The following is a 115,602-nucleotide window of genomic DNA, read 5'->3' as shown; positions in this document are numbered from 1 at the left end:
TTGTCTGTTTACGCATCCTCCTCTTTTTACTCTTCCTCTTTTTTTTCTCACTTCCTCTTTTTACTCCTCCTCTTCCTCCTCCACTTCCTCTTTTTACTCTTCCTCTTTTCACTCCTCAACTTTCTCTTTTTCCTCCTATGGTAAATGGGTTATAAATGGGTATAGCGCTTTTTACCTTCAAGGTACTCAAAGCGCTTCGACACTATTTCCACATTCACCCATTCACACACACATTCACACACTGATGGAGGTAGCTGCCATGCAAGGCCCTAACCAAAACCCATCAGGAGCAAGGGTGAAGTGTCTTGCTCAAGGACACAATGGACGTGACGAAGTTGGTAGAAAGTGGGGATTGAAGATTGAAACAGGAACCCTCAGGTTGCTGGCAAGGCCACTCTCCCAACCGCGTCACGCCATCCCTGTGTACTCCTCTTCCTCTTTTTACTCCTCCTCTTCCTTTTTTCACTCATTTTCCTCTTTTTACTCCTCATCCTCACTTCCTCTTTTTACTCATCTTTCTCTTTTTACTCCTCCACTTCCTGTTTTTATTACATCTCTTCCTATTTTTACTCCTCATCTTCCTCCTCCACTTCCTCTTTTTACTCTTCCTTTTCCTCCTCCACTTCCTTTTTTACTCCTCTCTCTTTTTACTCCTCCTTTTCCACTTTCTCTTTTTACTCTTCTTCTTCCTCCTCCACTTCCTCTTTGTACTTCTCCACTTCCTTTTTATACTCCTCTTCCTTTGTTTACTCCTTTTCCTCTTTTTACTCATCCACTTCCTCTTTTTATTCATGTTCCTCTTGTTACTCCTCCTCTTCCTCTTTTTACTCCTCCTAATTCTAGAAGGATATAAAAGGTTGTAGAAGAACGCAGAAAGACAAATCGTGTGTGTGTGTGTGTGTGTGTGTGTGTGTGTGTGTGTGTGTGTGTGTGTGTGTGTGTGTGTGTGTGTGTGTGTGTGTGTGTGTGTGTGTGTGTCAGGTGGAGGTGTGCAGCAAACAGGTGGGTGCTGAGCAGAGTGGAGCGCAACTTTCTTCACACACATCTTTTAAAGATGGCCGCCCTGTTGCAGAACATGCTTGTCTTTGATTGGTTGTAATCATTAGTAGCAATATTTATTTAATGTAATAATTCGTAAAAAAATTAATGATTAATTGTAATAATATGTTGCAGTAATAATAATTATTAGCAATGATTAATTGTAATAATTAGGAGCAATAGTAATTGTCATAATTCATTGCAATATTTAGTAGCAATAATGAACTAAAATAATTATTTGCAATAATATTTTATGTAATATTTTGAGCTATATAATAGCATTAATAATTGTATGGCAATAATTAGCTGCAATAATAAATAATTGTAATAATTGTTTTAATTAGTAGCAATAATTAGCTGCAATAGTAATTAATTCTAATAATTAGTAGCAATATTTGTATTAATTAGTAACAATATTTAATTGTAATAATTAGTAGCAATAATTAATTGTACTATTTAGTAGCAATAATTAGCTGCAATAATAATTAATTGTAATAATTATTTGTATTAATTAGTAGCAATAATTAACTGCAATCATAATTGTAATAATGAATGTAACACATAGTAGTAATAATTAGGTGCAATGATTGATTGTTTTAATTAAATATTTCTTCCTGCTGCTAAAGTCTAAAGAGGACATCAACAAGGTTGGTGGTCACCATGGCAACTTGTGCTGTGCTCCTCACCACAACTGTGTTGTTTTTTCTCATGTTGTGTTGTGTTGGGTCGTGTTTGATTTCTGTTGTTTTGTGTCGTGTTGTGTCACAGCATGTCGAATCATACTTGTGTTATATTGTGTGTTTCTTTTCTGTTTTTTTTGCATCACTTCTTGAAGACTGAAGAGACAGTTGCCACAAATAAGGTGTGTGTGTGTGTGTGTGTGTGTGTGTGTGTGTGTGTGTGTGTGTGTGTGTGCGTGCGTGCGTGCGTGCGTGCGTGCGTGCGTGCGTGCGTGCGTGTGTGTCTGTGCATCAGTGTTGCAGCAACAAATACACACTCCACGGAGTATGACTCTGGTAAAGATCCATGTTGTGGGTCTGCAGGGACACAACCAATGCGTTAAGACGATTAAAGGGCTGGCACGCTAACAGTGTTGTATACCAGACTAATGTAGAGTCGTTATGGACAGGTAGGTGTGTAACACGTGTGTTTCTAACAGTGTTTTATAACAACATTGGTATTCAAGACTAATGTAAAGTCAATATGGACAGGTTGGTGTGTAACACATGTACAACAACGTTGGTAGTCCAGACTAATGTAGCGTCGTTATGGCCAGGTAGGTGTGTAACACATGTGTTTTTAACAGTGTTGTATACCAACACTGGTAGTCCAGACTAATGTACAGTCGTTATGGCCAGGTAGGTGTGTAACACGTGTTCAACAACATTGGTATTCCATACTAATGTAGAGTCGTTATGGACAAGTAGGTGTGTAATACGTGTGTTTTCAACAGTGTTGTATACCAACATTGGTAGTCCAGACTAATGTAGGGTCGTTATGGACAGGTAGGTGTGTAACACGTGTGTTTCTAACAGTGTTGTATACCAACAATGGTAGTCTAGAATAATGTAGAGTCGTTATGGACCGGTAGGTGTGTAACACGTGTTGAAATGGTGAGACTACAAAAAACTGTTCGCGGTCTGCGAAGTATTCTGTCCAGGTGAGGTATGCCATCACAAGTTGTGTGGACCTGTATCGTCCATCGTGGTGGACAAGGAGCTGAGCCGGAAGGCAAAGTTCTTCATTTATCGGCAGATTTAGGTTCTTACCCTGACCTATGACCTAAGAACTTTGGTTATGACTCAAAGGAGAAAGTTAGTGGTGGTTTTTCAGAATTGACTTCCTGTTACTCAACCTTCATCCACTTGACTTCCTGGTACTCAACCTTCATCCACTTGACTTCCTGGTACTCAACCTTCATCCACTTGACTTCCTGGTACTCAACCTTCATCCACTTGACTTCCTGTTACACAACTTTCAGCCAGTTGACTTCCTGTTACAAAACATTCATCCACTTGACTTCCTGTTACTCAACCTTCATCCACTTGACTTCCTGTTACTCTATTTTCATCCACTTGACTTCCTGTTACACAAACTTCATCCAGTTAACTTCCTGTTACACAACCTTCATCCAGGTCTTGAACCACATACTGTACTTTACCCTAATAGGGGATTGTTTATGTTATTGTTATATACTTATTTTATGTACGCTATGTTATGAAAAAACACAGAGGCTATTTCATCCCTACAAGCCTGCTTCACAAGTTTCCCTGATTTTCAAATCCCCTGAAGAGCTGGCATCAAATAGCCTCTGTGTTTTTTCCTGACCTAAGGTATATTCCGGTGTTGAGCACTGTATAAGGGATAAACCACAAGTTTACTTCTTTTATTTATGTACATTATTTTATGTATATATATATATATACAGTATATATGTATATATTTATTTATGTATATATTTATCTATGTATATTATTATATATTTATTTTTGTAGTTGGACTCAGAGGCTGCTGACATCCTGAATGATCTCCAGGTGAAGCTCAACACCTTCATGGACAACTTCAGTCATGTCTTCGCCAAGAGGTCAGCACACACACACACACACACACACACACACACACACACACACACACACACACGTGCATACATGACAAATAGTCCAAAATGGTGATTTTTATGACATTGTGTCAAAGTACCAATGTGTGAATCTCAAAACACATTCATAATATATATTTTTTTATTAATATATATGTTTCTATTAAATGTATTAGTAATAAAATATATGTTCCTACTATAAGTATTAATAATACTATATATGTATTTATTAAATGTATTAATAGTAATATGTATGTTTCTATTAAAAGTATTAATAATAATATATATATGCTTCTATTACAAGTATTATTAATAATAATACATGTTTCTATTAAATGTATTATTAATGATATACATGTTTTTATTCAAAGTATTAATAATAATATGTATGTTTCTACTGTAAGTACTACTAATAACATGTTTCTATTAAATATATTAATATTAATATGTAGATTTTTATATTATAAGTATTGATAATTGATATGATATTTTTAATGTATTAATAATAATATGAAGATTACTTTTAATTGTATTAAAAATAATATATGTTTCTATTGAATGTATTAATATTGATAATATATATGTTTATATTAAATGTATTAATATTAATAATAATATATAGTTCTATTAAATGTATTAATAATAATATATATGTTTCTATTAAATGTATTAATAATAAATATATGTATATAGCTATGTTTCTACTATAAGTATTATTAATAATATATATGTTTTTATTAAATGTATTAATAATAATATATATGTTTCTATTCAATATATTAATAATATTACTACGAAAATTAGTAGTAATGATAGCAATAATAGTAGTACTAATAGTATGCTTCCAGTAATAGTAATAATACACACTCAGTGACCTAGTGGTTAGAGTGTCCGCCCTGAGATCGGTTGGTTGTGAGTTCAAACCCCGGCGGAGTCATACCAAAGACTATAAAAAATGGGACCCATTGCCTCCCTGCTTGGCACGCAGCATCAAGTGTTGGAATTGGGGTTTAAATCACCGTAAATGATTCCCAGTGCTCCCCACTGCTTCCCTCACTTCCCAGGGGGTGATCAAGGCTGATGGGTCAAATGCAGAGAATAATTTCACCACACCTAGTGTGTGTGTGACAATCATTGCTACTTTAACTTATTAGTAGTACTAATAGTATATTTACAATTTACCCTGTTGTAGTAGTATTAGTAGTTGTACTAGTAGAAGTATTAGTAGTAGTATTATTAGTAGTAGTAATATTGGTGAATGTGTGTAGTTTCCAGACAGGTGTGACAGTATTAGTATTAGTATCAGTATTAGTATTAGTATTAGTCATAATATTGGTGTTGGTGAATGAGTGTAGTTTCCAGACAGGTGTGACAGTATTTGTGACAGTATTATTATTATTATTAGTAGTAGTATTAGTAATAGTAATATTGGTGAATGTGTATAGTTTCCAGATGGATGTGACAGTATTAGTAGTAGTAGTAGTAGTAGTAGTAGTAATATTGGAGAATGTGTGTAGTTTCCAGACAGGTGTGCGGTGTTAGTAGTACTAGTATTAGTAGTAATATTGGTGAATGTGTGTAGTTTCCAGACAGGTGTGACAGTACTTGTAGTAGTAGTATTAGCAGTAATATTGGTGAATGTGTGTAGTTTCCAGACAGGTGTGACAGTGTGCATGCGTGACATGGCAGACATCTTGTGTCACATGAAAGGACCTCCTGACAGCAACACAGCACAAGCAGATGCTGACCTCATGCTGAGACCTCTGATGGACTTCCTGGACTCCAAGTATGTCTGTAATATAAATATAATATGATATTTATAACATGTAAGTACCTCTTGTGTTTATATCAATAATATTGAATGTATTATGATAATATTGCATTTATTATAATAATATAGTATTCATAGTATTATAACAAAGAGAGATAAAACATGGTTAATGTGAGTGTGTGTGTGTGTGTGTGTGTGTGTGTGTGTGTGTGTGTGTGTGTGTGTGTGTGTGTGTGTGTGTGTGTGTGTGTGTGTGTGTGTGTGTGTGTGTGTGTGTGTGTGTGTGTGTGTGTGTGTGTGTGTGTGTGTGTGTGTGTGTGTGTGTGTGTGTGTGTGTGTGTGTGTGTGCGTGCGTGCGTGCGTGCGTGCGTGCGTGTGTGCGTGCAGCCTGGGTGTGTTTGCTGAGGTGTGTGAGAAGACAGTGCTGAAGAGGATCCTGAAGGACTTGTGGAAGGTTGTCATCATCAGCTTGGAGAAGACAATTGTGTTACCATGCAGCAACGACAGTCTGGTAACACAACACTCACTACACACACTACACTCACTACACTCACCACACACACTACACTCACTACACTCACTCACTACACTCACTACACACATTCACTACAATCATTACACTCACTACACACATTACACTCACTACACTCACTACACACATTACACTCACTACACTCACTAAACACATTACACTCACTAAACACACTACACACACTACACTCACTACACTCACTACATTTGGTACAAAAAGTACACTCTGGTCACTCACTACACTCAGTACACTCACTACATTCAGCACAATAAGTACACTCAGTACAATAATTACACTCAATACCCTCACTAATCTCAGTACACTCACTACACTTACTACACTCAGTACCCTCACTAATCTCAGTACACTCACTACACTTACTACACTTAGTACACTCATTACAGTCAGTACACTCACTACAAGCAGTACACTCACTAAACTCGCCACACTTTCTATACTCAGTACAATGAGTACACTCACTACACTCAGTACACTGACTGCACTCACTACACGCAGTACATTCAAAACCCTCACTACACTTACTACACTCTGTACAATAGTACAGTAAGTACACTCACTATACTCACTACACTCAGTACAATAAGTACACTCACTACACTTCAATAATTGCAATGTGTGTGTGTGTGTGTGTGTGTGTGTGTGCGTGCGTGCGTGCGTGCGTGCGTGCGTGTGAACTCTGTTCATAAAATTCATTACTTTTATGGACAGAATTTCTAGGCATAGTCAAGGCGCTGAGGGGATCCAGTTTGGTGGCTGCAGGATTAGGTCTCTGCTTTTTGCAGATGATGTGGTCCTGATAACTTTATCTGGCCAAGATCTTCAGCTCTCACTGGATCGGTTCGCAGCCTAGTGTAAAGCGACTGGGATGAGAATCAGCACGTCCGAGTCAATGGTTCTCGCCCGGAAAAGGATGGAGTGCCATCTCCGGGTTGGGGAGGAGACCTTGCCCCAAGTGGAGGAGTTCAAGTACCTAGGAGTCTTGTTCATGAGTGAGGGAAGGGTGACTCACGAGATGGACAGGCGGATCGGTGCAGCGTTTTCAGTAATGCGGACGCTGTATCAATCCGTTGTGGTGAAGAAGGAGCTAAGCCGGAAGGCAAAGCTCTCAATTTACCGGTCGATCTACGTTCCCATCCTCACCTATGGTTGTGAGCTTTGGGTCATGACCGAAAGGATAAGATCACGGGTACAAGCGGCCGAAATGAGTTTCCTCTGCCGGGTGGCAGGACTCTCCCTTAGAGATGGGTGAGAAGCTCTGCCATCCGGGAGGAGCTCGAAGTAAAGCCGCTGCTCCTCCACATCGAGAGGAGCCAGATGAGGTGCTTTGGGCATCTGGTCAGGATGCCACCCGAACGCCTCCCTCGGGAGGTGTTTAGGGCACGTCCAACCGGTAAGAGGCCACGGGGAAGACCCAGGACATGTTGGGAAGACTATGTCTCCCGGCTGGCCTGGGAACGCCTCAGGATCCCCCGGGAGGAGCTGGACGAAGTGGCTGGGGAGAGGGAAGTCTGGGCTTCCCTGCTTAGGCTGCTGCCACCGCGACCCGACCTCGGATAAGCGGAAGAAGATGGATGGATGGATGGATGGATGGATGGGTATGTTTGTGTGTGTGTGTGTGTGTGTGTGTGTGTTATATCAAATGAATCAATGGATAATGTACAATGATATAATGTATAATACAGTGGTTCTCAATCTTTTTTCAGTGATGTGAACATTTTTTAATTCAAGTACCCCCTAGTCAGAGCAAAGCATTTTTGGTTGAAAAAAAGAGATAAAGAAGTAAAATACAGCACTGTCATCAGTTTCTGATTTATTAAATTGTATAACAGTGCAAAATATTGCTCATTTGTAGTGGTCTTTCTTCAACTATTTGGAAAAAAGATATAAAAATAACTAAAAACTTGTTGAAAAATAAACAAGTAATTCAACTATAAATAAATATTTCTACACATAGAAGTAATCATCAACGTAAAGTGCCCTCTTTGGGGATTGTAATAGAGATCCATCTGGATTCATGAACTTAATTCTAAACATTTCTTCACAAAAGAAGAAATCTTTAACATCGATATTTATGAAACATCTCCACAAAAAATCTAGCTGTCAACACTGAATAAGCATTGTTGCATTTCTTTTCACAGTTTATGAACTTACATTCATATTTTGTTGAAGTATTATTCAATAAATATATTTATAAAGGATTTTGGAATTTTTAGAATATTTTTGAAAAATCTCACATACCCCTTGGCATACCTTCAAGTACCCCCACGGGTATGCGTACCCCCATTTGAGAACCACTGGTATAATATATTAACATTGTTATTGATGTATATCATATAAATATTGGTAATAACTTTTTAGGGTGCTCAGATTCTCACGGCCGCCAAAGGACTTTCTAACCTGAAGGTCAGTTCACAATTTTGAGTTGGACATACAGTATGACCCTGTACCTCTGAACTTTGATCTGAGTGTGTCTCCTTTTCAGAGCGGAAGTGAAACCAAAACACTGACGCCCAAGCAATGTGTCATCATAGACGCCAGCTTGGAGAGCATCAAGGTAGGCGCAGTCACATGACTTTTGTTCCACAAGGACACACTCTTATTTTGAAAGGACATACAAAGTAGGTTCAGGCACATGAATTTTGTTCCACTAGGACACATTCTTATTTTGAAAGGCCATACAAAGTAGCTGCAGTCACATGACTTCTGTTCCACTAGGACACACTCTTGTTTTGAAAGGACATATAAAGTAGATGCAGTCACATGACTTTTGTTCCACTAGAACAGGGGTCGGCAACCCAAAGTGTTAAAAGAGCCATTTTAGACCAAAAATACAAAAACAAATCTGTCTAGAGCCGCAAAAAATGAAAAGCCATATCATATACGGATAGTGTGTCATGAGATATGAATTGACTTAAGATGACTTAAAGGAAGCTAAATGAGCTCATATATACCTATAAATGAGGCATAATCATGCAATATGTACACATAGTTAGCCTAAATAGGATGCTAGCATCAATTAGCTTGCAGTCATGCAGGGACCAAATATGCCTGATGAGCACTCCACACAAGTCAATATCGTCAACAAAACTCACCTTTGTGCATTCACGCACAACGTTAAACGTTTGGGGGACTAAGTGCGACAGAAAAAGAAGTGGCATAAAACACGTCCGAGACAGCCAGGGAAAGTTGTACATTTAAACAAACTACAGTGAGTTCAAGGACCGCCAAAATTAGCAGGACAAAACACAGCTTGCCAAATACTCAAATCAGTGAAGCATGTTTAATATAAACAGTGTGCTTTATAACAATTAGGGAGGTTTGTGTCATGTTTGTCCTCTTGCAGAAACCATATTTACACAAAAAATTAATTTTTTTTCCCCTATTTTTTTTAATTTTTTCATACATTTGTGAAAAAGCTCCAGAGAGCCACTAGGGCGGCGCTCAAGAGCCGCGGGTTGCCGACCCCCGCACTAGGACACACTCTTATTTTAAAAGAACATACAAAGTTGGCGTAGTCACACTCTTTGTAGCAATATACATCCATACATCCTTTTTTCTACTGCGTGTCCCTTTCGGCGTCACGGGGGTTGCTAGAGCCTAGAACAGTTATATTATTAATAAAATATCTGATATGTATTTACAGCAATATTTTCTTATTGATGAAATATTTGATGTGTATTTACATGAATATTTGTATTATTCATTCATTTTTTATGTGTATTTACAGCAATATTTTTATTATTGATAAAATATTGGATGTGTATTTACAGCAATATTTTTACTATTAATAAAATATTTTATGTATATTTAGAGCAATATTTATATAAATCAAATATTTGATGTGCATTTACATCAATATTTGTATCATTAATCAAATATTTGATGTTTATTTAGAAAAATATTTGTATTATTAATCAACTATTTGATGTGTATTTACAGCAATATTTGTATTAATAACATATTTAATGTGTATTTACAACAAAATTAGTATCATTGATAAAATAATTTGATGTGTATTTACAATATTTGTATTTTTAATCAAATATTTAATGTGTATTTACAGCAATATTTGTATTATTAATAAAATATTTAATGTGTATTTACAGCAATATATTTGTATTATTAATAAAATATTTTATGTTTATTTACAGCATTATTTGTATTATTAATCAAATATTTCATGTGTATTTACAACAATATTTGTATTATTAATAAAATATTTAATGTATATTTACAACAATATTTGTAAAATTTATCAAGTATTTCATGTGTATTTACAGCAATACTTGTATTATTAATCAAATATTTCATGTTTATTTACAGCAATATTTCCATGCTGGAGGAAACGGTCTGAAGAGAAGTTTCGTGGATAAAAGTGCTGAGTTAGAGTCTCTGCACTACATCTTGTCACTTTACTCCCAGACCACTGACATTCTCATCAGGACTTTCGTCAGCACGCAGCGCTCACAAGGTAACCACACCCCCTACCAGGGTTAGACACTCCCCAGGGTTGGACAGTTGGACACGCCCCCTATCAGGGTTAGACACGCCCCATAGTGGCTGCTCCCCAGGATTGGACATACCCCGAGTGGCTGCTCCCCAGGGTTAGACAGTTAGACACGCCCCCTACCAGTTGGTCCCCAGGGTTAGACACGCCCCCAGTGACTGGTACCCGGGGTTAGACACGCCCCCTAGTGGCTGGTCCCCACGGTTAGACACGCCTCCTAGTGGCTATTCCCAGGGTTAGACAGTTAGACACGCCCCCTACTAGTTGGCCCCCAGAGTTAGACATGCCCCCTAGTGGCTGGTCTCCAAGGTTAGACACGCTCCCTAGTGGCTAGTCCAAGGGGTTAAACACGCCCACTATCAACTACTCCTCGGATTAGACACGCCCCCTACTTGCTGCCCCCCAGAGTTAAACACGCCCCCTAGTGACTCAGTCCAGTCCTTCTTGTCTCTTATTGGTCGCTTTGCTGTCCAACCAATCAGTGCACGGCGGGATGGGCATCAGGATCACAGCCAATGAGAAGACTCGACCCGATAGAGGTAAGTCTTTAACCCCGCCCCCTGCTGACATCATCAATATTGAATCTGTTTTTAAACCATATTGATCAGGTAGGACAATATTCATAAGAATATTAATGATGATAAATATTCATAAGTATATTGATGATGAATATTCATAATAATAGTAATGATTATTATTATTATTGATGATAATGAAGTTAGTTATGCTGATTAAGAATATTAATAGTAATATTATTGAATATTAGTATTAAAAATATTAATGATATAATTATTGATGACTATTACTAATATTTATAAATTGATCAGGTAGCGGCATGGAGAATAATAATAATGATGAATAACACTATTAATGATTATTACTAATATCGATGGCTTGATCAGGGAACGCGTGGAGAATGTTAATGATGAATATTAATAAGAATATGAATGACTATTACTAATATTGATATATTGATCAGGTAGCGGCATGGAGAAGCCCATAGGAGAGATGATGCTGATTATTAATAACAATATTATTGATGATGAATAATATTATTGATGACTATTACTTATATTGATCAGGTGGCGGCGTGGAGAATATTAATGATAATATTATTGATGACTATTACTTATATTGATCAGGTAGCGGTGTGGAGAATATTAATAATAAAATGATTGATGACCATTACCTATATTGATCAGGTAGCGGCGTGGAGAATATTAATGATAATATTATTGATGACTATTATTTATATTGATTAGGTAGCGGTGTGGAGAAGCCCATAGGAGAGTTGCTACTGCAGGTAGAAACCACCAAGGAGCATAAAGTCAACGTGAAAGGTGAGTTTGGAGAGACATGTTTAAAAAAGATAATGTCCTCCTTCCAAATGTTCTTCCTGTCCCCTAGTCGTTGCCGTCAACGACATGAAGTGGCAAACATCTGGAATGTTCCGGCCTTTTGTGGAAGTTTCCCTGGTGGGACCTTTCTTGGCGGACAAGAAGCGCAAGTTTACCACCAAGTCCAAAAACAACAGCTGGAGCCCCAAGTTCAACGAAACCTTCCAGTTGTGAGTTTTAGCCATTAGCACCAGCATTAGCACTAGCATTAACACCAGCATTAGCACTAGTATTAGTATTAACACGAGCATGAACATTAACAATAACATTAGCACTAACATTAGCATTAACATTAGCATTAAAAATGACACTAGCACTAACATTAGCATTAGCATTAACACTAGCATTAGCACTAGTATTAGTATTAACACGAGCATGAACATTAACAATAACACTAGCACTAACATTAGTATTAGCACTAAAATTAGCACTAACATTAGCATTAACACTAGCATTAGCACTAGTATTAGTATTAACACAAGCATGAACATTAACAATAACACTAGCACTAACATTAGCATTAGCACTAACATTAGCATTAACACTAGCATTAGCACAAGAATTAGTATTAACGCAAGCATGAACATTAACAATAACATTAGCATTAACATTTGCATTAGCATTAGCACTAACATTAGCATTAACAATAAAACTAGTACTAACATTAGCATTTACACTAGCATTGGCATTAACACTAGAATTAGTATTAACTCTAGCATGAACATTAACAATAACACTAGCTCTAGCTAGGGACGGCGTGGCGCAGTGGGAGAGTGGCCGTTCGCAACCCGAGGGTCACTGGTTCAAATCCCACCTAGAACCAACCTCATCACGTCCGTTGTGTCCTGAGCAAGACACTTCACCCTTGCTCCTGATGGGTGCTGGTTGGCGCCTTGCATGGCAGCTCCCTCCATCAGTGTGTGAATGTGTGTGTGAAAGGGTAAATGTGGAAGTAGTGTCAAAGCGCTTTGAGTACCTTGAAGGTAGAAAAGCGCTATACAAGTACAACCCATTTATCATTTATCTAGCACTAACATTAGCATTGCCACTAGCATTAGCACTAACATTAGCATTACCAATACCATTAGCACTAACATTAGCATTAACACTAGCATTTAATGGTAAATGGTAAATGAGTTTTCTACCTTCAAGGTACTCAAAGCGCTTTGACACTACTTCCACATTCACACACTGATGGAGGGAGCTGCCATGCAAGGCGCTAACCAGCACCCATCAGGAGCAAGGGTGAAGTGTCTCTCTCAGGACACAACGGACGCACGGCCACTCTCCCAACTCCATTAGCACTAGTATTAGTATTAACACGAGTATGAACATTAACAATAGCACTAGCATTAACATTAGCATTAGCACTAACATTAGCATTAACACTAGCATTAGCACTAACATTAGCAATAACATTAGCATTAACATTAGCATTAGCACTAATATTAGCATTAGCAATAACATTAGCATTAACACTAGCTTTAGCACTAGTATTAGTATTAACATGGGCATGAACATTAACAATAACACTAGCACTAACATTAGCATTAACACTAACATTAGCATTGACAATAACATTAGCATTAACACCAGCATTAGCACTAACATTAGCATTAAAATTAGCATTAACACTAACATTAAGCATTGACAATAACATTAGCATTAACACCAGCATTAGCACTAACATTAGCATTAACACTAACATTAGCATTAACAACTACATTAAGCATTGACAATAACATTAGCTTTAACATTAACATTAACATTAGTAATAATACTAGCAATAGCATTAGTAATAAGACTACTCCCCGCGCAGTGTCCTGGGCAAGGAGTCGTCAGACTGCTACGAGCTGCACGCCGCCGTCAAGGACTACTGCTTCGGCCGGGCGGACCGCGTGGTGGGCGTGGCCGTGCTGCAGCTGCGCCACGTGGCCGAGCGCAAGAGCTGCGTGTGCTGGTGTCCTTTGGGGCCCCGCGTGCACACAGACCAGACCGGCACCACCGTCATGCGCATCCTGGCCCAGCGGCCTGCTGACGAGCTCGCCAAGGAGCTTGTCCGCATGAAGGCGGAGTCTCGGCCGGCCGAGGAGGGGACGTGAGCCACGCCCACTCCTTCAATATGCAAATGAGTCGTAATCATCAACTCTCTTTTGATGTCCTCCTCATTCTTGGACGTCAAGCATGTTAGCATTTTAGCTAACAGGAAGTACTTGGTTAGACAGGAAGTACTTCAGATAACAGGAAGTAATTGATCTAACAGGAAGTACTTGATCTGACAGGAAGTACTTGAGTTGACAGGAAGTACTTGAGGGGACAGGAAGTACTTGAGCTGACAGGAAATACTTTATCTAACAGGAAGTACTAGCTCTGACAGAAAGTGCTTGATATGACAGGAAGTACTTGCTCTAATTGGAAGCAATTAAGCTGACAGGAAGTACCGTATTTCCTTGAATCGACGCCGCAGCGTTAATTAATTTAAAACCTCTTCTCACTCCGGTGCTTACCAAAGGCATGCGGTAAAGGCAAGCATGCGCTAATTGTTTTAAAACCTCTTCTCACTCCGGCGTTACCAAAGGCATGCTGTAAATTTAGGCCTGCGGTTAAAAATTTGAGTGTGATGTAAGGATACCATCATGAAAAGCACATTTAATTAAAAAAAACTTTACTATGGTCTTACCTTTACTCATAAATGAAGTCCATGCGCAGCTCCTTCTGATCAAAATCATCAATAACTTGTTTATAGAAGTCTGCGTTATCTTTCTTTCGTTTTAAAAGTCTCTCTGTCTCGATGGAGATCTTTCTTTATCACCTCCTGCTTCGATTGAAAGTCCAGTTTTGAAAACTGTTTTATTTTAGATACGTAATCCTCCATGTTAAAAGTGCAAGCAAGAGGAAAAAATAAACTGCTCACTCTTGCTGCTTGTTGTCACTTCTTCTGCAGCCGAGTAGTCACAAGAAGGATTACTAGTGCCCTCTACCACCAGGAGGCGGGAGTCATTTAATGACTCATATTTGACACACGCAGCTATGGTATATTAATAAAACATAGCTGCCTACTGTTCTTTTTAGCATATTCAATAGCTTTGACCTTATATCCTACTGAATAGCTCTTAATCTTCTTCCCTTTATGCGATTTAAAATTATTGAAATCAGCCTCCTCCCTTTTTTAAAATGATGACAGGGGAAGTGTCACTCGTGACATGACGAGTTTGACCCGGCGGAAATTCTAGACATGCGCTAATATAAATGAAATTTTGTGAAACGAGTTTGACCTGGCGTTAATCCTGAGCCGGCGGTAATGCTAAGCATGCGCTAATTACTTTGCGAAACGAGTTTGACCCTGCAGTAATTCTAGGCAGGCGCATACGATATACCCGTGGGCAATTATAGGAAATACAGTACTTCCTGTTAGATCAAGTACTTCTACACAACAAACGTGACATCACTCCCTGTCAACATGTGACATCATTTCCTGACAGAAAATGTGTGCCATCACTTCCTGTCGACATGCGACATATCACTTCCTGATCACATTGGACATTACTTCCTGTCAACATGCGACATCACTTTCTGTCAACATGTGACATCACTTCCTGACAAAAAATGTGTGCCATCACTTCCTGTCGACAAGCGACATCACTTCCTGACAACATTGGACATTACTTCTTGTCAACATGCGACATCACATCCTGACATTGGACATTACTTCCTGTCATCATGTGACATAACTTACTTCCTGTCAACATGCGACATCACTTCCTGACAAAAAATGTGTGCCATCACTTCCTGTCGACAAGTGACATCACTTCCTGACAGCATTGGACATTACTTCCTGTCAACATTCGACATCACTTCCTGTCAACAGGTGACATCACTTCCTGACAACTTCCTGATCACTTTCCTGTCAACAGGTGACATCACTTCCTGACAACTTCCTGATCACTTTCTTGTCAACATGTGACATCGCTTCCTGACAACAAATGTGTGACATCACTTCCTGTCGACATGCGACATGACTTTCTGTTAACATGTGACATTACTTCCTAACAACAAACATGTGACATCACTTCCTGTCATCAAACGTGTGATATCACTTCCTGTGCACTTTGTGTGTAGAAGTGTGTTGAGAGAGCCAAAAGTGTGTGAAAGAAAGAATGTTGTTGCTTGAAATGCAATAAAATTTTGTTTATTGACAATGTGCCAAGAAATGTAGTTGCAAGTGTGGCTTTCAAAAAGTGCACTTTTGCCAAAAGCTTGAAGTACAACGCATTGTGTTGTTGCTGTTGTTGTGTGTCCAGCATGTAGCTGACGTGTACAAAGTAGAATGTGTGTATTTCTGTCACATAGAAATATTTGGGACATCAAATATTCATGAAGGACATCACTTCGTGTGTCAGCTTCATCCACTTTTTCTAAAACCACCCTTTCACAATAAAGTGTTTTGTCTCCTTTCTCACATAGCATTACCTAAATGTGTTTCCACACTTTTCAAAATAAAGGTCACCAAAAACGAAATGTCATTATTGGCTCCATCTGAAGATCAAATGAAAAATAAGTTTGTTGTATATTTGGAGCCGACGGTAGATTTATTTCACAGTGTCAGATAGAAGAGAATGGCACATATATGGAAATAAACAAAGGTGTTGACACACAACAGTGACAAAGTAACTGTTTTGAACAACAAAAAGAGGCCACGTAAAAGACAGTAAGATAGTCACACCCCGCCTCAGGTGAATGTAATGTAACATTGCAAACCAGAGATGGCAAGGCACGTAGCTGGTAACAGTTTACAAACATGTATTTAAATCCCAAAGTGTCAAAAGATGAACAACAAAAAGATGAAACAAAACCTCAGTCAATGTTTGATGCATGGAGACCTGAGCTCCTGCCCAAGACAGGACCTTCTCTGGCAGTGACAGACTGCAGACTGGCAGTAAAATGTCATTTTCCAATTTAAATAGCCCATAGCCACGCCCACTAGCTGGGACCAATTTGACAGGGGGAATACGGTGGCACAGGTGTTAGTGCATGTGCCTCACAATATGAAGCTACTGAGTAGTGCTAAATTCAATCCTGGGCACGGGATCTTTCTGTGTGGAGTTTGCATGTTCTTCCCGTGACTGCGTAGGTTCCCTCCGGGTACTCCGGCTCCCTCTCACTTCCAAAGACATGCACCTGGGGATAGGCCCCTCCCACCTCCAAAGAAATGCACCTGGGGATAGGCCCCTCCCACCTCCAAAGACATGCACCTGGGATATGCCCCTTTCACCTCCAAAGACATGCACCTGGGGTTAGGCCCCTCCCACCTCCAAAGACATGCACCTGGGGTTAGGCCCCTCCCACCTCCAAAGACATGCGCCTGGGGTTCGGCCCCTCCCACCTCCAAAGACATGTGCCTGGGGTTAGGCCCCTCCCACCTCCAAAGACATGCTGCTCCATGTCCTCCACTCTGTTGGTCAGTGCCGCCTGCTTGCTTGTAAGAGCCGTAAGCTTTTCCTCAAGCATGTCAAAACGTTTGTTTATAGCAGGGGTCGGGAACCTTTTTGGCTGAGAGAGCCAAAAAGCCAAATATTTTAAAATACATTTCCGTAAGTGCCGTAATATATATTTTTTTAACACTGAACACAACTAAACACGTGCATTTTTAAGTAAGACCAACATTTCTAGAGTATAATAGGTCTCTTATTCTTTGTAATAACATTGTTATTCTGAAGCTAACTGTGGAGGGGGCGTGGCCTGCGGGCCTGCAGCGACAGGTGCGTAGATGGCCCAACTGGGCCTTGTTATCTAATCACCTGTCGCTCTGTTATTAGGACCAGCCAGGAGGAGAGACTGGGTTGGGGCTGGAAATACTATTGCTGGAAAGCAACTGAGAGACTTATTGAAAAATAAAACAATATTGTAACCCTGAAACAGGCTCTCGTGTCGGTGCTTGGGTATGATGGAGGTGGAACAAAATACTGTCAACAAGATTGGGGTTCGAACCCAGCAACTTTTATTCCAAATCAGCAATCTAAACCACTGGGCTATCCTGGGTCTCATCATGAGTGGATTTTGTTCCTTATACAACTATATTGCGGACTCCTGGCTCAGTAAAGGATTATGAAGGTGGAACAAAGTACTATCAACCAGAGTGGGATCTGAACCCAATACCTGTCAGTCCAGGTCAACAGTTTTAACCACTGGGCTATCCTGGGTCATGTGAAGGGAAGATTTTGTTCCATACACAAATGTTTACTATGACAGGTGAATATTAGTGAATGAACCATAATCTATACAGAACAAGACCCAGGATAGCTTTATTGTTAAAACTACTGCCTCTCAATCAGTAGTACTGGGTTTAAATGGAGATATAGTTTTTTTGTTTCACCTTTTTTGTTTGCATTTGGATATGAGAGAAAATCATATCTTGATGGGACCCAGGATTGTTCAATGGTCAACATTGTGGGCTCCCAATACAGAGGTACAGGGTTTAAACCCCAGACTGGTAATCAGTACTTTGGCTGTATGGCATCAAGACGACATCCACTGTGGGCTGTTTCATCTCCCACACACTATCATGTTATGTTTCATCTTCCACACACACTCATGTAGTGTTTCATCTCCCACACACACTCATGTAGTGTTTCATCTCCTTCACACACTCATGTTATGTTCCATCAGCCACACACACTCATGTTATGTTTCATCTACATCACACACTCAGGTTATGTTTCATCTCCATTACACACTCATGTTGTGTCATCTCCCGCGCACACTCATGTTGTGTTTTATCTCCATATCACGCTCATGTTGTTTCATCTCCCATGTTTCATATCCGTCACACACACTCATGTCATGTTTCATATCCGTCACACACACTCATGTCATGTTTCCTATCCGTCAAAATCTTATTATGTGTCATCTCCCACACACACTTGTTTTGTTTCATGTATGCCACTCATTCATGTTATGTTTAATCTCCCACACACACTTATATTTTGTTTAATCTCCCACACACACTCATGTTACAGTATGTTTCATCTCCCACACACACTCATGTTATGTTTCATCTCCCACACACACTTTTGTTATGTTTCATCTCCCACACACACTCGTGTCGTGTTTCATCTCCCACACACACTCGTGTTATGTTTTATCTCCCACACACACTCATGTTGTTTCATCTCCATCAATCACTCATGTTATGTTTCATCTCCCACACACAATCATGCTATGTTTCATCTCACACACACACTTATATCATGTTTCATCTCCCGCACACACTTGTGTAATGTTTTATCTCCCACACACACACTCTTGTTATGTTTCATCTCCATCGCAGACTCATGTCATGTTTCATCTCCATCGAACACTCATTTTGTTTCATCTCCATAACACACTCATGTCATGTTTCATCTCCCACACACACTCATGTCATGTTTCATCTCCGTCACACACACTCATGACATGTTTCATATCTGTCACACACTCATGTTATGTTTCATTTCCCACACACACTCATGTTATGTTTCATCTCCAACACACACGCATGTCATGTTTAATCTCCCACACACACTCGTGTCGTGTTTCATCTCCCACACACACTCGTGTTATGTTTTATGTCCCCCAAAACACTCATGTTCATGTTATGTTTCATCTCCATCACACATTCATGTTTTATCTCCATCACACACTCATGTTGTGTTTCATCTCCCACACACACTCATGTTGTTTCATCTCCCACACACACTCATGTCATGTTTCATATCCGACACACACACATGACATGTTTCATATCCGTCAAACACTCATGTTATGTTTCATCTCCCACACAAACTCATGTTATGTTTCATTTCCCACACACACTCATGTTATGTTTCATCCCCCAAACACTCTCATGTCATGTTTCATTTCCGTCACAAACACTCATGTCATGTTTCATATCGGTCACACACTCATGTTATGTTTCATCTCCATCACACACTCATGTTATGGTTCATCTCCCACACACACACATGTTTCATTTCTATCACACACTCATGTTATGTTTCATCTCCATCACACACACTCATGTTATGTTTCATCTCTCACACACACACATTATGTTTCATATCCGTCACACACACTCATGACATGTTTCATATTCGTCACACATTCATGTTATGTTTCATCTCCCACACACACTCATGTCATGTTTCATATCCATCACACACACTCATGACATGTTTCATATCGGTCACACATTCATGTTATGTTTCATCTCCCACACACACTCAAGTCATGTTTCATCTCCGTCACACACACTCATGTCATGTTTCATATCCTTCACACACACTCATGTCACGTTTCATATTCGTGACACACTCATGTTATGTTTCATCTCCATCACACACTCATGTTATGTTTCATCTCCCACACACACACTCATGTTTCAGCTCCATAACACACTCATGTTATGTTTAATCCCCATCACACACTCATGTTATGTTTAATCTCCTACACACACACATGTCATGTTTCCTCTGCGTCACACACACTCATGTCATGTTTCATATCCGTCACACACACTCATGACATGTTTCATATCCGTCACACACTCATGTTGTGTTTGATTTCCCACACACACTTATGTTATGTTTGATTTCCCACACACACTCATGTTATGTTTGATCTCCCACACACACTCATGTTATGTTTGATCTCCCACACACACTCATGTTATGTTTCATCTCCCACACACACCCATGTTATGTTTCATCTCCCACACACTTGTGTCATGTTTTATCTCCCACACACATTTGTGTTATGTTTCATCTCCTACACACACTCTTGTTATGTTTCATCTCCATCGCACACCCATGTTATGTTTCATCTGCCACACACACTCGTGTCATGTTTTATCTCCCACACACACTCGTGTTATGTTTCATCTCCATCACACACTCATGTTATGTTTCATCTCCCTACTCACACTCATGATATATTTAATCTCCCACACACACTCATATCATGTTTCATATCCGACACACACACATGACATGTTTCATATCTGTCAAACACTCATGTTATGTTGCATCTCCCACACACACTCATGTTATGTTTCATTTCCCACACACACTCATGTTATGTTTCATCCTCCAAACACTCTCATGCCATGTTTCATTTCCGTCACACACACTTATGTCATGTTTCATATCCGTCACACACACTCATGTCATGTTTCATCTCCATCACACACTCTTGTTATGGTTCATCTCCCACACACACTAATGTTTCATTTCTGTCAAACACTCATGTTATGTTGCATCTCCCACACACACTCATGTTATGTTTCATTTCCCACACACACTCATGTTATGTTTCATCCTCCAAACACTCTCATGTCATGTTTAATTTCCGTCACACACACTTATGTCATGTTTCATATCCGTCACACACACTCATGTCATGTTTCATCTCCATCACACACTCATGTTATGTTTCGTCTCCCACACACACACGCTATGTTTCATCTACGTCACACACACTCATGTCATGTTTCATATCCGTCACACACACTCATGACATGTTTTATATTTGTCACACATTCATTTTATGTTTCATCTCCCACACACACTCATGTCATGTTTCATATCCATCACACACACTCATGACATGTTTCATATCGGTCACACATTCATGTTATGTTTCATCTCCCACACACACTCATGTCACGTTTCATCTCCGTCACACACACTCATGTCATGTTTCATATCCGTCACACACTCATGTTATGTTTCATCTCCATCATACAGTCATGTTATGTTTGATCTCCCACACACACTCATGTTATGTTTGATCTCCCACACACACTCATGTTATGTTTGATCTCCCACACACACTCATGTTATGTTTGATCTCTATCGCACACTCATGTTATGTTTCATCTGCCACACACACTCGTGTCATGTTTTATCTCCCACACACACTCGTGTTATGTTTCATCTCCATCACACACTCATGTTATGTTTCATCTCCCACACACACTCATGTTATATTTAATCTCCCACACACACTCATGTCATGTTTCATATCCGACACACACACATGACATGTTTCATATCCGTCAAACACTCATGTTATGTTTCATCTCCCACACACACTCATGTTATGTTTCATTTCCCACACACACTCATGTTATGTTTCATCCCCCAAACACTCTCATGTCATGTTTCATTTCCGTCACACACACTTATGTCATGTTTCATATCCGTCACACACACCCATGTCATGTTTCATATCGGTCACACACTCATGTTATGTTTAATCTCCATCACACACTCATGTTATGGTTCATCTCCCACACACACTCATGATTCATTTCCATCACACACTCATTTTATGTTTCATTTCCATCACACACTCATGTTATGTTTCATCTCCCACACACATACGTTATGTTTCATCTCCGTCACACACACTCATGTCATGTTTCATATCCGTCACACACACTCATGACATGTTTTATATTTCGTCACACACTCTTGTTATGTTTCATCTCCCACATACACGCGTGTCATGTTTCATCTCCCACACACGCTCGTGTCATGTTTCACATCCGTCACACACACTCATGTCATGTTTCATATCCGTCACACACACTCATGACATGTTTTATATTTTGTCACACACTCATGTTATGTTTCATCTCCCACATACACGCGTGTCATGTTTCATCTCCATCACACACACTCATGTCATGTTTCATATCCGTCACACACACTCATGACATGTTTTATATTTCGTCACACACTCATGTTATGTTTCATCTCCCACACACACTCGTGTTATGTTTCATCTCCCACACACACTCATGTTATGTGCTAGTTTTTGTCCACATAGAGCTGAAACATTAAGTTAATGGTTATAATAATCAAGAATAAATACTCAATGATTACACCTTAGGGTGTGTGTGTGTGTGTGTGTGCGTGCGTGCGTGCGTAAAATTTCTGAGGTGGGTGGGAATAGGAGTACTAATAGAGTGTTGACCAATAATCTCTTACATGTGAGAGGTGACACATCACAATAAATGTCATCTTGACTCCACCAGACACACTTTTCTAACTTACATATCCACCCAACCAGGACTGGAACCTAGAACCCTACATTCCCAGTCAACAGACTTAACCACTGGACTATCCTGAGTCTTGTCAAGCAAGGATTTTGTTCCATACACAACTATAATGTGTGGACTCCTGGCTCAGTAAAGTATGATGGAGGTGGAACAAAATACTGTCAACCAGAGTGGGGTTTGAAACCAGTACCTTTCATTCCAAGTAGTCAGTCAATTGCACTTAAATAAGATGTAGAACATATTAGAGAACTTGTCTTTTAGTAGTAATTGTACTTAAAAATATGTAGAACATAATAGACAACTTGTCTTTTAGTAGTAAGTGTACTTAAAAAAGATGTAGAACATCCTAGACAACTTGTGTTTGAGTAGTATGTCAATTGTACTTAAATAAGATGTAGAACATACTAGACAACTTGTCTTTTAGTAGTAAGTGTTCATAAAAAAGATGTAGAACATACTAGACAAATTGGGGACGGTGTGGCGCAGTTGGGAGAGTGGCCTTGCAAGCAATCTGAGGGTTCCTGGTTCAATCCCCGCCTTCTACCAACTTTGTCCCGTCCGTTGTGTCCTTGAGCAAGACACTTCACCTTTGCTCCTGATGGGTCACGGTTAGGGACTCGCATGGTAGCTCCGGCCATCAGTGTGTGAATGTGTGTGTGAATGGGTGAATGTGGAAATAGTGTCAAAGCGCTTTGAGTACCTCGAAGGTAGAAAAGATCTATACAAGTATAAACCATAAGAACTTGTCTTTTACTTGTAAGTGTACTTCAATAAGATGTAGAACATACTAGACAAATTGTCTTTTAGTAGTAAGTGTACTTCAATAAGATGTAGAACATAATAGACAAATTGTCTTTTAGTTGTAAGTCTACTTAAATTAGATGTAGAACATACTGGACAACTTGTCTTTTAGTAGTAAGTGTACTTAAAAAAGATGTATAACTAATTAGACAACTTGTCTTGCAGTAGTAAGTGTACTTTGATAAGATGTAGAACATACTAGACAACTTGTCTTTTAGTAGTAAGTGTACTTAAAAAAGATGTACAAGATACTAGACAACTTGTCTTTTAGTAAAAAGTGTACATAAAAAAGATGTAGAACATACTAAACAACTTGTCTTTTAGTAGTAAGTGTACTTAAATAAGTTGTAGAACTGACTGGACAACTTGTCTTAAAGTAGTAAGTGTACTTGATTAAGATGTACAACATACTACAAAACTTGTCTTTTAGTATAAAATGTACTTAAATAAGATGTAGAACATACTAGACAACTTGTCTTTTAGTAATAAGAGTTCTTAAATAAGATTTAGAACAGACTGGACAACTTGTCTTTTAGTAGTAAGTGTACTTAAATAAGATGTACAACATACTAGATAACTTGTCTTTCAGTAAAAAGTGTACATAAATAAGATGTAGAACATACTAGACAACTTGTCTTAAAGTAGTAAGTGTACTTGATTAAGATGTACAACATACTAGAAAACTTGTCTTTTAGTACAAAATGTACTTAAAAAAGATGTACAACATACTAGACAACTATTCTTGTATTAGTATGTCTACTCTGATAAAATGTACAACATACTAGACAACTTGTCTTTTAGTAGTAAGTGTACTTAAATAAGATGTACAACATACTAGATAACTTGTCTTTCAGTAAAAAGTGTACATAAATAAGATGTAGAACATACTAGACAACTTGTCTTAAAGTAGTAAGTGTACTTGATTAAGATGTACAACATACTAGAAAACTTGTCTTTTAGTACAAAATGTACTTAAAAAAGATGTACAACATACTAGACAACTATTCTTGTATTAGTATGTCTACTCTGATAAAATGTACAACATACTAGACAACTTGTCTTAAAGTAGTAAGTGTACTTGATTAAGATGTACAACATACTAAAAAACTTGTCTTTAAGTATAAAATGTACTTAAATAAGATGTAGAACATACTAGACAACTTGTCTTTTAGTAGTAAGTGTTCTTAAATAAGATGTAGAACAGACTGGACAACTTGTATTTTAGTAGTAAGTATACTTAAAAAAGATGTACAACATACTAGACAACTATTCTTGTATTAGTAAGTCCACTCAGATAAAATGTAGAACATACTAGACAACTTGTCTTTTAGCAGTAAGTGTACTTTAAAAAGATGTAGAACATACTAGACAATTTGTCTTTTAGTAGTAAGTGTACTTCAATAAGATGTAGAACATACTGGACAAATTTTATTTTAGTAGTAAGTGTACTTAAATTAGATGTAGAACATACTGGACAACTTGTCTTTTAGTAGTAAGTGTACTTAAAAAAGATGTATAACGTATTAGACAACTTGTCTTGCAGTAGTAAGTGTACTTTGATAAGATGTAGAACATACTAGACAACTTGTCTTTTAGTAGTAAGTGTACTTAAATAAGATGTACAAGATACTAGACAACTTGTCTTTTAGTAAAAAGTGTACATAAATAAGATGTAGAACATACTAGACAACTTGTCTTTTAGTAGTAAGTGTACTTAAATAAGTTGTAGAACAGACTGGACAACTTGTCTTAAAGTAGTAAGAGTACTTGATTAAGATGTACAACATACTACAAAACTTGTCTTTTAGTATAAAATGTACTTAAATAAGATGTTGAACATACTAGACAACTTGTCTTTTAGTAGTAAGTGTTCTAAAATAAGATTTAGAACAGACTGGACAACTTGTCTGTTAGTAGTAAGTATACTTAAAAAAGATGTACAACATACTAGACAACTATTCTTGTATTAGTAAGTCTACTCAGATAAAATGTAGAACATACTAGACAACTTGTCTTTTAGTAGTAAGTGTACTTAAAAAAGATGTAGAACATACTAGACAATTTGTCTTTTACTAATAAGTGTACTTAAAAAAGATGTAGCACATACAAGACAACTTGTCTTTTAGTAGTATGTCAATTGTACTTAAATAAGCTGTAGAACAGAAAAGACAACTTATCTTTTTAGTAGTAAGTGTACTTAAATAAGATGTAGAACATACTACACAACTTTTCTTTTAGTAGTAAGTGTTCATAAAAAAGATGTAGAGCATACAAGACAACTTGGTGACAGTTTGGCGCAGTTGGGAGAGTGGCCTTGCCAGCAACCTGAGGGTTCCTGGTTCAATCCCCACCTTCTACCAACTTCGTCACGTCCGTTGTATCCTTGAGCAAGACACTTCACCTTTGCTCCTGATGGGTCATGGTTAGGGCCTTGCATGGCAGCTCCCGCCATCAGTGTGTGAATGTGTGTGTGAATGGGTGAATGTGGAAATAGTGTCAAAGCGCTTTGAGTACCTTGAAGGTAGAAAAGCGCTACACAAGTATAACCCATAAGAACTTGTCTTTTACTTGTAAGTGTACTTCAAAAAGATGTAGAACATACTAGACAACTTGTCTTTTACTTGTAAGTGTACTTCAATAAGATGTAGAACATACTAGACACATTTTCTTTTAGTAGTAAGTGTACTTCAATAAGATGTAGAACATACTGGACAAATTTTCTTTTAGTAGTAAGTGTACTTAAATTAGATGTAGAACATACTGGACAACTTGTCTTTTAGTAGTAAGTGTTCTTAAAAAAGATGTATAACGTATTAGACAACTTGTCTTGTAGTACTAAGTGTACTTTGATAGGATGTAGAACATACTAGTCTACTTGTCTTTTAGTAGTAAGTGTACTTAAATAAGATGTACAACATACTAGACAACTTGTCTTTTAGTAAAAAGTGTACATAAATGAGATGTAGATCATACTAGACAACTTGTCTTTTAGTTGTAAGTGTACTTAAGTAAGATGTAGAACAGACTGGACAATTTGTCTTAAAGTAGTAAGTGTACTTGAATAAGATGTACAACATACTAGACAACTTGTCTTTTAGTATAAAATGTACTTAAATAAGATGTAGAACGTACTAGACAACTTGTCTTTTAGTAGTAAGTGTTCTTAAATAAGATGTAGAACAGACTGGACAACTTGTCTTTTAGTAGTAAGTGTACTTAAATAAGATTTAGAACATACTAGACAATTTGTCTTATAGTAGTAAGTGTACTTAAAAAAGATGTAGAACATACAAGACAACTTGTCTTTTGTCAATTGTACTTAAATAAGCTGTAGAACAGAAAAGACAACTTGTCTTGTAGTAGTAAGTGTACTTTGATAAGATGTAGAACATACTAGACTACTTGTCTTTTAGTAGTAAGTGTACTTAAATAAGATGTACAACATACTAGATAACTTGTCTTTCAGTAAAAAGTGTACATAAATAAGATGTAGAACATACTAAACAGCTTGTCTTTTAGTAGTAAGTGTACTTAAATAAGATGTATAACAGACTGGACAAATTGTCTTAAAGTAGTAAGTGTACTTGATTAAGATGTACAACATACTAGAAAACTTGTCTTTTAGTACAAAATGTACTTAAAAAAGATGTACAACATACTAGACAACTATTCTTGTATTAGTAAGTCTACTCTGATAAAATGTAGAACATACTAGACAATTTGTCTTTTAGAACTAAGTGTACTTAAAAAAGACGTAGAACATACTAGACAACATGTCTTTTAGTAGTAAGTGTACTTAAAAAAGATGCAAAACATACAATACAACTTGTCTTTTAGTAGTATGTCAATTGTACTTAAATAAGCTGTAGAACAGAAAAGACAACTTGTCTTTTAGTAAAAAGTGTACTTAAATAAGATGTACAACATACTAGACAACTTGTCTTTTAGTAGTAAGTGTACTTAAAAAAGATGTAGAACATAATAGACAACTTGTTGTTTAGTAGTTAATGTACTTGAATAAGATGTAGAACAGACTAGACAACTTGTCTTTTAGTAGTAAGTGTACTTGAATAAGATGTAGAACATACTAGACAATTTTTCTTTTAGTAGTAAGTGTACTTGAATAAGATGTAGAACATACTAGACAACTTGTCTTTTAGTAGTAAGTGTACTTAAATAAGATGTAGAACATACTGGACAACTTGTCTTTTAGTAGTAAGTGTACTTAAATAAGAGGTAGAACATACGAGACAACTTCTCTTTTTAGTAGTAAGTGTACTTAAATAAGATGTAGAACATACTAGACAACTTGTCTTTTAGTAGTATCCATCCATCCATCCATTTCCTACCGCTTATTCCCATTTGGGGTCGCGGGGGGCGCTGGTGCCTATCTCAGCTACAATTGGGCGGAAGGCGGTGTACACCCTGGACAAGTCATTACCTTGTCGCAGGGCCAACACAGATAGACAGACTACATTCACACACTAGAGCCAATTTAGTGTTGCCCACGTGCATGTCTTTGGAAGTGAGAGGAAGCCGGAGTACCCGGAGGGAACCCACGCAGTCACGGGGAGGACATGCAAAGTCCACACAGAAAGATCCCAAGCCTGGGATTTAACCCAGGACTACTCAGGACCTTCGTATTGTGAGGCAGATGCACCAACCCCTTTTTACCACCGTGCTGCCCTTTAAGATGTAGAATAAAAATAAGATGTAGAACATACTACACAACTTGTAACATATTGTCATTTTATTTTGTCAACATTATTCATTTACTTGATCATTTTGTGTCAGAATTGGCATACTTCCTGTTTTAACATGTTCTATCTACACTTATGTTAAAATGTAAAAATCACTTATTTTTCTTTTCTTTGAAACTTCACATCAGTTTTGGTACACATGTGGATCTTATACCAAGTTGTTCCAGGGTCATAAATAAAGATCTACTGTGTCCAGGGACATATATACTGACTTTATTAACAATAACAATTTGACAAAATAAACATAATATAAAAATATAATTATAATCATAGTAGTATCGACTAAATACAGCTCTTGTAGTTGGTATCATTAGTGGATATTTGTGTAGATCCACCCATTTGTTTACATTGAGGAGCGCTAGCTTGCTGTTAGTGGCGAGCTATTGTATCCTCCTACAATGTGTTGTGACACATGTTTAGCTATTCCTCATCCTCCAGTGATAATAATACTTGTAAGAAACTTTATTTTATTTGTCACCATGGTGGCCAGGATTAGTGATTTAGAAGTAGCTAAATCACTGCAGGTGGACGTTAGCTGCTAGCCCTGTGTAAAACACCGTGAGAGATGAGACCCACTCTTATGCTTGCCTTTGTCTTGTTTCACTTCCTGTTTGTACTGCTCTCCAGGATGTCAACAACACAATTGATCAACTGGCCTCTCAACAAAATTGACAAGATCTAGAGTTGTAGCTGCGGCCACCACAGTACGTATGTTTACTTTACTTTGTATTCATAGCTTTATGAAGAAGAGGCTGGTTGCATCAGCTCTGCTCTTCTAATGTCTTTAATGTCCTTTGTTTTCTTTGATGTTTCCCTCTTTCACACGTTTTTCCCTTGGCCTCAGTCCCGACCTTTTTTTTGTCACCGGCTCAAAAACAAACGCTTTTTAATATGGATTATGGTCCCTGGCTGCGACATGGCAAGGTGGTTGCTTCAAGATTCCTCTGGAGGACCGTGCAGCCAAGACGAAAGTTGAACTCTGTTCCTTTGAAGCATGAGACACTTTTCACTAGCAGTAAAGTACACACTGACACGACACACATTGTGACAAGAAGTCAGGATTTCTTTCTTGAATTCCGTGACTCTCACAGACTTCTTCCTTGGAATGATCTCTAATGGTCTTTAATGGGACATCCAAACAGCACCATTTTGTGAAGCTGAGCAGCTAAAAGGTTTCTTTCAGTGGTGTTTCTCCAGGTGCTTTGCCATGTGGGACTGGTGAGAGAAGTGTTTCCCACACAGCGAACAGCTGAAGAGTTTTTCTCCCGAGTGGGTTCGCCTGTGCGACGCCATGTTGGACTTCCGAGCGAAGCGTTCGCCACAAACCAAACAGCTGAAGGGTTTCTCTCCCGTGTGCGTGCGCATGTGAAAGATGATGGCTCCCTGCTGAGAGAACCTGCGGCCGCAGACGGGGCAGCTGAAGGGTTTCTCTCCCGTGTGCGTCCTCATGTGCGTGACCAAGTAGGGCTTCCGAGCAAAGCGTTCGTGGCAAACGGAGCAGCTGAAAGGTTTCTCCCCTGTGTGCGTGCGCATGTGTTGGGTCAGACTGTTTTTCTTGGAGAAACTCTGAGCACAAACAGAACAAGTCACTCGCTTCCCGCCACAACCTTTCTGGACATCACTTTCCACCTCCGCTCCTACTCGTTGAGTGTGCTGGTCCTCAGGGGGGTGGGACCACAGGGTGTCTGCTCCTGGAAGCTCCGCCTCCCTGGTCTCCTCACTGCCATGAAACTGTAAGGACTCTTCTTCCTTCACACACACAACGCTCCACTCAGTGACATCAGCCTCCTCCTGAGTGCTCCACTCCTCTTCCTCCTTCATGTGAGGGGAATGTGGCTCCTGCTGCTCCAGGGTGGAGCTCTCCCTTTGAGGACATCGATCTTGATAAACAAACAAACTCTACGTCAAATATGACAAGATGAAATATTTCATTAAGTCTGCCATGATTAGTAGTCTTGGTGTTGTTGAATAGAAAGTGACCGTTGTGATGCGTCTGTGACTTTAATACTTAAAATAATCTAATATGTATATATTACATGTCATAATGAATTTTACTACTTTACATATATACTTACATCATGTATATATGACATGTTATTATGAATGTTACTACATTACATATATACTTACATAATGTATCTATATTAATTATTATATAAATGTTACTACATGACATATATACATACACCATGTATATATTACATATTATGAATGTTACTACATTACATATATATATACAATATGTATTTATTGCATATGAATGTTACTACATGACATATATACTTAAATTATGTATATATTACATGTTATTATAAAATGTTATTACATGATGTATATACTTACATCATGTATATATTACATATTATGAATGTTACTACATGACATATATACTTACATCATGTATATATTACATATTATGAATGTTACTACATGACATATATACTTACATCATGTATGTATTATATATAATTATGAATATTGCTACATTACATATATATACTTACAGTGTGTATATCACACATTTATGGAGGTTTTTGGATGATTTAAACATGCGTTCTTGTGAATAGTAGACAACGATCCAAAAAAAAGCAGTTCCCCCTTTGTCTTATTTTAAATCTTAATATATGAAACAAAATAGTACAGTGAGTCCTATGAGCCAAAAGAACCCGATAGGACTCTTTCTTCAGCTTGACGGCATCCCTCACTGCTGGTGTCCAACAATGGGTTCTAGGATTACCGCCACGACAGGCACCAACTACCTTGCGGCCACAGCTCCAATCAGCCGCCTTGACAATAGAGGTGCGGAACATTGTCCACTCAGACTCAATGTCCAACACCTCCCTCGTGACATATTCAAAGTTCTTCCGGAGGTGGGAGTTGAAACTCTCTGACAGGAGACTCTGCTAGATGTTCCCAGCAGCCCCTCACAATGCGTTTGGGCCTGCCAGGTCTGTCCGGCATCCTCCCCCACCACCGCAGCCAACTCACCACCAGGTGATCATCGGTAGAAAGCTCCAACCCTCATTCACCCGAGTGTCCAAAACATGAGGCTGCAAATCCAAGGACACAACTACAAAGTCGATCATGGAACTGCGGCCTAAGGGGTCCTGGTGCCAAGTGCACATAGGGACACCCTTATGTTGGAACATGGTGTTTGTTATGGACAATCTGTGACGAGCACAAAAGTCCAAGAGCTAATCACCACTCGGGCTCAGATCCGGGCGATCATTCCTTCCAATCATCTTTCCAGGTTTCACTGTCATTGCCAACATGACGGTTTAAGTCCACCAGTAGGACAAGGGAATCACACGGAGAGAAATTTCCAGTACTCCATCGAGTGTATCCAAAAAGGGTGGGTACTCTGAAGCTTTTTGGTGCGTAAGCACAGAAACAGTCAGGACCTGGCCCCCCACCCGAAGGCGGAGGGAAGCTGCCCTCTCGTCCACTGGGTTGAACTCTAACGTGCAGGCTTTGAGCCGGTGGCAAGAAGAATTGCCACCCCACCCCGTCGCCTCTCACTGCGTGCAAAAACAGTGTGGAAGAGAGTGCAGCCCCTCTCGAGAGAACTGGTTCCAGAGCCCTTGCTGTGTGTCTAAGTAAGTCCGACTATACTTCTCCACCTCGCGCATTAGCTCAAGCTCCTTCTGCCCCAGCGATGTGACATTCCACATCTCAAGAGCTACCTTATGTAGCAGAGGATCGGACCGCCAAGTGCCCTGCCTTGGGCTGCCGCTCAGCACCCGACCTCTATGGCCCCTCACATGAATGGTGGAGGGGGGACCCATGTTGCCTCTTCAGGCTGTGCCCGGCCGGGCCCCATGGGGACAGACCCGCCTACCAAGCGCTCGCCATCATGCCTCAACTCCGGGCCTGGCTCCAGAGGGGGGCCCCGGTCTCCCGCATCCAGGCGAGGGAAATCTGAGTCTTGTTTTTTGTAATTCCATACAACTCTTCGAACTGCTCTTTGTCTACTCCTTCACCTAGGACCTGTTTGTCTTGGGAGACCCTACCAGGGGACATGGAAGCCCCTGGACAGCATAGCTCCTAGGATCATTGGGACACGCAAACTCCTCTACCACGATAAGGTTGCAGCTCAGAGAGGAGACATAGGTGAATATTATTTAATATATGATGTTGAATATTATTTAATTTAATGGTGAATATGATGTAATATATGATGGTGAATGTATATATATATATATATATATATATATATATATATATATATATATATATATATACATACATGACATGACATGACATGATAACATGAATTAATTAACGCAGACCCAGATTTAAAAAAAGTTGAAAAACTTATTCGGATGTTACCATTTAGTGGTCAATTGTACGGAATATGTACTGTACTGTGCAATATACTAATAAAAGTTTCAATCTATCAATCAAAAACATGACATGACATGATGACATGACAGGATGACATGACATGACGTCATGACATGACATGAAATGATGACATGACATGACATGATGACATGACATGACACGATGACATGACGTCATGACATGATGACATGAAATGATGACATGACATGACGTGTAATGTTCATTCCAAAGAGAAAGTGAAAATATGTAAAAATGACCTTCATTGTTCAACACAAGGCCAGCTCTGCAGAGCTCTTCCAAGCCATGTCGCTCCTTCTTCTCCTCTCTGCTGCGACTGAGTTGGTCCTCGTAAGACGCGATGGTTCTAGCAAACAGCGCTAGGATGTCATCTGCAGCCGCCATCAGACGCTCCTTCACCAACTCTTCTAGCATCTTCTCTTCTTCCCAGCGACCACTACTATTCTTACTTTACTTTTCCCTGTTGTCCCTATTGTTAGTTACTTTGTCTTTCTCTGGTAGCTATTGTTAGTTAGTATTTCTCTGGTAACTATTGTCAGTTAGTATTTCTCTGGTATCTAGAGTTAGTTAGTTAGTTAGTTAGTTAGTTAGTTAGTTAGTTAGTTAGTTAGTTAGTTAGTTAGTTAGTTAGTTAGTTAGTTAGTTAGTATTTATCTGGTAACTACTGTTAGTTAGTCTTCCTCTGGTAGCTATTGTTCGTTAGTACTTCTCTGGTAGCTATTGTTAGTTAGTTAGCCTTCCTTAGGGTTAGCTATTGTTAGATAGTTAGTCTTTCTTTGGTAGCTGTTGTTAGTTAATTAGTCTTTCTCTGGTAGCTGTTGTTAGTTAGTTAGTCTTTCTCTGGTAGCTATTGTTAGTTTGTTTGTCTCGCTCTTCTTTCTGCACGCTTCCGCCTCTTTCTTCTTCGGTAGTGCTTTCGCAGAAGTCAAGCTTCCACTGCGATACACTTCCGCCATCTTGCGGCAATGTTGAAGACTAACTTTGACGCATACCTGACAAGGGAAAGTAATCATCCATCCATCCATTTTCTACCGCTTATTCCCTTTCGGGGTTGCGGGGGGCGCTGGCGCCTATCTCAGCTACAATCGGGTGGAAGGCAGGGTACACCCTGGACAAGTCGCCACCTCATCGCAGGGCCAACACAGATAGACAGACAACATTCACACTCACATTCACACACTAGGGCCAATTTAGTGTTATCAACTATTATTTAAAATTACATGGAGTGTTGAACGTGGTTTATGTGACACAATAATAATAACAAATGGTAATACACTTAAATGTGTTGATTATTCAGACGATTAATATAATTATTTGTCAATATCACGTTTGTTAATTGATGCAATCCCTTCTACATTTTTTTCAGCCAGGGCCTGATACAGAAAAATTGAAGGAAACATATGTTTTTGTACATAAAAGATACTAAAACTAATAGAATGTAACCAATCTATAAATGTTAAAATATCTCAACAAAACATACACATTTTAAATGTGTCTTATTGCTAACAAGGAAATTGGTATAATATATAATTTAATCAAGACAATTTATTGCAAAAAAAGATGCACACAATTCAATATGTAGACAATTAACAATACTATTTGAATCGATAAATAAATATTTACATGGTATTCAAACTCAAATCATGTGTATACAGAATTATAGTGTCGTGTACCCAAATGGCCTCTAGATGGCGACAAATGCACTATAACAATATTTCATAGCAGCGGTCAACAAGCCACAAAACGACGTGTAATATCGCACGATAGACACACATGTAACACAATCTTGTCATTTTAACTTTTCCACAACGTATTCACTCACAGACGTTGCTTTCTGAAGCGCATGACGCTAAAAACACGACGACAAAGTACAACTTTCACTGTGTTCAGAAAGATTAGTTTCCAAGAAAGATTAGTCTCCAACCATGCATTGCAACTTCCACAAACGCTTTCAAATAAAACACTGATATACGTTCTGGGTTATTTGAAACCCATCCATCCATTTTCTACTGCTTATTCCTTATATATATTGAATATTAATAAATATTCAATACATAAAAAATAGTATTAAATAATAATATTATATTATATTAATCTATGCTGTGGGAAATGGATGGATAATATATTACTAATAATGCATATTATTATTTTTTTTTTTATTCCTTGCATGATCATGCATATATACAAGTATATAAAATGCATATATACATCTATCCATCCATTCTAATATTTTCTATAAAATGCATACATACAAGTATATAAAATGCATATATATACAAGTATATAAAATGCATATATACGAGTATATAAAATGCATATATATATACAAGTATACAAAATCATAGAGCAGTGGTTCTCAACCTTTTTTCAGTGATGTACCTCCTATGGACATTTTTTTAATTCAAGTACCACCTAATCAGAGCAAGCATTTTTGGTTGAAAAAAATAGATAAAGAAGTAAAATACAGCACTATGTCATCAGTTTCTGATTTATTAAATTGTATAAAAGTGCAAAATATTGCTCATTTGTAGTGGTCTTTTTTCAACAATTTAAAAACAAGATATACAAATAACAAAACATTTGTTGAAAAATAAACAAGTGATTCAATTATTAATAAAGATTTCTACACATAGAAGTAATCATCAACTCAAACAAGGCCACGTACCCAAGGATTTGAAGATAGCAAGAGTAACCCCCCTTTATAAAAAAGGAAGCATATTAGAACCTGGTAACTACCGACCTGTTTCTATTCTCAGTTCCATTTCGAAAGTAATGGAGAAAATAGTTTATGAACAGGTTGATAGATACCTTGCTACTAATAAACTAATGTACAAATTCCAATCCGGCTTCAGAACTAACCACTCCACTGACACATGCCTTCTCTATCAATCAATCAATCAATGTTTATTTATATAGCCCCAAATCACAAATGTCTCAAAGGACTGCACAAATCATTACGACTACAACATCCTCGGAAGAACCCACAAAAGGGCAAGGAAAACTCACACCCAGTGGGCAGGGAGAATTCACATTCAGTGGGACGCCAGCGACAATGCTGACTATGAGAAACCTTGGAGAGGACCTCAGATGTGGGCAACCCCCCCCCTCTAGGGGACCGAAAGCAATGGATGTCGAGCGGGTCTAACATGATACTGTGAAAGTTCAATCCATAGTGGCTCCAAGACAGCAGTGAGAGTCCCGTCCACAGGAAACCATCTCAAGCGGATCAGCAGCGTAGAGATGTCCCCAACCGATACAGGCGAGCGGTCCATCCTGGGTCCCGACGAGCGGTCCATCCTGGGTCTCGACTCTGGACAGCCAGTACTTCATCCATGGTCATCGGACCGGACCCCCTCCACAAGGGAGGGGGGGACATAGGAGAAAGAAAAGAAGCGGCAGATCAACTGGTCTAAAAAGGAGGTCTATTTAAAGGCTAGAGTATACAGATGAGTTTTAAGATGAGACTTAAATGCTTCTACTGAGGTAGCATCTCGAACTGTTACCGGGAGGGCATTCCAGAGTACTGGAGCCCGAACGGAAAACGCTCTATAGCCCGCAGACTTTTTTTGAGCTCTAGGAATCACTAATAAGCCGGAGTCTTTTGAACGCAGATTTCTTGCCGGGACATACGGTACAATACAATCGGCAAGATAGGCTGGAGCTAGACCGTGTAGTATTTTATACGTAAGTAGTAAAACCTTAAAGTCACATCTTAAGTGCACAGGAAGCCAGTGCAGGTGAGCCAGTACAGGCGTAATATGATCAAACTTTCTTGTTCTTGTCAAAAGTCTAGCAGCCGCATTTTGTACCAACTGTAATCTTTTAATGCTAGACATTGGGAGACCCGAAAATAATACGTTACAGTAATCGAGACGAGACGTAACAAACGCATGGATAATGATCTCGGCGTCTTTAGTGGACAAAATGGAGCGAATTTTAGCGATATTACGGAGATGAAAGAAGGCCGTTTTAGTAACGCTTTTAATGTGTGACTCAAAGGAGAGAGTTGGGTCGAAGATAATACCCAGATTTTTTACAGAGTCACCTTGTTTTATTATTTGGTTGTCAAATGTTAAAGTTGTATTATTAAATAGAGGTCGGTGTCTAGCAGGACCGATAATCAGCATTTCCGTTTTTTTGGCATTAAGTTGCAAAAAGTTAGCGGACATCCATTGTTTAATTTCATTAAGACACGCTTCCAACTGACTACAGTCCGGCGTGTTGGTCAGCTTTAGGGGCATGTAAAGTTGGGTGTCATCAGCATAACAGTGAAAGCTAATACCGTATTTGCGTATGACGTCACCTAGCGGCAGCATGTAGATGCTGAAGAGTACAGGGCCAAGGACCGAACCCTGGGGAACTCCACACGTTACCTTAACATAGTCCGAGGTCACACTGTTATAGGAGACACACTGCATCCTATCAGTAAGATAAGAGTTAAACCATGACAGGGCTGAGTCTGAAATACCAATTCGTATTTTGATACGCTCTAATAAAATATTATGATCGACGGTATCGAAAGCAGCGCTAAGATCGAGGAGCAGCAACATAGATGACGCATCAGAGTCCATCGTTAGCAATAGATCATTAGTCAGTTTTGCGAGGGCTGTCTCAGTCGAGTGATTTGCCCTGAAACCGGATTGAAAGGTTTCACATAGATTGTTAAACGCTAAGTGCTCATTTAGCTGCTCTGCAACAATTTTTTCGAGGATTTCCGAAATAAAGGGAAGGTGAGACACCGGTCGGTAGTTTACCATGAGGTCTGGATCGAGGTTAGGTCTTTTAAGGAGAGGATGAATAACCGCTTTTTTGAATGCAACGGGAACAGTGCCCGAGGAAAGTGATAAGTTTATAATATTTAGCACTGATGGACCTAATAATACAAAAAGCTCCTTGATAAGTTTCCCAGGAAGTGGGTCAAGTAAACATGTTGTTTGTTTTATTCCATTTACACGTTGTAACAATCCTTCTAATGTTATTTCATCAAAACGAGAGAAACTATTTTGGATATTTGCAGTATCCGCCGTATATACAATCGTATCTGTGTTACTATAACCCCGTTGTAGCTCGGACGCATTGTCTTTAATCTCCTTTCTAATAAGTTCAATTTTCTTATTAAAGAACTTCATAAAGTCATCTGCCGAATGGGTGGAGCTACTGGAAGGAGTCCCTTGTTGGGTTAGCGATGCTACTGTACTAAACAAAAATTTTGGATCGTTTTTATTAATGCGGATGAGATTTGAGTAATAATTAGTTTTAGCTAAGGTAAGCATGCGTTTATAAGTTATTAAACTATCACTCCATGCTTGATGGTGCACCTCAAGTTTAGTCGTGCGCCATTTGCGTTCCAGCTTTCTACATAATAATTTCTGAGCTCTAGTTTCTTCAGTAAACCATGGCGTACGCCTTTTTGGAGCCTTTTTTAACTTCAGCGGTGCTATACTATCAATGGTTTCGCGCAGGGCGTTATTAAAGTTGTTAGTGAGGTTATCAATAGACCCCACATACTTTGGGAACGGTGCCATTACCGAGGGCAGTAGGTCCGCAAGAGTCGTCGTTGTGGCAGCATTAATGTTGCGGCTGCTATAGCAGTTATTATTATTATTAGCTTGCCGAACATGAGTCTGAACTTCGAATTTTATAAGGTAATGATCGGACATTACTTTAGTATACAGGAGTATCATAACTTTGGAGACGGTGATACCTCTGACAAGCACTAGGTCTATCGTATTACCGCTGCGATGCGTCGGTTCATTTATTATTTGTGTAAGACCACAGCTATCAATTATAGTCTGGAGCGCCACGCACGGTGGGTCCAATGGGGTATTCATATGGATATTAAAGTCCCCCATTATAATTATATTATCGGCGTGCGTCACTAGATCAGCAACAAACTCTGAGAATTCACTAATAAAGTCCGAATAGGGCCCTGGGGGGCGGTAGATAACGGCCAGGCACAGAGGCAGAGGTGTGGCAGACTTCATAGAAAGCACCTCAAACGATTTATATTTATTATTTAAGTTAGGACTAAAGTTAAAGTTTTCGTTGTATATTAGTGCGACACCCCCTCCCCTTTTGAGGTGACGGGCAATATGCGCATTCGTATAGTTAGGAGGGGATGCCTCATTTATCGCAAAAAAGTCGTCTGGTTTAAGCCAGGTTTCGCTAAGACCGATGACGTTAAGGTTGTTGTCTCTAATGACCTCATTGACTAATAACGTTTTGGGAGACAAAGATCTGATGTTTAGAAAGCCCATATTATAGGTAGTGGGCTGTTTTAAGGAGTTGTTGATAAAATTATCCGTAGTAGCAATATTAATAATGTTGCGTTTATTATGCGCAGTGTACTTAAAATAATTACGACCATATCTAGGAATTGATATGACGGGAATTTTCAGATTGTCTACTTGGCGCTGCGATAAACTGAACGCATCATAATTTGCCACCTCAGTAGAACGCATGTCTAACTCTGACGAAGTCATAGATACAGTAGAAAAAACATTTTGGGAGTTGTGTATTATTCTACGAAAATTGCTATGTGTACAGGGATCATCCAGCCTGGCGCTGGCTAGTTCTAACTTAACTGACTCCATACCCAGGCTAGCAGGCTCTGTAATTGCCTGTGACCGGGCTTGCTCTAGTGCAGTTAGTCAAATGTGGCTCAATGCGAAGTCTTTGTTCCGAGACAAGAGGATAGCGCCTTCCTGGTTAGGGTGAAGGCCGTCTCTCCTCAGCAAGCCAGGTTTGCCCCAGAAAGAGGGCCAATTATCAATAAACGTAAATCCCTGTTGTCTGCAGAAGCTATCCAGCCACCTGTTAAGAGAGACTAATCTGCTATCTGACCGACCACATAAAACATGAGGTGGACGCGGGCAAATACTGCGGGATGGTCATGCTGGACATTCAGAAGGCCTTTGACACCGTTAACCACGCTATACTGTTGGATAAGCTCCGAGCAATCGGATTCGACGAAACCTCATCGAGCTGGATGCAATCTTACTTGGAGGGGAGGAAACAGGTGGTAGAGGTGAATGGCACCATGTCCCCTCCCCTCTCAGTAAGCTGTGGAGTCCCCCAAGGCAGTATACTAGGACCTTTACTGTTCCCAATATACGTAAATGACATGCCATCAGAATCCATCCATCCATCCATTTTCTACCGCCCATTCATCAGCATGCCACTGCGAATTGTTCCTGTTTGCGGATGACTCGGCCCTGCTGGTATCCGGCAAGGACAAGTCACAGGTGGAACAAATCCTTAGTGCTGAACTGCTCAATATTTGCGCCTGGCTCGCTGACAACAAGCTATCCATACACTTAGGTAAAACGGAATCCATCCTATTTGGGTCCCATATCAAACTTAAGAAGGTCCGTGACTTCACTATAAAAGTCGGTGACATTGTTATCACCAGGAAGGATGAGATCACCTACCTAGGTTCCATTCTAGAGGCTAATCTTTCCTGTGATAAAATGGCAACCAAGGTGATCAAAAAGGTCAACCAAAGAACGGGATTCCTCTACAGAATCTCCTCTCTGGTCAACAAAAGCACCTTGAGGATTCTAGCGGGAACTCTCATTCAACCCTTCTTCGATTACGCTTGCACCTCCTGGTACCCCAGCACCTCCAAAACCCTCAAATCGAGACTCCAAACATCCCAGAATAAGCTAGTCCGGTTACTTTTAGACCTCCACCCCAGATCACACCTAACTCCGACCCACTTCTCCAAAGTGGGCTGGCTCAGGGTGGAGGACAGAGTAAAACAACTTGCACTGAGCCTAGTCTATAAAATCCGCTACACCTCCTTGATACAGAAGTACATGTCAAACTACTTCCTTAACGTAAATGACCACCATAACCACAACACCAGGGGGAGCTCCACAAACCACGTTAAACCCAGATTCCGATCTAACAAAGGTCTTAACTCCTTCTCTTTCTATGCCACATCAATGTGGAATGCACTTCTATCAGGTATAAAAGTAAGTGCATCTCTATATTCCTTCAAAACCGTTCTAAAACAACACTTCCAGGCAACTTCAACACTTTACTAATACCCTCCTCCATTTACATCCCATCTCCCCGGATTATAAACAACTAAAATGTACTTCTAATGTATATACTTGTTCTTATGCTATCTGAACTCACTATGTTCTCTGCTGGCTGTACATATCCTACTAAATAAGACCTACACTGTTTCAATATCCACATTTCTCTGTTGATGCAATTGTTGATGACTAAAGTACTGATATCAACCAAAGCTCCTCATCCCACCCCCGGGATTGTAAATAATGTAAATAATTCAATGTATATACTATGATGATTAACTTGTGTGATGACTGTATTATGTTGATAGTATATATTTGTACCATGAATTGATTAACGTGGACCCCGACTTAAACAAGTTGAAAAACTTATTCGGGTGTTACCATTTAGTGGTCAATTGTACGGAATATGTACTGAACTGTGCAATCTACTAATAAAAGTATAAATCAATCAATCAAAACTTAAAGTGCCCTCTTTAGTGATTGTAATAGAGATCCATCTGGATTCATGAACTTAATTCTAAACATTTCTTCACAAAAAAAGAAATCTTTAACATCGATATTTATGGAACATGTCCACAAAAATATAGCTGTCAACACTGCATATTGCATTGTTACATTTCTTTTCACTGTTTATGAACTTACATTCATATTTTGTTGAAGTATTATTAAATAAATATATTTATAAATGATTTTTGAATTGTTTTTATTCTCAGAATATTTTTTTTAAAATTTCACGTAACCCTTTGGCATACCTTCAAGTACCCCCAGGGGTACACGTACCCCCATCCGAGAACAGCGGCCAGTAGATATTATTGGATTATAGAATGATGAAAATGCAGAACGAAGCATGGCTCATTGGTCTAGGGGTATGATTCTCGCTTTGGGTGCGAGAGGTCCCGGGTTCAAATCCCGGACGAGCCCATGAAGCTTTTGACTCCAGAATCTTAGTTTGTGTGCCAGAAATCAAATCTTTATTTTTAGTCTGTGGTGCAGACTAAAAGCCTAAAAAAATTAACTAAAAAACATATTGTACGTACCACCCTGGCGCCCACATCAAGTCTTACTCGAGGTGACCACACGGGGGCGACGTTACCATGTGGAAGACACCCCCTAACCTCCAGAGTGACGTCACAGCGGAAAATGACGCCAACATTGTCTTCGCTCGGCTTCTGTGCCTTTTTATCATGATGGGGGCAGAAGGAGAGACCAGGCGGACGCCAGCAGGCTTCTCTAGCGCCCACTGACACCTCGACGGCCGGCAGGAGGGGACAGGAGACACCCGCACGCTGCCGTGGAGAGAAGCTGACGTCCGGCATCAGCGGGTAAGCTAACATGCTAGTTAGCTCGCTGAGCTAACTCACTAATTACCTCTCATCGTCTTTATTAATAAATGTTTGAAATCATAATTGTCCGCATGCTTTATAATTCTTAAAACTATCTCTTTTTTTTGTTGCTTTTTACTTTCATCTTCTTTTCATCCTCTTCCTGCCAACTGACACTGATTTAACACTTTATTTTAAACATCTGATTCAATACTTTATTATAAACATCTGATGTAATACTTTATTATAATCATCTTACTTAATACTTAATTATAAAAAATCTGATTTAATACTTTATTTTAAACATTTAATTTAATATTTTTTTATAAACACACAATTATTACATTTAATTTAATACCTCATTATAAAAACACAATTTTTAAATCTGATTTAATACTTTATTATAAACACAATGGTTACATCTTTATTAATTATCATAAACACACAATTATTAAATCTGTTTTAATATTTTAATATACAATCACAATTATTACATCTAATTTACTACTTTATTGTAAACATCTAATTTAATACTTTGTTATAAACACACAAACAGGAAGTAGATCAAACCACTTCCCCACTCGTGAGTGGCTTGTGAGAAGTTCTTTTCATCCTCTTCCTGCCAAGTGACACTCATTCAATACTCAGGTCTGCTGGGACAGAGACTGCGGTCTGTTGGGACAGAGACTGAAGTCTGCCGGGACAGAGACTGAGGTCTGCGGGGACAGAGACTGAGGTCTGCGGGGACAGAGACTGAGGTCTGCGGGGACAGAGACTTGAGGTCTGTTGAGACAGAGACTTGAGGTCTGTTGAGACAGAGACTTGAGGTCTGTTGAGACAGAGACTGAGGTCTGTTGAGACAGAGACTGAGGTCTGCTGGTACAGAGACTGAGGTCTAATGGGACAGAGACTGAGGTCTGTTGAGACAGAGACTAAGGTCTAATGGGAAATAGACCAAGGTCTGCTGGGCTTGTGGTGAAGGATGAGGGTTCCTTTGTGTTGCAGAGAGGAGGACAATGTGCTCACTGAAGCAGACCGCTAATGACGGTCCTGATGCTGCCTGACCCAATAATTATGCTTGTGGGCAGGCTCCCCTCCAGGTGGTGTGGGTGTGACTGGTCCACAGGTGAGGACAGGAGAGGGAGTCAGTGTTGCTCAGGTGGGACAGCAACAACTGGTTAGTCAGGAAAGGCTGACTGATGAAAAGATTACCCGCATGGACTGGTCTTGTCTGCACCTCTTCCACGCCCAGGTAGGTCTTCTCCTTATGCCCAGGTAGGTCTTCTCTTTACGCCCAGTAGGGTTTCTCTTTTCGCCCAGTATGGCTTCTCTTTAGGTCCAGTAGGTCTTCTCTTTACGCCCAGTAGGTCTTCTCTTTACGCCCAGGTTGGTCTTCTCTTTACGCCCAGGTGGGTGTTCTCCTTACGTCCAGGTGGGTCTTCTCCTTACGCCCAGTATGTCTTCTCCTTACGCCCAGGTCGGTCTTCTTCCTACGGCCAGGTGGGTCTTCTCTTTACGCCCAGTGGGGTCTTCTCTTCCACGCCCAGTAGGTCTTCACCTTACGGCCAGGTGGGTCTTCTCCTTACGGCCAATAATAATATAATGGATTAGATTTATATCGCGCTTTTCTATTGTTAGATACTCAAAGCGCTCACAGAGAAGTGGGAACCCATCATTCATTCACACCTGGTGGTGGTAAGCTACATCTGTAGCCACAGCTGCCCTGGGTAGACTGACGGAAGCGTGGCTGCCAGTTTGCGCCTACGGCCCCTCCGACCACCACCAATCATTCATTCATCATTCATTCACCAGTGTGAGCGGCACCGGGGGCAAAGGGTTAAGTGTCCTGCCCAAGGATACAACGGCAGCGATTTGGATGTCAATAGGTGGGAAGCGAACCTGCAACCCTCAGGTTTCTGGCACGGCCGCTCTACCCACTACGCCATGCCGCCCCCCAAGTGAGTCTTCTCCTTACACCCAGGTGGGTCTTCTCCTTACGCCCAGGTGGGTCTTTGCCTTATGCCCAGGTCGGTCTTCTCTTTACGGCCAGGTGGGTCTTCTCCTTACGCCCAGTGGGGTCTTCTCTTCCACGCCCAGTAGGTCTTCTCCTTACGGCCAGATGGGTCTTCTCCTTATGGCCAAGTGAGTCTTCCCCTTACACCCAGGTGGGTCTTCTTCATACGCCCAGGTGGGTCTTCGCCTTATGCCCAGGTGGGTCTTCGCCTTATGCCCAGGTCGGTCTTTTCTTTACGGCCAGGTGGGTCTTCTCCTTACGCCCAGGTCGGTATACTCCCTACAGCCAGGTGGGTCTTCTCCTTACGCCAGGTGGGTCTTCTCCTTACAGCCAGGTGGGTTTCCTCTTCCACGCCCACAAATTCTTTTCCTTACGCCCAGGTGGGTCTTTTATGATGCTAGGGTTTTGTGAGTCCAAAAGTGTGTGCATGATGGTGATCATGTGTTGGTGAGTGGTATCAATGCTGATACTGCCAGTCCACCAGCTGGTATCACGCAGCCTTGGACTCTCCCACACACGTGGCAACCTGTGACCCACGCTTGGCCAAACCGTGACCCATCTGTGGCACATCTGTGACCCACCTGTGGCACACCTGTGACCCACCTGTGACTCATCTGTGGCACACCTGTCACCCACCTGTGGCACACCTGTGACTCATCTATGGCACACTTGTTACCCACATGTGACTCACCTGTGGCACACCCGTGACCCACATGTGACTCACCTGTGGCACACCCGTGACCCACATGTGACTCACCTGTGGCACACCCTAGACTCACCCGTGACCCACCTGTGGCACACCCGTGACTCACCCGTGACCCACCTGTAACACACCTGTGACCCACATGTGGCACATCTGTAACTCACCTGTGGCCTACTTGTGGCTGCCCTGTGGCACACCTGTATAATAATAATTGGGTTAGGGTTAGATAATGATATAGTTATATATGATTTTATATATTTATAAATGTGTTACATAAAAAATAATTGGTAGACTACTTGGTGACTAGAATAAAGCATGCAGAGGTTTCCAGGTGATGGTGGAGGTGCCATGATCAGGGATGTTACACCAGGTGTGACGTGACCACCTGGAGGCTGGCGCAGAAAGTGGTTGCTATAAAGAGCCTTGAGAAGAGTTGGTGTAGAAAGTGGTTGCTATAAAGAGCTTTGAGAAGAGTTTGTGTAGAAAGTGGTTGCTATAAAGAGCCTTGAGAAGAGTTAGTATAGAAAGTGGTTGCTATAAAGAGCCTTGAGAAGAGTTTTGTGTAGAAAGTGGTTGCTTTAAAGAGCCTTGAGAAGGCAGAGGAATGCAGAGTGTGGTTGGAGAGGAGGAGGAGGGACTGAGTGCTCCACCCGTGAGTTTAGTGGTCTCCTCATCGGCGTGTGCCACTTTTGAAACCTGCTACCAGGCACCGCCCCCAAGTGAGGTGGAACTGAATGATCCTGTTTGTGAATCATGTATGTTGTGTGAAGAGGGGGCGGGGCCTGTGTGGCGAGGGCAAGAATGTGTCACTCAGGGGAACCTGAGTCTAGATTTCTTGTAACGCCGCACCTTTAAACAGGAACTTTTTCTTCCCGTCTTATATGTTGTTTGATGTATTCTAACTACTCAAGTATGGCAAGTAGAAGGTGGCTAACACTATCGTCCTTCTAAAACATCCAAAAACACCAACAATACTCCATTGACCAGAATATGAACAAGTACTAGTAATATTGGTATTATAGGTGTTAACACAGAGGAACTACTTTTAGACTGCTAAATAGAGCTGCTGCATGGCCCCTGAGTTGGTGAAAGTGAATTGTACATGATAAATCATGTCTCTCACCTGGATAGTAGAAGGTAGTGGACATGATATGACAAGTTAACCTGCAGGTGGCCAGAAAGACACAGTTTTTTTGATATACCAAAATATACAGTCAATACAAACAATCATCAAATATGTATAGTTGCATCTTACTCACACATACAAAGTATCCAAGGTAGATGCGTATTAGACAGTCGCCAGTAACAAAAGTGTCCGCATCATGAGCATGGTTTAAATACCACTCGGTGTTGCTAAAGAAAACAGATTTAAGAACTTTCAGTTGTGGCTGATGTTGGCAGTAGTGTTGTGAAGAGCACATTTCCCATGATGCCAACTGCATGTAGCGTGACACTGACATGATGTCCCATTCTGTGATGGAGAGCATCAATAAATGATTGTTCCACAAACATGACATTACTACCAGGGGTGGGTGCAGGTCCCAAGCAAAGGGACAGTTGTTTTCTAAGGACATTGCTACCACACTGTTGATTTGAGCATGTAAAGTCACTAACTAGTGCAGCAGGAACAGAACCAAGGCAGCAGCACTATGAAATTCCTCGTCTTTGAGAACACGCCAGCCAGTAAAAGTCAGGACGGTGTTGATCCTGACTGCTTTTCTTTTCTTCTCTCCTCAGGCAAAACTTTTTGTTTCTTTGGTTGTTTTGGAGCTTTGGCTATGATAGCTGTAATTGCACGTAGGCCTTCTTTTTCTTCTTCTTCTTCTTCTTATTCTCCTTGTCCTCCTTCCTTATCTTCTTCTTCTTCTTGTCCTCCTTCCTCAACTTCTTGTTCTTCTTCTTCTTCTTCTTCTTCTTCTCCTTCCTCATCTTCTTGTTCTTGTTTTTGTTCTCCTTCCTCATCTTCTTTGTTCTTCTTGTTCTCCTTCATCATCTTCTTTTTCTTTTTCTTCTTCTTCTTTTCCTTCCTCATCTTCTTCTTCTTCTCCTGCTTTTTCTTCTGCTTCTTCTTCTTCTTATTTTCCTACTTCATCTTCTTCTTCTACTTCTACTCCTTCCTCATCTTTATCTGATTTATCTTCTTCTACTTATTGTTCTCTTTCATCATCTTCTTCTTCTTCTTTTTGTTCTCCTCCTTCTTGTTTTCCTTCCTCATCTTCTTTTTCTTCTTCTTTTTCTTCTTTCTTTTTCTTTTTCTTCTTTTTCTTCTTCTTTTTCTTATTCTTCTGCTGGTGCTGCTGCTGCTGTCATGAAGAGAAGGTTGATGTTTAGGAGTGGGAGCTGAGCACCAATCAAAGTACCTTCTGTCCAGCATTAAAATGTAGGAAGAAGGCCGTCTTAGTGTCCAAGTACATTGTAGTAAGAAGTGTGTATCCGCATTAGAGAAGTAAGAAGAAGACCATCATAGTGTCCAACTACATTGTAATAAGGAAGGTGTATCCTCATTAAAGAAGTAGGAATAATACCCTCTTAGTGTCCAAGTACATTGTAGTAAGGAGAGTGTATCAGCATTAAAAAAGTAGGAAGAAAGCCATCTTAGTTTCCAAGCACATTGTAGTAAGGAGGGTGTATCAGCTGGAAGAATGTCATGTTTGGGACTCCGCAGGACTTAAATGCGTCACCACCAACCTGATGGTGTTTTTGTTTACCCCACAGTTGAAGATCCAGTCCGAGGCCATGTTGACTTTTCACGGCCTCCTCTGCGCTCTGGTCCTGGCCACGGTCCTGCTGCTGGATCCCATGCCCCCAGTTTACGGTCAGGAGGAGTCTCCTGCTCAGGTGCTGTCAGACCTGCTGTCTCGCTACGGGGACAACAGCACCATCAGTGTTCCTCAGCTGCGCTCCCTGCTGGGGCTCCTCAGTCATGTAGCCACGCCTCCCAGGTCAAACAAGTCCAAGGTAAGCAAAACTACCCCTACTTTTTTCCTACACTTTACCCCTGCGGGTTATAAAACAGTGTGGCTGATTTATGAATTTTTGTTGACTGGTGGCCATGATAAAAAGTTTTCACCAAAAAGAAGGGTTATATTGTTTTTAAAGTGGTGCTATCTTTTGTTTGTGCTGTGGCGCCATCTTGTGTACAGTTCTCTCACTGCAGCTGCAGCAGAGTACTTCCATCTACTCCTAGGGCTTTCAACTGGAAGTAGACTTCATACCAATACCTAATACCAATACTTGAAACCAATACCTGATACCAATACTTGATACCAATATCTCATATCAATACCTGATACCAATATGTGATATCTATACCTGATAACAATATCAATACCTGACACCAATACCAATATGTGATATCTATACCTGATACCAATACCAATACGTGATATCTATACCTGATACCAATACATGATACCAATACTTGATAATAATACCCGATACCAATACCTCATACCAATACCGGATACCAATACCTTACACCAACACTTGAAACCAATACCTGATGCCAATACCTGATACTGATACCATTACCAGATACCAGTACTTGATACCAATACTTGAGATCAATAATTGATACCAATATGTGATACCAATACTGGCTACCAATACTTACCAATACATTACTTGAGACCAATACCTGATACCAGTACCCAATACGATATCTGATACTGATACCGATACTTGATACCGGTACCTGATACCAATATGTGATACCAAGACCTGCTACCAATACCGGATACTGATACTTGATCCTGATACAGATACCTGATTCCAGTATGTGATACCAATACCGGATGCCAATACCTGATACCAATTAGTGATACCTAAACCTGCTACCAATACCCACCCTGGTATCGACGCTCATCTTCATAGTCTTCCTGGAAGACCAGTGAAATGTTGGTGAACAGAAACCTTATGTGTATGCTGACTTGATATAAATACGGTCATTCTTAACAATAGGGCCATTTGTTGGAGGGCGGACAACAATGCTGTGTTTCTCAGCTGTGGTCCGCATGTGTGGCAAATGTAATACACTTGTTTACCACTTGGGGCAGTAAAGACAAAGACAGTCTATCGTCATACAGACCTTTCCTAAATTACGACTCAAGTGGTGAAGATGTGTTTTCATTTTATTGACAGTTCATTTTAGAAACCTGTATAATTATTTAGTCAGAATTTATTTCAGTTCTGTGTAATTATATTTCCTTTCTTTAGTATATTTTTGTAATTAGCCTGACCAAATCCTTGATAATAGTCTGTGACCAAAACATGCTTACATAGAATGATGAAGTACCATTCAAATCAGGAGCAAGTGTTCATATTTGAGTGGCCACTGGGTCTCTCTGTAGTGGAAAAGTTTGAAAAGTGATTTTCATGTGACAGATAATAAAAACTATTTAGATGTAGACTTGGCCCTGACTGAGGGCCACATAGTTCTCATGCTTAACGTCATTGAGGATCGTCCCCTGGTCCCCTGATAAGCGTTTCATGCGCTGCCAAGGCTGAGAGTCTGTCTAGGGTCTCACGCCACCACCTAGTGACCATTGACTTTATGACCTGGGGCTTTGGGGCCCACTAATAATTCATCATCTTACTTTTTTCAATCATATCAATAATTCTATATGACAACATTGTCAGGAGTATATTCATTAAAGATGATATACTGCATCATCAAGAAATTATCCATCCATCCATTTTTCTACCGCTTATTCCCTTTGGGGTCACAGGGGGTGCTGGTGCCTATCTCAGCTACAATCGGGCGGAAGGTGGAGTACACCCTGGACAAGTCGCCACCTCATCGCAGGGCCAACACAGATAAACAACATTCACGCTCAAATTCACACACTAGGGCCAATTTAGTGTTGCCAATCAACTTATCCCCAGGTGCATGTCTTTGGAAGTGGGAGGAAGCCGGAATCTCCGGAGGGAACCCACGCATTCACGGGAAGGACATGCAAACTCCACACAGAAAGATCACGAGCCCGGGTTTGAACCCTGACTACTCAGGACCTTCGTATTGTGAGGCAGATGCACTAACCCAGTGGTCCCCAACCTTTTTGTATCCGCGGACCGGTCAACACTTAATAATTTGTCCCGCGGCCCGGGGAGGAGGTGTCCTTATTTTTTTTTTTTTTTTATTTTTTTTTAATTCTTTGTCATGAAAAAGGGACGTTTTTGTCATGAATATATATATATATATATATATATATATATATATATATTTTTTTTATATCAGTAAATCAATTAATGCTTACTTATATAGCCCTAAATCACTAGTGTCTCAAAGGGCTGCACAAACCACTACGACATCCTTGGTTATATTCAGTATATGTATATATATATATATATATATATATATATATATATATATATATATATATATATATATATATATATATATATATATATATATATATATATGTGTGTGTGTGTGTGTATATACGGTGAAGAAAAGAAGTATTTGAACACCCTGCTATTTTCACGGTACGTGCATGTCCACTGTATGACAGATAACCTAAAAAGAAAAATCCAGAAATTAGAGTCTAGGATTTTTTAAACAATTTATTTGTGTGATACAGCTGAAAATAAGTATTTGAACACCAACATTATATTTGGCAGAGTAGCCTTTGTTTGCAATTACAGAGGTCAAACGTTTCCTGTAGTTCTTCACCAAGTTTGCACAGACTTCAGGAGGGATTTTCGCCCACTCCTCAACACAGCTCTTCTCTAGATCAGTCAGGTTTCTGGGCTGTCGCTGAGTAACACAGACTTTCAGCTCCCTCCAAAGATTTTCAATTAGATTTAGGTCTGGAGACTGGCTAGGCCACTCCAGAACCTTGATATTGTTCTTACGAAGACACTTCTTGGTTTTCCTGGCTGTGTGCTTCGGGTCATTGTCATAATGGAAGATCCAGCCACAACTCATCTTCAATGATCTGACTGAGTGAAGGAGGTTTTTGGCCAAAATCTCACAATACATGGCTGCAGTCACCCTCTCCTTAATACAGTACAATCGTCCTGTCCCATGAGCAGAAAAACACCCCCAAAGCATGATGCTACCACCTCCATGCTTCACAGTAGGGATGGTGTTCTTGGGATGGTACGCATCATTCTTCTTCCTCCAAACACGCATAGTGGAATTATGACCAAATAGGTCAATTTTGGTCTCATCTGTCCACAAAACTTTCTCCCATGACTCTTCTGGATCATCCAAATGGTCATTGGCAAACTTAAGACAGTGTCACGTTTGGAACGCATCGTGAGCGCGTGTTGCGTCACCCCCGGATGCACGAGGACCAAGGACAAGCAGGATTAGCAGGTAAGAGCTGATTTTAATATACAAAATGTACAAAAGAGCAAAGTAAAGGCGTGCTGGAGCGCACAAGAAGCTAATGCTTAACTAGCATCGAGTTTAAAGTGTCCACAAAAGCGCGTGCCGAGCGCACAGAAGCTAAGACGTAACTTAACAAACGACAAGGACTTAGAGAAAATCAAATGTGCGTGTTGCATATAGCAAGTGACGAACTAAAGACGAACTGAGGTAGATTACAGGCTTAAATACTAAAGTAACAATTGCCTTCAGGTGTGCGTCAAAAGGCATGGCAGGTGGAACAAATGAGGAACCCATCCATCCATCCATTTTCTACCGCTTATTCCCTTTTGGGGTCGCGGGGGGCGCTGGCGCCTATCTCAGCTACAATCGGGCGGAAGGCGGGGTACACCCTGGACAAGTCGCCACCTCATCGCAGGGCCAACACAGATAGACATACAACAGTCACACTCACATTCACACACTAGGGCCAATTTAGTGTTGCCAATCAACCTATCCCCATGGTAACAAAATCAGTAAGTGCACATACAAATATAGCACCGGAAGAGTCCAAACAATCAAAAAACCAAAAAGGACTCAAAAAACAGACAAAAGATGTGATCCGGGAAGTGGATCGCAACATGACCCCCACCTTAAGTGACAGATCTCAGATGTCCCCCCAAAAAAACATACAAAGAACCCCCCAACACACCCACAACATGACAGTCCAAAAGTGAAGGGAGGGCGGAGGGAGGACACGGCGGAGGGCCGCCAAGTCCCGTGTCCCCGAATCCACCGAGGACACGACAGGTGGCGGCGGCAGATGGAACGCTGCTGCCGCAGAAGTCCCGGCGGGCGACCCCGCAGAGGCCACATCCGTGGCCGACGTGGAGATGGATGTGTCCTAAGAGGAGGACGCCCAGGGTAAAGCCACACCCGCGGCCGACGTGGAGGAGGATGCGTCCCGCGAGGAGGAAGCCCAGGGTACGGCCACACTCGTGGCCTACGTGGAGGTGGATGTGTCCCGCGAGGAGGACGCCCAGGGCACGGCCACACCCGTGGCCGACGTGGATGTGGGTGGACCGGAGCTGGACCGGCAGCAGCAGACGAAAGTGCGGGGGCTGCAGCCGAAGCAGGCACTGATGCAGGTGCGGATGCCGCCCGAGGAGCAGGTGCTGATGCCGGTTGAGGAGCAGGCACTGGGACCGGCCGAGGAGCAGGCACTGAGACCGGCCGAGGAGCAAGTATTGGAGTGTGATCCAGACCAGGACTACGACTACGATTATAACTTGGAATACAGCTACGACTAGGAACGTGACTAGGAGTCAGACTAGGATTTGGGCAAGGAGTAGGACTAGCAGTCAAACTAGGCCTTGGGCAAGGACTTGGGCAAAGACTAGGACTGGGAGTCAAATTAGGACCTGAGCAAGGAATTGGGCAAGGACTAGGACCAGGACTCGGACTACACATCAGTCTACGAGTCAGACTAGAACTTGGACTTCGATGAGGGCTAGGAGTGAGACTACGACACAGACTACGACTACGACAAGAACTACGACTATGACTAGAACTCCGAATATGACTAGGGGTTAATCTAGGACTCAAACTACGACACAGACTACGACTAAGACTAGAACTACGACTACGAATAGGACAAGACTGTGACATTGACTAGGACTAGCACTACGAACAGGACTGGGACTAGTACCAGGACTCGGACCAGGACTCAGACTACGCGTCAGTTTACGAGTTGGTCTACAAGTTGGACCAGGAGTCGGTCTACAAGTCAGACCGGAAGTCGGACCAGGACTAGGGCTGAACACCTGTGGAGGTGGTCTAGCTGTTCGTTGCGGCTTAGTGGGTAGCAAGACCGGAGGTGGAGGTCTACTGGGTCGTTCAGGCTTAATAGGTTGGAACACTGGTGGGGTAGGTCTAGCAGGACGCTGCGGCTTAGTGGGTCACAGCTGTGCTACCTCAGCAGCACAGCTACTAGCACTAGTCCCCCCCTCAAGACGCGGGTCCCAGACGCGCTCCCCGCAGTCAGAGACTGACCTTAAGGGTGGGAGGTGGGAGGTCACGAGGAGGGTAGACTGGGTAGGAGAAACAGTCACTGGGGGTGGAGCCAAAGTCTCAGAGGGCGGGATCTGAAAACCAGAGGACTGAGGAAAACTCAATTTGGAACAAAATCTGTCATAAAAAATATTTTTTGAACGAAAAGCCTTAGTGGGGGGCTTACAGAGGGAATAAACTGAATCTAAAAAAAAATCCTGGGGGATGACGTCATCCCTAGTGGGAGGGCTGACGTCACTATGCGGAAGTGGAGCATTGGCAATGGAGGGTAGCTTTTGCCACACTGTCAAGTAGATGGCAGGTTTGAAAATAGAAGCGGATTTACCAAACCTCAACGGGGGAAAACTGGGCTGGAGTGGCGACAGCTCCATGTCCCATGCGAGGTGACGAGATGCCTGGTTCGGCTTGTCACGTTTGGAACGCATCGTGTGCACGTGTTGTCTCACCCCCGGATGCACAAGGACCAAGGACAAGCAGGATTAGCAGGTAAGAGCTGATTTTAATGTACAAAATGTACAAAACAGCAAAGTAAAGGCGTGCCGGATCGCACGAGAAGCTAATGCTAAACTAGCATCGGGTTTGAAGTGTCCACAGAAGCGCGTGCCGAGCGCACAGAAACTAAGACGTAACTTAGCAAACGACAAGGACTTAGAGAAAATCATACGTGCGTGTTGCATATAGCAAGTGACGAACTAAAGACGAACTGAGGTAGATTGCAGGCTTAAATACTAAAGTAACAATTGCCTTCAGGTGTGCATCAAAAGGCATGGCAGGTGGAACAAATGAGGAACCCATCCATCCATCCATTTTCTACCGCTTATTCCCTTTTGGGGTCGCGGGGGGCGCTGGCGCCTATCTCAGCTACAATCGGGCGGAAGGCGGGGTACACCCTGGACAAGTCGCTACCTCATCGCAGGGCCAACACAGATAGACATACAACAGTCACACTCACATTCACACACTAGGGCCAATTTAGTGTTGCCAATCAACCTATCCCCATGGTAACAAAATCAGTAAGTGCACATACAAATATAGCACCGGAAGAGTCCAAACAATCAAAAAACCAAAAAGGACTCAAAAAACAGACAAAAGATGTGATCCGGGAAGTGGATCGCAACATGACCCCCACCTTAAGTGACAGATCTCAGATGTCCCCCCAAAAAAACATACAAAGAACCCCCCAACACCCCCACAACATGACAGTCCAAAAGTGAAGGGAGGGCGGAGGGAGGACACGGCGGAGGGCCGCCAAGTCCCGTGTCCCCGAATCCACCGAGGACACGACAGGTGGCGGCGGCAGATGGAACGCTGCTGCCGCAGAAGTCCCGGCGGGCGACCCCGCAGAGGCCACATCCGTGGCCGACGTGGAGATGGATGTGTCCTAAGAGGAGGACGCCCAGGGTAAAGCCACACCCGCGGCCGACGTGGAGGAGGATGCGTCCCGCGAGGAGGAAGCCCAGGGTACGGCCACACTAGTGGCCTACGTGGAGGTGGATGTGTCCCGCGAGGAGGACGCCCAGGGCACGGCCACACCCGTGGCCGACGTGGATGTGGGTGGACCGGAGCTGGACCGGCAGCAGCAGACGAAAGCGCGGGGGCTGCAGCCGAAGCAGGCACTGATGCAGGTGCGGATGCCGCCCGAGGAGCAGGTGCTGATGCCGGTTGAGGAGCAGGCACTGGGACCGGCCGAGGAGCAGGCACTGAGACCGGCCGAGGAGCAAGTATTGGAGTGTGATCCAGACCAGGACTACGACTACGATTATAACTTGGAATACAGCTACGACTAGGAACGTGACTAGGAGTCAGACTAGGACTTGGGCAAGGAGTAGGACTAGCAGTCAAACTAGGCCTTGGGCAAGGACTTGGGCAAAGACTAGGACTGGGAGTCAAATTAGGACCTGAGCAAGGACTTGGGCAAGGACTAGGACCAGGACTCGGACTACACATCAGTCTACGAGTCAGACTAGAACTTGGACTTCGATGAGGGCTAGGAGTGAGACTACGACACAGACTACGACTACGACAAGAACTACGACTATGACTAGAACTCCGAATATGACTAGGGGTTAATCTAGGACTCAAACTACGACACAGACTACGACTAAGACTAGAACTACGACTACGAATAGGACAAGACATTGACATTGACTAGGACTAGCACTACGAACAGGACTGGGACTAGTACCAGGACTCGGACCAGGACTCAGACTACGCGTCAGTTTACGAGTTGGTCTACAAGTTGGACCAGGAGTCGGTCTACAAGTCAGACCGGAAGTCGGACCAGGACTAGGGCTGAACACCTGTGGAGGTGGTCTAGCTGTTCGTTGCGGCTTAGTGGGTAGCAAGACCGGAGGTGGAGGTCTACTGGGTCGTTCAGGCTTAATAGGTTGGAACACTGGTGGGGTAGGTCTAGCAGGACGCTGCGGCTTAGTGGGTCACAGCTGTGCTACCTCAGCAGCACAGCTACTAGCACTAGTCCCCCCCTCAAGACGCGGGTCCCAGACGCGCTCCCCGCAGTCAGAGACTGACCTTAAGGGTGGGAGGTGGGAGGTCACGAGGAGGCTAGACTGGGTAGGAGAAACAGTCACTGGGGGTGGAGCCAAAGTCTCAGAGGGCGGGATCTGAAAACCAGAGGACTGAGGAAAACTCAATTTGGAACAAAATCTGTCATAAAAAATATTTTTTGAACGAAAAGCCTTAGTGGGGGGCTTACAGAGGGAATAAACTGAATCTAAAAAAAAATCCTGGGGGATGACGTCATCCCTAGTGGGAGGGCTGACGTCACTATGCGGAAGTGGAGCATTGGCAATGGAGGGTAGCTTTTGCCACACTGTCAAGTAGATGGCAGGTTTGAAAATAGAAGCGGATTTACCAAACCTCAACGGGGAAAACTGGGCTGGAGTGGCGACAGCTCCATGTCCCATGCGAGGTGACGAGATGCCTGGTTCGGCTTGTCACGTTTGGAACGCATCGTGTGCACGTGTTGTCTCACCCCCGGATGCACAAGGACCAAGGACAAGCAGGATTAGCAGGTAAGAGCTGATTTTAATGTACAAAATGTACAAAACAGCAAAGTAAAGGCGTGCCGGATCGCACGAGAAGCTAATGCTAAACTAGCATCGGGTTTGAAGTGTCCACAGAAGCGCGTGCCGAGCGCACAGAAACTAAGACGTAACTTAGCAAACGACAAGGACTTAGAGAAAATCATACGTGCGTGTTGCATATAGCAAGTGACGAACTAAAGACGAACTGAGGTAGATTGCAGGCTTAAATACTAAAGTAACAATTGCCTTCAGGTGTGCGTCAAAAGGCATGGCAGGTGGAACAAATGAGGAACCCATCCATCCATCCATTTTCTACCGCTTATTCCCTTTTGGGGTTGCGGGGGGCGCTGGCGCCTATCTCAGCTACAATCGGGCGGAAGGCGGGGTACACCCTAGACAAGTCGCCACCTCATCGCAGGGCCAACACAGATAGACAAACAACATTCACACACTAGGGCTAATTTAGTGTTGCCAATCAACCTATCCTCAGGTGCATGTCTTTGGAAGTGGGAAGAAGCCGGAGTCCCCGGAGGGAACCCACGCAGTCACGGGGAGAACATGCAAACTCCACATAGAAAGATCCCCAGCCCGGGATTGAACCCTGACTACTCAGGACCTTTGTATTGTGAGGCAGACGCACTAACCCCTCTTCCACCGGGGTGTTAAATGCCGAACAATAATCCACAAAAAGCAGCCGCACGTAGCTCCCCTCCCCGTCTCCAGGTGACCCAGGGAGGAGTGTAGGGCTGTGGCGATTGCGTCCTCTGTAGACCTGTTAGCTCTGTAGGCAAACTGGTGTGGGTCAAGCTCGGGAGGGAGGACTGAGGTAATATGGGTCCGTACCAGCTTCTCGAAGCATTTCATGGCTATAGGTGGAAGTGCAACTGGAAAATAGTCATTCAGGCAGCTGACGGAGTTCTTCTTTGGCACCGGGATTATTGTGGAGGTCTTCAGGCATGATGGGATGACGGCCTGAGAGAGGGACTGGGTGAAGATCTTAGTAAATATTCCGGCCAGCTGGTCTGTACAGTCCCTCAGTACCTGTTCCGGGACCCCATCTGGTCCCGTAACCTTCCTCGGGTTCACTGCCCTCAGCATGCGTCTCACGTCATGCTCCTCCAGTATAAGGGTGCAGCTGCTGTGGGTGTTAGGTGGGGGTGTTGTGACGGCCGCAGGTGTTTTTCTCTCAAATCGGGCAAAGAAGCTGTTTAACTCTTTTGCTCGAGAGGTGTCGCCGTCAGCCGAATGGTTACTGGGTCTAAAGTTGGTCATATCACGATGTGATATCTTGCATGGTGCTCCACTCCGATTGAGATTGACTGTCATCTTTAGCTTCTTCCATTTTCTAATGATTGCTCCAACAGTGGACCTTTTTTCACTAAGATGCTTGGCAATTTCTCCCCAGCCCTTTCCAGCCTTGTGGAGCTGCACATTTTTGTCTCTGGTGTATTTGGACAGCTCTTTGTTCTTAGCCATGCTGAATGTTTGGGTCTTACTGATTGTATGGGGTGGACAGGTGTCTTTATGCAGCCAACGACCTCACACAGGTGCATCTGACTCAGGATAATACAGTGGAGTGGAGGAGGACTTTTAAGGCGGACTAACAGGTCTTTGAGGGTCAGAATTCTAGCTGATAGACAGGTGTTCAAATACTTATTTTCAGCTGTATCACACAAATAAATTGTTGAAAAATCATAGATTGTGATTTCTGGATTTTTCTTTATAGGTAATCTCTCATACAGTGGACATGCACCTACCGTAAATATTTTAGACCCCTCCATAATTTCTAAGTGGGAGAACTTGCAAAATAGCAGGGTGTTCAAATACTTACTGACGGAGTTCTTCTTTGGCACCGGGATTATTGTGGAGGTCTTCAGGCATGATGGGATGACGGCCTGAGAGAGGGACTGGGTGAAGATCTTAGTAAATATTCCGGCCAGCTGGTCTGTACAGTCCCTCAGTACCTGTTCCGGGACCCCATCTGGTCCCGTAACCTTCCTCGGGTTCACTGCCCTCAGCATGCGTCTCACGTCATGCTCCTCCAGTATAAGGGTGCAGCTGCTGTGGGTGTTAGGTGGGGGTGTTGTGACGGCCGCAGGTGTTTTTCTCTCGAATCGGGCAAAGAAGCTGTTTAACTCTTTTGCTCGAGAGGTGTCGCCGTCAGCCGAATGGTTACTGGGTCTAAAGTTGGTCATGTGTTGTTTTCTTTTCCATACCTCCTTGGTGTTGTTGCTCTGCAGGTGGGCTTCCATTTTCCTCCTGTGCACGGCTTTTGCCTCTCTGATACCTCTCTTTAGATTGGCTCTGGCAGCACTGTCTTGCGCTTTGAAGGCTCTGTCTCTCTCTTTGAGTAGGCCCTGCACTGTTTTTGTCATCCAGGGCTTCCTGTTGGGGTAGACCCGGATGCGCTTGTCCACTGTGACAGAGACTATGCAGTGTTTGATGTACCCCAGGACCGCTTCTGTCTACTGCTCCAAGTCTGAGTTTTCAAAAACTGACCAGTCTGTTGTATCAAAGCAGTCCTGCAGCTGTTCCATGGCTCCCTCCGGTCATGTTTTGATCGTTTTGGTTGTGATAGGAGCACTTTTCCTTATTGGTACGTAAGCTGGTAATAGGAGCAGGGACATGTGGTCAGACTTGCCTAATTGGGGAAGTTTTTTGGCTCTATATCCATTTTTTATGTTGGAATAGACTTTGTCCAGTGTGTTAGCTCCCCTTGTTGCACACTTCACATGCTGGTGAAGTTTGGGGAGCACCTTTTTCAGGTCGACATGATTAAAGTCCCCCGCTATGATGTAGACTGCGTCGGGATATTTGTTCTGTTGTGCACTGATTGTATCCTGCAGCAGAGCTAGCGCCCTGCTAGTGTTAGCATCGGGAGCTATATACACGTTTGTGATCAGGACAGCAGAGTGCTCCCTGACTAATGGAAGGGTCGGCATTTAACTGTAATATATTCCAGATTTTGGGAACAGTGGCTGTTTACTACCTTTGAATCAGAAGTACAGTTGTTGTTTAGGTAGGTTGGCAATCCACCCCAACGCCGTTTGCCGGTAGACTCTGCGTTTCTGTCCTGTCTGTGTGCTGTGTGACCGGTTAGCTCCATGTTAGCGTCTTGGATTGAGGACGTTAGCCAGGTTTCCGTAAACAATAGGGCGCAGCTGTCCATCACAGTGTTTTGTGCTACACGGAGCCTCACCTCGTCCATCTTGTCCTCTTCACCATGAGGAGCGAGCGATCTCGTATTAGCCAGGAATAGACTTGGTATCGCTGGTCTGTTTGGGTTCATTTTTAGTCTGGCTAACACGCCGACCCTTCGGCCACGGCGTCTTCGCCTCCCCCTTGCCGAGCACGGTAGCCATGGAGCTCCAGAGCTACGTGTTAGCTCCTCCGGGATGTTGTGTCGGCTCGTAAAATCCACCGAAATAGCCTGTTCAGACTGCAATCCGAGCTCCAACAAATCGTTTCAGCTGTACATAACCTTAGCCCAGCAAGTTGCTGACTGGGCTAGTAATAAACTATACAAAAACAATAAAAACAATGCACCTAAGGGGAGAGCCTGGGACGTCGCGTCCATGCGTGCCGCCATCTTGGATATATATACAAACCCTGTTTCCATATGAGTTGGGAAATTTTGTTAAATGTAAATATAAACGGAATACAATGATTTGCAAATCATTTTTAACCCATATTCAGTTGAATATGCTACAAAGACAACATATTTGATGTTCAAACTGATACACTTTTTTTTTGTGCAAATAATCATTACCTTTAGAACTTGATATCAGCAACACGTGACAAAGAAACACTTATTTGGAACATCCCACAGGTGTGCAGGCTAATTGGGAACAGGTGGGTGCCATGATTGGGTATAAAAAAAAGCAGCTTCCATGAAATGCTAAGTAATTCACAAACAAGGATGGGGCGAGCTGTCGTATTTTACTCTGCATAATGCGCCACACATTTTCGATGGGAGACAGGTCTCGACTGCAGGCGGGCCAGGACAGTACCCGCACTCTTTTACTACGAAGCCGTGCTGTTATAACACATGGCTTGGCATTGTCTTGCTGAAATAAGCAGGGGTGTCCATGATAACGTTGCTTGGATGACAACATATGTTGCTCCAAAACCTGTATGGACCTTTCAGCATTAATGGTGCCTTCACAGATGTGTAAGTTACCCATGCCTTGGTCACTAATACACCCCCATACCATCACAGATGCTGGCTTTTGAACTTTGCGCCTATAACAATCCGAATGGTTATTTTCCTCTTTGTTCTGGAGGACACCACGTCCTCTGTTTGCAAATATAATTTGAAATGTGGACTCGTCAGACCACAGAAAACCTTTCCACTTTGCATCAGTCCATCTTAGGTGAGCTCAAACCCAGCAAAGCCAGTGGCGTTAATTGGTGTTGTTGATAAATGGGTTTGGCTTTGCATAGTAGAGTTTTAACTTGCACTTATAGATGTAGCGACCAACTGTAAATACTGACAGTGGTTTTATCAAATGTTCCTGAGCCCATGTGGTGATATCATTTACATACTGATGTCGGTTTTTGATGCAGTACCACTTGACGGATCAGAAGTCCGTAATATCATCGCTTACGTGCTGTGATTTCTCCAGATTCTCTGAACTTTTTGATGATTTTACGGACCGTAGATGGTAAAATCCCTAAATTCCTTGCATTAGCTCGTTGAAAAATATTGTTCTAAAACTGTTCCACAGTTTGATTACAAAGTGGTGACCCTCGTCCCATCCTTGTTTGTGAATTACTTAGCATTTCATGGAAGCAGTTTTTATACCCAATCATGGCACCCAACTGTTCCCAATTAGCCTGCACACCTGTGGGATGTTCCATATAAGTGTTTGATGAGTATTTATCAACTTTATCAGTATTTATTGCCACTTTTCCCAACTTCTTTGTCATGTGTTTTTGGCATCAAATTCTAAAGTTAATGATTATTTGAAAAACAAAAAAGGTTTATCAGTTTGAACATCATATATGTTATCTTTGTAGCATATTCAACTGAATATGAGTTGAAAATGATTTGCAAATCATTGTATTCCGTTTATATTTACATCTAACACAATTTCCCAACTCATATGGAAACGGGGTTTATATATATATATATATATATATATATATATATATATATATATATATATATATATATATATATATATATATATATATAATGGGTTGTACTTGTATAGCGCTTTTCTACCCTCAAGGTACTCAAAGCGCTTTGACACTACTTCCACATTTACCCATTCACACACACATTCACACACTGATGGAGGGAGCTGCCATGCAGGCGCCAACCAGCACCCATCAGGAGCAAGGGTGAAGTGTCTTGCTCAGGACACAACGGACGTGACGAGGTTGGTACTAGGTGGGATTTGAACCAGTGACCCTCGGGTTGCGCACGGCCACTCTCCCACTGAGCCACAAGTCTTATATATATATATATATATATATATATATATATGTATATATACAGTATATATATATATATATATATATATATATATATATATATGTATGTATATAAATATATTGTGTTGACAGTGTCTACCTGCAGACACCCTGGCCCTCTACAGCATGGACGAGCACTCACGTCTGGATGGGTGGGGCTTACACACCTTGTGTCCCACCTTGCTGCAGCAGCTAGATGCAGGCACCTGCCGGGCACAGAAGGAGGAGGAGCCTAGCACCCAAGTCTCACCCAGGCCCACTGATGCAGAAGGTGACTGACTCACACTGATGTAGTCTTAGACTTAGACTTCTCACATATAATCTTAAACCTAGATTGGTCTAGATTTAGATTGGTCACAATTAGTCTCAGACTTAGATTGGTCACATCTAGTCTTAGACGTAGATTGGTCACATCTTGTTTTAGACTTAGATTGGTCACATCTAGTCTTAGACGTAGATTGGTCACATCTAGTCTTAGACGTCGATTGGTCACATCTTGTCTTAGACTTAGATTGGTCACATCTAGTCTTAGACTTAGATTGGTCACATCTAGTCTTAGACTTAGATTGGTCACATCTAGTCTCAGACTTAGATTGGTCAGATCTAGTTTCAGATTTAGATTGGTCAAGAACAGTCCATTTGTGAGGAATTGAATGATATATTCATGCTGACCTGTTTCAGAGTGACACAAGTGTTGTCTGCTTGTCTAGTTAGTGGTGCAAAGGATAAAAAAACCCACGGTTCGAATCGTTTCCGATGTTTATATTGATGTTGATGCCTATGTGTCTGTTAATGTTTATACTGATGTCTATGTGTATGTTAATGTTTATATTAATGTTGATGTCTATGTGTATGTTAATGTTTATTATTGATGTCTATATTTATGTTAATGTTTTTATTGATGTTGATGTATGTGTATGTGAAAGTTTATATTGATGTTGATGTCTATGTTAAAGTTTATATTGATGTTGATGAGTATGTGTATGTTAATGTTTATATTGATGTTGATGTCTGTCTATGTTAATGTTTATATTGATGTTGATGTCTATGTGTATGTTAATGTTTATATTGATGTTGATGTCTGTGTATGTTAATGTTTATATTGATGTTGATGTCTGTGTGTGTTAATGTTTATTTTGATGTCTATGTGTATGTTAATGTTTATGTTGATGTCTGTGTATGTTAATGTTTATATTGATGTTAATGTTTATGTTGATGTCTGTGTATGTTAATGTTTATATTGATGTTAATGTTTGTTGATGTCTTTGTATGTTAATGTTTATATTGATGTTGATGTCTGTGTATTTTAATGTTTATTTTGATGTCTGTATGTTAATGTTTTTGTTGATGTGTGTGTATGTTAATGTTCATATTGATGTTGATGTTGATGTCTATGTATGTTAATGTTTATATTGATGTTGATGTCTGTAAGTGTTAATGTTTATGTTGATGTTGTCTATGTTGATGTTTGTATTATTGTTGTGTATGTTGATGTTTATATTGTTGTTGATGTTGTTGTGTATGTTGATGTTTATATTGTTGTTGTATATGTTGTTGTGTATGTTTATGTTTATATTATTGTTGGTGGTGTTTATGTTTATATTGTTGTTGTGTATGTTGATGTTTACATTTTTGTTATTGTGTATGTTGTTGTTGATGTATGTGTATGTCGATGTTAGCTGTGCTGTCCATCTCCAACATGACATGTGTTCCCTCCCATGCCGCGTGCCTCCAGTGTGGGGCTTCTCCTTCTTAAGTGTGAGTGTGATCAATGTGTTCGCCCTCACTGGAGTCTTCATGGTGCCTGTGATGAAGACACGCTACATGAAACACTGCTTCACCTTCTTCATCGCTCTGGCCATCGGCACGCTCTACTCCACCGCCGTGCTGCAGCTGCTGCCTGAGGTTGGACGTCTGCAGGCGCTCCACGCACACACTCTCACACACACACAGACACACACACATCCACACACACAGACACACACTCAGAGCTCCACCAGAGTTTCAGTTGAGCGCTCCAGGACAAAACAGATAGTCTTTCCTTCTTGTCTTTGTTTTTTCTCCTCTGTCTTTGTGCTGCTGCATGCTCCACTTCTTTGTGTGTCATCCATCATCTCTTCTGTGTCACTCACAGGAACACACTACTATTATTATGCATTCTAACTACTCAAGTACGCAAGTAGGAGGTGGCTAACCATGCAGAGGACACTAATGTACTTCTAAAACATCACCAAAGTGCCAACAATACTCCATTTAGTTGTGGTGAACTGAATATTACCAAGTATTAGTGATATTATTTATTATAGGTGCTTACAGAGAGGAACTAATTTTAGACAGCTAACTAACTTATGCTGCTATATGGAGCTGCTGCCTGGCCTCTGAGTTGGTGAAACTGAATTGTAGATGATAAATAATGTCTCTCACCTTGATAATAGAAGGTTGTGGCCATAAACCCACAAGTTGACTCCCAACTCAGACCGGGAGATGGCCAGAAACACCAAAAAAACACTTGTTTGTAGTACAGATGATGAAGAAATGTTGATGTAAAGGGGAAGATATAAACATCCCATCAGTCTGTATCCCATTGAGCGCAGACATTGTACAGTAAGTGATTGTTTTTTTATGTTTGGAAATATTGTTTAGCATTTAGCAATGCTGCTACATGATGCTTAGTGTTTGACTAAAGATGCTTCTAAAACTTGTAGATCATCATCCATATATTCAGGCTCAAAAATAGAAGTTTCTGGATCATCATTTGTCCCAGACTAGTCTTTGTTGTCTCTCATCAATTCTGTCATGATTAGTAGTCTTGATGTTGTTGAAGGGAAAGTGAGCGTTGTGATGCCTCTGTGAAATTAATACTTAAAATTATAAAATATGTATATATTACATGTTATTAGATATAATAATATATATATACTATTATATACATGACATATATACCTACATCATGTATATATTACACGTTAGTATGACAGTTACATTACATATATACTTACATCATGTATATATTACATGTTATTATGAATGTTACTACATGACATACTGTATATACTTACATCATGTATACATTACATATTTTTATGAATGTTATTACATTACATACATACTTACATCATGTGTATATTACATGTTATTATGAATGTTACTACATATATATTACATGTTATAATGAATGTTACTACATTACATATATACTTACATCAGGTATATATTACATGTTGTAATGAATTTTACTAGATACTACATATATACTTAAATCAGGGGTCACCGACGCGGTGCCCACGGGCACCAGGTCGCCCGTAAGGACCAGATGAGTCTCCCGCTGGCCTATTCTAAAAATAGCTCAAATAGCAGCACTTACCAGTGAGCTGCCTCTATTTTTTAAATTGTATTTATTTACTAGCAAGCTGGTCTCGCTTTGCTCAACATTTTTAATTCTAAGAAAGACAAAATTCAAATAGAATTTGAAAATCCAAGAAAATATTTTAAAGACTTGGACTTCACTTGTTTAAATAAATTCATTTATTTTTTTACTTTGCTTCTTATAACGCTCAGAAAGACAATTTTAGAGAAAAAATACAACCTTAAAAATGATTTTAGGATTTTTAAACATGGATACCTTTTTACCTTTTAAATTTCTTCCTCTTCTTTCCTTACAATTTAAATCAATGTTCAAGTAAATGTATTTAGTGTGAAGAATAATAAAAACATATTAATTTAATTCTTCATTTTAGCTTTTGTTTTTTTGACGAAGAATATATGTGAAATATTTCTTCAAACTTATGATTTAAATTTAAAAAAAATATTTTGCTAACCAGAAAATCTTTAAAAACAAATTCAAATCTTATTTTAAAGTTTTTTGAATTTCTTTTAAGAATTTTGTTTGGGAAAATCTAGAAGAAAGAATGATTCGTCTTTGTTAGAAATATAATTTGGTCCAATTTGTTATATATTCTAACAAAATGCAGATTGGATTTTAACCTATTTAAAACATGTCATCAAAATTCTAAAATTAATCTTAATCAGGAAAAATTACTAATGATGTTCCATAAATTCTTTTTTTAATTTTTTCAGAAAGATGTGAATTAGCTAGTTTTTCTCTTCTTTTTTTCGGTTGAATTTTGAATTTTAAAGAGTCGAAATTGAAGATAAACGATGTTTCAAAAATTAATTTTCATTTTTTTTCCTGTTTTCTCCTTTTTTAAACCGTTCAATTAAGTGTTTTTTTCATCATTTATTCTCTACAAAAAACCTTCCATAAAAGAAAAAAAATATACGACGGAATGACAGACAGAAATACCCATTTTTTTTATATATATAGATTTATTTATTAAAGGTAAATTTATTTAAGTGTATATCAAACTGGTAGCCCTTCGCATTAATCATTACCCAAGAAGTAGCTCTTGGTTTCAAAAAGGTTGGTGACGCCTGACTTAAATCATGTATATATTACATTTTATTAAGGTTCTTTATTGAGCATGTCATAGTCAGTTCCATACCATGTAGTACATCATATACACACATATGTCCAGTGAATAGTCTTGTGCTCAATGGCAATATTATTTCACAAAAAAATAAAATAAAATTGAATTAAGAAAATAAAATTGATTTAAACATATCTCAAAAGCGTAAAGGGAAGAAGTATAAACTTTACTAGATATTACATATACTGTATACTTACAGTGTGTATATACAATCGTGATGGAAGCTTTTAGAGTACTTTATAGGTGGACTCGAGTGACTTCTATTAGCTCCATTGTCAGCTGACTCTTGCTAGAGTTGATTTCTGATTTAGAATGCATAAAAAAGCAACCTCCATGTGTTCAAGAAAAGGTTGACCATGATGGACAAAAGCATGTCTGTGCGTGTGTGTGTCTGTGTGTGTGTGTGTGTGTGTGTGTGTGTGTGTGTGTGTGTGTGTGTGCGTGCGTGCGTGCGTGCGTGCGTGCGTGCGTGCGTGCGTGCATGCATGCGCGTGTGTGTGTGTGTGTGTGTGTGTGTGTGTGTGTGTGTACTCTAATGACACCTTCTCTCCAGCTTAGGGGTGAAATGAACAATGATGTGTGGACTGGATCTGGTTCTTCATCTCTTCCCCCCTCAGGTGGTGGTTCATCTGACTGTCTAACCTCTCTCTCTCTCTCTCTCTCTCTCTCTCTCTATGTGTGTGTCAGTGTGGGGCTATGGCATCCTGTGTGTGACGCTGATCTCGCTGTGCTCGCTGGTGGGGGCCAGCGTGGTGCCCTTCATGAAGAAAACCTTTTACAAGCGACTGCTGCTCTTCTTCATAGCTCTGGCAATCGGCACACTTTACTCCAACGCCCTGTTTCAGCTCATCCCAGAGGTAGTGGCCAAGGGAATTCTCCCAGTGCTCAGTACCCTAACATGGCTAATGCTAATCTCCCGGGTTCAAATCCCACCTAGTACCAACCTCGTCACGTCCGTTGTGTCCTGAGCAAGACACTTCACCCTTGCTCCTGATGGGTTCTGGTTGGCGCCTTGCATGGCAGCTCCCTCCATCAGTGTGTGAATGTGTGTGTGAATGGGTAAATGTGGAAGTAGTGTCAAAGCGCTTTGAGTACCTTCAATGTAGAAAAGCGCTATACAAGTACAACCCATTTATTTATTTATTTAGTAGCATGTCAAGGGCAAAGCCAATGTACACTAAATTGCCAAAAGTATGGTGTCCAGCCATCCACATGATGAGAATCACTAATCACAGGTGTATCAAATCATGCACTTAGGCATGGAGACTGTTTCTACAAACATTTGTGAAAGAATGGGCCGCTCTCTGTGATTTCCAGCATGGAACTGTCGTAGGATGCCACTTGTCCAACAAATCCAGTCCTGAAATTTCCTCGCTCCTAAATATTCCATAAATATCCTCAAGATGATCTCCTGCTGGCCCCACTATGGACTGGACTCTCACATTATTAACTAAATCCACTATGGACTGGACTCATCACAATATTATCTTAGATCCACTATGGACTGGACTCTCACTATTATGTTAGAGACACTATGAACTGGACTCTCACTATTATGTTAGATCCACTATGGACTGGACTCTCACTATTATGTTAGATCCACTATGGACTGGACTCTCACTAGTGGCCTAGTAGTTAGAGTGTCCGCCCTGATATCGGTAAGTTGGGAGTTCAAACCCCGGCCGAGTCATACCAAAGACTAAAAATGGGACCCATTACTTCCCTGCTTGGGACTCAACATCAAGGGTTGGAATTGGGGGTTAAATCATCACAAATGATTCCCGGGCGCGGCACCCCTGCTGCCCACTGCTTCCCTCACCTCCAAAGGGGTGAATAAGGGAATGGGTCAAATGCAGAGGACACATTTTGCCACACCTAGTGTGTGTGTGACAATCATTGGTACTTTAACTTTAATTATGTTAGATCCACTATGGACTGGACTCTCACATTATTATGTTAGATCCACTATGGACTGCACGCTCACTATTATGTTAGCTCCACTATGGAATGGACTCTCACACTATTATGTTAGATCCACTATGGACTGGACTCTCACACTATTATGTTAGATCCACAATGGACTGAACTCTCCCACTATTATGTTAGATCCATTATGGACTGGACTTTCACAATATTATGTTAGATCCACTATGGACTGGACTCTCACACTATTATGTTAGATCCACTATGGACTGGACTCTCACACTATTATGTTAGATCCACTATGGACTGAACTCTCCCACTATTATGTTACATCAACTATGGACTGGACTCTCACACTACTATGTTAGATCCACTATGGACTTGACTCTCACACTATTATGTTAGATCCACTATGGATCGGACTCTCACACTACTATGTTAGATCCACTATGGACTACACTCTCACATTGTTATGTTGGATCCACTACGGACTGGACTCTCACACTATTATGTTAGATCCACTACGGACTGAACTCTCACACTATTATGTTAGATCCACTATGGACTGGACTCTCACACTATTTTGTTAGATCCACTATGGACTGGACTCTCACACTATTTTGTTAGATCCACTGTAGACTGGGCTCTCACAATATTATGCTAGATCCACTCGACGTCCATTGCAACGATCACCCAGGGGCGGGGCTCCCCAAAACCGCGGTCCCCTCCAAGGTTTCTCATTGTCATCCCATTGGGTTGAGTTTTTTCTTGCCCTGATGTGGGATCTGAGCCGAGGATGTTGTTGTGGCTTGTGCAGCCCTTAGAGACTCTTGTGATTTAGGGCTGTATAAGTAAACTTTGATTGATTGATTGATATTCCAAATTGAACTTTATTATAAGAAAAGTGAAAAGTTTGGGAACAACAGCAACTCACCCACCAAGAGGCAGGCCACGTAAACTGACAAGGAGGTGAGCATAGTGCAAAGACAATCAGTTGTTACAAAGCTCCAAACTTCATGTGATCTTCCAATTAGCCCACGTACAGTACGCAGAGAGCTTCATGGAATAAGTTTCCATGGCCGAGGAGCTGATTTTAACCCATACATCACCGAGTTCAATGCGAAGCGTGGGCAGTGGACACGCCTTATCTGGAGTGATGAATCACGCTTTTCCGTCTGGCAATCTGATGGACCAGTCTGGGTTTGGAGGTTGCCAGGAGAACGCTACATTTTGAACTGCATTGTGCAGAGTGTGAAATTTGGTGGAGGAGGAATTATGGTGTGGGAGTGTTTTTCAGGAGTTGGGCTTGGCCCCTTAGTTCCTGTGAAAGGAACTTTGAATGTTCCAGGATACCAAAACATATTGGACAATTCCATGCTCCCAACCTTGTGGGAACAGTTTGGAGCGGGACCCTCCTCTTCATGACATCATATTGAACCCTATGGGTTAGGAATGGGATGACACTTCAAGTTCTTATGTGAGTCAAGGGAGGTGGCCAAATACTTTTGGCAAAATAGTGTATGTTAGCATCAAGCTAGTCTGCTTCCGTTTTTCCACCCAAATACCTTGTTGGCATGTCAAATGGCAACAATGCCTCGAGGTAGTTTAGCTCTCAGTGCTGCTGGAGTGATTGCCAAGTGTGAAGTGACCCCAGTTCCCAAAAAATTGCAATGTTATATTTGACCTGATTCAGTACTGAATTTGGTATCCTCGTCTTCACAGTAGACCACATCTTGTAGTACCATCTCTGTCCTCTGGAGGTGATAGTGAGTCCCTAGTCCCACACACACCCTAGACACACCTGTTGTGGTCACCACTTGAAACACATTCTCATCTCCAGGCCTTCGGTTTTGACCCCATGGTCAACTTCTACGTGTCCAAGTCTGCCGTGGTCTTTGGAGGCTTTTACCTATTCTTCTTTACCGAGAAGGTCCTAAAGATGCTCCTCAAGCAGAAGCACAAGGTGAGTAACAACAATAATAGTGACTCGATGCAAGCAGAAGTAACAACAATAGTAGTGACTAGGTGCAAGCGGAAGTAACAACAATAATAGTGACTCGATGCAAGCAGAAGTAACAATAGCAGTGACTAGGTGCAACCGGAAGTAACAACAATAATAGTGACTAGATGCAAGCGGAAGTAACAACAATAATAGTGACTAGATGCAAGCACAAGTAACAACAATAATAGTGACTAGATGCAAGCACAAGTAACAACAATAATAGTGACTAGATGCAGGCAGAAATAACAACAATAATAGTGACTAGATGCAAGCAGAAGTAACAATAATAGTGATTAGACGCAAGCAGATGTAACACTAATAATAGTGACTAGATGCCAGCAGGAATAACAACAATAATAGTGACTAGATGCAAGCAGAAGTAACAACAATAATAGTGACTAGCTGCAAGCAGAAGTAACAACAATAATAGTGACTAGATGCAAGCAGAAGTAACAACAATAATAGAGACTAGATGCAAGCAGAAGTGACAACAATAATAGTGATTAGATGCAAGCAGAAGTAACAACAATAATAGTGACTAGATGCAAACAGATAACAACAATAATAGTGACTAGCTGCAAGCAGAAGTAACAACAATAATAGTGACTAGATGCAAGCGGAAGTAACAACAATACTAGTGACTAGATGCAAGCAGAAGTAACAACAATAATAGTGACTAGATGCAAGCAGAAGTGACAACAATAATAGTGATTAGATGCAAGCAGAAGTGACAACAATAATAGTGACTAGATGCAAGCAGATAACAACAATAATAGTGAGTAGATGCAAGCACAAGTAAAAACAATAATAGTGGCTAGATGCCAGCAGGAATAACAACAATAATAGTGACTAGCTGCAAGCAGAAGTAAGAACAATAATACTGACTATATGCAAGCAGAAGTAACAACAAAAATAGTGACTAGCTGCAAGCAGAAGTAACAACAATAATAGTGACTAGATGCAAGCGGAAGTAACAACAATACTAGTGGATACTAGTGGGTTCTTCCGAGGATGTTGTAGTCGTAATGATTTGTGCAGTCCTTTGAGACATTTGTGATTTGGGGCTATATAAATAAACATTGATTGATTGATTGATTGATTGACTAGATGCAAGCAGAAGTAACAACAATAATAGTGACTAGATGCAAGCAGAAGTGACAACAATAATAGTGATTAGATGCAAGCAGAAGTGACAACAATAATAGTTCCTAGATGCAAGCAGAAGTGACAACAATAATAGTGACTAGATGCAAGCAGATAACAACAATAATAGTGAGTAGATGCAAGCACAAGTAACAACAATAATAGTGACTAGATGCAAGCACAACTGTAATAATAGTTACTAGATGCAAACACAACAACAACAATAATAGTGACTAGATGCAAGCACAAGTAACAATAATAGTGACTAGATGGAAGCACAAGCAACAATAATAGTGACTAGATGCAAGCATGAGTAACAACAATAATAGTGACTAGATGCAAGCACAAGTAACAACAATAATAGTGACTAGATGCAAGCAGAAGTAACAACAATAATATTGACTAGATGCAAGCAGAAGTAACAACAATAATAGTTACTAGATGCCAGCAGAAATAACAACAATAATAGAAACTAGATGCAAGCAGAAGTAACAATAATAGTGATTAGACACAAGCAGAAGTAACAACAATAATAGTGACTAGATGCAAGCAGAAGTAACAACAATAATAGTGACTGGATGCAAGCAGAAGTAACAACAATAATATTGACTAGATGCAAATAGAAGTAACAACAATAATATTGACTAGATGCAAGTAGAAGTAACAACAATAATAGTGACGAGATGCAAGCAGAAGTAACAACAATAATAGTGACTCGATGCCAGCAGGAATAACAACAATAATAGTGACTAGATGCAAGCACAAGTAACAACAATAATAGTGACTAGATGCAAGCAGAAGTAACAAGAATAATAGTGACTAGCTGCAAGCAGAAGTAACAACAATAATAGTGACTAGATGCAAGCAGAAGTGACGACAATAATAGTGATTAGATGCAAGCAGAAGTAACAATAATAGTTCCTAGATGCAAACAAAAGTGACAACAATAATAGTGACTAGATGCAAGCAGATAACAACAATAATAGTGAGTAGATGCAAGCACAAGTAAAAACAACAACAATAGTGACTAGATGCAAGCACAACTGCAATAATAGTGACTAGATGCAAGCACAAGTAACAACAACAATAATAGTGACGAGATGCAAGCACAAGTAACAATAATAGTGACTAGATGCAAGAATGAGTAACAACAATAATAGTGACTAGATGCAAGCACAAGTAACAACAATAATAGTGACTAGATGCAAGCAGAAGTAACAACAATAATAGTTACTAGATGCCAGCAGAAATAACAACAATAATAGTGACTACATGCAAGCAGAAGTAACAACAATAATATTGACTAGATGCAAGTAGAAGTAACAACAATAATAGTGACTAGATGCAAGCAGAAGTAACAACAATAATATTGACTAGATGCAAGTAGAAGTAACAACAATAATATTGACTAGATGCAAGTAAAAGTAACAACAATAATATTGACAATAATATTGACTATATGCAAGCAGAAGTAACAATAATAGTGACTACATGCAAACAGAAGTAACAACAATAATAGTGACTAAATGCAAGCAGAAGTAACAATAATAGTGACTAGATGCAAGCAGAAGTAACAATAATAGCGAGTAGACGCAAGTAGAAGTAACAACAATAATAGTGACTAGATGCAAGTAGAAATAACAACAATAATAGTGACTAGATGCAAGTAGAAATAACAACAATAATAGTGACTAGATAGATGCGAGCGTAAGTAACAAAGATAATAGTGACTAGATGCAATTAGAAATAACAATAGTGACTAGATGCAAGCGTAAGTAACAATGATAATAGTGACTAAATGCAAGCAGAAGTAACAATAACAGTGACTAGATGCAAGCGTAAGTAACAACGATAATAGTGACTAGATGCAAGTAGAAATAACAACACTAATAGTGACTATATGCAAGCGTAAGTAACAATGGTAATAGTAACTAGATGCAAGCAGAATTAACATCAATAACAGTGACTAGATTTAAGCAGAAGTAATAACAATAATAGTGACTAGGTGCAAGCAGAAGTAACAACAAACATATTGACTATATGTGTGTGAATGCTCCAATACTGAACTTGAACTGAAACCCTGCAATTTTTTTAGATGAGTGTGAATGTTGTCTGTTTATCTGTGTTGGACCTGTGATGAGGTGGCGACTTGTCAAGGGTGTACACCACCTTCCGCCCGAATGCAGCTGAGATGATAGACTCCAGCACCCCCCGTGACCTCAAAAGGGACAAGCGGTAGAAAATAGATGGATGGATGGATAATTGAAGTAGAGCACATCATTCCCAAACAGGCTAAAGATTTTGAAGTTTTAACGGTTTGAATCAGATGAAAAATGTTGTGGAACTTTGAAGAATGTACCATTGATTTCAATGGGAATTTCTCCAAAATTTGGGAATTTTGGGAAAAGCGAGACTTTTTTCAAAAATGGTCAAAAACTTGAATGGTCTGAATGAGTTGTTGATGTTGGAATTTTTCGTATCGGTCAAGAAATGTTTAAGTAGTAACATGTTGAATTGAGAAATTGTATTAAGGAATTTCGGAAAAAACGGGAATTTTTCCACTTCAAAAAAACATTTTGTTTTTTGTCATGATTAAGAGGATTTGTTTGACGGTGGAACGGTTGATGTGGGTTGGAAAATGTGGAAGGAGTAGTCTCCAGAAAAAAGGGTGGAAATAGGAATTTGGATAAATAGGAATTCTAGGAAATCCTGGACTTTTTTTTAACTAGGAAGAAGGGAAGTTTAAATGTCCAGGATGGTGGAATGTGTTAAGGTAGAATGGTTTCAATAGGTTGAAAAATGGCCAATTCATTTTGAATGGGAAAAATGTCCCAGAAAACCTGGAATTCTGGGAATTTTTGGAATTTTTCAAGGGAAAGCCTGCGATTCCCGAAATGGCTGATCATTTTGAAGTTGGAACGCTTTGAATGGGGTGAAATGTAGAAGGTAGAGGACACCAAAATGTATTTGTATACATATATATATATATATATATATATATATATATATATATATATATATATATATATATATATATATATATATATATATATATATATATATTAGGGCTGGGCAACGATTAAAAATTTTAATCGAAGTTAATCGCACTATTTCTCCGATTAATCGCGATTTACTGCATTGTATACGCAAAGCCCAATAATGAATTCAAAAGAAGTGTGTAGTGCACCTTTATTGGAATATTCTCCCGCATGAACAAAAACGCCAAAACATTTGATGTGCAAACACAATTTAAATCAGTCCTTGTTAAACAGTAGCAGTTAAATAGCATATTTTATGAAAATCAACTCAAAAAATGTAAATACAAACATTTAAGCTTATTGCCACTGCCAGGGTATTTAAGTTATCCTGTTTGTTATGGAAAATAGATATAATCTACATACAAATCTCTGAGCCACAATCATAACATCTGAACAGGCAATTTCTGAGGTAACAGCAGAAATTTTTTTTTTATCAGGGATCTTATGTTTAAAAAACCTATATTATAGGTAGTGGGCTGTTTTAGGGAATTTTTGATCAAATTATCCGTAGTAGCAATATTAATAATGTTGTGTTTATTCTGCGTAGTGCACTTAAAATAATTACAACCATATCTAGGAATTGATATGATGGGAATTTTCCGATTGTTTGCTTGGTGCTTTGATAAACTGAACGCGTATACATTGTACTATATTGTGATATTATGAGCCAGGGAAAAAAAGAACTACCCTACCCAGCATGCAACAGGAGTGACGAGCATGCGCGGTAGCCCGGTATAGGTTGTGTCGCCATGACGGCATCTTGTATGTTGTGATATGCACGCACTTAAAGTAAACATTAAGAACTCAGCCAACACTCCTCGTCTGCATTATTCATAAATAGACAGACAACACATATATTCCGCTGCTTCACGGGCCGCTGGATGTAGCCGGCAAAGTATTCCCATGCTAGCTAGCCGGTCTAGCAAGCACGCGTCATTCAGTCCAAAACGGCCCGATCTATCCACATCCAGAATTGTCTGGCGGTCGTAAGTGATCCCGGAGTGACCACGCTGTAAGCCAGCCATGAAATTTGCAGAATTTTCCGGTATTTTTGCCAAATGTTCCATCTTTACCAAGAGCCCCTTGACGCCGAAGAACATCCGGGCGACGCCATCTTGTTAAGAAAAGGCGTTAACAAAATAAAAGCATGTAAACAACATACGCAAATGTGCGATAAAATAATTGTCTGCGTTAATAGATTGATGAGTTAACTCGTAATTAACCCATTAATTTATATATACATATATATATATATATATATATATATATATATATATATATATATATATATATATATATTAGGGGTGGGAAAATATATATATATATATATATATTAGGGCTATGAATCTTTGGGTGTCCCACGATTCGATTCAATATCGATTCTTGGGGTGACGATTCAATAATACATCGATTTTTTTCGATTCAATTCTCGATTCAAAAACGATATTTTTCCGATTCAAAACGATTCTGTATTCATTCAATTCATAGGATTTCAGCAGGATCTACCCCAGTCTGCTGACATGCAAGCAGAGTAGTAGAATTACAGAAAAAAAGCTTTTATAATTGTAAAGGACAATGTTTTATTAACTGATTGCAATAATGTAAATTTGTTTTAACCATTAAATGAACCAAAAATACGACTTATTTTATCTTTGTGAAAACATTGGACACAGTGTGTTGTCAAGCCACTGTGACACTATTGTTCTTTTTTTTTTTTTTATAAATGTCAAATGATAATGTTAAAGAGGAATTTTTAATCACTGCTATGCTAAAATTATAACTAATATTGATACTGTTGTTGATAATATTCATTTTTGTTTCACTACTTTTGGTTTGTTCTGTGTCATGTTTGTGTCTCCTCTCAATTGCTCTCTTTATTGCAGTTCTGAGTGTTGCTAGGTCATGTTTGGTTATGTTTATACATATATATATATATATATATATATATATATATATATATATGTATATATATATATATATATATATATATATATATATATATATATATATATATATATATATATATATATATATACACAGTATATATATCTAAACACATACATTTTGGTGTCCTCTACCTTCTACATTTATATATATACTCAGTGATCTAGTGGTTAGAGTCTCCGCCCTGAGAACGGTAGGTCGTGAGTTCAAACCCCGGTCGATTAATACCAAAGACTATAAAAAAATGGGACCCCCGTTACCTCCCTGCTTTGCACTCAGCATCAAAGGTTGGAATTGGGGGTTAAATCACCAAAAATTTCCCGGGCGCGGCGCCGCTGCTGCCCACTGCTCCTCTCACCTCCCAGGGGGTGATCAAGGGTGATGGGTCAAATGCAGATAATAATTTCGCCACATCTCATGTGTTAACTTAATACATATATACTCCATTGTGTGGGTAAGTGAGCGCATGGCACACTCACTAGACACTCCTTAAACAACAGGGTCACGGACACAGCCAGTACTCGGCGGGCGAGCAAGACACGGAAGAGGGCGAGAGAGAGAAGCTTCAGCAGAACGGCGAGGTCGGAGGTCACGGGGCAAGCAAGCCGGGCGAGGGCGAGCTGATGCTGCGACCCTCCCAGACGCCGCAGGTAGAAAGGTGTGCTGCCCAGCACTGTTCCCCGAAGTTGACCCTGCTCCTCTCAGGACGCTCAGAGCGCAGACGGCGGGGGGCGGGGCAGCAGCTGCTATTGGCTGAAGGAGACGGCCTACTCGGACATCGGCACGCTGGCCTGGATGATCACGCTCAGTGACGGCCTGCACAACTTCATTGATGGCCTGGCCATCGGTGCCTCCTTCACTGCCTCCGTCTTCCAGGGCATCAGCACCTCGGTGGCCATCTTGTGCGAGGAGTTCCCCCACGAGCTGGGTGAGTGGTCCACCTCATCTCTTCAGAGTCTGCTCTTCACCTTCACCTTCACTTTCACCTTGTCCTCCAGGGGACTTTGTCATCCTGCTCAACGCCGGCATGAGCATCCAACAGGCGCTCTTCTTCAACTTCCTGTCGGCATGCTGCTGCTACCTGGGCATGGGCTTTGGAATCCTGGCCGGGAACAGCTTCTCCCCCAACTGGATCTTTGCCCTGGCAGGGGGTATGTTCCTTTACATCGCCCTGGCAGACATGGTGAGGACACTTTGAACAGTAACACTGCCTCTTAACCATCCTGCTACTCAGCTGTGCTACTCAGGTGTAGTACACTTTTACACCACAGGTGGCAGTAATGACAACATCACACAAGTACTCAGGTGTAATACACTTTTACACCACAGGTGGCAGTAATGACAACATCACACAAGTACTCAGGTGTAGTACACTTTTACACCACTGGTGGCAGTAATGACAACACAAGTACTCAGGTGTAATACACTTTCACAGGTGGCAGTAATGACAGCATCACACAAGTACTCAGGTGTAGTACACGTTTACACCACCGGTGGCAGTAATGAATACATCACACAACTACTCAGGTGTAGTACACTTTTACACCACAGGTGGCAGTAAAAACAACATCACACAGAAAAAGTCTGGAGTGAAAGTTTAGAGAAGTTTCTTCAGTGCAAAAATGATGACTGAAGTGGTGAATATGTATTTTTATTTGCACTTTGATTTTATTGACGGTTTATTTAAAATTATATAACATGATTATCATTATTTATTATTAATTGAGTTCAAATGTATTTATTTTGGCATAGTTTGTACATTTTAATAAGAAAGTGTAATAGATAATATAATACTATGATTATTGTTATTTTCTTGGTCAGTTCCCTGAGATGAACGAGGTGAGTCGTGAAGAAGAAGATGCAGGTGGCAGCAGTTTCCTGCTCACCTTCACCATCCAGAACGGAGGTCTGCTGACTGGCTTCTCCATCATGCTGCTGCTCACCACCTACTCTGGACACATCACCATGGACTGACTTTTTGTTGTTGTTGTTGTTGTTGTTGTTCTTCTTCTTCTTCTTCTTCTTCTTCTTCTTCTTCTTCTTCTTCTTCTCCTTCTTCTTCTTGTTACCTACCTACTCTGACCTGCTCAGTGGCCTAGTGGTTAGAGTGTCCGCCCTGAGATCGGTAGGTCGTGAGTTCAAACCCCGGCCGAGTCATACCAAAGACTATAAAAATGGGACCCGTTACCTCCCTGCTAGGCACTAGGCTTCAAGGGTTGGAATAGGAGGTTAAATCACCCAAAAAATGATTTCCCGGGCACGGAACCGCTGCTGCCCACTGCTCCCCTCACCTCCCAGGGGGTGATTAAGGGTGATGGGTCAAATGCAGAGAATAATTTCGCCACATCTAGTATGTGTGTAACAATCATTGGTACTTTAACTTTTAACTTTCTTCTTCTTCTTCTTCTCCCCCTTCTTCTTCTTCTCCTTCTTCTTCTTCTTCTTCTTCTGCTTCTCCTTCTTCTTCTTTTTCCCTTTCTTCTTGGTCCTAGCAAAGATTCCTGGTCACACCTGCTGTGGGTAAGAGGACTTGGACCAAGGACTTGTTGGCTGACAAGTGCAGTAAACGCTGATATCAGCTTTATTTCTTCTACCCCAGAATCTTTTTTTTCTTCTTAATGATCAAATGAAGACGCCCATCTTTGTTCAGGTTCTTTTTTAAAAACACCAATACCTGTCAAACTTCAACTGACTTCATCTCTTTTCTACACACACACATCACTACAACACACACATCACTACACCCACACACATATCACTGCACACACACATCACTACACTCTCCCACACGCACACACACACATCACTACACTCCCCCCACACACACACATCACCACACTCACACACACAACACTACAGACACACATCACTATACACACACACATCACTACACACACACGGGCACACAAACATCCCCATACACACACATCACTACATTTGATCACATCCCTACACACACAGACACATCTGTTCACGTACACACATGGACATGGGTACACACACACACACAGCGGTCCTCCCTCCCTGTCTCCTCATCCAATCAGCAGCCAGGACACATTGAGACGTGAGTGTCAAATGATTGTATTTGCTGCGCAGGCTGTGTTTTGTTGTGTGTACACTTGTACAACAAAGTGACAACAAACAACTTGTATTCTGTGTCTTTGTTGACTGGCAAGTTTTTTTTGTGGTGTCTATAGTAATTACATGATTATTATTATTAGTGTAGCGTGCTGTTTGCACTTCCTATGGGGGCTAAAATGCCTTCTTACCTTTTGACAGGTTTTTGTGAGCAGTGTGTGTGTCATTTATGAAAGAAGCACATTATTTATTATTTCATGTTTATTTCATCAAGCTGGACATTCAATCATAATCATCTCTCACTAGATGATCTTTCCTTTCTTATTTTATAAAATACATTTTCCAAGAATATCCTGTGTCCTGTTTCATATTTACCTTTTCTAATGTTTGACCAATAAAATATATAAATAGACTGCAATATAACAATATTTTCAGGTAATAATCACATGATGTGCATAAATATGTGTTAATGAGATGATTCTATTCAAACAATATACAGTATAATCACATGATGTGTTACTCAGATGATTGTCCATCCATCATCCATTTCCTACCGTATATATGTATAATCATAGTTGAGGTGGCTGCACTCCCCCTGGCGCCCACTAGGGGGCGGTAAGAAGAGAAGCTTTGTTGCGCGACTGGTAGTCGTCAGTGTTGTTTTTAATGCGCATGCGTGCTTGCCACTGCCTGAGAAGGACTGACTGACATATTTCAAATGAAAACTTGAGAACGGGGTTAGGACAAGCGGTAGAAATGGATGGATGGATGGACTTGAGGACGGAGCATACTGAATGTACAAGGTGACTTTCATAGTCTAAATGACACATTGCACTGTTTTGTTTAGTTAGCTTAAGCTAACTGCCCTGTTAGCTTAGCGTTAGCTTCCTCCTCACAAATACCTTCTTATCCACATTTACTTACTTTTAATTAGGTTTAAATCCAAAAAATAAGATGAACTCACTTTAAACATGTGACAGGCCCTCACATAGTTAGCAACAATCATTCCTATAAAAGTAACAAGTATTCCTATAAAACTAACAAGAATTCCTACAAAATTAAAAGGTATTCCAATAAAATTAACAGGTATTCCGATAAAACAAACAAGTATTCCTATAAAACTCTTTGTTTTGACATGATTGAACAGAATAATATCAATGATTGAACAGAATAATATCAATGATTGAACAGAATATCAATGATTGAACAGAACAATATCAATGATTTGAACTAGTTGTAGACTAAACTTGCAGCACTGCACTAATATGATGCATTCTAATAATTACTAACAAGTAGTAGTAAACCATAGTTGTCACTTTTTAAAGCGACTTGCTTCATCTAAATGTTTGTCAAACATGGTTCAGTTTCTTTTTTAATATAAATTATTCATATCTGTGTTCACATGTCAAGTGTGTAGTTAATATAAATGATTCATATGTGTGTGTAGTTAATCTAAATGATTAATATGTCTGTAGTTAATCTAAATGATTTATATGTGTGTAATTAATATAAATTATTCATACGTGTGTAGTTAATCTAAAATTCATGTGTGTGTGATGTTAATGTAAATGATTCATTTATGTGTGTGTAGTTAATCTAAATGATTCATATGTGTGTGTACTTAATATAAATTAATGATATGTGTGTGTAGTTAATCTAAATTATTCATATGTGTGTGTAGTTAATCTAAATGATTCATATGTGTGTGTAGTTAATCTAAATGATTCATATGTGTGTGTAGTTAATATAAATGATTCATTCATATGTGTGTGACTGTGTAGTTAATATAAATTATTCATATGTGTGTGTAGTTAATCTAAATGTCATTTCCTGCACTAACAAAGAGAGTGTTGTGATTGGTCAGAGACATTAAAGGGGGAGGAGCCATGGCCAGCATAAAAGTACCACTGGATGAGCAGCAGGTGACACAAAGTCATGTTGAGGGAAAACACCGTTTACTGGCTGCTCTGGTGAGTCAACACTCTTCTTCCATCTTCTTCCATATCCTTACATGTCCTCCCATCTTCTTCCATGTCCTCCATGTTCTTCCATGTCTTTGCATGTCTTCCATGTTCTTCCATGTTCCTCCTTGTTCCTCCATCTTCTTCCATCTTCTTAAAAAGTTAAAAAAGTCAAAGTACCAATGATTGTCACACACACACTAGGTGTGGTGAAATTATTCTCTGCACTTGAGTCATCACCCTTGATCACTCCCTGGGAGGTGAAGGGTGCAGTGAGCAGCAGCGATGGCCACGCCCCATCTTCTTCCATGTAGGATAGGATAGGTCTTTATTGTCATTGCACAAGTACAACAAAACTTTTTTTTCAGCACAAACCTGTTAGAGAATACACAAAAACAAACAGTGTATATGGTTACAGTACAGGAACGCCCTGTAACAGATGGGAAAAAGGTAAACGCTGGGGAAGGATGAGTAAAAAAAATACAATTTAGACTGGGCTCCTAAGGGGGCCCAGTCTGGAGTGGGGAAAAAAACCCTCCATAGCAAAGCACATATACATATTACAACATACATCTCGAGATATCTACAGTAGCAACAGAAGGCAGGGAGTTCAAGGTCATGATGGTAGGCCGCAGCTCTCAGGTGCTGACCGTCCATTCATCACCCCTATGGGATTGCGTCTAGGGCGTTGAGTTGGGGGGGTATGTGTGGCGTATATTTTTGTGGATGTGTGTGTGTGTAAGCCCGTAGTGTGTCTCTGTTCCATGGCCTTGATGTATTGTCGAGTCGCTAGTCCAAAGTCAACAACAACTGGTGTGTGTCCTTGAGAGACAAGAAGGCTGTTTGTTGTGTCTTCGGTGCACTGTCCTTCGGGAGAGTCTCGAAGCCAGGGAAACAATCCAAATTAGAATGTTTTGTATGCGGGTGAAAATAAAATTTGCTTTTCACTCTAAATTGTCTATGACTGGTCCTCAAAACTGCGGGGTAGACAGTCCGATGTAATCCACAGTTCTCCCCGCATCCTCCAATCATTTGTGGCAGCTTTGGGGTACTTTGAAGACTGCCAGCAACTTCCAATTTGTCGACAAACCGGAGCAACGCTTACTCCAATCAGCAGATGTCCTGTTGTCATAATTCCGAATAGGTGGATATCTTCACGTCCTCGACAGAAAAGGGTCGCCAGGCACACGGCCCTCCTTCTTCTCCCAAGAGTCCGTCGTGTGTCCGGCAACAACCGCTTCGTCACGACAGCAGGTTACCCCAAAACCAAGATCTTGTCAATTTTGTTGAGGCCATTTAAATAGTTCCAATGTTTAGATTTGGAGAGCAGTGCAAAAAGAGGCAACAAGAAAGTTAAGTTAAGACAAGACAAGACATAGAAGCAAGCAGGAGAGATAAGGGAGAGGAAAGGGGAGCGTCCACCCTCGATGAGTGCCAGAGAGAAAGCATGTACTCCATGTCCTGCCATGATCTTCTTGTTCTTCCATGCCCTCCATGTTCTTCCATGTCCTTCCATGTCCTCCATGTTATTCCATGTTCTTCCATGTCCTGCCATGATCTCCATGTTCTTCCATGATCTCCATGTTCTTCCATATCCTCCGTCTTCTTCCATGTACTCCGTCTTCTTCCATGTTTTTCCATGTTCTTCCATGTTCTTCCATGATCTCCATGTTCTTCCATGTCCTCCATGATCTCCATATTTTTCCATGTTCTTCCACGTCCTCCATGTTCTTCCATGTCCTCAATGTCCTTCCATGTCCTCCATGTCCTGCCGTGTCCTCCATGTCCTGCCATGATCTCCATGTCCTGCCATGATCTCTATGTCCTGCCATGTCCTCCATGTTCTTCCACGTCCTCCATGTCCTTCCATGTTCTCCCATGTCCTCTATGTCCTGCCGTAATCTCCATGTCCTGCCATGATCTCTATGTCCTGCCATGTCCTCCATGTTCTTCCATTATCTCCATGTTCTTCCATTATCTACATGTTCTTCCATGATCTCCATGTTGTGTTAGCACCCTGACAGGAAGCAGGAGCGCCTCTTTGTGCCTTACAAGCCGCTGTCAGACGGCAGCTCCCCTGCTGAGGTGGAGGAGTTCTTGGAGCGTGCCAAATTCCTGGTTGAGGACCTGGACTGGCTGCTGGCTCTGCCACACGACAGGTTTTGGTGTCAGGTGAGCCACCTTGATGTACTGCTTAGTAGAAGCACTCCAGAGTGGAATGTTAGTGTTCACACAGCAGAGGTGTTGACCGATTCCAGTCTGACTCAACATATGCTAAGATACCAAGCACTAAAGCCTTTCTCGCTGCTTGATTAGATTAATGATTATGCTTTCTGTATCAAACCGCTAACTCGGTAGCTCTCTGGTGCAGCGTGGCTAGCGGGCTGCTGGAGTCAAAGCTAGTCACACTGTAGCGTTAGCCTGTGCCAAGTGTCATGTCCAAATATATTTGATTTGAACATGCAAGCACAAGGCACATACTTTTGGCTGATCTCTTCCCCATGTGAAGCCATGAAACAGTGAAGGATTGAAAAATATTGACTTTGCTGTAGGTTAATTTGGGGTTGGGCAAGCCAAAATGTTGAAAGAGCCTTGTTGGCTAACAGTTGCTGAGGTCTGGAACAACATTGCACACAAACAACCATTAGAAATGCAGCCAAAATTCCATGCAAATATAGACAGAGGACATAAGTCCAGGAAATTCAAAATATGCCTACAAACCAGGCATAATAATGCTAGCCTATATAGCATGTTAGCATGGATTAGCTTATAGTCATGGAGTGACCAAATATGCCTGATTAGCACTCCATACAAGTCAATAACATCAACAAAGCTCACCATTGTGCATTCGTGCACACCGTATAAAATGTTTGGTGGACAAAATGAGACAAAGTAGGAGTGGTATAAAAGACGGAGAAAGTTTTACAATTACGGTGAGTTAAGAACAGCCAAAATGAGTAGGACAAAATACTTTCACATGAGTGAAACATAAACACAAACATGAAAAAGTGGGACTTGAAAACCTTTAGTAAGGTTTGTCCTCCTATATTAAAACAAAACCAATATAGTTTAGCCCCATCATTTTCCTTTTTCATAAATGTTTGCATAATGAGTGAGATGCAATTCAGGCTATGAATGTAACCCAGCTCAGCATTTACTTTTCATCTAATGCAAACCACCTACCATAGTCATGGTCAAAAAATATATATATTTACATTTTTTAAGCCATTACCAATGGTTATAAATAAGAATCGAGATTCATTCTAAAATTTATTTTAGCCCCCTGAACGCTGTAGTGTTCATCATTATGCTGCTTTTTAACACAGCTGATCTGCCAGAGAATAAGAAGACGTAGCAAGTTGTGACTTTGTCGTTATGTTTAGCAAGTATCCATCCATCCATCCATTTTCTATCGCTTATTCCCTTTGGGGCCGCGGGGGGCGCTGGTGCCCATCTCAGCTACAATCAGGCGGAAGGCGTGTACACCCTGGACAAGTCGCCACATCATCGCAGGGCCGTGTAGCAAGTATTCATACAATATTTTTAGACTTATAGATTAGTGATGAATCAGGTCACATTTTGATGAAAGACTTCTCAACGTGACCATTGTTGATATTTGTCCTCCACCAGGTGGTGTTTGACCAGTCTCTGCACAAATGTCTGGACTCCTACCTTCTTCACGCTCCTCGCGGCCTCGACCTGACAACCCCGCCCTCGTCCCCCACCGCCACTCAAATGCAACGCTCGCTTCACAAGGCCGTCTTCTTGACCTTCCTTAGGATGGCCACTCATAAAGAGTCGAAGGTGAACATCCAGTCACTATCTGACTCTCATAAAGGGTCAAAGGTGAACATCCAATCACTATCTGACTCTCATAGCGTCAAAGGTGAACATCCAATCACTATCTGACTCTCATAAAGAGTCAAAGGTCAACATCCAATGACTATATCTCCTAAAGAGTCAAAGATGAACATCTAGCCACTATCTGACTCTCGTAACGAGTCAAAGGTGAACATCCAGGCACTATATGACTCTTAAAGAGTCAAAGGTCAACATTTACCCACTATCTGACTCTCATAAAGAGTCAAAGGTCAACATCCAATCACTATCTGACTCTCGAAGAGTCAAAGGTCATCATACATTTCAACTAGTATGGTTGACATGTAGAAGATAATGTTTCATGTGTAGTGACTTGTTATAACTAGTATAGTTGACATGCAAAATAAGTTTCATGTGCAATGACTTGTTATAACTAGTATGGTTGAAATGTAAAAGATAATGTTTCATGTGCAGTGACTTGTCATAACTAGTATGGTTGATATGTAAAAGATAATGTTTCTTGTGCAGTGACTTGTTATAAGTAGTAGGGTTGACATGTAAAAGATAATGTTTCATGTGCAGTGACTTGTTATAACAAGTATGGCTGAAATGTAAAATATGATGTTTGATGTGTAGTGACTTGTTATAACTAGTATGGTTGACATGTAAAATATACTTTTTGATGTGTAGTGACTTGGTATAACTAGTATGGTTGACATTTAAAAGATAATGTTTCATGTGCAATGACTTGTTACAACTAGTATGGTTGAAATGTAAAAGATAATGTTTCATGTGCAGTGACTTGTCATAACTAGTATGGTTGACATGTAAAATATATTGTTTCATGTGCAGTGACTTGTTATAACTATGGTTGACATGTAAATTATGATGTTTGATGTGTAGTGACTTGTTATAACTAGTATAGTTGACATTCAAAAGATAATGTTTCATGTGCAATGACTTGTTATAACTAGTATGGTTAAAATGTAAAATATAATGTTTATGTGCAGTGACTTGTTATAACTAGTATGGTTGACATGTAAAATATATTGTTTCATGTGCAATGACTTGTTATAACTAGTATGGTTGAAATGTAAAAGATAATGTTTCATGTGCAGTGACTTGTCATTACTAGTATGGTTGATATGTAAAATATAATGTTTCTTGTGCAGTGACTTGTTATAACTAGTATGGTTGACTTGTAAAAGATAATGTTTCATGTGCAGTGACTTATTATAACTAGTATGGTTGAAATGTAAAATATGATGTTTGATGTGTAGTGACTTGTTATAACTAGTACGGTTGACATGTAAAATATAATTTTTGATGTGTAGTGACTTGGTATAACTAGTATGGTTGACATTTAAAAGATAATGTTTCATGTGCAATGACTTGTTATAACTAGTGTGGTTGTAATGTAAAAGATAATGTTTCATGTGCAGTGACTTGTTATAACTAGTATGGTTGACATGTAAAATATATTGTTTCGTGTGAATTAATTGATTAATGGTTTATTTATTTTGAGCCATGCCAACAAAACAAAAGAATGACATAAAATACAAAAGAAATATATATATATATACATTATTTTTACACCTACATTGAAAACATTACATGTGACTAATCTTTTGTAGATGTCAAGATTGGCTCAAAAGGGAGTGGGAAGAAGTAAACTTATTAGGTCACACCCCTATACATATACAATATATATATACAATATATAATACAATAATATATATAATATAATTCAATTCAGTGTTTGCTGCGTAGATGCTATATATTATATATATATATAATACATTTAAATTCACACACACTTACATATATACATATGCACACACACATCTATACACAACACACACATATATACAATTTATATATATATATATATACAGTATATATATATATATATTCATGTATATATATATGTATACACACATACATATACACACATAATCACATACACATACATACACACATGCATATACCCAAAATACACACATATCCATCATATACACACACACCTATATAAATACTATATATATAATAGTATATATAATATACACTTTAGTCTAAACATTATTAACAGTTTTTGGTGCCTATGAGAACAAGCTTTCATTTTGACTGTGAGATTAGTGGTTAATAGTGGATCTGTGGCTGTGGAGCTACTGTGCAGTTACTTGTTATAACTATGGTTGACATGTAAAAGATATTGTTTCATGTGCAGTGACTTGTTATAACTAGTGTGGTTGAAATGTAAAAGATAATATTTAATGGAAAGAGACTGTTGTGCTTGTCTTCCTGCAGGAGAACTTCATCACACCGTCTGTGTTTGGAGAAATCCTCTATGAGAACTTCCTGTTTGATGTTCCTAAAATGATGGACCTGTGTGTGCTCTTTGGGCGGGGCAACAGTCAACTGCTGCACAAGATGATAGGTGTGTCCCATGACCACAACACCATCATATTATATAGATGTACCAACCCCGTTTCCATATGAGTTGGGAAATTGTGTTGGATGTAAATATAAACGGAATACAATGATTTGCAAATCATTTTCAAAAGTTGGGTGCCGTGATTGGGTATAAAAACAGCTTCCATGAAATGCTAAGTAATTCACAAACAAGGATGGGGTGAGGGTCACCACTTTGTAAGCAAATTGTCAAACAGTTTTAGAACAAAATTTCTCAATGAGCTATTGCAAGGAACTAGGGATTCAACCATCTACGGTCCGTAAGATCATCAAAAAATTCAGAGAATCTGGAGAAATCACTGCACATAAGCGATTATATTACGGACTTTTGATACTTCAGGCGGTACTGCATCGAAAACCGACATCAGTTTATAAAGGACATCACCACATGGGCTCACGAACATTTCATACAACCACTGTCAGTAACTACAGTTGGTCGCTGCATCTGTAAGTGCAAGTTAAAACTCTACTATACAAAGCCAAACCCATTTATCAACAATATTCTGAAACGCCGCCGACTTGGCTGGGCCCGAGCTCACCTAAGATGGACTGATGCAAAGTGGAAAGGTGTTCTGTGGTCTGACGAGTCCACATTTCAAATTATATTTGGAAACAGAGGACGTGGTGTCCACCAGAACAAAGAGGAAAATAACCATTCGGATTGTTATAGGCGCAAAGTTCAAAAGCCAGCATCTGTGATGGTATGGGGGTGTATTAGTGCCCAGGGCATGGGTAACTTACACATCTGTGAAGGCACCATTAACGCTGAAAGGTCCATGCAGGTTTCTGAGTTTGAACATCAAATATCTTGTCTTTGTAGTGCATTCCATTGATTATGGATTGAAAAGGATTTGCAAATCATTGAATTCTGTTTTTAACACAATTTCCCAACTCATACGGAAACAGGGTTTGTAGGTGTGTGTGTCACATGACCACAACACCATCATATTATATAGATGTAGGTGTCACATGAACACAACACCATCATATTATATAGATGTTGGTGTGTCACATGATCACACCACCATCATATTATATAGATGTAGGTGTGTGTCACATGACCACAACACCATCATCCTATATTCAATATTGATGTTCTTGTGTAGACAACATCTTCACGCAGCAGCCGTCCTACTACACAGACTTGGAGCAGACTGTGCCTACTGTCTTACAGGTGAGACCACACTTGTCATGTTGGCGCTAAAGAACAACACGAGACATCTTCTTCTTCTCCATCAGGTGTTTGACACCATCATGGACAGGTGTGGCCTGCCATGTGACACTGCCACACAGCCCATGAAGCTCAACGCACACAAACAGCCCACTGCCATCAGCATGACTCAGCAGGTCAGAATGATGTCACCTGTCCTGAGTTTGTTTTAAACATGCTGAGCTCAATACAACACAATACTTGTCTTGTGTCTTCAGGACTTTGTGGACATAGTCCTCTACCTCTGTGACTTCACTGCTGTTATTCCATCTTGTTGTTGTCTTGTGTCTTCAGGACTTTGTGGACATAGTCTTCTACCTCTGTGACTCCACTGACTTTATTCCATCTTCTGGTTGTCTTGTGTCTTCAGGACTTTGTGGACATAGTCCTCTACCTTTGTGACTCCACTGACTTTATTCCATCTTCTTGTTGTCTTGTGTCTTCAGGACTTTGTGGACATAGTCCTCTACCTCTGTGACTCCACCAGCACTTTACACGCCTTCTTCACCATCTTCCCTGCGGCCTGCTCCACCTTCCACTCTCACGGCTTCCTCTGCAGGTATGTCCATAGGTGGGCCTTACCTGAAACTCTGCCCCCAGATAATCCCCCATTCTTCTTCCTGCCAAAGACTGACAGCATTTTACGAGACCGTCGTGTCCGAGCTGGAAAAGGCCCTGAGGAACAGGAACTTTCAGGATGAAAGGTGACCAAGAATGAATTGATGAAATTAGCAATTTCATCAATGAATGGATGAAATGATTGTTTAATGTAGGAATGAATGATTTCATGTATGACTGAATTAATGTATGAGTGACTTCACAATTGACTGTATTAATAAATCAATGAATGATCGAAATAATGAATGAATGATTGTATGTATGACTTAACGTTTGACTGTAATAAATCAATGAATGATCAAAATAATTAATGAATTGATTGTATGTTAACGTTTGTTGTTAATTAAATTAATTAATTAAATAATGAATGAATGTATTAAGATGAATTAAATAATGTATGATGAATTAATGAATAAAGTAATGTATTAATTAAATAATACATTAAGTAATGTATGAATGAATGAAGTAATGTATGAATGAATACATCAATGAATGAATACATGGATGAATGAAATAGTGAATGTGTTAAGATGAATATAATAATGATGTGTCTTTTCAGTCTTCAGGAGGAAGTGTGGAGAAGACTGTCTCACTCATGTAGGAAGATGCTGGAGATGTCTCACCTGCTGCTGCATCACACCTGTCTCACTCCCATCTTGGAGGGGTGAACACACACATGCACACACACTTGTCTCACCTGCTGCTGTATCACTTCTGTCTCACCCCCATCTTGGAGGGGTGAACACACACACACACACCTGCTGCTGCATCACACCTGTCTCACTCCCATCTTGGAGGGGTGAACACACATGCACACATGCTGCTGGATCACAACTGTATCACTCCCATCTTGGAGGGGTGAATGCACACACATGCTGCTGCTTTACACCTGTCTCACTCCCATCTTTGAGGGGTGAACACACACACATGCACACACACTTGTCTCGCCTGCTGCTGCATCACACCTGTCTCACTCCCATATTGGAGGGGTAAACACATGCACACGCACACACATGCACACACACGTGTGTATAATGTACGTGTATTTAATGTACATGTGCATATAATGTACTTGTGTATATCATGTACTAGTGCATATAATGTACATACATATGTATATAATGTACATGCATATATAATTTACATGCGTATATAATGTACTTGTGCATATAATGTACAAACCCTGTTTCCATATGAGTTGGGACATTGTGTTAGATGTAAATATAAACAGAATACTATGATTTGCAAATCATTTTCAACCCATATTCAGTTGAATATGCTACAAAGACATCATATTTGATGTTCAAACTGATAAACATGTTTTTTTTGCAAATAATCATTAACTTTAGAATTTGATGCCAGCAACACGTGACAAAGAAGTTAAGAAAGGTGGCAATTATTACTGATAAAGTTGAGAAATACTCATCAAGCACTTAATTGGAACATCCCACAGGTGTGCAGGCTATTTGGGAACAGGTGGGTGCCATGATTGGGTATAAAAGCAGCTTCCAAGAAATGCTAAGTAATTCACAATCAAGGATGGGGCGAGGGTCACCAATTTGTAAGCAATTTGCCGAACAGTTTTAGAACAACATTTCTCAATGAGCTATTGCAAGGAGTTTAGGGATTTTACCATCTACTGTCCGTAAAATCATCAAAAGGTTCAGAGAATCTGGAGAAATAACTGCAAGTAAGCGATGATATTACGGACCTTTGATCCCTCAGGTGGTACTGCATCAAAAACCGACATCAGTGTGTAAAGGATATCACCACATGGGCTCAGGAACACTTCATAAAACCACTGTCCGTAACTACAGTTGGTTGCTACATCTGTAAGTGCAAGTTAAAACTCTACTATGCAAAGCCAAAACCATTTATCAACAATATCCTGAAACGCCTGAGCTCACCTAAGATGGACTGATGCAAAGTGGAAAAGTGTTCTGTGGTCTGACGAGTCCACATTTCAAGTTATATTTGGAAACTGGAGACGTGGTGTCCTCCGGAACAAAGAGGAAAATAACCATCTGGATTGTTATAGGCGCAAAGTTCAAAAGCCAGCATCTGTGATGGTATGGGGGTGTATTAGTGCCCAAGGCATGGGTAACTTACATATCTGTGAAGGCACCATTAATGCTGAATGGTCCCTACATGTTTTGGAGCAACATATGTTGTCATCCAAACAACGTTATCATGGACGCCCCTGCTTATTTCAGCAAGACAATGCCAAGCCACGTGTTACAACAGCGTGGTTTCGCAGTAAAAGAGTGCTGGTACTTGGCCCGCCTGCAGTCCAGACCTGTCTCCCATCGAAAATGTGTGGCGCATTATGAAGCGTAACATACGACAGCGGACTGTTGAACGACTAAAGCTCTACATAAAACAAGAATGAGAAATAATTCCACTTTCAAAGCTTCAACAATTACTTTCCTCAGTTCCCAAACGTTTATTGAGTGTTGTTAAAAGAAAATGTGATGTAACACAGTGGTGAACATGCCCTTTCCCAACTACTTTGGCATGTGTTGCAGCCATGAAAGTTAATTATTATTTGCAAAAACGGAAAAAAATAAGGTTTATGAGTTTTAACATCAAATATCTTGTCATTGTAGTTTCTTCGACTGAATATGGGTTGAAAATGATTTGCAAATCATTGTATTCTGTTTATATTTACATCTAACACAATTTCCTAACTCATATGGAAACGGGATTTGTACTTGCGTATATATTATATACATGCATACTTGTGCATATAATGTATATGCCTATATAATGTACATCTGAATATAAAGTACATGTGTATTTAATGTACATGTGTATATAATGTACATGCATATACAGTCGTGCTTATAAGTTTACATACCCTGGGAGAATTTATGTTTTCTTGGCTATTCTTCAGAGAATGTGATAACACAAAAACCTTTCTTCCGTTCATGCTTAATGGTTGTGTGAAGCTATTTATTGGCAAACAACTGTCTTTACTTCTTTTTGAATCAAAATGACAAAAGAAAGTACCCAAATGACCCTGATCTCAACCATGAAGCCCATTTTTCTTCAAGAGCCTCTTTATTGTGCATCTTGAAACAGCCATACTTCAATTTTTCAGTAGTCCTGTATTTCAGCTGAAGTTATTCTTGTATTTTTTTTGCATCTAAAATAATTTTCCAGGCAGTTCTGGCTGAAATCTTTGCTGGTCTACCTGAGTCCCTCATTTTCCACTTCTTTATCAGCATTTGAACATTGCTGATTGGCATTCTCAATTCCTTGGATATCTTTTTATACTCCTCTCCTGTTTTATGCAGTTCAATTACCTTTTCTCGCAGATTCTTTGACAATTCTTTTGCCTTCCCCATGACTCCGAATCCAGAAACAGCACTGGATGAAAGATGCAATGGTCTGTCAGTAGCCCAGAAATTCACTGACCTTTTATACACACACGTTAATTACAAACAAACAGGTCACAGGTAAGGATTGGAACCTTGATTAGCCATTCAAACCTGTTTGTGTCAACGTTTGTGCGTGTTATCAGATCAAAGTCACTGGGGTATGTAAACTTTTGATCAGGGTCATTTGGGTACTTTCTTTTGTCATTTTGATTTAAAAAGAGTAAACACAGTTGTTTGCCAATAAATAGCTTCACACAACCATTAAGCATGAGTGAAAGAAAGGTTTTTGTGTTATCATTCATATTCTCTGAAGAACGGCCAAGAAATCATAAATTCTCCCAGGGTATGTAAACTAAAGAGCACGACTGTATAATGTCCATGTGTATATAATGTACAGTACATGCCTGTATAATGTACATCCGTATATATTGTACATGTGTATATAATGTAAATGCCTATATAATGTACATGTGTATATATTGTACATGCCTATATAATGTACTTGCGTATATGATGTACATGCGTATACAGGGATGGGAATTTTCTGCGGATCCGTGGAATTCCGCCGATTTTGGCGCCGCCAGGGTCATTTCTGTGAATTGTTTAAATCCGGGGAGAAAATTATAGGGGGTTTAGGTACTCGTGGTTTTTGTCTCTGCGTTGACCTAGTTATCAGTACAAGGCAGAGAATTCCCACGAAAAATATAATGCCAATGTGTGAAGGCACCAGATTGGCTAGCTTTACTATCAGCTGACAACATCAACCAATGACATTGTCCGTTATAGGCGTCTGCACGCGTCGTTTGCCGACAATATCTAGTCCCTGATTCTCAATTATTGTGAGCGTTTCTTAACTCGTATTCTGTTTATATTGGTTGTTTTTATCGGCGACTAATCTGGAAAGAAAACACAGTAGCTCTCAATTAACATGTTTCTTTATTGACAAAACAGTTTCAGACATGGTTAAGCTTATTCAAGATAGGAATGCTTCATTAGCGAAAGATATGGATAAGGGCGTGAGAAACAAGTGGAACTGGGCATGGCTCGATATATCTATCAAACTGAAGGGTGCGGCCGCTATGCGGCCTTCCGCAAAGCGGTGTTTTAGGATTAAAAAATTTTCAGCTGATTTTGTACATCTTCATTCCCATCCCTGCGTATATGAGGTACTTGTGTATATAATGTGTAAGTGTATGTAATGTACACATGTATATAATGTACATGCATATATAATGTACATGTGTATATAATTTACATGCATATATGATGTACTTGTGTATATAATGTACATGCGTATATAATGTACTTGTGTATATAATGTACTTGTGCATATGATTTACATGCCTATATAATGTACTTGTGTATATAATGTACATGCGTATATAATGTACATGTGCATATAATGTACATGTATGATAGTGTAGCTGATCATGATATTAATATTAGTTGTGTCCTTTTAGGGCAGAAAACTCTTCAACGTTTGCAGAGGAACTTCTTCAACATTTCACTTCCTTTCTGTCAGAGAAAAGGTGAGTAATAATAATAATACATCACATCTACATCCACCATTTTGTCTTGACTAACTAATAATAAATATATATCACATCTACTCTACAGCCACCATATTGTACTGACTAATTGATAATGATATATCACATCTACTTTACATCCACCATGTTGTACTGACTAAGTAGTAATAATTATATATCACATCACTCTACATCCACCATTTTGTACTGACTAAATACGAGTTGTCTACGTGGTATCATGTGTGATACAAGCAGAGTGTTTACCGGTGTGTGATATAATGTGCGATACAAGCAGAGTTTTTACGTATGTGTGATACAAGCAGAGTGCTTACTTGTGTGTGATATCATGTGCGATACAAGCCGAGTGTTTACTTGTGTGTAATACAAACAGTGTTTACTTGTGTGGGATATCATGTGCGATACAAGCAGAGTGTTTACTTACGTGTGATATCATGTGCAATACAAGCATAGTGTTCACTAGTGTGTGATATCATGTGCGATACAAGCAGTGTTTACTTTGTGATATCATGTGCGATACAAGCAGAGTGTTCACTTTTGTATCATATCATGTGCTATACAAGCAGAGTGTTTACTAGATTGTGATACAAGCAGTGTTTACTAGTGTGCAATATCATATGCGGTACAAGCAGAGTGTTTAGTAGTGTGTGATTTCATGTGCGATACAAGCAGAGTTTTTACTAGTGTGTGATACAAGCGTGTTGTACAAATATGACGGACAGTTAACATCCAAATGTCCTGCACTAAACACAATCTCCTCTATTTTACTAAATTCATCTACAAAATGTAAACATGCTAGGCTGTAGGCAGCTAGCAGCTACACAACCGCTAAGCACACAGGTTTCATTTAATCAAACCTTTCCTAACATTCCACACAACTACATAATACAATATGAATGATTCCTGATGATCTGATATGATAAGTATTAGTGTGACCTCACATTATCAGGTAATTAGGGGCCTTAATTTTTAAGGCCAGTTGCTCCCTCCTGTAGTTTCTAGTAGTCAGACTAGTTACACACCTGTTGGTGGTTTCTTCCCACCAAGTTGTATGAAATACAAAGTGTAGGTCAACAGCATTCAAAGTGCACCCTTCCTGTACACCAGCTTCAAAATAAGAACATTGATTGATTGATTGATTGATATATTTTTATTTCAAATATGCAAAAAAAAAAAAAAACAAACAAGAGCAAGCATGATCCAATACAGTGCTATAGCCTTAACGGCTATTATAACAAAATGAAAACAATGAAGAATAAAAAAAACAAATGAGCATTCGACTTTTTTTTTTTTTTTTTTTTTTTACATATTTGAAAAGGAGTGAGAAGAAGTATACACTTATTTAATCCCACCCCTTTTCTTTAAATCATAAATGACTCTGAGCTCGAACTTCCTTGTTCACTCTATGTACAAACTTAATGAGCTTGTATATAAATAAATGATAAATATATACATACATATGCACACTACACACATACATAGCCACACCGTTACCACAAGTGCTCATGGAAATAGTATCATGGAAAAAAAACAAAAAAACAGCAGTACCAGTGCCTCAATGGGCAGCCCCTAACTCTTTTGTAACACTAGAAACCCAATATCAAAGCCCTTCTTCATGTCTGTACCTCTGGAATACCATGTACCTAAACTTCTTTTTAAACTGGTTTATGTTTGGACATTGCTTTAACTCCACATTCAAACCATTCCATAGTTTCACTCCACAGACTGAAATACAAAAACTTTTGATGGTCGTTCTACAACTAAGCATTTTGAAATTAAAATTTCCCCTTAAGTTATAATCCCCCTCTCGTGTGCTGAACAATTTTTGAATGCTTCCTGGGAGTTTATTTATTTTGGCTTTATACATTATTTGTGCAGTTTGATACAAAATAATATCATTAAATTTCAATATTTTTGACTGTAAGAATAGTGAATGAGTATGGTCCAGATATCCCACATTGTTGATGATACGTACAGCTCTTTTCTGAAGTATAGTTATTGAGTTTAATGAGCTTTTATAATTATTCCCCCAGACTTCCACACAGTAGGTTAAATATGGTAAAACTAATGAACAGTAGAGAATGTGGAGTGATTTGTGATCTAGAACCTGCTTTGCTTTATTTATTACTGAGATGCATCTTGACAGCTTAGACTGTACATGTTTTATATGTGGTTTCCAGTTAATTTGATAGTTAATTGTAACTCCAAGGAATTTTATTTCAAAAACCCTTTCAATATCCACCCCATCTATTTGTATCTGTACCCTTGTTTCACGTGTCCTCTTTCCAAACAGCATTAACTTAGTCTTAGTCAGGTTTAATGACAATTTATTATAGTCAAACCAAGCTTTTAGTTTACTCATTTCTTCCATAATGACTTCCTGTAATTGATTTAAATCATCCACTGAACAAAAAATATTAGTGTCATCAGCAAATAACACTAATTTCAATAATGTAGACACTTTACAGATATCATTGATATACAGGATGAACAATTTTGGCCCCAACAATGACCCGAGGGGGACATCACACGCAATGTCCAAACACGATGAACAGCAATTCCCCAACTTCACAAACTGTTGTCTCTTATTTAAGTAACTTTTAAGCCAGTGTAGTACAACTCCCCTGATTCCATACTTTTCCATTTTATTGATTAATATATCATGGTTAATTGTGTCAAATGCTTTTTTTAGATCAATAAATATTCCCATTGCATATTGTTTCTTGTCTATGGCATTTGTGATTTCCTCTATTGTTTCAATGATTGCCATTGAACATAGCAGTGTTGTGGCTAATTAGCACCAGTGTTGGAGCAATAGGCAGGTCCACAGGAAGTATGTGGTCTAGGTGTAATGGTTTTCACCCGGCAGGTTCCTGACAGATTACGACCAGCTCTTTCCCATGGCAGACCAGGTCCGTCTCCTGCAGCAAGCACTTCCTGTTTTGTATCCTTGTCTGCTCGCCGTGTCCCAGGGAACACCCATACTTGCCAACCTTGAGACCTCCGATTTCGGGAGGTGGGGGCGTGTTTGGGGTGGGGCGTGATTAAGAGGGGAGGAGTATATAAGTAGGTATAATTCACCAAGTCAAGTATTTCATATACAAACCCCATTTCCATATGAGCTGGGAAATTGTGTAAGATGTAAATATAAACAGAATACAATGATTTGCAAATCCTTTTCAACCCATATTCAGTTGAATGCATTACAAAGACAAGATATTTGATGTTCAAACTCATAAACTTTATTTTTTTGGAAATAATAATTAACTTAGAATTTCATGGCTGTGTCACGCCAAATTTCTTCTCCCTATAAAAACCTTCCCCCCCATTTACTTCCTGGGTCATGATTAATACAGACGTTTTGTTAACGCTATATTATAAAAATACAGACGTTTTGTTAACGCTATATTATAAAAAAAATTAAAAAACAATTTACAAACACAAGCTATGGGATGACATAAGAGGAAACGTGACCCTGGAAGTAAATGTGTCATCAAAAAACGTCTATTTGTATAATATAGCGTTATATTTTTATAATATAGCGTTAACAAAACGTCTGTATTAATCATGACTCCGGAAGTAAATGGGGGGGAAGGTTTTTGTAGGGGGGAAGAAATTTGGCGTGACAGCTGCAACACGTGTCAAAGTAGTTGGGAAAGGGCATGTTCACCACTGTGTTACATCACATTTTCTTTTAACAACACTCAATAAACGTTTGGGAACTGAAGAAACTATTTGTTGAAGCTTTAAAAGTGGAATTCTTTACCATTCTTGCTTAATGTACAGCGTAAGTTGTTCAACAGTCCAAGGTCTTGTTGTCGTATTTTACGCTTCATAATGCGCCACACATTTTCGATGGGATACATGCCTGGACTGCAGACGGGCCAAGAAAGTACCCGCACTCTTTTACTACGAAGCCACACTGTTGAAACACGTGGCTTGGCATTGTTTTGCTGAAATAAGCAGGGGCGTCCATGATAACGTTGTTTGGATGACAACATATGTTGCTCCAAAACCTGTATGGACCATTCAGCATTAATAGTGCCTTCACAGATGTGTAAGTTACCCATGCCTTGGGCACTAATACACCCCCATACCATCACAGATGCTGGCTTTTGAACTTTGTGCTTATAACAATCCAGATGGTTGTTTTCCTCTTTGTTCCGGAGGACACCACGTCCACAGTTTCCAAATATAATTTGAAATGTGGACTCGTCAGACCACAGAACACTTTTCCACTTTTCATCAGTCCATCTTAGATGAGCTCAGGCCCAGCGACGCCGGCGCCGTTCCTTTGTGTTGTTGATAAATGGCTTTCGCTTTGCATGGTAGAGTTTTAACTTGCACTAACAGATGTAGCGACCAACTGTAGTTACTGACAGTGGTTTTATGAAGTGTTCCTGAGCCCATGTGGTGATATCCTTTACACACTGATGTCGGTTTTTGATGCAGTACCACCTGAGGGATCAAAGGTCCGTAATATCATCGCTTACGTGCAGGTGTTTCTCCAGATTCTCTGAACCTTTTGATGATGTTACGGACCGTAGATGGTAAAATCACAAAATTCCTTGCAATAGCTCGTTGAGGGAAATTTGCTTACAAATTGGTGACTCTCGCTCCATCCTTGTTTGTGAATGACTCAGCATTTCATGGAAGCTGTTTTTATACCCAATCATGGCACCTACCTGTTCCCAATTAGCTTGCACACCTGTGGGATGTTCCAAATAAGTGTTTGATGAGCATTCATCAACTTTATCAGTATTGATTGCAAACTTTCCCAACTTCTTTGTAACGTGTTGCTGTTATCAAATTCTAAAGTTAATGATTATTTGCAAAAAAAAAATGTTTATCAGTTTTAAATCAAATATGTTGTCTTTGTAGCATATTCAACTGAATATGGGATTAAAATGATTGGCAAATCATTGTATTCCGTTTATATTTACATGTAACACAATTTCCAAACTCATATGGAAACGGGGTTTGTATGTATAAGAAATACTTGACTTTCAGTGAATTCTAGCTATATATACAGGTGCTGGTTATATTATTAGAATATCATGAAAAAGTTTATTTATTTCATTAATTCCATTTAGAAAGTCAAACTTGTAGAATGTATACATTCATTCCAAACAGACTGATACTATTCAAGTGTTTTTTGCCAAAAAGGCAATGATTATAGCTGACAACCAATGAAAACCCTAAATTCAACATCTCAGAAAATTAGAATATGGTGAAAAGGTCAGATATTGAAGACACCTGGTGCCACACCCTAATTAGCTAACTAACTCAAAACACCTGGAAAAGCCTTTAAATGGTCTCTCGTTTTGATTCTGTATGACACACAATCATGGGGAAGACTGCTGACTTGACAACTGTCCAAAAGATGACCATTGATACTTTAAAGGAGGGCGAGACACAAAAGGTCATTGCCAAAGAGATTGGATGTTCCCAGAGCTCTGTGTCCAAGCACATTAATAGAGAGGCGAAGGGAAGGCAAAGATGTGGTAGAAAAAAGTGTACAAGCAAGAGGGATAACCGCGCCCTGGAGAAGATTGTCAAACAAAACCGATTCAAAAATGTGGGGGAGATCCACAAAGAGTGGACTGCAGCTGGAGTCAGTGCTTCAAGCACCACCACGCACCGACGTATGCAAGATATGGGCTTCAGCTGTCACATTCCTTGTGTAAAGCCACTCTTGAATAAGAGACAACGTCAAAGGCGTCTCGTCTGGGCTCAAGACAAAAAGGACTGGACTGCTGCTGAGCGGTCCAAAGTTATGTTTTCAGATGAAAGTAAATTTTGTATCTCCTTTGGAAATCAAGGTCCCAGAATCTGGAGGAAGACAGGAGAGGCACAGAAACCACGTTGCCTGAAGTCCAGTGTGAAATTTCCACAATCGGTAATGGTCTGTGGTGCCATGTCATCTGCTGGTGTTGGTCCACTGTGTTTCCTGAGGTCTAGGGTCAATGCAGCAGTCTACCAGGAAGTTTTAGAACACTTTATGCTGCCTGGCGCGGACCAATTTTATGGAGGTGAAGATTTCATTTTCCAACATGACTTGGCACCTGCACACAGTGCCAAATCTACCAGTACCTGGTTTAAGGACCCTGGTATCCCTGTTCTTAATTGGCCTGCAAACTCACCTGACCTTAACCCCATAGAAAACCTATGGGGTATTGTGAAGCGGAAGATGCGAGATGCCAGACCCAACAATGCTGAAGAGCTGAAGGCCACTATTAAAGCATTCTGGGCTCTCTTAACACCTGAGGAGTGCAACAGACTGGTCGACTCCATGCCACGCCGTATTGCTGCAGCAATTCAGGCAAAGGGAGCTGCAACTAAGTATTAATTGTCGTACATGCTGAAACTTTCCATGTTCATACTTTCCAGTTGGCCCACATTTCTAAAAAATATTTTTTGGAACTAGTCGTATCTAATATTTTAATTTTCTGAGATACTGAATTTGGGATTTTCAGTAATTGTCATTACTAATCATCAAAATTTAAAGAAATAAACATTTCAAATATATCACTATGTGTGTAATGAATTGATATAATATGTAAGTTTCACGTTCTGAATAGAATTACTGAAATAAATAAACTTTTTCATGATATTCTAATAATATGAACAGCACCTATATATATATATATATATATATATATATATATATATATATATATATATATATATATATGAATAAAAGAAATACTTCAATTTCAGTGTTCATTTATTTACACATATACACACACATAACACTCATCTACTCATTGTTGAGCTAAGGGTTGAATTGTTCATCCCTGTTCTATTTTCTGTCACTATTTTTCTAACAATGCTGAACACCCTCTCTGATGATGCATTGCTGTTTGGCATGCTCAAAAGTGCTTTCATCAAATGCACTGGAGTCTGGAATCTTCCATCTCTCCCGAGCATGGCCCAAAACCGGTCAATCTTTGCTTCCTGAGGAAGATCCTCACTGCCAAGCAATTGGTAGTCCCCTACTTCTTCCTAGAGGCTATACAGGTCCAATCGCACCTGCGGCTTGGAACTTACAAGCGTATTTCTTGACCTTACTCGTCGTCGGCGTCGCCATGGCCGTATCTTCCTCGTTCTTCTGCACTCTCTAAAAGCCGTAGCTGTTTTTGTCACATATGCATATACAGTAGATGGCAGTATTTTCCTGTTTAAGAGTATCACAACATTGCTGTTTACGGCAGACGAACTGCTTTACGGTACACGAAAATGTGACTGCTGTTGTTACCGCGCTGGGAGGATGCTAATGAACCTGCCTAACAATTAACCCACATAAGAAACCAATAACTCGCCCTCGATCATTCTACAGTTATAATGTGATTGGGCAGGCTCGCTGTTTATATTGTGGGAAAGCGGACATGAAAACAGGCTGTCGACACGTCACTCAGGTCCGGACGGAGCTGGAGGGGGCGTGGCCTCCAGCTCCGCCTGAATTTCGGGAGATTTTCAGGAGAAAATTTGTCCAGGGAGGTTTTCGGGAGAGGCGCTGAATTTCGGGAGTCTCCCGGAAAATTCGGGAGGGTTGGCAAGTATGGGCACACCTTTCCACACACCCCTTAACGTGTCCCTCAGAGATGAGACCAGGACGTCCTACCTACTGCAGGGCGTCCAGAGTGCCTGGGACAGCCTGGGCAGACGCAAGACCGCATCCTCCTCGCCGTCCGCCAGTCGGGGAGCAGTGGGCGGGACTTCACCCTCAGGTCTGCAAGTGCCAAGAGAGAGCCCGAGGGGTGCGGATGCCCCGCCTGCAGGAAGTAACGTGCGTGCTTCCTTCCTCCGTGGTCACATGACTGCACCAAGAGGTTGAGTTGTAGTTTTGTCTCCAGGGAGCGTGGTGTCCTCTGAGTGAGGCGGAGCTGGACTCTATGCTTTCCTGCATCAGAGACCTGCTGCCGGACTTGGGAGATGGCTTCCTGCTGGCGTGTCTGCAGGAGTACCACTACGACTGTGAGAGGGTCATCAACAACATCCTGGAGGACACACTCAGTCCTGGCCTGGACGCGCTGGACCGAGCCATGCCCAGGTATGCCACGCCTCCTCACCGCACGCCACCACGCCTTCTTCACGCAGACTTTGTGTCCTCAGGCCCGTCAAGGCACCACTACCTGCCGTCCTGAGCAGCCGCTCCAATGTCTTTGACGACGACCACTTTGACGTCTTCCGCAGGGACCAGGTGGACATGTCCCGCATCTCGAAGGGCAGGAGGTGACCTTTGCTTTAAGTTAGCATATGTAACGCACCATGTTACACAATTGATATGTACGGTGACAATGCCAACAGTTAGCATGTGTAACATACCAGCTTATAGGACTCTGAGGTGTACGGTGAAAAGGCTATATAAATTAAGCGTATATATATATATATATATATATATATATATATATACACATAGTATATGTGTGTGTATATATATGTATATATGCATATATATATATGTGTGTATATATATATATATATGTATATGCAGTATATATCTTTGTGTATATATATACATATATATATATTTGTGTGTGTATATATATACATATATATATATATATATATATGTATATATATATATATGTATATATATATGTATATATATATATGTATGTATGTGTATATGTAACATGTCCGCCCTGAGATCGGTAGGTGGTGAGTTCAAACCCGGTTGAGTCATCCCAAAGACTATAAAAATGGCAACCAATACCTCCCTGCTTGGCACTCAGCATCAAGGGTTGAAATTGGAGGTTAAATCACCAAAATGATTCTTGAGCGTGGCCACAGCTGCTGCTCACTGCTCCCCTCACCTCCCAGCCTGTGATCAAGGGTGATGGGTCAAATGCAGAGGATAATTTCACCACTCCTAGTGTGTGTGTGTGTGTGTGTGTGTGTGTGTGTGTGTGTGAATCATTGGTAGTTTAACTTTATATCTAACATACCAAGTTATAGGACTGTAAGGTGTACGATAAAAATGCCAGCAGTTAGCATATGTAACACACCAAGTTATACGACTAAGGTGTATGTTGAACATGCTAACAGTCTATGTAACTACTAAGTTATACGAATAAGGTGTACGGTGAAAATGTTAACAGTCTATGTAACATACCAAGTTATAGGACTGTAAGGTATATGGTGAAAATGCTAACAGCATATGAAACATACCAAGGTGACAATGCTAAGAGTTAGCATACGTAACATACCAAAGTGACAATGTTAAGAGTTAGCATATGTAAAATACCAAGGTGTCGGTGTGACTCCCACAGGAAGCAGCAGGAGGAGGATGCAAGGGAGCTGGTGGACAACAAGCAGCATGTGTCAGAGCAGAGACAGCGTTACCATGCTTACCAGACCGTGGTGGATGTGCAGCCAGGAGACTACGATGACGAGTATGACGACACGTACGACATGAACCAAGTGGGAGCCAACGACCTGGACGGAGATAGCCTGCTCAACAGGAGGTAGGAAGGAACAAGATGGCTACCAGATGACCTCTGAACCTGACTACTGTGTCCCTGCAGGCCCTTCACTGTCCCCAGGGTCTTGGAAGGAGGGAGCAGAGCTCATGATGAAGAGGAGGAGGAGGAGGAGGTTGACATCATGCAGGTGCACATCTCAACTGCTCACAGCATGAATTACCTGCACCACATTCACCTGTTACCTCTGGTCCTCCAGCGCAAGAACCCAGACCACTTTGTGCAGGACCCGGCACTGCTGAGGGAGCGAGCTGAGGCCAGACGTGCCATGCAGCAGAGGAGAAGGTAACCGTAGTAGGATTACCATAGTATCAATACATCATTGATACTACACTCATTAGCACTTTTCTCCTTTCTCATTGTTACCAAGTCAGGAAGTAAACATTATTTGTATGCACCTTCATGTGTGTATACAAATATATGTATACGTGTGTGTGTGTGTGTATTACGTATCTACATGTCATGTAGATACAAGTCATGTAGGTACATAACATGTAAATACATAACATGTATCTAACAGTACTTTTCAAAGGCAGTATAGTGCCGGTTTTAATCAATTGGTATCTCGGTACTTTATTATTACCGCGATACTGTACACCCCTAATACAAAGATTTGTATATATATACAAACCCCGTTTACATATGAGTTGGGGAATTGTATTAGATGTAAATATAAACGGAATACAATGATTTGTAAATAATTTTCAACCCATATTCAGTTGAATATGCTACAAAGACAACATATTTGATGTTGAAACTGATAAAAAAAAAATTTTTTGCAAATCATTAACTTTAGAATTTCATGCCAGCAACATGTGACAAAGAAGTTGGGAAAGGTGGCTATAAATACTGATAAAGTTGAGGAATGTTCATCAAACACTTATCTGGAACATCCTACAGGTGTGCATGCTAATTGGGAACAGATGGGTGACATGATTGGGTATAAAAACAGTTTCTCAAAAAATGCTCAGTCTTTCACAAGAAAGGATGGAGTGAGGTACACCCCTTTGTCCAGAACTGCGTGAGCAAATAGTCAATCAGTTTAAGAACAACGTTTCTCAAAGTGCAATTGCAAGAAATTTTGGGATTTCAACATCTACGGTCCATAATATCATCAAAAGGTCCAGAGAATCTGGAGAAATCACTCCACCTAAGCAGCATGGCCGGAAACCAACATTGAAAGACCGTGACCTTCGATCCCTCAGACGGCACTGTATCAAAAACCGACATCAATCTCTAAAGGATATCACCACAGGGGCTCAGGAACACTTCAGAAAACCACTGTCACTAAATACAGTTGGTCACTACATCTGTAAGTGCAAGTTAAAGCGCTACCATGCAAAGCGAAAGCGATTTATCAACAACATCCAGAAACGCCGCCGGCTTCTCTGGGCCCGAGATCATTTAAGATGGACTGATGCAAAGTGGAAAAGTGTTCTGTGGTCTGACGAGTCCACATTTCAAATTGTTTTTGGAAATATTCGACATCGTGACATCCGGACCAAAGGGGAAGCGAACCATCCAGACTGTTATCGACGCAAAGTTCAAAAGCCAGTATCTGTGATGGTATGGGGTGCATAAGTGCCCAAGGCATGGGTAACTTTATGGGTAACTTACACATCTGTGAAGGCACCATTAATGCTGAAAGGTACATACATGTTTTGGAACAACATATGCTGCCATCTAAGCGCCGTCTTTTTCATGGACGCCCCTGCTTATTTCAGCAAGACAATGCCAAGCGACATTCAGCACGTGTAACAACAGCGTGGCTTCGTAAAAAAAGAGTGCGCCTGCAGTCCAGACCTGTCTCTCATCCAAAATGTGTGGCACATTATGAAGCGTAAAATACGACAGCGGAGAACCCGGACTGTTGAACGACTGGAGCTCTACATAAAACAAGAATGGGAAAGAATTCAACTTTCAAAGCTTCAACAATTAGTTTCCTCAGTTCCCAGACGTTTGAGTGTTGTTAAAAGAAAATGTGTTCCAACACAGTGGTGAACATGCCCTTTCCCAACTACTTTGGCATGTGTTGCAGCCATGAAATTCTAAGCTAATTATTTGCAAAAAAAAATCAAGTTTATGAGTTTAAACGTCAAATATCTTGTCTTTGTAGTGCATTCAACTGAATATGGGTTGAAAAGGATGTGCAAATCATTGTATTCCGTTTATATTTACACCTAACACAATTTCCCAACTCATATGGAAACGGGGTTTGTATATATTTATGTATATATATATATATATATATATATATATATATATATATTTTTTTTTTTTTTTTTTTTTTTTGAGCAGTTTATATATATATATATATATAAACTGCTCAAAAAAATGTATGGAACACTTTGAAAACACATCAGATTTCAATGGTGAAAAAAATATGTCGGATGTCTATACTGGTATGGACAGTTTAATGTCTCAGGAACAAAAGGATGCCACATCTTTTGATGGAAATTAAAGTTTTCAGCCCACAGAGGGCTCAGTATATGGACACCCCGAAAATCAAAGTGAAAAAATGATGTGGCGGGCTCGTCCCATCCATCCATCCATCCATTTGCTACCGCTTATTCCCTTTGGGGTCGCGGGGGGCGCTGGTGCCTATCTCAGCTACAATCGGGCGGAAGGCTGGACAAGTCGCCACCTCATCGCAGGGCCAACACAGATAGACAGACAACATTCACACTCACATTCACACACTAGGGACCATTTTTTTAGTGTTGCCAATCAACCTATCCCCAGGTGCATGTCTTTGGAAGTGGGAGGAAGCCGGAGTACCCGGAGGGAACCCACGCATTCACGGGGAGGACATGCAAACTCCACACAGAAAGATCCCAAGCCCGGGATTGAACCCAAGACTACTCAGGACCTTTGTATTGTGAGGCAGACGCACTAACCCCTCTTCCACTGTGCTGCGCAGGGCTCGTCCATTTTGCCTAAATTCCATTTCTGCAACTCAAAATTATTTTCAGTATCTTGTGTGGCCCCCACGTGCATGCTCGACAACGTCGCGGCATGCTCCTAATGAGATGACGGATGGTTTCTTGTGGGATGTCCTCCCAGATCTGTCTAAGGGCATCAGTGAGCTCCTGTAAAATCTGAGGAGTAACCTGGCGGCGTCTGATGGACCAAAACATTATGTTCCAGAGGTGTTCTATCGGGTTTAGATCAGGTGATCGTGAGAGCCATTCAATTGTGTCAATTCCTTCATCCTCCAGATACTGTCTGCATACTCTTGCCACAAGAGGCTGGGAATTGTCGTGGACCAGGAGGAACCCAGGACCTACTGCACCAGTGTAGGGTCTGACCTTGGGTGCAAGGATATCATCACGATACCTAATGGCAGTCAGACTGCCGTTCTCTAGCCTGTAGAGGTCTTTTCGTCCCTCCATGGAAATGCCTCCCCAGACCATCACCGAACGGGTCATGCTGAATAATGTTACAGGCAGCATAGCGCTCTCCTTGGTTTCTCCAGACCCTTTCACGTCTATCACAGGTGCTCAGGGTAAACCTGCTCTCATCTGTGAAAAGAACAGGGCGCCAGTGGCGGACTTGCCAATTCTGGTGTTCTATGGCAAATGCCAATCAAGCTCCACTTTTCTGAGCAGTCCAGCTCTCCTAGAGTAACTGCCTGTCTCCTGTAATCTCCTCCATGCTCTGGATATTGTACTGGGAGACACATCAACTCTTCTTGTAACAGCACGCATAGATGTGCCATCCTGGAGGAGTTGGACAATCTGCGCAACTTCAGGAGGGTTAAGAAATCGTCTCATGCTCCCAGTCGTGATAATGACTCTAGCTAAAGCCAACACTTTGTGGAAAAACCGATAAAAAAGATCAAGAGGGAGGAACTTGAAATGGCCTCCACCTGCAAAACCAGACCTGTTTTGGGGGCCATCTCGTTGTTGCCCCTCTAGTGCACCTGTTGTTAAATACATCAACACCAATGCAGCTGAAACTGATTAACAACCCCCTCTGCCACGTGCCTGACCAAAACCTTATCAGAAAAGTGCAATTGAATTCATGCCATACCCTGATAAAAAACAGTTCCTTAAATTTTTGGGAGCAGTAAAATATATATATATATATATAATGTGTGTATATATATATTTATATAATGTGTGTATATATATATTTATATAATGTGTGTATATATAGATGTGTGTGTGTATATATATATGTGTGTGTGTATATATATATATATATATATATAAGTAAGTGTATGTGTGTGTGTGTGTTTGTATATGTATATTTATATATATATGTGTATATATATGTATACATATATGTATATACATATATATATATTATATATATATGTGTGTGTGTGTATGTATGTGTATATATATATATATGTATGTATGTGTATATGTATGTATGTATACATATATATATATATGTGTGTGTATAACGTAATTAGATAAAGTAGTTAACGTGTACTTAGAATTGAAGTCTTTTATTGTTATGATACACTGTGTGTATGAGTTGCTGACTTAAACACACACACAACCACAGTGCTGACTGACGTAACAAAAATCACACCTGACTTTTATTAGTGAACACACGGCTACTACATCAGCACCCTGACCACCTGTGTCGTTCACCAGAAATATCAGGCAGCTAAAATGCACCAAACATGGAGAGAAGGTTTTACCCACCATGCATTGAAGTGTGTTTTTGAAAGTTATTTGGACAGAAGTATGAACTTTTGGATTCTTGTCTGCATGGTGGGAACATAGATGATCAAAATTGTAAACATCCACTAGATGGCAATATTTAATCATCATGGTGGGAAGTTGGGAACATAAATGATCAATATCGTAAACATCAATGTTTTATCATCATGGTGGGGACATAGATGATCAATATTGTAAACACCAATGTTTCATCATCATGGTGGTAACATACTGTAGATGATCAATATGTTAACATCAATGTTTCATCATCCTGGTGGTAACGTACTGTAGATTATCAATATTGTTAACATCAATGTTTCATCATCCTGGTGGTAACGTACTGTAGATTATCAATATTGTTAACAGCAATGTTTCATCATCATGGTGGTTACATACTGTAGATGATCAATATTGTTAACATCAATGTTTCGTCATCCTGGTGGTAACGTACTGTAGATTATCAATATTGTTAACATCAATGTTTCATCGTCACCTGTCCTTCCCAGCATGCGTCCAGACCACCTGCAGGGACGCCCCAAAGGCCAAGGCCAGACTCTAGAGACGGTCCTGGACCGCCGCAAGAAGGAAGCTAACAAGAGTCGCGGCGCCAACCACAACCGTCGCAACATGGCCGACCGCAAGAGGAACAAAGGTATGATCCCGTCCTGATGCTGGCCACCCTGAAGGACTGTGACCAGACTCTAGAGACGGTCCTGCACCGCTGCAAGAAGGAAGCCAACAAGAGTTGCGGCACCAACCACAACCGTCGCAACATGGCCGACCGCAAGAGGAACAACGGTATGATCCCGTCCTGATGCTGGCCACCCTGAAGGACTGTGTGACCAGGTGACAAAGGAGTGAGGTCATATGACCTGCTCTGTAGTTTTGTAGCCCTTCGGATAAACACTTCAATCATCCCCTTCAAACAATCCTCCACAGCCTCATGGCATGATTCAATACCCCATTATGTGTTCTACACAGGTTGTCACATTTATTCCAAATAAAAGTATGACACCTACTTAAGTCTTTGCCATGAAGCTGAAACATGTTTCAGCTTGAGATGTTCCTCCAGTTTTATTCAGGGTATCTGTGGGCTGTTAAAAAAGTATGAAATCCAATCATTTAAATTTAAGGCCTTAAAATGTCCATTCATTTTTCTACCGCTTATTCCCTTTCGGGTTCGTGGGGGGCGCTGGTGCCTATCTCAGCTACAATCGGGCGGAAGGCGGCGTACACCCTGGACAAGTCGCATCGCAGAGCCAACACAGATAGACAGACAACATTCACTCTCACATTCACACACTAGGGCCAATTTAGTGTTGCCAATCAACCAATCAATGTCTTTGGAAGTGGGAGGAAGCCGGAGTACCCGGAGGGAACCCACGCATTCACAAGGAGGACATGCAAACTCAACACAGAAAGATCCCCAGACTACTCAGGACCTTCGTAGTGTGAGGCAGACGCACTAACCTTTCCGCCACCATGAAGCCCTAAAACTCCAAAAATTTCATGATGTGTAGTTACAGCTAAGTTAGCATAGCAGAGGAGAACACTTCACCAAAGCCAAATGACTTGCATAAGATGGCTTAGTCAAAGATTTGTGTCTCCTGAAGGATCCATATAATGCACGCTTGAAGATAGCAAGTGTTTGTAAACTTGGTGCTGAAAGTCAATTGAATGTTCATGTCAAACTCCTAAATATGTCTGTCAAAAGATGCTGAAACACTTCCACAACTTTACAAAGTAAATTAAGTATGAGATGTTTAGTAGTGTCATCATACCTTTACATACAGTAAGTATGACATGTTTACTAGTGACATCACAATCACACCATTACATACAGTGTGTATGACATGTTTACTAGTGACATCACACTATTACTTACATACAGTAAGTATGAGATGTTTAATAGTGACATCACACTTGCATACAGAAAGTATGAGATGTTTACTAGTGACATCACACTATTACATACAGTAAGTATGAGATGTTTAGTAGTGACATCACACTATTGCACACAGAAAGTATGAGATATTTACTAGCTACATCACACTATTACATACAGTAAGTATGAGATGGTTAGTAGTGACATCACACTTACATACAGTACCACCTCCAAAGACATGCACCTGGGGATAGGGTTATTGGCAACTCTAAATTGGCCCAAGTGTGAATGTGAGTGTGAATGTTGTCTGTCTATCTGTGTTGGCCCTGCGATGAGGTTGGCGACTTGTCCAGGGTGTAACCCGCCTTCCACAAGAATGCAGCTGGGATAGGCTCCAGCAGCCCTCGCCCCGCGACCCCGAAAGGGACAAGCGGTAGAAAATGGAAGTATGAGATGGTTAGTAGTGACATCACACTATTACAGTAAGTATGAGATGTTTACTAGTGACATCAGACTATTACACACAGTAAGTCTGAGATGTTTAGTGGTGACATCACAGTATTACAGTAAGTATGAGATGTTTACTAGTGAACTCACACTATTACATTAAGTATGAGATGCTTACTAATGACTCGGCTGTAAAACTATGAACTCATATTATTTATTGCAATAATTTCAGGTCAGCTTCTCATCTTTTCTCCAAGTTTATAGAGCAAGCGACATTAAACGTTTTTACAGGAGAACAGGAGGCCGAGAGCCATCGTAGCTAAATTGGAAGACTTCAATCAGAAGGAGCAGGTGAGGAGCCGGGGCCGAGATCTTAGAGGATCCAACGATCAGTTCCCAAAGGAAATCCTCGTCAAGCGCTGCCATCTGTTCCCGCTTCGTATGAAGTTTATCGCCGAAGGATGCTGTGCTGTCATCGCAGTGGATAAACTTTTTATCAACTGTCAACTTTAGGGTTTTTTTTTTTTTCGTTATTTCCATCCATCCATCCATTTTCTACCGCTTATTCCCGTTGGGGTCGTGGGGGGCACTGGTGCCTATCTCAGCTACAATCGGGCAGAAGGCACATTATGCTTTATTCCCTTTTTTTCCATTTCTCTCACAATACACCTGTGTGTGTTACGTTTGGAACGCATTGTGGATGCGCGTGGTGTCACCCCAAGATGCACGAGGACCAGACAGGCAGGAATAGCAGGTAAGAGCGTGGTTTAATATAAAAATGATAAAATAACACTGGTACAAAAGGCAAAATAAAGCGCGTGCCTATGCACGGGAAGCTAATGCTAAACTTAGCATGCAGTCAAAGTCCAAGAAGAACGTGCCGAGCGCACGGACGCTAAGGAGCTACTTAGCAAAGGTAGAAGAGATGAGGAAATGCCAACGTGACTGTTGCTTAACGAAAAACAAACCATCCAGGAAGAACTGAGGTCGAAAACAGACATAAATACTAAAGTAACTATTACCAACAGGTGTGCGTGAGGAAACAAGTAACAGGTGAACAAATCAAGTAACCATGGTGACAATAACAAACAAGGAACTCAGCAACGGAATAGTCCAAAACAATCAAAAATACGAAAAGGACTCAAAAACCAGACTGAGGATGTGATCCGGGAAGCGGATCACAACATGACCCCCCCCCCCCCTTAAGGGACAGATCCCAGATGTCCCCAAGAAAAAATACAAAGAACCCCCCACCCTCCACAACAAGACAGTCCAAAAGTGACAGGAGGGCGGAGGGAGGACAAGGTGGAGGGCCGCCAAGTCCTGTGTCCCCGAATCCACCAGGAACACGTCAGGTGGCGGCGGCTGCGGATGGAAACGCCGCTGCCGCAGAAGTTTAGGCGGGCGACCTCGTAGAGGCCACATCCATGGCCGACGTGGAGGTGGGCGCGCCCGGGGAGGAGCACGCCCAGGGTACGGCCACACCCGTGGCCGACGTGGAAGTGTATGCGTCAGAGCGGGCCTGGAAGCAGCAGACGAAGATGCGCGGGCTGCAGCCGAAGCAGGCACTGATGCAGGAGATGATGAAGGCGCTGGTGCTAGCCGAGGAGCAGGTGCTGGTGCCGGCCGAAGAGCAGGTGCTGGTGATGGTACCAGCCGAGGAGGAAGAACTGGTGCCGGCCAAGGAGCAAGAACTGGACTTGGACTTGGACAAGCAGTAAAACTAGGACTGGGACTAGGGCTAAGACAAGGACTATGACTCGGAACAGGACTCGGACCGGGATTTGGACCACGAGTTGGTCTACGAGTTGGTCTACGAGTCGGACCAGAAGTCGGACCGGGACTAGGGCCAGGACTTGAACAAGGACTAAAACTTGGGCTTGGGCAAGGACTAAGAATTGGACTAGAACTAAGACTTGGACTAAATACCGGTGGAGGAGGCAGCGCAGGAGGTTGCGGCTTAGTGGATCGAAAGACCGGTGGGGGAGGTCTAACGGGTGGCTAGGTCGCAGCTGTGCTACCTCCGCAGCACAGCTACTAGCACTAGCCGCCCCCCCTCAAGACGCGGATCCCAGACACGCTCCCCGTGGTCAGAGACTGACCTTAAGGGTGGGAGGTGGAAGGTCAGGAGGAGGGTAGACTCCATCCCTTTAGATTGTCCTGAGTGTGTAGTGTACTATGCAGCTAGGAATTGCTCCTCCAGCATCAGTTCTATTTGCACTTGGCGATACCACTCATCTACCCAAGCAGGACTGTACTTCTCTAAATTGGTTTCAAAGTCTGGTGAAGTAGGGGCAGGACGTGAACTAGGTAGAGGAGTGGGCGGAGCTTGAGCCATAGGGAGTGGGGTCAAAGTCACCGGGGGCGGAACTTGACAAACATAACGCTAAAGAGATTTAAATTTAGAAAAATAATTATCAAATGAGTTAGCTTCAGGATCAAATGTTTGTGTGGGCGGCTTACATGGGGAATTAACCATATTTAAAAAAATCTTTGGGGTGTGACGTCATCCCGAGTGGGCGGGGCGACGTCAACACAGGGAAGTTGAGAAAAGTCAATGGAGGTTTGCGCTGCCCTCACAGTCCAGTCAGAAGAATGTTTGGCAAAAGAAAAGAAAACAGGATTACCAAACCTCAAGTGCGAACACTGGGCTGTTGCTGGTGAGCCTTTGTCCGGAGAAGGAGTCTTCTCAGCTTGGCGAGGCGAAGACTCCAGACGGTCCCATGTGAGGTGACTAGATGCTGGATGGTTTCTGTTACGTTTGGAACGCATTGTGGATGAGCGTGGTGTCACTCCAAGATACACGAGGACCAGACAGGCAGGAATAGCAGCTAAAAGCGTGGTTTAATATAAAAATAATAAAATACTGGTACAAAAGGTAAAATAAAGCACGTGCCTATAGCTAATGCTAAACTTCCGAGCTCGCGGAAGCTAAGGAGCTACTTAGCAAAGGTACAAGAGATAAGGAAATGCCAACGTAACTGTTGCCTACCGCAAAACAAACCATCCAGGAAGAACTGAGGTCGAAAACAGACTGTAGGTGAGGATTGTGATCAGTGCACTGTTGGAGTGAAGGTCAACGACCCCGTCTGGGTGACTGGAGACCGCACACCCTCAGACGGGGGCGTGGCATGTGCTGGCTGAGAGACACAGCTGTCAGATGATTAGTCGCGCAGGTGGTACGTGTTAGAGTAATCATCTGTTGTCCTTAACAGTGAGCGGCCGGGTGCAAGGAGGGTTGTTGAGACCGGAGAGATGGAAGCAGAGACACACTTGGTGATGAGAAACCAGAGCGACGGAAAAGTCGAGACATTGTTGATGTGTGACAAATCAAAGATTAAATCTCCTGTCAAACCCGAACAACTGGCTTCCAGTGTGACTGTGTCAATAGGAAAGCTTACACAGACTTATATACTAAAGTAACTATTACCAACAGGTGTGCGTAAGGAGACAACAGGTGAACAAATCAAGTAACCATGGTGACAACAACAAACAATGAAGTGCACACACAAACTCAGCACCGGAAGAGTCCAAAACAATCAAAAAAAACGAAAAGGGCTCAAAAACCAGACTAAGGATGTGATCTGGGAAGCGGATCACAACAGTGTGTTATGATAGCGCTCACGTAAACATCTCTATCTCTCTCTCTTTCGGTAAACCAATATATTTATAGTTTTTTACTTTCTCCTTTTTCTTTTTAGGTCACATATTTCACTACCTGTTCAATCCACCACTCTCTTCTTTTCTTTTCATTTGATGTTTTTGTTGCGATCTGCTGCTCAGATCTACACTATTTATTTTTCTATTTAGTATATTTCTCCGACTCCTTATTTCCTGTTTGCTTTGTCACCATAGTCACTCATCAGTTCACCTGCTGCTCACGCCCCGCACACCTGCTACAGATAATCACCGTCACTTTATAAGCCGTCCTCTTTTGTTTGTTCAGCCTGGGTTCATAATTTGCTTTCACACAACTAGTTACGCCTGCACTCTACATTGTATGTATATTCTCGCTAGCTTTTCACGCTAAACCCTTTTCTCATTCCAGCTCTCATGCTGTATGTTTTGTTTTGCTCTTTTATGTGCCTACGTGCCAGTTTAGTTCTCATTGTTGTATGTCCTCGCTTTTTTGCTAGCGTCTTTGGTTTGCCTTTTTATTAGCACCAGTATTTTGTTTCATAGATCATTTTCGTTAAATAAATTGTTTATATTCTTACCTTTGCTGTGTTCACTTGACGCATCCTCGAGGGAATCGAACCCGGCATCACAATGCCGAACAGACGTAACAGTTTTCCTCTTTTTCTCTTTCTGTTTCTCCACCTGTTGTGTGTCCCCTTGTCGTCATCAGCATGAACACTCACAGCTTATACATGCACAACTATACACAATCTGCACACATGATAGGCTTACATTTAGATCCATTATTTACACATAAAGTAAACACATACATCCACACACTTAGTTACAGTCTAGTACGTCCACTATAAAGTTTGTCACTTGGAATATGCGTGGGGTCAGGTCCAAAATATAATAATTCTTAATCATTTGAAGAGCATGCAAGCAGACATTGCTTTACTACAACGGACTCACCTCTCCAAGTCCGACAACTAAAAACTGCATT

General features: G+C 40.7%; 4 protein-coding genes and 1 non-coding gene across 21 annotated transcripts in view; 4 read left to right on the top strand and 1 right to left on the bottom strand.

Moving 5' to 3' along the window:
• LOC133556278 (uncharacterized) overlaps positions 1–16,323 on the top strand; it is a 283,472-nt gene extending 267,149 nt beyond the window's left edge. For 4 of the 13 annotated variants that reach the window (XM_061906041.1, XM_061906038.1, XM_061906043.1 and 1 more), the window contains 13 exons: positions 982–1,002; positions 1,665–1,685; positions 1,874–1,900; positions 3,534–3,622; positions 5,283–5,420; positions 5,793–5,916; positions 8,317–8,361; positions 8,441–8,512; positions 10,282–10,429; positions 10,948–11,004; positions 11,728–11,805; positions 11,873–12,032; positions 13,682–16,323. In XM_061906041.1, coding sequence (XP_061762025.1) covers positions 982–1,002; positions 1,665–1,685; positions 1,874–1,900; positions 3,534–3,622; positions 5,283–5,420; positions 5,793–5,916; positions 8,317–8,361; positions 8,441–8,512; positions 10,282–10,429; positions 10,948–11,004; positions 11,728–11,805; positions 11,873–12,032; positions 13,682–13,964 — 1,263 coding nt within the window. In that variant the 3' untranslated portion in view covers positions 13,965–16,323. The other 9 variants (XM_061906046.1, XM_061906045.1, XM_061906044.1 and 6 more) reach the window with 4 other exon arrangements.
• Positions 16,324–28,712: 12,389 nt separating this feature from the next.
• On the bottom strand, positions 28,713–33,802 carry LOC133556277 (zinc finger protein 771-like). Its single transcript, XM_061906036.1, has 2 exons — positions 33,123–33,802; positions 28,713–30,401 (listed from the first exon to the last, which is right to left on the bottom strand). Exons 1-2 carry the CDS (start codon positions 33,295–33,297, stop codon positions 29,701–29,703), a joined length of 876 nt encoding a protein of 291 aa, XP_061762020.1. The 5' UTR covers positions 33,298–33,802; the 3' UTR covers positions 28,713–29,700.
• Positions 33,803–41,774: 7,972 nt separating this feature from the next.
• On the top strand, positions 41,775–41,846 carry trnap-ugg (transfer RNA proline (anticodon UGG)). Its single transcript has one exon. It is a non-coding gene; the product is annotated as a tRNA-Pro (tRNA).
• A 184-nt stretch (positions 41,847–42,030) lies between these two features.
• On the top strand, positions 42,031–79,832 carry slc39a14 (solute carrier family 39 member 14). Of its 4 annotated transcripts, none has more exons than XM_061906032.1 (9): positions 42,031–42,247; positions 47,680–47,922; positions 61,960–62,137; positions 67,041–67,210; positions 70,117–70,239; positions 76,904–77,053; positions 77,109–77,331; positions 77,402–77,586; positions 78,225–79,832. In XM_061906032.1, exons 2-9 carry the CDS (start codon positions 47,701–47,703, stop codon positions 78,375–78,377), a joined length of 1,404 nt encoding a protein of 467 aa, XP_061762016.1. In that variant the 5' UTR covers positions 42,031–42,247; positions 47,680–47,700; the 3' UTR covers positions 78,378–79,832. The 4 variants fall into 4 exon arrangements, with proteins under 4 accessions (XP_061762016.1, XP_061762018.1, XP_061762017.1 ...); XM_061906034.1 differs by lacking the exon at positions 67,041–67,210 and adding an exon at positions 63,602–63,771 and having other exon boundaries at positions 77,402–77,554; positions 78,225–78,367; XM_061906033.1 differs by lacking the exon at positions 67,041–67,210 and adding an exon at positions 63,602–63,771 and having other exon boundaries at positions 42,032–42,247.
• A 295-nt stretch (positions 79,833–80,127) lies between these two features.
• On the top strand, positions 80,128–109,667 carry ascc2 (activating signal cointegrator 1 complex subunit 2). Of its 2 annotated transcripts, XM_061906028.1 has the most exons (19): positions 80,128–80,284; positions 81,346–81,451; positions 83,456–83,614; positions 85,073–85,246; positions 87,569–87,698; positions 88,840–88,907; positions 88,973–89,080; positions 89,390–89,502; positions 89,573–89,647; positions 90,121–90,225; positions 94,402–94,470; positions 97,358–97,432; positions 102,091–102,277; positions 102,345–102,541; positions 102,604–102,723; positions 103,764–103,958; positions 104,019–104,103; positions 104,173–104,258; positions 109,156–109,667. In XM_061906028.1, the coding sequence occupies exons 1-19, from the start codon at positions 80,238–80,240 to the stop codon at positions 109,316–109,318; spliced, it is 2,262 nt and encodes a 753-aa protein (XP_061762012.1). In that variant the 5' UTR covers positions 80,128–80,237; the 3' UTR covers positions 109,319–109,667. The 2 variants fall into 2 exon arrangements, with proteins under 2 accessions (XP_061762012.1, XP_061762013.1); XM_061906029.1 differs by lacking the exons at positions 80,128–80,284; positions 81,346–81,451 and adding an exon at positions 84,902–84,968 and having other exon boundaries at positions 83,547–83,614.
• The last annotated feature ends 5,935 nt before the right edge of the window (positions 109,668–115,602 follow it).

The sequence above is a fragment of the Nerophis ophidion genome, linkage group LG07 (assembly GCF_033978795.1).
Source record: "Nerophis ophidion isolate RoL-2023_Sa linkage group LG07, RoL_Noph_v1.0, whole genome shotgun sequence".
NCBI lineage: Eukaryota > Metazoa > Chordata > Actinopteri > Syngnathiformes > Syngnathidae > Nerophis > Nerophis ophidion.
Note: the sequence above shows the minus strand (reverse complement) of the source record. Positions and strands in the feature narration are given on the sequence as shown.

Coding starts and splice junctions, on each gene's coding strand:
- LOC133556277 (XM_061906036.1), bottom strand. CDS start 33,297: ATGCTAGAAGAGTTGGTGAAGGAGCGTCTGATGGCGGCTGCAGATGAC. Junction 30,402..33,122: donor CCTTGTGTTGAACAATGAAG/GTCATTTTTACA, acceptor TTGTTTATCAAG/ATCGATGTCCTCAAAGGGAG.
- ascc2 (XM_061906028.1), top strand. CDS start 80,238: ATGGATGGATGGATGGACTTGAGGACGGAGCATACTGAATGTACAAG. Junction 85,247..87,568: donor CCACTCATAAAGAGTCGAAG/GTGAACATCCAG, acceptor GTCTTCCTGCAG/GAGAACTTCATCACACCGTC. Junction 102,724..103,763: donor CGCATCTCGAAGGGCAGGAG/GTGACCTTTGCT, acceptor TGACTCCCACAG/GAAGCAGCAGGAGGAGGATG.
- slc39a14 (XM_061906032.1), top strand. CDS start 47,701: ATGTTGACTTTTCACGGCCTCCTCTGCGCTCTGGTCCTGGCCACGGTC. Junction 70,240..76,903: donor TCCTCAAGCAGAAGCACAAG/GTGAGTAACAAC, acceptor CTTAAACAACAG/GGTCACGGACACAGCCAGTA. Junction 77,587..78,224: donor ACATCGCCCTGGCAGACATG/GTGAGGACACTT, acceptor TTTCTTGGTCAG/TTCCCTGAGATGAACGAGGT.